We start from the raw sequence: 142,118 nt of genomic DNA, 5'->3' as shown, positions 1-142,118 counted from the left end.
TTATCCGTTCTCATCCCAACTTGTCACATACGACCACTCTGTCACGCCCCGGGGGCGTCAAAACCACTACAGTTACTCCTTGGTGTCACTTTAGGATTAGGCAACAAAACCACTATAGTTAGGTTCAGGAAAAAAAGGTACATGGTTGGGCTTAAAACTACTACGTTGTGAACCTGGGACACGAACGAAGAGCTGATTGTAACGTGAAAGTGCAACTTAACACACGGGACACGAACAAAGTCCCCTTGCTGAAAGCCTTGTGTTTATCGGGCTCCTCTCCTCATCTCTCTGTTTGTGCGAGCGTAGACGTACAGTAGGCTACTTCAGAGTTTGCTGACCCTCTCCCCCTAAACAGCGACATTTTGAGGCTGATGGATCCGCGGTACGCACCTCCTCTCCGGCAGTGCCCAGCTGCAAGCCCGTACGTAAAGCAGCTCCAGAGAATTCTGCTCAGGCGGTCAGAGCCCCCCGTGGGTTGCATCCAAAATTAATACAGTTTTCATTATTTATCAATACATGTTAATCATATTTAGCCCCATGCTTATTATCATATAATGAATCTTGGTTAAATAGGTTATCGTCGCATTTGCTCATATGCAGTCAAATGGAGTCGTTGCTGGGACAGAGCATTGGGAGATGGCGGAGACGGAGGGTCCACCGGCCAAGCACCACATACATCTGCTCGCACACTTTCACTCCACACTTGAGCAGACCCGTTTCCTCAGTAGAAAACAGCTCGCTTCTCCAATTTGCTGAAGCCGCCTTTTGAATAGCAACACACCAATGTGCAGGCACACCTGACTTTTAAAGGGAATGGGAGATGACACCGATTGGTTTATAATTACTGTTAAGCCCAAAACACTGTGATTAATTAAGAGACTTAATACAACCGCTTTGTTCCTTGCGCCTTACTTCGCGCCCAGATTAGCAAAAGTGGAGTTGGACACGCCCTAAATGCACTTGCGCCATGCACTTTAGACCATGCACAACAGATTGTTAAAATAGGGCCCACAGTGTTTACATGTACAAGATTATAGATGACAGGAAGTCTTTGTTTTGAGGGTTAACAGATTAAAAATGCTCCAGCAGCAGTTTTAGTATTAACATGTATGTAAAATGAATAATAATATATAATATGATTAAATAATTATTGTTAGTGTTTTTCTGTTTGGATAATGTGAGTATGGAATCAGAGGAAGTGCTGAATAAGTCTAACCGATCCTCCCTAAACTCACCCCGATCACGCTAGGCGCTATTAAAGGCCCTAAAACTCTGCAATCCAAATAAATTTGTCTCAGTTTGGGACTAAAAATATCCTTTTCTGGGTTTTTTCCATGGTTCAGGAGGCGGCTGTCAGACAGTCAGCTGGGTGACGCAACCGCACAGGAAGGCTGGCCAAGAAACCACAGGAATACTTAACATTCCTGCTGGGAGTAGGTCAACACACACCAGTTGGATGAATTTAGTTGGTTTTTACATTTAATTCATGATTTTAGGATCTGAATCTTTGGTTGGCATTATAACTTCACACTTAACTTGAATGTTTCAAGGTTATTTTAGTTACCTTAAATTGAAATTGTCTAAACTTTCTGCCACTAGGATAAAGAAAAAATAGGGATTGGTTAAAATTGTGTTCAAAATTACCAAAAATATTTTCTTTTGTGTTCTTTTTGCAATGTTATAGGCTTCATATGATGAGTTCTTTCAACAAGTTAAACATATACATATTTGTGCTTACAACTACAATATAGGTTATTGAATATTGTTTATTGCATATTAATGCTAAAAGTGATTTTAATGTTTGTACTCAATCATGCATTAAACTTGCATGCAAGAAAGAGTATAATACTTTAAGAAAATCAAATTGCAACATATGCCTAATTTATGACAAAACACTGTTGGCAGCTTTTGAAAATAAAGATACTTTTGTTATTTGATTCTGCTCAAAAGACATATTGGTAAAATCCACTCACTGTAAAGTCAGGGCTCACGGTGATGTGATGAACTTTCAACATGAATTAGTGAAGATATATTTACAGATTAAATTAGTATTGGAAACATTGAAAGTTGAAACCTGTCACTGAGTGATCTCCCCCCAGCTGTCTCTCCAGAAAGAAGACACACAACAGGGAGTTCAATCAGAAGTGACTTTAATTCCAACCAATCAGCTGTCAAAACACGATCAGCAGAAAACTCTCGTTAACACCATCACTTATGATTTAAAACAGTAAATTCTGATCTTATATCATTCACAACAGAGTGCTCCAGGGATGACGTATTTTTGTAGGTCAACCAGGAAGTTAGCATCGCCCTGGATTTTTCCATTGGGTTTTGGATTATTGCAGAAAAATAAGCTCTGTGGCAAACACACGTTTATGATACTTACATGTTTTGTCCCATAACATAATCCTCACAAATGAACACCACTTTCATGATTTTTGAAGTGTGAGTGCAATCACCAAAAGTAAAAAAGCGTTAGGCTATAAACAAACTACACCACGGTCGCATGAACGCGAGTATACACAATGAGACTGTAAAGGTGGACGAGTCGGCGGGATGACGTTTAGTAGTCTCATTTAGCCACTTGTTAGCAACCGCCATTTTTAAGACACACGAAGGCTTCAAAATTCACAAGTGGGGTATTTATTGATGTATTTTATGTCGTAGAACAAAACGTTAAAATCTCTTCAGCTTGTGTTAACCACAGACCTTATTCTAGGTATCTAACCCATTCAAAAAACCTACTGACTTCCAGACGAGGGAACCGCAAGTGCTAAAATTCTGACTCATCTCTGGATTTTAGAACTCATTCCTGTAGCTCTCTATTTACTGTGGAATTCAGTTATTAGTATTATTTTGTAGTTTTTAGAAAAAAAGCAGTCAACAAGTGATAATAACCTTCAAAGCACCAAATACCATCTGTGTCCACAACTGACAACAGCACACAGTTTAGTGTTTCACTGGGAATCCCTTATTGTGAATGGTGAACAGTTTTTCATACCGGCCGCTCAAGAAGGTCCTGAACACGGCAATCAGCCAGGTCCTCGTCTCTTCACAAAAATGTAATTTCCTTCAGAGAGCAGATTTTTAGAAATCCTTGTTTATCATCTTATCCAGACAAAGATAAATACCTCAAGTCGTTGTGTTCATATCAAACATGTATTATTCATTTCATAATTGACTGAGCTAGGCTAGGTTAGGAGTTTTCTCCCCCGCTTCCAGTTTTTGTGGTAAACTAGGATAGAAACGCCATACCGCTACACGCAGATGAAACTGTCACGATACTATCAATATTTAATTTGATATTGCTATATTCTACATCTTGTCTGTCATAGATAACATTGTATTGAACAGTATTGTTGTCTGTATGCTACATAATTATGTAGCTAATCACGTCAAACAATATTGCTAGTTTAAATATTGTCCTTGTTTCTAAACAATTAGCGTTCTGCTACAACACAGTCTCACGGCAGTTCATGAAATAGTCACAAAATTGAGTCTATTTGATTCGTGTACATAGACACAAATTTAAACAATGTATTTTTTGTGCGTTTTCCTATGAATGTCCAGCAACATGTGACGCACATGTCAATATCCATTCCAGTCTTTTCAAAATAAAAATATTTAGTTAGGTTTAGGAATAGATCGACTTGGTTAGATTTAGACAACTAACAAGATCGCAGTTTGGGTTAAAATGACTCCGGAAGTGTCGTAACTTAAGTACAGAAGTTACGTGACAAATAAGTCAAAGTTGATTTCTGGTTCCACACGGGACACGAACACCGGTCTCCTGGGCCACCCATCAACCCGACCTCCTCCCTTCGCGGCTTTCGCCGCACTCTATACTTTGCGCGTCACAATTACGTAGATTACATACGAATTGATTCCGTGCTTACCATAACGAGAAAAATTCGAAATTCGTGTCTATGTACACAAATCAATACATTAACCCTCGTGACTATTTTACGAACTGCTGTGCAACTGGGCTGTTTGCTAATAGCAATCAATTTAAAAAGTAATTGACGGATAAAAAAAGCACACAAGCATATAAGCGGATGATATGCTAGCTGCTTGTATTGACTAATTTCATGTCATGGAACAAAAGTAAAGTTTATTAGCTTCCATCCAGCCCAGATATTTATTTCTGGATACCTTGTTTTTAGAGGTTTTGGCAAATTGCAAAGTACCAACTTTGCAGCCAGAAAACTTTGTGTACCTGACAGTACTCTCTACTATCGAAGAAAACCTTTAAGTGTTAGCAAAATACAAAACTTTACACACAATATAGCGTTTAGCAGCAGCAGAGATCCATGTTCATGAAAGAGGTTAAATGCAACATTATAACACGTCAAACAGAAAGAAAATAAAATGACATATTATTATTATTATTATGTAGAATCCACACTTTCTATTCGTAAATTAGTACAACAAACACACAAACAAACTTCAATGATGGGTATTAAAACACAGAGGGTCGAAATCTAATGTAGTAAAAACAATTCAAAGGATCCAGCAGATAGCCTACTATTAATTACTAATTAATGATGTGCCTTTCCAGCCTTCTGCTTGTCCAGTTCTCTGAGGTTTAAGTCAAACTATTAGATTATTTCTGTCTGAAATAAAAGTGAAACACAAATCTGCACAGATTCAAACCTGACATGTTCGGAATTAATTACAATTTCAATCATATTTAGTTAAGTCCTCAAACATAAGTTGATTTTTATTGAAAATGGGTTGAAATATTTTCACTGCACCGGCACACATTAAAGGCTACACTTACAATAAAGAGATTTTTTTAAACCAGGTTTTCTTGACCCTTTCTGGTCCTTGAAACTGTTATTAAGTATCAATATTTTCATGAGCCCCACAGTTTAATGTTATGTGAATTTTTATACTTATGTTTGCTATTTTCAAAAGCATGACGAGAGCTCCAAATACATTATATAGTATTTTATTGAAGTGTCCAAACATGGGATTTTCCCAAAATTTGGACAAAATAAATCCTGAGAAATAAATAAAATCTAATTATTGAGCTTGAAATTAATTCATGAACTATCTATCCAAAGTCAAAAGCTAAATTTTTGAGCCAACAGGGGACAGAAAAACCCTAACAGTGCTCAGGCAAACTTTGAACATCTACAGTTCCATGATAATCTGCTGATGAAGACTGTGTGATGTAATATCTAACATAAATACATTTTTTTCTCATTTTATTTGACCATCTCATTTATTCATTTGTTTTCAAAACTGTCAAGTCTGGTGCTCCGTCCTGTAAGCTGCTGTTTGTATCTGAAAGCAGAACATCTGGTTTCAGTCACTGTCAGTACATTAAGTGCTAGTAAATCCACCAAATGTTTCTTTAAGTACTTTAAACACTTTTGTGTCAACTAAACATTTGTTTAAGTACTTGAAACGCCCGCAGTCTCAACTGAACAAGTCTTTGAGTACTTCAACGTCAACTAGATGGCTTAAGTATTTTAAACATCAATATATCAATTGGACTTGTAGGATGCAGTATTTTAAATACTTAATGTCAAATAAACAGAACATTTAAAGACTTTAAGCTCTACTTGTTCTGTATTATACTCCATATCTGTTACTTATTTCTGTCATTTATATAAAACAAGCCAACCAACCATGGTTGATATTAGATTTACTGGGTTTTTTTTGTCTTGTCTGACCTTGTAATTCTGTTTTTGAGCAGTGTTAAAACTTCTTAAAACTGACCACCATATTGTGTTGAACACTACACTGGGTGAGTGTGTCAGTGCTGACAGGGTGTGTCCAGGTTTTGTCCGCACTTCCAGCAGCAGTAATGAAGATGATGCCACATCCGTCCACCTTTTGCTGTGTGAAAAGACCGACAGAAGATCAACTGAGAAAGGACAACAGGAAAGTGGGCAAAGGAGGAGAGGAGGAAGAGGAGTTGATTAAACAATGATAAATAAACATGGTTGTTACACTGATAATGTTTGTAGGTGGGTCAGCACTATGGCATGTGACTTGTATACACAATGTATATTAAAGAGGACCTATTACTTTTCAGGTGCATACTTGTATTTGGGGTTTCTACGAGAACAAGTTTACATGCTTTAATGTTCAAAAAACGCTTTACTTTGGGCTTTGTAACTTTGCAGACCTTTTACATGCACAAAAAAATATATTTATAACACACTAAAGGAAAGGGAAAAAGCACAAAAGCACAATAGTTCCTCTTTATTAAGAATCTACAGACAGCTAGCAGCTCTGTGAGGTCGCACTTAATTCATCACAACGTTCCTCTGTCTGACAATAATCGTGTCTACAGGAAGTCTACCGTGATGTCGTCTCACCTCATCGCAGCCTGAGCATCGCGGCCAGACCGTCTGACAGTAGTGTCGTCCACAGAACAGCTTCTGATTGGACCAGAAGTAGACCAGGTCCACCAATCCATGACCACACTCTGAACATACGAAGCAGGTGGGATGCCACAGGGCGCTACGATAACCTGCACGCTCGGCGTAAACAGCTGGACTCTCCTTGGCAACCTCACCATGGCAACCAGTGCACCGCTAGAGGACAGAATATAAAAGTGAGAGAAGGTCGTGAACCAAACTACTACAACAGACTTTGTGTTTGAAATGAGTGGGGTCAGAAACATTACAGTGAGGCATCCTGTAACATTTACTCAAGTAATGTGTACAATTTTGAGGTACTTGTACATTACTTGAGTAGCCTATTTCCATTTTATGCTACGGTATCTAGCGGAGTGGTGAGGAGATTACAACCAACTGAAGCCTTGGAGAGATGGTGGCCGACGCGAAAACGTGAATGGCCCTCTCTAGAGCCAGTTGTTGTAAGAGGAGCGTAGGTCATTTGGAGCAGAGCCAGTGCGTAGAGTGTGTGTGTACGTGGGAAGTGAGTGGTGAAGCAAGAGAGAGAGTGCGGTGGCGACGGGAGCGAGTAACGTTATCGACTCCAGCCCAAGCAGGAAATGTTAACAGAGTTTGGTTTGTCCGTTCTGGGCTACAGTAGAAACACGGCGGAGCAACATGGCGGACTCCGTGGAGAGGACCCGCTCCCTATGTACAGTAGATATGTAGAGCTTATTCTAAGATAACGAAATCACAACGATTCTTAGTTTGGTCTTTTAAAGAACATGTACCCTGTTTATAAAATATGATTCATTCTTACAGATTAAACTACCAGAAGTACATGAGGAAGTTAAAACTACAACATTAACGTACCACTTACATATCACGGTAATACATCAATAACAATGATCCAAGTAGTATAACACTGACAGCAGCCACTCTGCATTAAGAGCACTTTTGCTTTTGATACATTAAGTACATTTTGTTGCAAATACTTAAGTAAATACTTAAGTGAAATTTTGAACGCAGGACTTTTACTTGTAATTGAGTATTTTTGTACTGTGGCATTGCTACTTTTACTTAAGTAAATTATTTTAATTCTTCTTCCACCACTATCCAGTTCTACTGAGTACATACAGTATGTAGCCCTATGTAGTATCTACTATAAGTAAGTAGCGAGCTTGCTGTGCTGCTTCATTTGAACCTTGATAAATACATACAACTACACACAAGTATACCCCAGAATGCCCCAGAAATAGGGGTGAATTAGGTGGTCGATAAGGCCCATTAGTAGTGGCGTTTTAGGGGTCTAGTATCCATTGTGAATGTGATAAGAACAAAAAAACTTTTCTGAGTGAAAGAGGGGACTCTACAGAAGTACTGGACCAAATTTGGTTGTAAATTCAACCAAATTGTCCCAAAAGTGCAGCGTTGTCACCATTAAGAGTTTAAGGTCTTTTTGGGGTGGCTTCAGGCTTTGCAGTATCGTTTAGCAGTGCGACAGGTATGGAGGACGGAACCTGACAAAAAAATAAATAAATAAATAAATGACTCAATAAATATGTCATTAACTGAAGCAGAATATATAAAAAATAAATGTAGCCATAAATTAATTGATATTTCTGTTTTTAGTTGCTTCTTAATTTATTTATCTTTGTATTAATTCCCTTGTTTATTTACTCTTCTGTTTAATGAGCCTGCAAATATTTAACGGTGCTTTTTCAGAGCAAAAGTGTTTTTCTTGAGGCTGCAACTGTCATCACTAGGATGTAAACTTCAGAGACGCTTATTTACTTACATATCCAGTTTTAGTGCTGTCATCAGTTCCATTAGTGGAGCCAGTACCGGAGGCAGTGCCGCTGTTGGTCGAGCCGTGGTCCTGGTGCTCCTTCTTGTCGCTGTTGCTGCGGTCCTTGGCTTCCTTCGCTGTCCGCTGAGAGGCTGCTTCCTTCAGAGCTCCGTCCTCACCAGGTAAGGCCACCTCCCCGACTCCCAGCACCTCCTGTTTGTAGCTCTTCACAAACAGCAGCATGGAGGAAATCTGCCAGAGGACGTATAAGAAGTAAGAGATCAGAGTCAACATGTAACAAGAAAATGTTGTTTCATCAGACTTTTCCATCATGTGCAAGTTGTTTTCCAGCCATAAAAACTAATTTTACAAATAGTGAGAGCACTGTACCTCCTCCTCGCTGGCCAGGCTCTGACACTTCATTGGGTCCTGATCGTAGGCAGGGAGCTGCCTGAAGAGCTGCCTGCGTCGCTCCAACCCTCCATCGGTCCCCGAGACGGGACGTTGACTTTCCGGGATGAGCTCCATGTACTGCATGGCCTTAGGGGGATCAGGGGTGTTTTACTTTTGGTTATTTTTACAGCATTAGTTATGTTGAGATGTCAACCATCTCACTGAATTTGCCCACTCATTCACATTCATCAGGCTGCAGATTCACCACGACGGGGAGCTGCTTGGTCATTATGAGATCAGTTCTACACAAAGTAAAATAACTGCTGCAGTTTAGACCTCCATTTTTATCAAATTAACACAGTGGAGAAAAGTGCAATATTTTACAAGCCTCTACCTCACCAGTTCCAACTCACAACTTTACTGACCTTGTAACCTGGTGATATTTATACTACCATTTATAATATTAATGTCTCCAGATTCTTTAATGGTCTAAATGAGAAATATAAGTCACCGGGACAAATCAGAAAGATTAAAAGGTACAGGTTTAGGTGTTCAGATACATTTTTTGTTATATTTGTTGAAATTCTCTTTACATCCCGACAGCAATCAATAAATCAAATGCTCTGATAAAAACAAAAACAATCTGGTATCTGTGGCTGTTACAGGACTGTAATAAACCCGTCCAATCATTACATTCGGCCCGAATGTAATGATTGGACGGGCTACCTGCCTGCCTGCCTGCACACACTCTGCCCGTGCACTCATTGTGCATCACCAGAGTCTTCCACAAGCTGCCAGCTTGACAGTTGTGAGTACTAACAATAGATAGATACCGTAGATAGTAACTTTATTGATCCCGAGGGAAATTCAAGAGGAGCAGCTGGAAAGGCTGCCGTTCGCTCCGATGCCGGAAGTCTAATAGTCTAGCCATTAGTGATGCGCGGGTCAGGGTTTTTATAACCCGCACCCACTCGACCCATTTTGAGAGCCCATATGCACCATCCGACCCGCAAAAATATGCGTTGATCAACCATCCGAACCCGACTCGCAAACTGCCAACCGCCAACTGAAGGCATTATAGTAGCACAATTGTCAGGACTGAGGTCTGAGATAAGGAAATAGAGACAAGCGGACTTGAGCGCTGTGGCTTGCAGCGCATGTGTGTGCAGCGTCTTCTAACAGATATACGTGAAATGACCGCTGCCTCCTGACAGCGTATTATGTGGTGGTGGCACTGGTGTGTGTGTGTTTGAGAGAGAGACAAAGAGAGGGGAAGAGAAGGTGGACTAATGCATCCAATGTTTCTGTAAGTTATTAATAACTTACTTGAAACACTGCCTTGTCAATTTGTCACCCACCCACCAACCCGCAATATTTTCTAGTAAGCTCAACAAACCCATCCGATCTGCAGGTCAACCCGCGGGATGCATCACTAAGAGCCATGTTTGACATTCATGTTCATTATGATATGTTTACGTTCATTATGATTATTTTGGGGGAGTGTCTTTGGAGGGAGGCCTGAAGAGACGGACTGTCAGTGTTGCTGACTTGACAACTTTCTGGCTAGATTTAGGGACTTTAGGAGCTAGTGCTGCTAGCTACTTTCATTGAAAAAGAGTTGGCAACACTGGGCTGGGTTTTTTGGTTGGATTGTTTTTCAAATCTAGTGAGCTCTTGTTAGTTTCTCAGATTTACCAACCCGACCTTCAAGATTAAGAAAAAAAATAACAACCAGAAACTGATTTTGAAATTGTGCACTTCTCTTGTCTGAAATCTGAGCTAAATAGTAAAATAAATAGAAGTAAATAAATCAGAAAACACTGGTCTCACATTGCAGCGTGGACGTGCCTATACCTGTCGCTAACATGGCTGGATGACATACTTCAGCAATGTTCAGGAGTCTGTGTGTCGCTACGCCAGAGTAAGATAGTGATTAACAGTCTAGCGCTGCATCAGCAGACTCTACGTGCTGCAGCGTTCATTTCATAGCACACAACATGCTCAAGATCTTTAGAGACAGATCTGGAGAGCAGTTGGAGAGTTGTTGGAGAGTTGTTGGATCTGGCTCTGTCTCCACAAGTTTAACCACAGTAACGTCCCCCACCACACTGCAGTGCTCAATAATCACTGTCATCCTTATAACTATAGGTTGTGAAATCTGAAACATACTTGTTTTTAATGGAAACCAGACGGTCTAGACTGTTTGACACGCAGAGAGGGCTGCAGAAACTAAACTAAATTAAAACAAACTAATGAGTAAAGTGGTAAATCTCAGTGGTAACCATTTAGGATGGGAGCTACGTTTTTCATGTTGACAACATTCTCTATATCTAAAAAATAATTTAAACATTAATGTTAACTTTAGCATGGTTGGCTGTGATGGTACGAAGGTCTTCCTGCAATCGATGGTTGATATTCTTATGCTTTGTTTTTTCAAATGCTTCCTTACATCTGATGTGTTGAAGGGGGCGGACTGGGACTGAAATTCAGCCCAGGACCTTGAGCTGGAGAGGCCTTTTATGTGAGTGCACGGAGGGAGTGAGGCGAAACTTAAATAAAGTTAAGCTTGATTAAAGTTTAAATATTTACCGGTGTTTACGAGTGTCTCCTGATTGCCTGCAGCTACCAACGTCTCTGAAACTGCTCTTTCCGGTTTTAAAAGCGCTAAATCACTAGCTCCAAGCCACTGTGGTGTCCCTATACCAAACCTACCCCCAAGTTGTGGTATAAAGAGAATCTGATGATGCTGAAGACAATAAGGATATTTAAAAAAAGAAAAAACATGTGTAAGCTGGACAAACAGGGCCGGTTTAAGGCAAAAAATAATAATAACAATAATGATAATTATAATAATTTTAAACATAAATGCCTGCTTCCTCATTTTGTGCATTGAGGTAACAAATGAAGAAAGAAAGAAAGAAAGAAAGAAAGAAAGAAAGAAAGAAATACACTTTTCACCCCTGTGGGCTCCAAATGCCATACTGAGCACTGGTGCACGTAGTTATTAATCTTCACTAAAATTATGGAGGCGTATCGATAAGGGTAACAGTATGTATTGATAACGTCCAGTGTAGGCCTACCAGTATCGATTCCTGTATTAACAAAATCCGATTTACATCCCAGCATGCAGTCGCACCTGACCCTGGTAAGATCTATTACAATTCATCACATATGTATAATTTGATGTTGTAAAAGTTTGAAGACACACTTCCTCCCTTTACAAACATATTACTTATGATAATTAATTTCAGAAAGGGTATTAATAAACTGTATTACATAGTCTAGTTGAAAAATAAGCATAAACCAAAATAATTCCTACTATCATACTAATAAAGTAAGTAATATCTAATGGGTGTTTACAACAGATGGTTTTGGTTGTAATGTAAAAAGTTGCTTATGTTTTCAACAAATCAAAGGTTTAGAGCACGTGCTTAAATTGTGAGTTTCTTTAAAACCTGATGTATTTTGTGTTATTGCTTTGTACATTTTTGGTAAAGCTCTTTCCGGCAGAGTCACCGTGTCCTCAGATCTCAGCAAAAACCCGCAGCTGGTGAGCAAAATGTGACTTTACCAGCTGTCGCAGACCAAAAGACTGCAGCTTCACACGAACAACCAACCTCCTGTACTTCACACTGATCCTCACCAGCGTCTGGTTGAGGCCGGCCGGCGCCCAGTCGTATGTGGTGGTGTTGAAGGTCGGGTCTTTACGCGACACCACCGGATTGGTCACAATCATACGATTCCTCTTGTACATGCGAAGGCCGCCGCCTCCTTTGACCTTCGCTGTCAAATGGGCATAGGGTGAGTCTGCGAGCAGGCGTCCCATTTGCTGGTCATCTTCGACGTCGCTTCCAGGAGCGTGGTCGACCGCGCTGCAGCCGCAGGCGATACAGACTTTTCTGCACAGGTAGGTCAAGAAGAATGGGAGGAGATAAAAGAAAAGCATGTCACATGACAAGCTTTTAGAGCATCTTGAAGAATTAAAGACCGTGTCGCCAGATTGGGTGGTGTTCTGCCTAATTGGGTACTTAAATGTTGTAAAAATTGTTCTGGGAGGTTTGTGATAATTTGTGATACTGTTTGTACCATCTTGGTGGTTTCCCTCCAACAAAACCTGAAGCTATATCCCAATGAATCGGCTCCCTCCTCTACAATAGTATGATGATAACTGCTGACCCACAAAACCAAATAACATTTCAATTCATTACAACTAGATTTAATTTTGTTCATAGCTCTGTGATTAAAAAAAACAACTTGTAAAAGCTGCTACATCTGTTTGTATAAGTGAAGACTTTTAATGTTTAATGTCACATTTATCCAAATGAAAACAAGATAATTCATTATTGTAAGAGTTTGCCTAATTATTAGGGCTGTCAATCTATTAAAATATGTAATTGCGATTAATCGCATGATTGTCCATAATTAATCGTGATTAATTGCAAATTAATCGCACATTTTGTACCATTCAAAATGTGCCTTAAAGGGAGATTTTTCAAGTATTTAACATGGGAGTGAGCAAATATGGTTGCTAATGTATATATATATTTATTATTGGAAATTAATTAACAACACAAGACAATGACAAATATTGTCCAGAAACCCTCACAGGTACTGCATTTAGCATAAAAATATGCCCAAAGCAAACTGCAGCCCAACAACCGCTGTCAGTGTGTCAGTGTGCTGACTTGACTATGACTTGCCCCAAACTGCATGTGATTATCATAAAGTGGGCATGTCTGTAAAGGGGAGACTCGTGGGTACCCATAGAACCCATTTTCATTCACATATCTTGAGGTGTCAAGGGGTAGAGGTATCAGAGGTCAAGGGAACCCTTTGAAAATGGCCATGACAGTTTATCCTCGCAAAGATCAGCATATGTTCGGAGCGTTATTTAGCCTCCTTGTCGACAAGCTAGTATGACATGGTTGGTACCAGTGGATTCCTTAGGTTTTCTAGTTTCATATGATACCAGTATCTTCACTCTAGATTTAAAACTGAGCCTGCAACAACCTAAGAATCGCAAGTTGCGTTAATGTGTTAAAGAAATGTGTGGCGTTAAAACAAATTTGCGTTAATGCGTTATTATTTCATTGTCTTTGACCGCCCTACTAATTTTTTTTTTTTTTTGGAAAATCCTTCTTTTCAAACACAGCATAACAAACATAACAAAACACCAGTGCTTAGTAATTATTCATACTAATAAAACAGCTACCATTCATTATGTGTGTCATGTAGACGATGCATTAGTGTTAACAGCGGGGCCACACAGCTCAAGCCATCAGTTGGACATGATCCCTCACTGGCTTCCCATCTGTGGAAACTGACAATGGACCTTTTTGATGCAAGAAAACAACCAAATTCAAATGGTCTTTTTCAAAACTTATATGTTTATTTCGTTCATGAAGTTTACGTTTGTAAGTGCAGTGCTGTTTAACAGCCGACTCTTGTCTCTTCTTCAGTCAACTGGCTAAAAATATGCAAAACCACTAACAAGTTCCTTTAATAGCAGAGAATCGTTGAGAGGGGAGAGGGAGGAAACCACTAGTACTGTATCCAGCACTTGTTTTTTTCCCTTTTCATTCCTTTCGTTGTTTTTCTTTTCGTTTTTACGGGCAGAGAGAAATAATAATGAAATAAAAAACAGGGAATGGGAGGGAGTTGTACCTCCAAGAATGTGGCTGGAATCCAGAGCAGCTCTCCTCACATACGTGACACAAGGCTGGACCTCCTTTACTCTGCTTCACAGACATCTGAGAGGAGACATAATACAGCAGCAACACAATGATGTTATACATTCAAATCATTTGTATACAGTAACTCTGATCCTGTGATGCATAGTCCATTTGAGTTTCTACATTATATCAACCTACATTAACAGCGACAGTGTCAAAGTGTCAAAGATTGAAAATAATGAAACACTTGGTCATACTTGTGAGATATGGAAACATTTGACTTTTTAAGGTCTTGTGATATTCTACATTTTTGTACTGTGTAGTACTGTGTGTAAAAAAGCCTGATCTATCTTCTTCTTCTATGAACTGTTAAAATTAGGGCTGTCAATCGATTCACATAGTTAATCATGATTAATTGCAAATTTATTTGCACATCTTTTATCTGTTCAAAATGTACATTAAAGGGAGATTTGTCAAGAAAAAAAGGAAATTTTTCATTATTGTTAGAGTTTGCCTAATTATTATTGCTGACAATCCATTAAAATATTTAATCGCGATTAATTGCATGATTGTCCATTATTAATCGTGATTAATTGCAAATTATTTGCACATTTTGTATTGTTCAAAATGTGCCTTAAAGGGAGATTTTTCAAGTATTTAACATGGGAGTGGGCAAATATGCTGCTTTATGCAAATGCATGTATATATCTATTATTGGAAATCAATTAACAACACAAAACAATGACAACTATTGTCCAGAAACCCTCACAGGTACTGCATTTAGCATAAGAAATATGCTCAAATCATAACATGGCAAACTGCAGCCCAACAGGCAACAACAGCTGTCAGTGTGTCAGTGTGCTGACTTGACTATGACTTGTCCCACACTGCATGTGATTATCATAAAGTGGGCATGTCTGTAAAGGGGAGACTCGTGGGTACCCATAGAACCCATTTACATTCACATATCTTGAGGTCAGAGGTCAAGGGACCCCTTTGAAAATGTTCACGCCAGTTTTTCCTTGCCAAAATTTAGCATATGTTTGGAGCGTTATTCAGCCTCCAATGGATTCCTTAGGTTTTCTAGTTTCATATGATGCAAGTATCCTCACTCTAGTATCATCTTCATTCTTTAAAACTGAGTCCGCTACAACCTAAAAATCGCAAGTTGCGTTGATGCGTTAAAGAAATTAGTGGTGTTAAAGCAAATTTGTGTTAACGGCCCTAGTAGAAACACATCAATGAGCCACACTGTTGAACGTGGGCGGCATGTTCTTTTATTACCATGAACACACACACTGTAGTTTATTTTGACTCAATTCCACATACAACGTCCTGCTGCCACAAATACTCACTAGAACACCAAATGTGGATTCATCCGCCGCTGAAAATAGTCCCCAACAAAAGCTCTATTTCCTTTTGTTTGAGTAACATTTGTTAAAAACTACAGTGACCAGCTGTTTTAATAAATTACTGAGCCTCTTTTAAAAATTAAACTCTATGTTTGCGAATCGTTTTTGGAGCTGACCTTTAGCTCAAAGAGTCTTTTTTCACCTCTTCTATAACTCTTGATTGAATGAATTTAAGTACAATTCCTGTGAACAAAATGCCAGCTGGGAGTAGGTAAGACGTTACGAGAGCTATAGTATACTAACTGACTAGTGCTTGCCCGGCTGGCTAGCATGTTAGTGGTTAGTTCACCACAACAACTAGCCCTGCAAGTCAGTAGGCCTCTTCAATGACACAAACCTGAGTCTGTTTGATTCCTCTGTATCTGACAAGGAACCACTTTGGGCTTGAAATATTGTACTTTTCCCAATAAAGAAGACATTTTAAAAGGGAGTTTTTCAGTATAGTTTTTACATTAAAGGCACAGTGTGTAGGATTTGGTGGCATCTAGTGGTGTGGTTGCAGATTGAAACCAACTGAGCACCCCTCCGCTCACTCCTCCCTTTCCAAGACTGCGGTAACGTGAGCCGCCGAGTGTAAAACCGTGGCAACGCCGTTCGCCTCGCTCAGAGGTCATCCTTGCCATAATAACACTACTTTAGGAGCAACGGAAGGCATAGTCTAGTGTTGCCACGGTTTTGCACTCTGCGGCTCACGTTACCGCAGTTTCACAAGTGTGTCGGAGAACGACGGTGGCCTTCAAGTAACTTAAAAACATAAAAGGCTCTCTCTAAAGTCAGTGTTTGGTTTGTCCGTTCTGGGCTACTGTAGAAACATGGAGGAGCAACATGGTGGACTCCCTGAAGAGGACCCGCTCCCTATGTAGATATGAAGAGCTCATTCTAAGCTAACGAAAAAACACCAATTCTTAGTTTCAGGTGATTATACACTAAAGAAAACATAGTTATGAATATTATATTCCATTTCTGCTAATAGATCCCCCGAAATGCTACACACTGTTCCTTTAAAGTAAGTGAAACTGATTACAAAATCAAACAAAACACTGAGTGGAATGTTCATTCTTGACTTTAAACATATGAGTTTTTCAAAAATAATCTTAACTCAAGGTCCACTTACCAGCTTTCTCTGTAGCTTTCAACCAACTTCCTCTGCTGATGAGGACTGTTAGATGCGGATGAAAACTCTGTAAAAAGGCTTGTATGTGGACCTTGAGTTAACCAAAAATCAGCAAATATTCGTACGACACCGAGTTAACGGAGAGGCCTCAAACGAAGATGATTCTGCAGAGACGAGAGGAAGTGTTGGATGAGAAAGAAGAGTTGTTGTTTTGAACTACTCACACACACACACACACAGGCAGGGTGGATGATCTCATTGGTCCGCCCAGTGACATCATCATCTCAGTACTGACAAACAGAGTCTTATCAGTCGTCCCTGTATTTTTCATTTCCTCCTCCTCCTCAGCTCTACAATTTTTAAATCTTTTCTCCTCTTTTGTCTCTTTCAACTGTCTCACTCTGTCTTATTATTCACTCCTCTTCTTTGTTTCTCCTCCTGTCCTCACTGTGCCTCACGTTTCCTTTTCTTTTTTCCTTTCATATTAAAAAAGAAAAGAGCATGCCCACAATCCTCTTCCATACTGTATACTCTTTTAGTATTTGTCACAATGTACAAATAATAACAATGTCTTGTGATCAGTTTGTCATCTGTTGTTGAACTTCAATAAAAGTTATTTAAAAAATCTTAACTCAAGGTCTACTTAATAGCCTTTTTCACCTCAGCTTTCAAATCACATCTCTGGGTCTTCATCAGTGAGCGGCGGTTGCTTGATTTTTTGGATGTATTATAAGAACTGGATAGCGAACCACAAGATGAAGCCTATTCAGTCATACAGAGTGCTCCAGGGATGACGTATTTGTGTAGGCCAACCAGGAAGTTTGCATCGTCCTGGTTTCCTCAGCAAAAACGCCAATAGTTTTTTTCCATTGGGTTTTGGATCATTCTAGAAAATAAGCTCCGTGGCAAACGTTTATGATATTTACAAGTTTTGTTCAGCAAAATAATCCTCACAAATTAACACCACTTTTGAGTTTTGAAGTGTAAATGCAATCGCCAGAAGTAAAAAGCTAACATTAGACTATAAATGAACTACACCACGGTCGCATGAGCACGAGTATACACAACGAGGCTGTAAAGGCCAACGAGTCGGCGTGATGACGTTTAATAGTCTCATTTAGCCACTTTAGCTTCCACCTTTTTAAGACACATAAAGGCTTCAAAATTCACAAGTGGGGTATTTATTGACATATTTGATATCGTAGAACAAAACGTTAAAATCTCTTCAGCTTGTGTTAACCACAGACCTTATTTCAGGCATCTAACTAAAAACCCAAACCATTGACTTCCAGATGGAGGAACCGGAAGTGCTAAAATGATAACTCATTTCTGGGTTTTAGCACTCATTCCTGTAGCTCTCTATGAGAACTGCTCATCTGGCACATACGCCAAATAAGATTTCTAGCTTCGGGGTTTACTTCCGGGGTATGCGGCCCACTGAATATGTGCACTAGTGTTTCTCCTGCTGGCCCCGCAAATATAAAACCCCCATGGATAAAAAGTCAAGTGTCATAATCAACCTTGTTTGCAGTTCGAGGTGTCCTGTCAACAGTTTTACAGACGTCTCTTTTACAATGGTGGTTGATGGGGAAAATGCTTTTTGGGCCACAGGGGTATTTTTTGTTGCAATACCGCGAGTTGCCTCTGGAAAAAATTGGAAGCAGAGCCGAGCGGTGGCTGTGTATCCATGTCTTATTATACATCAATGTTTGATTGTTATCACCTGACCACAGATCCATACTGAGGTCACATGATGACAATTGAGCAAACTCTATCTACTGATGAAGACTGTTAGATGGGGTAAGTTAACTATTTCGGTAAAACTTATTATATGCAAGGTCAAGAATGTTACTATTTAACTGTGGTGATGAGTTAACTTTGGTTTCAGGTTGACCTTTGACAAAGAGTGATAGTGTGTGTGTGTGTGTGTGTGTGTGTGTGTGTGTGTGTGTGTGTGTGTGTGTGTGTGTGTGTGTGTGTGTGTGTGTGTGTTTGTGTGTGTGTGCCGAGCTAGGAAACAATACTCAGGGATGACTGACTGTTTTTAAAGCCTCTGGCAGGAAACCTGATGACTGTTCTGCTAAAACAATTTGCTGCTGATGGACTGTCCACCCATCCAGCTGTCACCAGATATTAACAGGCCCATCTCTCATTCATACACGTAATACACTGTATATAGAGGGAGAGACGAGCTCTTCTAAAATGATGAACTACAAAATAAGCTGCTGTAACAGCCTCAACTCTCCTGGAAGGTCTTTTCATCAGATGTTTGAACCTGGCTGCAGAGATTTGCTCCCATTCAGCCATGGGAGCATTAGTGACGTCCATACTGATGTTGGGTGATAAGGTCTGACTCACAGTCAGGGCTCTGTTCTTTCACACCAAACTGGGAAAAACATTTCTTTATGGACCTGGCTTTGCGTATGAGGGCATTGTCATGTTGAAACCAATCTGCAACCTCCGGTAATGAGAAATGAAGCCAAAGTGGAAGAGCTAAAAACGTCAGTTCCTCGAATGGCCACTAGAGGCTGACTACAAAAGTGAGTCAACCCCCATAGACCCCCATGTTAAAATACCCAACTTTACAGCAGAACATGTTTACTGCCTGGTACAAAAAACGGTTTTGGTCTCTATAAGCAAGCAAATAAGTGTGTTTCCCACAGCGTTGGTATATTCCTTTGAGATTTCCCTTCCCTGGAACTCAAACCAGGAAAAACAGACCCAGACCAAAGCAGTCATTAGGTGTGAGAGAGGAGAGGACAGATGAGTGTGTTTAGAGGTGTGAAGAGAGTGTGTGTGATGGTGAAGAGGCTGTTGATCGGCCCGTGTTGAAAAGGTCACAGCGATGATGGCTGCAACAGAAACAGCTGAAGAAGAACAAGGCTTCATTACATCCCTCTGGAATACAGTGACTGACAGAGGGTTTGTTTGTTTGTGTGTTCATTATTATGTTACTGAGCTGACTCCACCAGGAGTCGTACCAAAACACCTTTAAAAGGAGCTTTCCTCTAAACCTCTCCATTTAAGTATTTTAGTGTAATTTTCATCTTCCTGTAAAAAAGGCAGACAACACCCAATGAAATCCAATTTAGCAACAGTTTGTTTAACGGTGTTCTTGTCAGTGCGTATACTCACTGTGACTCTCCTGGGAGTCACAGTGAGAGCAGACGTGACTCAAACATTCCTCCAGACAAGCAAGAAATAAACCTGTTACTCATCCTGCAACCAGCCATGAAACAGCAGGCCTGATGCAGGTAATGTTGTGGTGAATGAGTTACAATGACCAAACTCTATATTTCTTTGTGGTTGCAATTTCTCAATTTGCATGAGTCCATACACCAAAATTGGTTTCTAAAGTTCCCTTTTTTAAAATATGTTTTTCGGGCATTTTATGTCTTTAATAGATAGACAGAAAAGAGATGGGAACCAGAGGCGTTGCAGTTCACGGTCAGCACCTCAACCGCTAGGGGCCACCAGGGGGCCCCAACCTTTAGCTCCTTTAAACAAGACAAACCCACAGAGTTAAGCCGGGTACACACTACAAGAGAATCAAGCGATTTTGGAACTGATTTCCCCCTCCCGACAATCGCCAGCGAAGCCCCGTTTTTTGATGGTTCTGAAGATTATCTTTCCAAATATTCCTGTGGTGTGAGGTTTACGTTTACATCCCCTGATCGGCTCGGAAGTCCATCCTGGCCGCACTGATTTCAAATCGTAATTATTAAACATGTTCAGTATTTACGATGGGATATCCTGTTGTGTGTGGGGAACCCCGAGGACAGCCGATGACGCCGTCATGTGGGAAAGAACGAAAGCCAATTGAAAACCAAGCTGACTGAAGAAGGAAGGACAACCACCGCCGTCATTCTGGCCGCGGCTAATGAAGGTATAAAGTTAGTGGTAAGATGGAGCTCAGAAACGGAGGACCAACTTGTTGATGTCTGGCAACAATGCAAGTGTTTATTTAACGTGTCTCCATGACTTCATCCATTGCTCTTTTCAGTACAAAGTAGTGCAAAAACTAACATCCGTCCGCCATGTTTGTTTACACCACAGTCACATTTGATCGTGAGAGATTTTGCGAGATTTCCATTTTTTTTAGTCAGAGCTCTTGTTCTTCATGAATTGAATCTGTTCGTATGTGTTGTGCTGTTTTGGCCAAATTGTTGCTCTCCACACACTATAGGAACACCAATCCATTATCTGTAACTGCTTGTCCTATTCAGCCGATCCCAGCTGACATTGGACGAAGGCGGGGTACACCCTGGACAAGTCAGACTATACAGGGCTGACACATAGAGACAGATTCACGCTCACAGTCACACCTACAATGTCCTGTCCACCTGCATGTCTTTGGACTGTGGGAGGAAACCAGAGAACCCGGAGAAAACCGGCTAACATGGCGAGAACATACAAACTCCACACAGAAGGGACCTAAGCCAGGTTTGAATCTGCGACCCTCTTGCTGTGAGGCGACAGTGTTAACCACAGCATTGCTCTGCAGCCCAACTACAGGAACAAAACTGTTACATTGTACATAACATGTCGTTATGTGTGGGGCCTCTCACATTTCAACATCTGTTAAGATTTGAGAGTGGGCCAGCCTTAACACAAGTATGGAAGTAAGCTGGAAATATGTGGTTAGAAAAACCAAGCACATGGCCATCAAAGTCTTCAACAAAGACAAACAGGGCAGAGCCAGTTGTGTGATAGGCATAAGACAATACTTTGTAATGGAAAGTGGCATTATGAAATAAAGTATCTCTTATTCAGAAGTTGATGTATGTAGCTGCTTAACCTTAAAGAGGAACACCACCTAAATGAAGAATTCCAATATGTTATGTCCATGGCCAAGTAAAGTTCAATCAATACTTGTGAACATGAGCAGCTTTCTCTCAAAGCCAGAAACCAGAGAAGTAAGTGTCTGACTTGTGATGTCATAGGGTATAAAGTCTGGAGCTGCTCCTTAGACAATGAATGGGAGGCTGATTTTCTTTTATTTACCCAAATGAGCTTTATTCTATTGTAGTGTTGTCAGTTGTGAAGCAGAAAATATTCCTATATACTCTGCTCATTCCTCTGAGTGCTCTCAGTGTCATCCATAACATCTCTCCCAGTTCATTGTCTATGGAGCAGCTCCAGACTTTATACCCTATGACATCACAAGTTTGAGTTTTAGCACTTGGGAGAGTTATTTTCAGTTTTACTAATATTTTTTGTAGACCATAGGTGTAACATGTATGAATTATGAAAATGGGCATATAGTTCCCCTTTAGTGCATCTTGCATTCAGCAACCTTATGTCTCTTTCAGTAATGTTCAAACAAAAGAAAGTCTTTAGAGTGTGATGAGCGCCGACTCGAAAATCTGAATCTGATGAAAATAACAGCAACGTATGTGCTGCATGATCTACAGTAAAAGAATTGGCTTTTGTGATGGAAATCTGAGCTAGTGTAAAAAAAATAATTAATAAATAAGATTTGAAGCTTTCCAGTTCAGCACAAACATGTAATCTGTGTAGCTCCTCTGTTACCAGCTGATCACTGACAACCTTCACTTGGTCTGATGGAGTTATCTTCACCACAAATACTGAGCAGTACAGTATGATTAGCTGCTCTGAATGCGAGCGTCTGCCAAGTGATACATATGAGCCCAACTAGAAATGCATTTCTTTCAGAAAGAGGGAAACAGCTCTATATTTAGGGAGTCAGATAAGGCGAGTACGACGTAGGCGGATCGGACACGGCTGAGCCTCGCTGAGTCATTCTAAACATGTCAGCTATGTGATGCTTAAACTGCAGGAAACGATGTGAGATAAGAAGCTAGAGGTCAAAGAGGCGGCGAGTTGAAACTCTCTAACGTCACGAGCTTTGCCACATGGCATCCTGGATATTTCCTTTTGTTCTCCATTTAAAACAAAATCAGACAATATGCCACAAATGAGCTGGCATTTACAGTAGAGAGTGACTTGTGGTGATCACTTTTCAATATTCAAAAGTGTAAAAAAAAATGGGATATCAGGGAGAGAAAGAAACCACTCTCAATGATGGTGACAGAAAAATAACTCACCTTTTTTTGGCCATGAAACAACAGAACAACCTTCCAACAGAACTAATAACATCGACAATGTTTCAAACTTTCTCACGTCTGACAAAACATTATTCACACAGCAGGGTTGGGGATGTGGAAATAGTCATGTTTGTATACTCTTACTGACTACCTGAGCATTTTGTACTCTTTTACTGATTTTCATATCTCTACTACCTACATTACATCGCTCCTTGTTTTATATAAGGTTAATGTACTTTGTGCAATGTCTCTGACTGTTCATATAAAGAAACATCATTGATTGAGACAAGTCATTTGATAAAAATCATGTGCCTCTGTGTCCTCCGGTGCTCCTAATGGCATCTGCATGATTTCACAGACCGGAGGAAAACAACCAATCGGAGCCGAGCTGGAGCCTTGCCGTCTCTGAGCAGCTGTCAATCACTCACAAACTCCGATCAAACGGTCAAACTAGGCAGCGCTGATCAAATATGAATCAATATTCTGTTAATGTAATGCCTATTTCTTGCCTCAAATGTTTTCAGAAACATCTTGTAGTGTGCTGTTTAGCTGCAAAATTAGAAAGTTTGTGAGCCGGCAGCCATGTTGAGATCTGTTGAGGAAATACCAAGCACCGCCCACCAGCCGGAGCAAACTTTCTCATTTTACAGCTACAAGATGTTTCTGAAACATTTGAGGCGAGAAATACATTACAGTAACATAGTATTGATTCATAATTGATCAGCGCTGCCTAGTTTGACTGTTTGATCAGAGTTTGTGAGTGATTGACAGCTGCCTCCGTTGAATGAACAGCCAATAGGTACGCTCTCTCTCTGAAATGACCTGTGATTGGCCAAAGTCTCCCATCACGGGCTAGATTTTTTTAAAGCCTGAAAACAGAGTCATGAGGAGGTGCAGAAGTCTAGTTATCTCTCAGAATACTTGAATTACAATATGCTTAAAGGTTATTATGGAATTTTTGCCCAATGATGCCAAAAATATTCTGCCTACTGCAGGTTTAAGTAATCTTTAAATTAAAAAATGTCAAACATTCCCCAGATCAAGTTTGTCATTTGTGAGGATTTGCTCATTTTGCTGCATTCCTCAGTCTTACTGAGAACTGTTGGTTCAACAAAACAATTAGAAGACATCGCCTTCGGCTGAGGAAACCTTTTTTTTTTACTGTTTTCTGGCACTTTATAGACAAAACGATTCATTAATTAATCGAGACAATAATCAACAGATGAATAAATAATGAAAATAATTGTTAGTTGCAGCCCTATTCATTTGAGAGTTTTTGCTGTGTGTGTGTGTGTGTTGGAGGTTATTTCCATCCTGGTGATGGCAGTTTTTCCAGCTCCTGTATATAAAGAAGGGGAGGGGGGGGGATCAAACCCCCGACAGGTGACACTGATCCGAGAGGTTATCTGCCTCAGACTGATGTGACCTCTGGATGAATGACAGGACAGATCTGCGGGAGACAAACTGCACACGGACGCCAAAACAGACCCAGTGGGGGGATCAGGTCCTCGTGGTCCTGGATTACCTTCACTGACTGAATTAGAAATCTGCAGCTGTTTGAAATGGATTGGGTGTGAACAAGCCTGAGAGATTAGTCCAAACTTACTTTAAAATATCTTCAACCGTAGAGTCTGTGGCAGGTCAGAGAACCAACACCATAAAAATTAGCATGTTAGGAAGTGGTCAAATTTTTTAAGGGTCAAACAATCCCACGAGTGCAGGCATCATCACACAAACTGATGTTTTGAGTTTCTTTGGACAAATCAACTCCAATGAATATAATCTCATCAATTCCCACTATTTAATTTGTTCAGTAGATCATTTTGTTTCTTCACCATATTAGGTTGTTCATATCTGTACCATGTGTGTAAATAAAAAAGAAAACATTGAAAAAGATTTTAAAAACTGTTCAGCTGTGACATGGAAATTAATTTGGCAGCAAAGACTGTTGTTTGGGTCAAGAGGAGTATTATGAAGGCAGACGATCAGTTTCCGTTCATGGAGTTTTGTCAGAAGAACATTTATTTGCTTCGTCTACCAGGTTGCTCTAAATTGAGAGTAGCTGATGTTTCAGTATAGCTTAACAAACCTACGGCTGAGGGGAGTTTATCAACTCACGTTGTTTCTCTTCAGGGCTGGCTCTAGCCCTGTTGGAGCCCGAGGCAAAATTCGGGCCAGCTCTCTAGTGTTAGTTTCAGGGTTCAACCCCCCCAGAACCCTAACCCTAGCCCCGTAAACTGCAACACACATCAGACAATGGTTTTAAGAGAAAAATTTGGATTTTTATTTTCATAAATAACTATATTTATGATAATATAAATAAACAATTGGTCCCTGATATTGCTGGCTTAAAAGTGGTTAGTAAATTTTACAATTTAAACTTTTATTAACAAATAAGTGTCGCCGGGCAGATGAAAAGTGTGAGAAATAGAGTTACAGGGGTGAAAAGTGTATTTATTTATTTATTTGTTACCTAAGTGAACAAAATGAGGAAGGGCGCCCACCGGCATTTATTTTTTTTAATTATTATTATTACTAGTATTTTTTTTAATTTCTTTAGAGGGCGACCAGCACCCCCCAGAAAGTGGTGCCCCATAGGCGAGCACCTAGGCAGCCATATGCCCTGTTGCAATTAAGTATTTTTAATTGAATATAGATATTATAGATAGCATGACATTTTCATTTGTCATGATAACGCATTTCAGGATTTTGCGTGCCACGATGTCACTGTGAAACGGTCACGGTTATGTTTAGGCCACAAATCTACGGTAACGGCCGCAGTTAGGTTTAGGCAACAAAAGCACTTCGTTAGGTTTAGGAAAAATATCATGGTTGGACTTAAAAGTTAAGTACTTAAGTACGTAAACTAAGTAAAATACGTACGGAAACAACGTAACATAAGTTCGGAAAGCACGTCACAAACATCACTAACGTAACTTCAAAATAACTCAACAACAATAAGACATGAACAGTGGTCTCCTGGTTGAAAGTCCTGTGTTTGTTGGACCCATCAACCTCCCCTCCTGCCCACCATAAGCAGTCTCTCTCACTTTTTATTCTACATCACTAGCTCTGAGCGTAGCATATTCACGCTAATGCGTTTACATTGCAGTCAATACAGACTACATGGCGTACACATGACACGCCAAAAGCAACAAAGGTGTTGTTATTGCACACAAAATGTCTAATACGATACAAATTACGTGTCATTCATACGCCATTTGTTGCGACCGGGGTAATCCATGCCTAGAAATTGCATCGAAAAACAGCCTCTGAGGTCAAAGCTGTAGAGGTTGTTGTAAACCAGTTTAAAGAAATAATAATCCCAAATTAAAAATATAACACAAATCGACATAAAACATTAGGTTAACTAACCGATTGAAAATGATGTTGGCGGGACGGATACGTCACTCAATTAGTAATGACAAAATAAAATAGAATAACCCTGCTCTCAAACAGAAATAAATGAACTTGAACACAATATCGTGAAATGGAGTGAAACGAAATGGCCAAACTTTCATTTTATGAAATATATATGTGTGTGTGTGTGTGTGTGTGTGTGTGTGTGTGTGTGTGTGTGTGTGTGTGTGTGTGTGTGTGTGTGTGTGTGTGTGTGTGTGTACGGAACTCAGTAACTCTGTAAAGTCTCTTTATTCCAAGAGTTTCTCCAGACCTCCGTCAATAAAAGATCTACATAACATCAGACTAACTGACCCTCTGACCCTTGACCTCCTCACTACTGTTGTTAATCTGGAGGTATTGTTAGATTGTATAGATGTAAATGTTTCTGTCCTACCTTCTCCATGGCTGAGCTCATGTCCATGTTGTCCGGCGTGTGTTGGTGCTTCGACTCCTCAGCTCCTCTGTTCTCTCTGCCTCTGCTCTTCTAGAACAATGGGGCTTAAATTCCTCTCCTGTCGACCACACTTCCTCTCTCCCCGCCCACAGTCGCTCCTGCCGCCACTCTGCTCCGCTGGCACTGCAATTTAAGCATCTAGACTTTCATCTCACTCCTGCTGAGAAACAAAGTATTTGTTCTCTTTCCAACTTGGTTCCACACTTCGCTTTCAAACTCTCTTCTTTCCCTTTTTCCATCTTTATAAACTCACAATAAATCTCACCTTTCTCCTCTTCAGCTGTGGACTCCTGCTTTTTCTTTTCTGTTTTATTATTTTCCTCCACTCTTCCCTCCTGATTCGCCCTGTTGCCGGCTCTCCTTCTCCACCCTCTGCTACATGAACTCAGCAGGTTTTCTTCAGCTCCTGATTTTGCTCCAACACGCCGCTGAAGGGAAACTGATAAGTCTCCAAACACTTTCTGCCTTATTGGGAAACAGCAGCTACCCTCATTCACCTTTGTTTCTCTTTCTGACTCTGCTGAGGAGTGAATTCACCCTGCTTTGCTAAATATTACAGGCCCCTCCTATGTTCCAGCTGTAGACCATGCAGCAGCAGACTGGCAGTAATCAGGGAGATTGATGTTCCTAAAAACAGCAGCTGCACTGTTGGCTTTCTGCAGCAGACCAGGCTGTGAATTCAGTCCTTGTCTTCAGCAGACCGGAGGACTACCTGGAGCAGCGAGGCCTGACTGAACTGTTTGTGATTTTAATCTGAGACAAAGAGAGAGAGAGCCCTGAGGGATTCCCTGCTCACGTTCTGCTGGCCAATCAGAGTGAGCCTGAAAAACTTCTTGGCCAATTGGAAAGTCAGAGATTCCTCCTCCTCCTCCTCATTCTGCAGCTTTTTAGTGTGAAGCTCAGAAGAATGTAGACCACAGAGCTGAGCAGGGTCAACCTGGGCCAAACAGGGCCAAGCAGAGTGGTGTTAAACACAGCCAGGCACACTATAGAGGTTAAATGAAGCAACGGGGCCACACAGACCCAGGCTGGTCTAAAAGAGGAATAAAGTGATCCAAGCAGAGCCGTACAGAGCTAGGAAGAGCCAGGCTGAGGCAGGACCAACAGGGATTAAGAGACAAGACCAAATACATAATTCTAAACAGAGCCAAACAGAGCCAGACAGGACACCCAGGGTAATTCAAAGCCAGACGGCAAAAATGGGGTTAACAGCCAGGCAGGGCACATGGGCAAAACAGAGCCAAGTAGGGCCAAACAGGGCTAAACAGACCCAGACAGAGCCATAAGTCTCTATTCCACCCTCTCGCCAAACGCATACGGGCTTGTGCATGCCATGGCCAGGTTTGATCCATCGTCACTTCTGGTCTGACACCTCTTCCTAACTCGAAATGAGCGAATGAGCGAACATCAGATTGTTTCAGTTTTTCCTAAAGAAGACGTCCTAACCTGATCCATGCGTCAGCAAACAGGTGACGCAACGTGTCGCTTGTTTGAAAAAAACACTCGCACCTCCAACCTATTTTTATTGGTCAAAATCGACGCTGACAGTAACTGACAGTTAATCAATATCACTCTCTATGTAATAGGCTAGATGACAAATTATCAAGAGATTTGATTTATTTATAGGCGATTTGACTCAAACAGTCGTGATATGATGAAAACAGAGCCATGTTTCATCATTTTCACCATCTTACATTCATCATACACAACACAAAATTGCCATTTATCAGTTAAGGAGAGTGGCCTCAAGGGTGGAAGTAACAAAAAATGACTGAAGAAAAGGGAAGTGATGAAAATGCATCTGAATTAATAATGGAAGTGATGAAAATGTATGTGAATTGATAAATAGAGTGATAAATTGTCAATTGATTTGATGAACTTGATTGACATTTTATTTAAAAGTGTTACTCTGATAATCAACTGTCAACTATTCATCATTCACAACACCCAACTGAACTAACATTTATTGTTTACAGGATGCAGTTTTTGTTACTTCCGCCCAAAATGTAAATCAAAAACCACGCTCACTGACTACAGAGCAGGCAAATGTCTGCACAAAGTCGAGAGTGCGGTTCACTGAGTGGGCATGTTCTTTTTTTTATGATAAATGGCATAGAGTGCTCCAGGGATGATGTATTTTTGTAGGTCAAGCAGGAAGTTAGCATCACCCTTGTTCCCTCGACAAAAAGACAATGGGATTTTTCCATTGGCTTTTGGAATATTGCAGAAAATAAGCTCTGTGGCAAACACGCGTTAATGATACTTACACGTTTTGTTCAGCAAGATAATATTCACAAATGAACACCACTTTTATGATTTTTGAAGTGTGAAAACAGTCGCCAGAAATAAAAAGCTAACGTTAGGCTATAGACGAATGACACCACGGTCGCATGAACGTGAGTATACACAAGGAGGTTGTAAAAGATTTATTTTTAAATCAATACTTCCTGCGTTCATTTCAAAATAAAAGCCCTCAAGCTTTTATTCTGTGGACAGAAGTCCTTTATTTGTTAACACAAGGTTTTTAATCTGAAATATTTGCAGGACAGTGTTGTAGAACATGCAGTGGCTTGCAAGGCTCCATGAATGAATAATGTACGGGGTTTTAATTGTGGATTATTAGAGTTCAGGAGTTGTGACGTGTTTGTTGACGGTGTCAAAAATGGAAGTTAATTTTTCGGTGCATAATGAGTTAATATATTGTTATTTTAGTCCCATATTCTTTTTCTTCGTAATTGTATAATATATCTGAAGAAAATGTTGATATTGCCAAGGGCCTCATATTTTTCCTCTGTCATTATGCCTTTGCATTTACTGCATTATGTTACCTGCTTGCTAGCTTGCTAAATTGTTAGCCTCTGTGGTTTCTAGATGCCGACAGTAACGTTAATATTGCCGTTGCTTAGCAGCGGTGTTCTCAGAAATTAACCACTTGAACACCATGCATATTGTGTTCACAACTTCCCATGTTGTAAACACGAGCTCACGAGTTTAATTTGAAGGAAACCATTAACCTTACTGTCGGCGTCTAGAAGCCACAGAGGCTAACAATTTAACAAGCTAGCAAGTTGTGTTGTGATAAATCTTCAGGTTGTTTTTATAAAAGTATAACCTAAGACAACTATATCATGTATTTACACAAAATGTTCACATACTAGGGTATTTTTGGTTGAAATATAAACTTAGAGACAGTCAAATATCATGTATTCTGTCACACAAGCTAATGTTAATATTACATAAAAATGTGTGTCTGGTGTATTAGTGAGGGGAAAGCACTCTGGCCCTGTAGTTGGGAGGAGTGGAGCATGGCAGGGGGTTTCTAGCAGAAGGACGACCAGGCCAGCAAGGCTCCAGCGAGCCTGCAGCATCAGCTGTAGCGTTACCTCCAGGCTAGTCGACAAGTGCGAGGGGGATAGGCAAGATGAGTGGCGACACATGAACGGGGGCTGATGCTGTAGGCAAGATGAGGAGACTCTGAGATTTTACACCTTAAGCTGGTGGCATGAATGGAGGAGGCTCGGGGTAAAACGGTTAAAGTTGTAAATTGTCAGGAGTAGGACCAAAATAAGTCGGAATCGCTGAGTTTGCAAGAAAATAATGAGTTTTGGGGCATTTTGCCCACCGAGGGTAACGAACATGAGAGAGAATTGTGATTAAGCTTATAGTATATAAGGAGGAATGGTTTGTCAAGCAGGTTAGTCCTCCGTTCAAAATGACGACTCGTGTTTGTTTTTGGTGACAGAAATAAACACTTTTGCTTCAAGATCTGTTGACTTCTCTCGCCCAATTTTTTTAACCTGATTTTTGAGAACTCCAATAGTTTTAATTATTATAATGATAAAGGTGCTGAGGGAGGAAGCCCTATCTTTTGCTCGCCCAGGGTCGGGGCATTTTTCTTCAACAGTGGGTAACATAATGCAGTAAATGAAAGGCATAATGACGGAGGAAAAAGATGAGGCCGTTGGGAATATCAACATTTTTCCTCAGATTTATTATAAAATTACGAAGAAAACAATATTTTATTAAAATGACAATATATCAACTTATTATGCACTGAAAAACTAACAACCATGGCCTCCACCATTTCTAACAATGTCAACAAACACGTCACAACTGGTGAAATCTGACCTTTCAGAAACTTTCCACTTCCGAGGTTGTGAATAAGAGGGGGCCGTCCATATGGACTCTTCTCGTGAACACGGTAAACACAACCTCATTTGATGGCACCAATTGTCATTGTGAGCATGTTAGCATGCTCATGTTAGCATTTAGCTCAAGGCACAACTGTGTCGAAGAAGACCTTGGTTAGGGTGCAATACCGTGTTTGACCACACAGAATGGCAGATATTTACTAGCCATTACAACCCAGAGGGGCGCTGTTTCAGCCAAATAAATCAGAGAACATAAGCAGTGACAACACAAGAAGAAGTGTTTGTTATGTGACAAAGAAAGCACCTGCCCTCTTTGCACGAGGGCACCTGTGTGGGTGTTGGTTCATTGTTGTTGGGTTGGTGAGGGAGGAGTCAGGTGGTGGGCAGGTTGGGCTCAGTCAGACAGGTCCAGAGCACTGAGCCCTGCCTCCCATGCAGGCGATGTTATGATATTGTCACACTGTGGAAAGCTTCTTTTTTTTGCCACCTCAACTAGCTGTTCAATGAATGCGTGTGCGGTATGTGTGTTCCTCATTCCACAGATGTGGACATGAAATGATGTGCGTCATATCACATTGCTGCACTGTATGCCTGGTGTGTTCACCATTAACAACCAGATCAAACACCACGGAGAGAAGTCACACAAAGGAGGAAACACTGGGATTACTGGAGTACTGCCACTTCAATCTACTGCTGATTTCACATCATAAACAGGAGTTTTTAAGGAGCTACAACTCAAAGTGAGAGTAAAACTTTCAACTTTCTTGACTGACCGACGTGTCTGTTTTTCTGATGTTTTTAGCTTTACTTCAACAAATGTTTATCAGTCAGAGGAGGATCTCATCTGTAGTCTGTTGGGACATCTAGGATTACTGCCTCTTCAATCTACTGCTGATTTCACGTCATAAAGAGGAGTTTTAGAGGCGCTACGACTCAAAGTGAAAGTAAAACTTTATTGACCTACCTTGTCGGTTTGCTGTGTTTTTAGCTTCACTCAGAGACAAATGTTTTCTCAGTCAGAGGAGGATCTTACCTGTCCTGTCTGTCAGGGTATCTGTAAAGATCCTGTTGTGCTGTCATGTAGCCACAGCTTCTGTAAAGACTGTGTGCAGAGATGGTGGAGAGAGAAGCTGATAAACGAGTGTCCACTTTGTAAGGAAAGACATTTATTGAGTGATACACCTCGTAACCTGGCTTTAAAGAACCTGTGTGAGGCCTTCTTACTGGAGAGAGATCAGAGAGGTTCAGCAGAGACTCTCTGCAGTCTCCACTCTGAGAAACTCAGACTCTTCTGTCTGGATCATCAGCAGCCGGTGTGTGTCGTCTGCAGAGATTCAAGGATACATACTGACCACAGATTCAGACCCATCGATGAAGCTGCTCAGGATCACAAACAGGAGCTCCAGAAATCCCTGAAGCCCATTCAGGAGAAACTGGAGCTCTTTAAACAAGTTAAAGGAAACTGTGATCAAACAGCAGAACACATGAAGGTCCAGGCCCGACGCACAGAGAGGACGATTAAGGAGCAGTTTAAGAAGCTTCACCAGTTTCTAGAAGAGGAAGAGGAGGCCAGGATCTCTGCTCTGAGGGAGGAAGAGGAGCAGAAGAGCCAGATGATGAAGGGAAAGATGGAGGCTCTGAGCAGAGAGATATCAGCTCTTTCAGACACTGTCAGAGCCACAGAGGAGGAGCTGAGAGCTGAAGACATCTCATTCCTGCACAACTACAAGGCTGCAGTGGAAAGAGTCCAGCAGCGCCCCCTGCTGGAGGATCCACAGCTGCCCTCAGGATAGACGAGGCCAAACACCTGGGCAACCTGACCTTCAACATCTGGAACAAGATGAAGGAGATGGTCTCCTACACTCCTCTGATTCTGGATCCAAACACTGCTCGTCCAGAATATATCTTCTCCAAAGATCTGACCAGTGTGAGTTTTGGAGAGAAACAGAAGCTTCCTGATAATCCAGAGAGGTTTGATTATGACCTCTCTGTCCTTGGTTCAGAGGGATTTAACTCTGGGACTCACAGCTGGGACATTGAGGTTAGAAATTATGATTCCTGGGGCCTAGGTGTGATGAAGGAGTCTGTCCGGAGAAAGGGAAAAATACCGACTGGATTCTGGGTAATATATTTCCGTGATGGAAAGTACATAGCATCCTCCTCATCACTCTCAGAAACCGTTCTCTCAGTGAAGAAGAAGCTCTGGAGGATCAGAGTTCATCTGGACTTTGACAAAGGAAAACTGTCATTCTATGATCTTGATACTAACACACACATACACACCTTCACACACACATTCACTGAGAGACTGTTTCCATACGTTGCCACTCTGAGTATACTCCCAGTGAAGATATTACCAATGAAGGTCTCTGTATCAACAGGCTTATAGCCTAGTTACTAAATGCATTAGCTAAGCATGCTATATAGCATTATATTCAGGTTGAGTAAGGCTACTCAGAAATGCCATCCTGCATGTCAGTGATACTATACATGTTCTACGAGTTTATATGAAACAGAAAAAATCTTTTATGCAAATTGAAAGTTTTTTGTCCGTACGTCCTCGGGTCTTTGACACAGGGCAAATATCTATATATGACTGAACAGAGGAGTGTCAGTGTTTCAGGAACATAAGAACCATGTTGAGGCAAAATCTGAACATTAGTTCTGTCAAAACATTTACTGATAGTATTAAATGAAAAAACAATACTTTAAATTATCTGATGTTGAATATTTGCTAACAATATTGATATATATTGGCAGGTATAATTGCGTACATAAATACATAATATAAACAAACATTGAGTTATTATTTCTGATTTATTAATTACTTTTAAAGTCTTTTTGGGGGGAGGAATATGTCTCATTGTAAGTAATCATTATATAATCTTTTGTCAGCCAGTTGATGATTTTTAATATCATGCTTTTATTGTTTTTATTTCATTCTGCACTGTCTATCATTGTGTAAGCAGAGGCACTACTTTCTTTCAAAATTGTGATTTTGATGTAAATTGTACATTTCTGATTATGTTCTGATCGCTTTGAACCAATTTGAATTATTATTGTAAAATTAATAAACAATCAAATCAAAATGATTTCAGACTAAAATGTGTTCAGAGATTTTGAGTATCAATTGTTTTAAAAAAATAAAATAATACTATTTAGGAAAGAAATTTGCTATGTATTGAGAATAAAGCCATAACATAATGAAAACAGAGTCATAATATTATGAGGAAAAAGTCAGAATGTTTGGAGGAAAAAAAAGTCAGAAAAAAGTTAATACTTCAGGAATTAAGTCCTTAATATTAGTAGATATTATTCATATTTAAATATGTATTTATTTATATATTTAGAAGTCATATTTCTGTTGTTTACAGTTTGTTGCTTATATGCCACCACAGAAAAGTACAGAAGCTGAGAGCGGCTGTGGTAGTTGAGAATATTTTTAGGCCTGTTAGATCACACAAGTTATCTCAAAGTAAATAACATTTGCTCAAATTAAGTTTGATCTCAAACATTGTTTTCTGATGATCAGATTTAATTGTCTCATGTTGAGATAACAAGTGTCTGCACTTCATGTTCAATATAAGAAACGTTTCATACTTGAGTTTTTTCCTTTCAGCCACGACAGAATGAAACATCACAGAAGAGACCATAATTGAAGAGTAAGAAGACAGTAGGACGACAAAATTACTTTTATAAGGACTATTTCTAAAAAAAAACACTAACAATACACAAAAATGATCTTATTCTTATAATCTTATAGAAATCTCATAAACTAAATATTTTGGTTAATACTCAGAGAAAAAACTTGGTGTAATTAAAGCAGCAGATGTCCTGACTTTTAGTCCCAAATATAAATATAAAGCTCTGAAAACACTGGATCCTACATTTCCCATGATGCAACTTGATAGTATCTTTCATTAAACCCTCGCTGCTTGGTAAACACCAACATCTTTCAAACTCCACACCTCCAGTTTGTAACGCAGACTTTCTGTTGTAGTCCCCAAACTCAAATTGAGATTACCTTGATGACATCATTATGACATCATCAGGGTTATTATCTCCTCCAGAGCCACAAACGACATCATACAACTGTTTTCACAGGCTGAGTAGAACTAACCATAACCAGTAAACTGATCTTTGTGTGTACCATGAGGGGAGCGACACTTCAAGATAAAAAAAAAGACGAGATGTGAATGTGGTCAGTAGATTATATTATTCTCTTTAAAAAAAGACTTCATTACAAGAATTGACTTCATTCATTCAGACAGTCAAAGTCTTTACATGTTCAGTGGTCTAAATACGGTTCATCATTCACTGCACAACATGGAACCACTGCAATCTGTTGGGAGATCAGTTCTGTACTGTTTATGGTCAGTAAAGACAAGTCAAATGTAGAAGACACATCTGAGCTACTGAGGTGACAAAAACATGGACGCCTGTGGTGACGAGCTCCAGAAACCTTCAACTGTAGAGGTGATGAACGTTAAAATTACTCGTTTTTACAGAAGGATGACACAAATCAAGAGGCGGGGCTGATCTACTCCCTTCATTTGAGTGTGAGCAGTGAAATGTGCCTTAAAACAGACTCTTCCCTCTACGTTAATTAATATACCTGATTCAAAATGTCTGACGTTAGTCGATCAGTCCGTCAACTATCGGACCAAATGTGGTTCAGAAATTCATGGTCCCCAAAAGGATGAATCCTACTGACTTCTGGCTTTTTGTTTCCAATTGTCCATCATTTCAGTTAATAACAGGATACTTCTTGGGATGGATGCTAAAACGGCATGCTAACATGCAGGGTCGGCGCTAGAGTATTAGGGGCGGACGAGCAATCAGCTTTGACGGGGGGGGGGGCATTTTATTTCACCTCATATTACTTTATTAAAGGGACTATTTGTAACTTTCAGAAATGCTTCTTAACAGCGACACCTGTGGCCGTGAAATCAACGAAAGTCAGCGTCGGGCTCGCGCTTGCTCGCTCTAAATATACCTGAACGAGGATCGCTCAAAACAGTGAGGCGACACACGTCAGCTAAAACCACAATATCACTCTATATTTCAGCTGCTTGGCAGTAATGTTAGCTGACCAGACGAAGGTCTCTCCATGAACATGATTTAGATCTGATCCTAGTGTTGGCTTTTCCTGCCTAAGTGCAGGCTGAGGCAGCGAGGCTCTGCAGCGTGTCTCCCTGCTCTCACAGCAGAGGAGACACCGGCACCCAGTCGGTAACGAGAAGACAACGTAACTCTGCAAAGCTCCGTCACTTCACAAGACACAGAAAACCTCTGTTGGTCTGGAGGAGCTGCAGCAGTTATTTCTGCACAAACGTCCCCTGTACATTCCCTAGATATTCTCAGAGCTAAACTAACTCTTCTGCAGTGTGTAGTGAGCGCGCGTTCACGTCTAGAGGTGGAGCAAGCTGATCGAGAACACGCGCGCTGTCTGAGTGAAGGCGAGCAGGCAGAGGAGGAGGGTACAGCGGCTACACGCGAACGCGCATATGCGAGCGCGCATGTGTGCCGACCCGCTACATTTATATGCTTACAAAGTTACAAACAGTCCCTTTAAGTGTATCTTTAACATTATCATGTTTCATGAAAGAAATAAACTGACAGAGAGGTGTATACATACTGCCACTTATGCGCACAGGTGCGCAGGCACGCATACACATGCTGTTATGTCCACAAAAACAGGTTATAAACTAACACCGTGTCCTAACTGGATGCGAGCGTCCAACTACCGCGCTGCATCGCGTAGCATCTGAAGCTCTCTGTCCACTGAATACGTTAAATCTGCACTTCTGTTACATCATGTAAATGTAACCCACCTGATGAATAAGTATACACTGGACTAGTATAACCTAGATTCGTAGAGAGGAGTAATGAACAGGAATCGGACACCACAATGAGTAAGCAGAACACAGAATTAAGTTTAAAGGAAAATTATTGTATTGACACAGAATAAATTCACAATTACTGCCGGCATTCAGTTTTGTTCAGTTTGAAATGTCTATTGAACTGGGTGCACCCTAAAAAATAAAAGTAATCACCAAAATAAAATGTTCAGATCCAATTGTCTTTTGAGGTCCTTCCCCACAGTCCTACCACACTGACAGCAAGGCAGATGAAAGTTGAAAGCGCTCCTCATTCCAGGTGCTCAGCACGGGTAGCTCGCCATCCCCCTCGTCAGGGAGAGATTCCAATCCAAATCCGGAGTTCAAGGGTATCCAGAAAACCTAGCCGAGAAAATAAAAGAATAAAACGATGCTCTCAGATGTTCTCAAGGTCGCTTCAATAGGTGACGGTGCTCTTACTGGTTCATATATAGTTTTACTTCTCTCTGTTCAGTAGTATATCAAGTATAAGTAGCAATAATATCACTTTGTAAATCCAGCTTCTCCACTGCTCTCTCATCAATCTCCGTTTTTTCCACACTCCACTGCGTCTCTAACCTGAGTGAGGAGGCGGGACTTGGAATGTTTTACACCAATAGCAACAGTTATTTCACTTTGAACCAATAAGCTTATTTGTTGTCAAGTTTTTGACCGTTAGAACACATCCTGATGCAAAGTTAGAACTCTGAGCGAAAATGGAAATAAAATAAACAATGATAAATGAATTTCAGAATAAAATAAGGAATGTGGTTATTTATTAAATAAAAGGAATTTTCAGTGAGGGAAATATCTCTAAATGTTTTAGAAACAACTGGTTTTCCCAGAGGGTTACATAAACAAACCAGGAACATATCAGCTGTGAGCTCCAGATCAGACTTGAGCTGAAGACGTAACCACCTCAAAGATGGGTTAGTAGTACTTGTTATCTTCCTACGTTTGTACTTTTTTTTTTATCAGAAAACACACGTTTTATCTGTGATATTTACTGGAAATAACATACGATATAGCCAAAAGCAAGTAGGTTGTTATCTAGTGATCTTTTCCAGCCAGCTGCCACCTTATTATGGTTTCTGTTTTGAAATGAGGAGGTACTGGAGGCTACAGATAACTCCTCAGGCATGCCCTGCGTCTTGCTCATGCCAGGGTCAAAATGTGCACACAGACAGCTGCCGAGATAAACAGGCAGTTAAACAACACATTAATCTAACAGTCTGACTGATTTCTTCATAACTATAATTTAAGTTAATAAAGACTAAATGTGGATGTTTCACTCACCAGTTGTTGTCTCTGCTCAGCCTGTTGTAGTGTAACATTAGTCAATTGTTTTATTCCACGATACTGAACAGAATAATCCAAACAGGTAGAAAAAGTAAGATGTGAGAGGAGCACAGGATGCTTTTTACTCTCTTGGTCCTAATTGTGCTTTAATGCACCAGGTTTGTAGGTCTACTTTCTCTCATTTTTTTCTATTGAGCTAGAAAAACAAACACGCAAACTGAGCGGATCAAAACGAGGCTTCTTACTGAAATATTGTTGTGACGGTTCATATTTCCCAGAGTTTCCATAGTTGTCTCTTTGTGCTGTGTGTTTGTGTTTTATTTGAACCATTAGTGAGGTGGCAGTTATATTTGTTGACAGGTAGATCGTAATAAAGTTTCACTAGTGAACGCTACGCATATAACTGCGAGCGTCAATGCTTGTGCTGAAAGTGTCAGTAATCAAGTTAATATTTTCATTTACATCCAGGACAACTGACCCGGTTTTCTCGGCTCATTTTATCGAAACTAATCAGCCGTTCCTCTCAATATGAGTGACAGGAAAAATAGGAACCGTGTATCTGATATAACTTCAGACAAAACGTCACGCCGCGCTGTGCAGCGCCGTGTTGCTGTGCAGCGCCGTGTTGCTGTGCAGCCAGTTAGGACAGTCCAATAGAGAACAATGTAATCAAGCCCAAGTACATGTCCTGGTTGTTTCCTAAATGCAAAACTATCACTGTTTTGTGCTTTATTTTGCATTGCAGTGTTAAGTCCTTCCAGTACCAAACAGAATGACTTAATCTTACTAATAGCCTAGCTGTTATTTCAGTTTAGTTTTTTGTCAGGAGAGAATTCAGCTGAGGGGGCACAGTAACCTTTTTGGAGGGGCCTGGACCTCCATGGCCCGCCCCGGACCTCCATGGCCCGCCCCTAACGCCGACGCTGCTAACATGCTAAATGTTTGCATGTTTATCACCTTTCAATGATGAGCTTCGACCACAAAAGGGAAGCATGAGGCCAGACGTAACACTATCAGGAATTGTACTATCGGGTCTCCGTGGTGGAGGATAGGAACATGCTGAAATTATGTTATGCATGTTAGCATGCTAACAAGCTAAATGTTTAAATGATTACATTAGCATGTTAACATCCAATAGTTGCATGTTAACAGCTGTAGCTAACTGAGGAAGACAAAGTGCAAAGGACAAAGGACATTCTGATGAAGCATTTCAAAATGAAAGCCCTTTAAAATCTTAGAAATGCGCTTCCCTCTAAATTCAGAATTAAAAAGAAACCTTCTATTATCACAGACTAATTTCACCTGGCATTGATAGCAAACCACCTCAGAGTGTCTCTCAGAAAACATAAAGACATTATGATGTGGAATTTCAAAATTAAAGCCCTCTAAAATGTCATATATGAGCTATGTTCCCTAATAAAAATGCAGATTAGAATTGATAGGTAAGGGCCTGTTACCAGAACAATTTAATTTGTGATTGATAGCAAACCACCTAAATGTCACTCAGAGAATATTTGGGACATGATGTGGAATCCCTCTAATGGAAAGGAGGATATATATGACATGTTGTATTGCATGTGCATATTGTATATTATAAATTGTATATCATAAATAATAATTTGCACATATAAGAAAAGATAACAAATAGTCAATATGATTAAGTTAAATAGGTAAGTAATGAATTGGTATTGTGATTAAGTTATATAATAAGTAATGAATTGGTATTCTGGATTAATAACAAATTTATATTTTGATAAGGATAATTATATCAGTAATTAATTTATATTTCTGTATGACACAGATTAAAGGTAATAATTATAGTCAGAATAATAATAAATAATAATAATTATAGTTAGACAAATTTAGGAAAATGTAATTAGAGTATATGTATGGCTCAATAAGGAAACTGGTTAATAATTAATAATTGATTTATGGAGAAGGGGTGGGATTAAATAAGTTTATACTTCTTCTCATTTCGTTTCGAATGTAAATCAAGGAATCAAATGTTTGACAATTTATTTTCTTCTCTTTTCATTGTATTTTACATGTTTGAAATACATTTTGAAATGAAATGAAATGAAAAATGAATGAACAAGGAGTTGTGACCCATCCAATTCAGCGGGCTGGCAGTAGCTGTGGGGTCATTGACATTGTGCTGTTAAACGCTTTTGAATGTAATTTAATACATACAAATCTAATATTATTCTCAAGTGGGTTAGCATAGCTCACAGTTGTCTTCTGTAAATTAAGTCCACTTCTTCATTAAACTCAGTTTTACCTGTGCAATTATATTTTTCCCATATAATAATTGAATACAAGAACAGTTGTAAATGAGTGAATAAGAGTTATTATATGTAGTTATGGCTTGGAACAGCTGCACTGTGAGAGAGTCAAGCACATGAGTCACACGGTGGAATATTCTTGATTTGATGTTTGTTTTGCGTATTTATTAGTCGCTGTGCTTTAATCAGTTTTCTCTGAAATATGGTTTGTAGGCGGTAGTTATTATTTTTTTAATTATCATTCATTTCATTAAGTATTTTATATGTATTAATTTTGTTTCATTTATGTATTTATGTATTTTTGTTTATTCATTTATTATTGACTGACTGACTGAATGAATGAATGAATGAATGTGAAATGGCCTATCACGTTCATCAGAACGGTGCTTTTATTTTGAAGTCAGCTCTTACTGTAATAAAGATATACACATTCCACAAAACAACAAGTGGGCTGGCTTGACTTTGTTTTTCGAAGTGGAGGCTTGACTGAAGTTCAACTCCACGGAGAGAAGCCACCGAAAGGAAGAAACACTGGGAACACAGGTAACACTGGGATTACTGGAGTACTGGAATACTTCAACCTGCTGCTGATTCAACATAGCCTAGTATAATATATAAACAGGAGATTTAGAGGAGCTAGGCTACGACTCAAAGTGAAAAGTATAACTTTCAACCTTCGGACTGATCGACTGCTCTCTCTGTGTGCTGTGTTTTTATTTTCACTCAGGGACAAAATGGCTTCCAGATCAGAGGAGGATCTCTGTTGTCCTGTCTGCTATGAAATCTTTAAATATCCTGTCCTCCTGTCATGTAGCCACAGCTTCTGTAAAGACTGTCTGAAGAGCTGGTGGAGAGAGAAACAAACACAAGACTGTCCAGTTTGTAAGAGGAGATCTTCAAAGTTGAACCCTCCATGTAACCTGGCTTTAAAGAACCTGTGTGAGGCCTTCTTACAGGAGAGAGATCAGAGAGCTTCAGAGACTCTCTGCAGTCTGCACTCTGAGAAACTCAAACTCTTCTGTCTGGATCATCAGCAGCCAGTGTGTCTCGTCTGCAGAGATTCAAGGATACATACTGACCACAGATTCAGACCCATCGATGAAGCTGCTCAGGATCACAAACAGGAGCTCCAGAAATCCCTGAAGCCCATTCAGGAGAAACTGGAGCTCTTTAAACAAGTTAAAGGAAACTGTGATCAAACAGCAGAACACATGAAGGTCCAGGCCCGGAGCACAGAGAGGAAGATTAAGGAGCAGTTTAAGAAGCTACACCAGTTTCTAGAAGAGGAAGAGGAGGCCAGGATCTCTGCTCTGAGGGAGGAAGAGGAGCAGAAGAGCCAGATGATGAAGGAGAAGATGGAGGCTCTGAGCAGAGAGATAGCAGCTCTTTCAGACACATTCAGAGCCACAGAGGAGGAGCTGAGAGCTGAAGACGTCTCATTCCTGCACAACTACAAGGCTGCAGTGGAAAGAGTCCAGCAGCGCCCCCTGCTGGAGGATCCACAGCTGCTCTCAGGAGCTCTGATAGACGAGGCCAAACACCTGGGCAACCTGACCTTCAACATCTGGAACAAGATGAAGAACATGGTCTCCTACACTCCTCTGATTCTGGATCCAAACACTACTCATCCAAAACTCATCCTGTCTGAAGATCTGACCAGTGTGAGAAAAGGAAAGAAACAGAAGCTTCCTGATAATCCAGAGAGGTTTGATTATGACCTCTCTGTCCTTGGCTCAGAGGGATTTAACTCTGGGACTCACAGCTGGGACTTTGAGGTTATAAATTATGATTCCTGGTTCCTAGGTGTGATGAAGGAGTCTGTCCGGAGAAAGGGAGAAATACCGACTGGATTCTGGGGAATATATCTCCTCGATGGAAAGTACATAGCAGCCTCCCCACCACTCTCAGACACCGTTCTCTCAGTGAAGAAGAAGCTCCGGAGGATCAGAGTTCATCTGGACTTTGACAAAGGAAAACTGTCTTTCTATGATCTTGATACTAACACAAACATACACACCTTCACACACACATTCACTGAGAGGCTGTTTCCATACATTGACACTGTGAGTAAACTCCCAACTAAGATATTACCAATGAAGGTCTCTGTATCAACAGGCTTATGGCCTAGTTACTAAATGCATTAGCTAAGCATGCTATATAGCATTATATTCAGGTTGAGTAAGGCTACTCAGAAATGCCATCCTGCATGTCAGTGATACTATACATGTTCTACGAGTTTATATGAAACAGAAAAAATCCTCTATGCAATTTGAAAGTTTTTTGTCCGTACGTCCTCGGGTCTTTGACACAGGGCAAATATCTATATATGACTGAACAGAGGAGTGTCAGTGTTTCAGGAACATAAGAACCATGTTGAGGCACAATCTGAACATTAGTTCTGTCAAAACATTTACTGATAGTCTTAAATGAAAAAACAATACTTTAAATTATCTGATGTTTAATATTTGCTGCCAATATTGATATATATTGGCAAATATAATTGTGTAGATAAATACATAATATAAACAAACATTGAGTGATTATTTCTGATTTATTAATTACTTTTAAAGTCTTTTTTGGGGGAGGAATATGTCTCATTGTAAGTAATCATTATATAATCTTTTGTCAGCCAGTTGATGATTTTTAATATCATGCTTTTATTGTTTTTATTTTATTTTGCACTGTCTATCATTGTGTAAGCAGAGGCTCTACTTTCTTTCGAAATTATGATTTTGATGTAAACTGTACATTTCTGATTATGTTCTGATTGTTTTGAACCAATTTTAATTATTATTGTAAAATTAATAAACAATCAAATAAAAATGATTTCAGACTAAAATGTGTTCAAAGATTTTGAGTTTCAATTGTAATATTTTGAGAATACAAGAAAGGTTAATAATGTGTCGACACTGAAGTCATTATATTTAAAAAAAAAAAAAAAAAAGTTATACCATGTATTGAGAATAAAGCCATAACATAATGAAAATAGAGTCATAATATTATGAGGAAAAAGTCAGAATGTTTTGAGGGGAAAAAGTATTAATATTTTAGGAATTACATATTAGTAGATATTATTATTAATATTTAAATATGTATTTATTTAGAAGTCATATTTCTGTTGTTTACAGTTTGTTGCTTATATGCCTCCACAGAAAGTACAGAAGCTGAGAGCGGCTGTGGTAGTTGAGAATATTTTTAGGCCTGTTAGATCACACAAGTTATCTCAAAGTAAATAACATTTGCTCAAATTAAGTTTTATCTCAAACATTGTTTTCTGATGATCAGATTTAATTGTCTCATGTTGAGATAACAAGTGTCTGCGCTTCATGTTCAATATAAGAAAGGTTTCATACTTAAGTTTTTTCCTTTCAGCCACGACAGAATGAAACATCACAGAAGAGACCAAAATTGAAAGAGTAAGAAGACAGTAGGACAACAAAAATACTTTTACAAGGACTATTTCTTAAAAATATAGAATAGAAAAAAACACTAACAATACACAAAAATTATCTTACTCTTATAATAATAATAATAATAATAATAATAATAATGATAATAATATCTGTAAATATATATTTTGATTACTTTTCTAATAATACTCAGACAAAAAAATTGGTGTAATTAAGGCAGCAGATATCCTGACTTTAATCCCAAATATAAATATAAAGCTCTGAAAACACTGGATCCTACATTTCCCATGATGCAACTTGATAGTATCTTTCATTAAACCCTCCCTGCTTGGTAAACACCAACATCTTTCAAACGCCACACCTCCAGTTTGTAACGAAGACTTTCTGTTAGACATTTGTAGTCTCCAAACTCAAATTGAGATTACCTTGATGACATCATTATGACATCATCAGGGTTATTTTCTCCTCCAGAGCCACAAACGACATCATACGACTGTTTTCACAGGCTGAGTAGAACTAACCATAACCAGTAAACTGATCTTTGTGTGTACCATGAGGGGAGTGACACTTCAAGATAAAAGGAAGACGAGATGTGAATGTGGTCAGTAGATTATATTATTCTCTTTAAAAAAAGACTTCATTACAAGAATTGACTTCATTCATTCAGACAGTCAAAGTCTTTACATGTTCACTGTTTTTAAAAAAAATTTTAACCTGATTTTTGAGAACTCCAATAGTTTTAATTATTATAATGATAAAAGTGCTGAGGGAGGACGTCCTGTCTTTTGCTGGCCCAGGGTCGGGGCATTTTTCTTCAACAGTGGGTAACATAATGCAGTAAATGAAAGGCATAATGACGGAGGAAAAAGATGAGGCCGTTGGGAATATCAACATTTTTCCTCAGACTTATTATAAAATTACAAAGAAAACAATATTTGATTAAAATGACAATATATCAACTTATTATGCACTGAAAAATTAACAACCATGGCCTCCACCATTTCTAACAATGTCAACAAACACGTCACAACTGGTGAAATCTGACCTTTCAGAAACTTTCCACTTATGAGGTTGTGAATAAGAGGGGGCCGTCCATATGGACTCTTCTCGTGAACACGGTAAACACAACCCCATTTGAAGGCACCAATTGTCATCATGAGCATGTAAGCATGCTGATGTTAGCATTTAGCTCAAGGCACAGCTGTGTCGAAGTAGACCTTGGTTAGGGTGCAATACCGTGTTTGACCACACAGAAAGGCAGATATTTACTAGCCATTACAACCCAGAGGGGCGCTGTTTCAGCCAAATAAATCAGAGAACATAAGCAGTGACAACACAAGAAGAAGTGTTTGTTATGTGACAAAGAAAGCACCTGCCCTCTTTGCACGAGGGCACCTGTGTGGGCGTTGGTTCATTGTTGTTGGGTTGGTGAGGGAGGAGTCAGGTGGTGGGCAGGTTAGGCTCAGTCAGACAGGTCCAGAGCACTGAGCCCTGCCTCCCATGCAGGCGGTGTTATGATTTTGTCACACTGTGGAAAGCTTCTTTTTTTTGCCACCTCAACAAGCTGTTCAATGAAGGCGTGGTTCCATGAGTGTGTGCGGTATGTGTGTTCCTCATTCCACAGATGTGGACATGAAATGATGTGCGTCATATCACATTGCTGCACTGTATGCCTGGTGTGTTCACCATTAACAACCAGATCAAACAACACGGAGAGAAGTCACACAAAGGAGGAAATACTGGGATTACTGGAGTACTGCCTCTTCAATCTGCTGATTTCACATCATAAACAGGAGTTTTTAAGGAGCTACAACTCAAAGTGAAAGTAAAACTTTCAACTTTCTTGACTGACCGACGTGTCTGTTTTTTCTGCTGTTTTTAGCTTCACTTCAACAAATGTTTCTCAGTCAGAGGAGATCTCATCTGTAGTCTGTTGAGACATCTGGGATTACTGCCTCTTCAATCTGCTGCTGATTTCACATCATAAAGAGGAGTTTTAGAGGAGCTACGACTCAAAGTGAAAGTAAAACTTTATTGACCTACCTTGTCGGTTTTCTGTGTTTTTAGCTTCACTCAGAGACAAATGTTTTCTCAGTCAGAGGAGGATCTTACATGTCCTGTCTGTCAGGGCATCTTTACAGATCCTGTTGTCCTGTCATGCAGCCACAGCTTCTGTAAAGACTGTGTGCAGAGATGGTGGAGAGAGAAACTGATACACGAGTGTCCAATTTGTAAGGAAAGACATTTATTGAGTTATACACCTCGTAACCTGGCTTTAAAGAACCTGTGTGAGGCCTTCTTACAGGAGAGAGATCAGAGAGGTTCAGCAGAGACTCTTTGCAGTCTCCACTCTGAGAAACTCAGACTCTTCTGTCTGGACCATCAGCAGCCAGTGTGCCTCGTCTGCAAAGAATCAAGGATACATACTGACCACAGATTCAGACCCATCGATGAAGCTGCTCAGGATCACAAACAGGAGCTCCAGAAATCCCTGAAGCCCATTCAGGAGAAACTGGAGCTCTTTAAACAAGTTAAAGGAAACTGTGATCAAACAGCAGAACACATGAAGGTCCAGGCCAAACGCACAGAGAGGAAGATTAAGGAGCAGTTTAAGAAGCTTCACCAGTTTCTAGAAGAGGAAGAGGAGGCCAGGATCTCTGCTCTGAGGGAGGAAGAGGAGCAGAAGAGTCAGATGATGAAGGAGAAGATGGAGGCTCTGAGCAGAGAGATAGCAGCTCTTTCAGACACTGTCAGAGCCACAGAGGAGGAGCTGAGAGCTGAAGACATCTCATTCCTGCACAACTACAAGGCTGCAGTGGAAAGAGTCCAGCAGCGTCCCCTGCTGGAGGATCCACAGCTGCTCTCAGGATCTCTGATAGACATGGCCAAACACCTGGGCAACCTGACCTTTAACATCTGGAACAAGATGAAGGAGATGGTCTCCTACGCTCCTCTGATTCTGGATCCAAACACTGCTCATTCAGAACTCATCCTGTCCGAAGATCTGACGAGTGTGAGTTTTGGAGATAAACAGCAGCTTCCTGATAATCCAGAGAGGTTTGATCACGTCCTTGCTGTCCTTGGTTCAGAGGGATTTAACTCTGGAACTCATAGCTGGGATTTTGAGGTTAGAAATGATCATTACTGGTGCCTAGGTGTGATGGAGGAGTCTGTCCGGAGAAAGGGAATCGTACCGACTGGATTCTGGGAAATATATCTCCATGATGGAAAGTACAAAGCATCCTCCTCACCACTCTTAAAAAACATTCTCTCAGTGGAGAAGCAGCTTCGGAGGATCAGAGTTCATCTGGACTTTGACAAAGGAAAACTGTCTTTCTGTGATCTTTATACTAACACACACATACACACCTTCACACACACATTCACTGAGAGACTGTTTCCATATGTTGAAACTCAGAATAAACTCCCACTGAAGATATTACCAATGAAGGTCTCTGTATCAACAGGCTTATGGCCTAGTTACTAAATGCATTAGCTAAGCATGCTATAAAGCATTATTTTCAGGTTGAGTAAGGCTACTCATAAATGCCATCCTGCATGTCAGTGATACTATACATGTTCTACGAGTTTATATGAAACAGAAAAAATATTTAATGCAATTTGAAAGTTTTTTGTCCGTACGTCCTCGGGTCTTTGACACAGGGCAAATATCTATATGTGACTGAACAGAGGAGTGTCAGTGTTTCAGGAACATAAGAACCATGTTGAGGCACAATCTGAACATTAGTTCTGTCAAAACATTTACTGATAGTCTTAAATGAAAAAACAATACTTTAAATTATCTGATGTTGAATATTTGCTAACAATATTGATAAATATTGGCAGATATAATTGTGTACATAAATACATAATATAAACAAACATTGAGTTATTATTTCTGATTTATTAATTACTTTTAAAGTCTTTTTTGGGGGAGGAATATGTCTCATTGTAAGTAATCATTATATAATCTTTTGTCAGCCAGTTGATGATTTTTAATATCATGCTTTTATGGTTTTTATTTCATTCTGCACTGTCTATCATTGTGTAAGCAGAGGCTCTACTTTCTTTCAAAATTGTGATATTGATGTAAATTGTACATTTCTGATTATGTTCTGATCGCTTTGAACCAATTTTAATTATTATTGTAAAATTAATAAACAATCAAATTAAAATGATTTCAGACTCAAATGTGTTCAGAGATTTTGAGTATCAATCGTAATAATTTGAGAACAAAAAAAAAGGTAATAATGTGTCGACACTAAAGTCATTATATTTAAAAAAAAAAATAATACAGTAATACTATTCAGAGAAAAAAGTTTCAATGTATTGAGACTAAAGCCATAACATTATGAAAATAGAGTCATAATATTATGAGGAAAAAGTCAGAATGTTTTGAGGGGAAAAAGTATTAATATTTTAGGAATTACATATTAGTAGATATTATTATTAATATTTAAATATATATTTATTTAGAAGACATATTTCTGTTGTTTACAGTTTGTTGCTTATATGCCACCACAGAAAAGTACAGAAGCTGAGAGCGGCTGTGGTTGTTGAGAATATCTTTAGGCCTGTTAGATCACACAAGTTATCTCAAAGTAAATAACATTTGCTCAAATTAAGTTTGATCTCAAACATTGTTTTCTGATGATCAGATTTAATTGTCTCATGTTGAGATAACAAGTGTCTGCGCTTCATGTTCAATATAAGAAAGGTTTCATACTTAAGTTTTTTCCTTTCAGCCACGAAAGAATGAAACATCACAGAAGAGACCAAAATTGAAAGAGTAAGAAGACAGTAGGACAACAAAAATATTTTTACAAGGACTATTTCTTAAAAATATAGAATAGAAAAAAACACTAACAATACACAAAAATGATCTTAATCTTATAATTATAATAATTATAATAATAATAATAATAATATAATATCTGTAAATATACATTCTGATTAATTTCCTAATAATACTCAGACAAAGAAATTGGTGTAATTAAGGCAGCAGATGTCCTGACTTTTATTCCCTAATATAAATATAAATAATAATAATAATAATAGCTTGGATTTATATAGCGCCTTTCATGAAACCCAAGGACGCTTAACAAAGACATAAATAAACACAACAAATGTAACAGTAGCTAGAGGCCATAGGCCTTGGTGAAGAGGTGGGTTTTGAGGAGTCTTTTGAAGGTGTCCAGAGATGGTGCGTTGCGGAGCTCTATGGGGAGAGAGTTCCAAAGTGTGGGGGCTGTCACACTGAAGGCTCTGTCCCCAAAAGTTCGCATTCTTGTGTGAGGGATGGAGAGCTGACCCGTGCCTGAGGATCTAAGGTTCCGGGGCTGTGTGTAAGGGTGGAGGAGGTTAGATAAATACTGAGGAGCCAGGGCATTGAGGGATTTGTAGGTGAGGAGGAGGATCTTGTAGGTGATGCGGGACTTGACCGGGAGCCAGTGGAGGTGGATGAGGGTGGGGGTGATGTGCTGCCAGGGCTTGGTGCGGGTGAGAACCCTGGCAGCCGAGTTTTGCACATACTGGAGCCTGTCCAGGGCTTTGCTGGGAACCCCGGACAGAACTCCATTGCAATAGTCCAAACGGGAGGTGACGAAAGCGTGGATGAGGGTTTCTGCCACAGAGTCAGAGAGTGATTGCCGGAGACGTGAGATGTTTTTGAGGTGGAAGAAGGCGGATTTGGTGATGGACCTGATATGAGATTGGAATGATAGTGTTGGGTCCAGGATGACACCCAGGTTGCGGACTTCCGAGGATGGGGAGAAGGAACAGCCGTCAACGTCCAGGTGGAGATCTCCAACCTTCCGGAGCAGGGCCTTGGGAGCCACAACCATGAGCTCGGTTTTGTTGCTGTTGAGTTTTAGGAAGTTTGATGACATCCAGATTTTTATTGCATGTAGGCAGTTTACAAGTGACTGTGGGGGTAGCTGGGTGGATGGTTTGGTGCTGAGATATAGTTGTGTGTCGTCAGCATATGAATGAAAGCTGAGACCGTGGTGGCGGATGATCTGACCAAGGGGGAGCATGTAGATGGTGAAGAGGAGGGGTCCCAGCACAGAGCCTTGAGGTACGCCATGGTTGACTGGGGCCGGGGTGGAACTGGAGTCTCTGATGGTGACAAACTGTTTTCTGTTTGTGAGGTAGGACTGAAACCAGGAGAGAGCTGAACCGGTGAGGCCAAGTTAGTCAGATAGGCGGGTGAGGAGGATGGTGTGGGAGACTGTGTCGAAGGCAGCTGAGAGGTCCAGGAGGACGAGGATGCTGATGTGACCAGAATCTGCAGCGATGAGGAGGTCATTTGTGATTTTGATGAGGGTGGTCTCTGTGCTGTGGTGTGGTCTGAAGCCAGATTGAAACGTTTCGTAGAGCTCATGGTTGGCCATATGTTGATGGAGTTGGGCGGCCACTGCTCTTTCCAGAATTTTGCTCAGGAAAGGGAGGTTGGAGATCGGTCGGTAGTTGTTGCTGTCATCCCGGTCCAGACCTGGCTTTTTGAGGATGGGAGTGACTGATGCCATCTTGAGGCTGTCGGGTACAAGACCAGATGCCAAGGAGGAGTTGATGATGTTCACCATAATGGGGCACAGGGCAGGTAGGCACGCCTTGACCAAGGCTGTGGGCATGGGGTCCAGAGAACAGGTGGAGGCTTTGGCCTTAGTGACCAACTTTGCGACCTGAGGAGCACATACAGGGGAGAAGAAGGAGAGGGAGCACTGAGGCAGGCGAACATCCAAGGGAGCCACGCCCAGTGGCTGAGGTGTGTGTGGAGGGAGGTGGGCAGGCACCAGGAGCTGCTGATGGATGGACTCGACTTTGTCCTGGAAAAAGTCCAGGAACTTAGTGCAGAGGTCGGGGGCACCTGAGGGGAGGGGGGGGTCGAGGGGGCGAAGGAGCCGGTTGATGGTGGAGAACAGCAGTCTGGGGTGGTTTTGTTGGTTGGTAATGAGGGTGGAGTAGTACTGTGTTTTGGCCTGGGAGAGAGCTACTTTGTAGGCCCTCACATGCTCTTTATAAGCCTCAAGGTGGACAGTGAGGCCAGATCTTTTGTAGCGCCTCTCCAGTTGACGGCCGGTGGACTTCTGGGTGCGGAGTTCAGTGGTGAACCAGGTGCCGGGACGGGTATAGGAGACAGTCCGGGTTTTGAGGGGGGCAAGGGAGTCAAGGCTGCCGGATAAAGTGGCGTTGTAGTGGGCAACCAGCCCATCAGCAGAGCTGTCGTGTGGATCTGAGGCCAGATGGGTCGCTATCAGGTCGTTCAGAGCTGGTGTACTCACTGTCTTGATGTTCCTGTACTGGATGGTACGTTTTGTGCGCTGCCTGGGCAGGGTGACAGGAACAGTGCAGAGAACAGCGAGATGGTCTGAAACCGCGAGGTCCAGGCACTGCAGATGGGAGGGAGTTGTGCCAGTGGAGCACACCAGATCCAGCGTGTGGCCTTTAGTGTGGGTAGGGACTTTTAACGTGCTGTGTGAAGTTGAAACAGTCCAACAGTGACAGGAATTCAGTGGCAAACGAGCAGCTGGTGGAGTCCACATGAATATTAAAGTCACCAAGCAGGAGTGTAGATGGAGACATGGAGCAGACAGAGGTGAGAAGCTCAGACAGCTCAGACATGAAGGTGGTGGAGGCTTTAGGGGGGCGGTAGATGAGGACAACCTGGAGCTGTGTAGACCCAACCAGGGAGAAAATGACACACTCAAACGAGGTGACATTGGGTACTGGGAGGTCTTTGACCAGGATGTCAGCTCGATGTATAACAGCCAGCCCGCCGCCACGACCCATGGAGCAAGGCTTTTGTATGTAGACATATCCAGGGGGAGTGGCTTGATTAAGTGCCATGAAATCCTGCTGATTTTGCCAAGTCTCAGTTAGGCAGAGAAAGTCAATTTTCCTGTCAGTGATAATATCATGGATGAGTAGAGCTTTATTGTTGATTGAGCGAGCATTCTGCAGCATAAATGTTGCACTGTTGTTAGTGAATGCTGGGGCAGGCGGTGTGGAGGGAACGACACTGTCAACACAGACCAGGGACCTCAGATTGTTCAGGGTGCACACGTGTGGTTTGTTGTGATGACGTCGTAGCTGCGTGTTGGAGCGCCTGTCAGACAGTACTGAGGGAATATATCATGATCAGCGTAAACAAACTTGCACCGGGAGGCTCTATGGACATAACGGGGGCGACGTAGGAGTCCGAGGGATTTAATGTCAGCGATGCAGTTTAGAATGAAGTGACAGAAGAGGTCCAGGAGTTGCGTTGTTGAGTATTTGATGAACACCATGTTTGCAGCAGTGGAGCGCCGGCTAAATCCTGGAGCCGCAATCCGTGGAGGAGGCTCCCAGCCTCGGACCGCAGCAGCAGCAGGGAATGTAGCCAGAACAGCAGCAGCAAACAGTGTAGCCAGAACACAAGGTGGATAGTCCTGGAGTTGTGGCATGGAGATGTCCAAACGTGAGCAGCGGAGTGACGTTGGATAATCCACAGTAAATTGATAGCGCCGCTTGGTCGGCGGAGCTAACAGCTGACCGGCGGCTAACAGCTAACAGCTGATCACTGGAGAAGGCCAGCACACAGAGTCAAATGTGCACAATCTTCTGACAGTTAGCAGCGCCAGACAGTGAAGTGTAAATACAACTTATAGTGATAACTTATTCCTACATGCAGTGAATGTAGGCACAGATTTAAACAAAAAGCGAAGTTTTTGCTACGGAACTGAGAAGCGGCGACAAACACGCCAGCGTCCTCTCAATCTGAAATCACTCTCTACTCTCTCTACTCTCTCAGAGTAGCTTTGAAAACACTGGATCCTACATTTTCCATGATGTAACTTGATAGTATCTTTCATTAAACCCTCCCTGTTTGGTAAACACCAACATCTTTCAAACTCCACACCTCCAGTTTGCAACGCAGACTTTCTGTTAGACGTTTGTAGTCCCCAAACTCAAATTGAGATTACCTTGATGACATCATTATGACATCATCAGGGTTATTATCTCCTCCACAGCCACAAATGACATCATCCAACTGTTTTCACAGGCTGAGTAGAACTAACCATAACCAGTAAACTGATCTTTGTGTGTACCATGAGGGGAGTGACACTTCAAGATAAAAGAAAGACGAGATGTGAATGTGGTCAGTAGATTATATTATTCGCTTTAAAAAAAGACTTCATTACAAGAATTGACTTCATTCATTCAGACAGTCAAAGTCTTTACATGTTCACTGGTCTAAATACGGTTCATCATTCACTGCATAACATGGAACCACTGCAATCTGTTGGGAGATCCGTTTTGAGCGTCTGTACTGATTATGGTCAGTAACGACAAGTCAAATGTAGAAGACACATCTGAGCTACTGAGGTGACAAAAACATGGACGCCTGTGGTGACGAGCTCCAGAAACCTTCAACTGTAGAGGTGATGAACGTTAAAATGACTCTTTACAGAAGGATGACACAAATCAAGAGGCGGGGCTGATCTACTCCCTTCATTTGAGTGTGAGCAGTGAAATGTGCCTTAAAACAGACTCTTCCCTCTACGTTAATTAATATACCTGATTCAAAATGTCTGACGTTAGTCGATCAGTCCGTCAACTATCGGACCAAATTTGGTTCAGAAATTCATGGTCCCCAAAATGATGAATCCTACTGACTTCTGGCTTTTCCTTTCAGATTGTCCAGCATTTCAGTTAATAACAGGATACTTCTTGGGATGGATGCTCAAACAGCATGCTAACATGCTGAGTATTTGCATGTTTATCACCTTTCAATGATGAGCTTCGACCACAAAAGGGAAGCATGAGGCCAGACGTAACACTATCAGGAACTGTACTATCGGGTCTCCTCAATGTCACTCAGAGAATATTTGGGACATGATGCTGAATCCCTCTAATGGAAAGGAGGAGTTGTGACCCATCCAATCAGCGGGGTGGCAGTAGCTGTGGGGTCACTGACATCGTGCTGTCAAGAGCTTTTGAATGTAATTTAATACTTAAAAATCTAATATTATTCTCAAGTCGGTTAGCATAGCTCACAGTTGTCTTCTGTAAATTAAGTCCATTTCTTTATTAAACTCAGTTTTACCTGTGCAATTATATTTTTCCCATATAATAATTGAATACAAGAACAGTTGTGTTAGGCGTGGCTATTTAGTGAACCCAAGTGCAGAACACAGAGACTGAGGCAGGTAATAGATGCAAAGAAATAATTTATTTACAATACTTAATTTCTGATGGCGAGAACTGGGTAGAGCAAGTCAGGTGAGTTTGCTGGCAGAGAGGGGGGGGGGGGGGGAGGAGAGCTGTGTCCAGAGATCCAGAGCTGTGTGCTGAGTCCAGAGATCCAGAGCTGTGTGCTGAGTCCAGAGATCCAGAGCTGTGTGCTGAGACCAGAGATCCAGAGCTGTGTGCTGAGTCCAAAGATCCAGAAGTCCAGAGCTCTGTGCTGAGTCCAGAGATCCAGAGCTGTATGTGTAGCGGTGCACAGAATGATGTCCCACAGGCTCAGTCTGGTGCTACACATTTATTTAAGATGTTCTGCAAAATGTAAAATAATGCTTTAGGTTGACAATCGCTACACATAACAGTGTATTCTGCTTCTAACTGGTACACAGAGATTCTCATTATCTCACTTATTCACGCGAGACTTCCCTGTGACGCTCCCTTCACATACACGGCTTCTGTAGCGACACTGATACCTACTGGCGATCTACTGGCACAACACCCTAATAATGACACTGGCAATAAATAACACTGTACCCTAAATTATAACCACATTGAACTCTTTCTTCTTATAAACACATATGAAACATGACAAATTATCTTCACTTGCATTACACCCAAGAAATGGTTCTGTTTTATAACCTACATATGACTGATTATGCCACATATGCTGAGTCCAGAGATCCAGAGGTCCAGAGATGAGTGCTGAGTCCAGAGAGGTGTGCTAGGTAAACAGGTATGAGACATTCATACAAAAACAGACAAGAGCTTTTCAGATAAGAGGCTTGAACTAGACTGACTTTGGGAACAGAGTCTACGATCTGGCAGCGTGGTGAAGTTGAAGACCAGTATTTGTAGTAGAGTAGATTGATGACGTCTTGCAGCTGCACCACAACCCCTGCACACCAGACTCCACTCCTGCAATCAAGCACAGCACACACACACACACACACACAGAGAGAGAGAGAGAGAGGGCCTGACAAGTTGTAAATGAGTGAATAAGAGTCATTTTATGTAGTTATGCCTTAGAACAGCTGCACTGTGAGAGAATGAAGCACGGCTGTGGCCCAGAGGGTAGAGCAGGTTGTCCACTAATCGGTGGTTCGATCCCCGGCTGCTCCAGATCACATGTCGATGTGTCCTTGAGCAAGACACTTATCCCTAAATTTCTCCCGAAGGCATAGCCATTGGTGTGTGAATGAGTATTTAGATTAGATCCTAATGGGCAAAGTTGGCACCTTAGCAGCCTCTGCCATGAATGGGTGAATGTTGACATATAGTGTAAAGCGCTTTGAGTGGTTGGAAGAATAGAAAAGCGCTATATAAAAGCAAGTCCATTTACCATTTACATGAGTCACACGGCGGAATATTCTTGATTTGATGTTTGTTTTGCGTATTTATTAGTCGCTGGGCTTTAATCAGTTTTCTCTGAAATATGGTTTGTAGGCGGTAGTTATTATTTTAATTATCATTCATTTCATTTAGTATTTTATATGTATTAATTTTGTTTCATTTATGTTTTTTTGTTTATTTATTTATTATTGACTGAATGACTGAATGAATGAATGAATGTGAAATGGTCTATCACGTTCATCAGAACGGTGCTTTTATTTTGAAGTCAGTTCTTACACACTCTTACTGTAATAAAGATAAACACCTACCACAAAACAATAAGAGGGGCTGGCTTGACTTTGTTTTTCGAAGTGGAGGCTTGACTGAAGTTCAACTCCACGGAGAGAAGCCACCGAAAGGAAGAAACACTGGGAACACAGGTAACACTGGGATTACTGGAGTACTGGAATACTTCAACCTGCTGCTGATTCAACATAGCCTAGTATAATATATAAACAGGAGATTTAGAGGAGCTAGGCTACGACTCAAAGTGAAAAGTATAACTTTCAACCTTCGGACTGATCGACTGCTCTCTGTGTGTGCTGTGTTTTTATTTTCACTCAGAGACAAAATGGCTTCCAGATCAGAGGAGGATCTCTGTTGTCCTGTCTGCTATGAAATCTTTAAATATCCTGTCCTCCTGTCATGTAGCCACAGCTTCTGTAAAGACTGTCTGAAGAGCTGGTGGAGAGAGAAACAAACACAAGACTGTCCAGTTTGTAAGAGGAGATCTTCAAAGTTGAACCCTCCATGTAACCTGGCTTTAAAGAACCTGTGTGAGGCCTTCTTACAGGAGAGAGATCAGAGAGCTTCAGAGACTCTCTGCAGTCTGCACTCTGAGAAACTCAAACTCTTCTGTCTGGATCATCAGCAGCCGGTGTGTGTCGTCTGCAGAGATTCAAGGATACATACTGACCACAGATTCAGACCCATCGATGAAGCTGCTCAGGATCACAAACAGGAGCTCCAGAAATCCCTGAAGCCCATTCAGGAGAAACTGGAGCTCTTTAAACAAGTTAAAGGAAACTGTGATCAAACAGCAGAACACATGAAGGTCCAGGCCCGGAGCACAGAGAGGAAGATTAAGGAGCAGTTTAAGAAGCTACACCAGTTTCTAGAAGAGGAAGAGGAGGCCAGGATCTCTGCTCTGAGGGAGGAAGAGGAGCAGAAGAGCCAGATGATGAAGGAGAAGATGGAGGCTCTGAGCAGAGAGATAGCAGCTCTTTCAGACACATTCAGAGCCACAGAGGAGGAGCTGAGAGCTGAAGACATCTCATTCCTGCACAACTACAAGGCTGCAGTGGAAAGAGTCCAGCAGCGCCCCCTGCTGGAGGATCCACAGCTGCTCTCAGGAGCTCTGATAGACGAGGCCAAACACCTGGGCAACCTGACCTTCAACATCTGGAACAAGATGAAGAACATGGTCTCCTACACTCCTCTGATTCTGGATCCAAACACTACTCATCCAAAACTCATCCTGTCTGAAGATCTGACCAGTGTGAGAAAAGGAAAGAAACAGAAGCTTCCTGATAATCCAGAGAGGTTTGATTATGACCTCTCTGTCCTTGGCTCAGAGGGATTTAACTCTGGGACTCACAGCTGGGACTTTGAGGTTATAAATTATGATTCCTGGTTCCTAGGTGTGATGAAGGAGTCTGTCCGGAGAAAGGGAGAAATACCGACTGGATTCTGGGAAATATATCTCCTCGATGGAAAGTACATAGCAGCCTCCCCACCACTCTCAGACACCGTTCTCTCAGTGAAGAAGAAGCTCCGGAGGATCAGAGTTCATCTGGACTTTGACAAAGGAAAACTGTCTTTCTATGATCTTGATACTAACACACACATACACACCTTCACACACACATTCACTGAGAGGCTGTTTCCATACATTGACACTGTGAGTAAACTCCCAACTAAGATATTACCAATGAAGGTCTCTGTATCAACAGGCTTATGGCCTAGTTACTAAATGCATTAGCTAAGCATGCTATATAGCATTATATTCAGGTTGAGTAAGGCTACTCAGAAATGCCATCCTGCATGTCAGTGATACTATACATGTTCTACGAGTTTATATGAAACAGAAAAAATCCTCTATGCAATTTGAAAGTTTTTTGTCCGTACGTCCTCGGGTCTTTGACACAGGGCAAATATCTATATATGACTGAACAGAGGAGTGTCAGTGTTTCAGGAACATAAGAACCATGTTGAGGCACAATCTGAACATTAGTTCTGTCAAAACATTTACTGATAGTCTTAAATGAAAAAACAATACTTTAAATTATCTGATGTTTAATATTTGCTGCCAATATTGATATATATTGGCAAATATAATTGTGTAGATAAATACATAATATAAACAAACATTGAGTGATTATTTCTGATTTATTAATTACTTTTAAAGTCTTTTTTGGGGGAGGAATATGTCTCATTGTAAGTAATCATTATATAATCTTTTGTCAGCCAGTTGATGATTTTTAATATCATGCTTTTATTGTTTTTATTTTATTTTGCACTGTCTATCATTGTGTAAGCAGAGGCTCTACTTTCTTTCGAAATTGTGATTTTGATGTAAACTGTACATTTCTGATTATGTTCTGATTGTTTTGAACCAATTTTAATTATTATTGTAAAATTAATAAACAATCAAATAAAAATGATTTCAGACTAAAATGTGTTCAAAGATTTTGAGTTTCAATTGTAATATTTTGAGAATACAAGAAAGGTTAATAATGTGTCGACACTGAAGTCATTATATTTAAAAAAAAAAAAAAAAAAAGTTATACCATGTATTGAGAATAAAGCCATAACATAATGAAAATAGAGTCATAATATTATGAGGAAAAAGTCAGAATGTTTTGAGGGGAAAAAGTATTAATATTTTAGGAATTACATATTAGTAGATATTATTATTAATATTTAAATATGTATTTATTTAGAAGTCATATTTCTGTTGTTTACAGTTTGTTGCTTATATGCCTCCACAGAAAGTACAGAAGCTGAGAGCGGCTGTGGTAGTTGAGAATATTTTTAGCCTGTTAGATCACACAAGTTATCTCAAAGTAAATAACATTTGCTCAAATTAAGTTTTATCTCAAACATTGTTTTCTGATGATCAGATTTAATTGTCTCATGTTGAGATAACAAGTGTCTGCGCTTCATGTTCAATATAAGAAAGGTTTCATACTTAAGTTTTTTCCTTTCAGCCACGACAGAATGAAACATCACAGAAGAGACCAAAATTGAAAGAGTAAGAAGACAGTAGGACAACAAAAATACTTTTACAAGGACTATTTCTTAAAAATATAGAATAGAAAAAAACACTAACAATACACAAAAATTATCTTACTCTTATAATAATAATAATAATAATAATAATAATAATAATAATAATAATAATAATAATGATAATAATATCTGTAAATATATATTTTGATTACTTTTCTAATAATACTCAGACAAAAAAATTGGTGTAATTAAGGCAGCAGATATCCTGACTTTAATCCCAAATATAAATATAAAGCTCTGAAAACACTGGATCCTACATTTCCCATGATGCAACTTGATAGTATCTTTCATTAAACCCTCCCTGCTTGGTAAACACCAACATCTTTCAAACGCCACACCTCCAGTTTGTAACGAAGACTTTCTGTTAGACATTTGTAGTCTCCAAACTCAAATTGAGATTACCTTGATGACATCATTATGACATCATCAGGGTTATTTTCTCCTCCAGAGCCACAAACGACATCATACAACTGTTTTCACAGGCTGAGTAGAACTAACCATAACCAGTAAACTGATCTTTGTGTGTACCATGAGGGGAGTGACACTTCAAGATAAAAGGAAGACGAGATGTGAATGTGGTCAGTAGATTATATTATTCTCTTTAAAAAAAGACTTCATTACAAGAATTGACTTCATTCATTCAGACAGTCAAAGTCTTTACATGTTCACTGTTTTTAAAAAAAATTTTAACCTGATTTTTGAGAACTCCAATAGTTTTAATTATTATAATGATAAAAGTGCTGAGGGAGGACGTCCTGTCTTTTGCTGGCCCAGGGTCGGGGCATTTTTCTTCAACAGTGGGTAACATAATGCAGTAAATGAAAGGCATAATGACGGAGGAAAAAGATGAGGCCGTTGGGAATATCAACATTTTTCCTCAGACTTATTATAAAATTACAAAGAAAACAATATTTGATTAAAATGACAATATATCAACTTATTATGCACTGAAAAATTAACAACCATGGCCTCCACCATTTCTAACAATGTCAACAAACACGTCACAACTGGTGAAATCTGACCTTTCAGAAACTTTCCACTTATGAGGTTGTGAATAAGAGGGGGCCGTCCATATGGACTCTTCTCGTGAACACGGTAAACATGACCTCAGTTGAAGGCACCAATTGTCATCGTGAGCATGTTAGCATGCTGATGTTAGCATTTAGCTCAAGGCACAGCTGTGTCGAAGTAGACCTTGGTTAGGGTGCAATACCGTGTTTGACCACACAGAAAGGCAGATATTTACTAGCCATTACAACCCAGAGGGGCGCTGTTTCAGCCAAATAAATCAGAGAACATAAGCAGTGACAACACAAGAAGAAGTGTTTGTTATGTGACAAAGAAAGCACCTGCCCTCTTTGCACGAGGGCACCTGTGTGGGCGTTGGTTCATTGTTGTTGGGTTGGTGAGGGAGGAGTCAGGTGGTGGCCAAGTTGGGCTCAGTCAGACAGGTCCAGAGCACTGAGCCCTGCCTCCCATGCAGGCGGTGTTATGATATTGTCACACTGTGGAAAGCTTCTTTTTTTTGCCACCTCAACTAGCTGTTCAATGAAGGTGTGGCCCCATGAGTGTGTGTGGTATGTGTGTTCCTCATTCCACAGATGTGGATATGTGATGATATGTGCGTCATATGACATTGCTGCACTGTATGCCTGGTGTGTTCACCATTAACAACCAGATCAAACACCACGGAGAGAAGTTACACAAAGGAGGAAATACTGGGATTACTGGAGTACTGCCACTTCAATCTGCTGCTGATTTCACATCATAAACAGGAGTTTTTAAGGAGCTACAACTCAAAGAGAAAGTAAAACTTTCAACTTTCGTGTCTGTTTTTCTGCTTTTAGCTTCACTTCAACAAATGTTTCTCAGTCAGAGGAGATCTCATCTATAGTCGGTTGGGACATCTCGGATTACTGCCTCTTCAATCTGCTGCTGATTTCACATCATAAAGAGGAGTTTTAGAGGAGCTACGACTCAAAGTGAAAGTACAACTTTCTTGACTGACCTTGTCGGTTTGCTGTGTTTTTAGCTTCACTCAGAGACAAATGTTTTCTCAGTCAGAGGAGGATCTTACCTGTCCTGTCTGTCAGGATATCTTTAAAGATCCTGTTGTCCTCTCATGTAGCCACAGCTTCTGTAAAAACTGTGTGCAGAGATGGTGGAGAGAGAAACTGATACACGAGTGTCCAATTTGTAAGGAAAGACATTTATTGAGTGATACACCTCGTAACCTGGCTTTAAAGAACCTGTGTGAGGCCTTCTTACTGGAGAGAGATCAGAGAGGTTCAGAGACTCTCTGCAGTCTGCACTCTGAGAAACTCAGACTCTTCTGTCTGGACCATCAGCAGCCAGTGTGTGTCGTCTGCAGAGATTCAAGGATACATACTAACCACAGATTCAGACCCATCGATGAAGCTGCTCAGGATCACAAACAGGAGCTCCACAAATCCCTGAAGCCCATTCAGGAGAAACTGGAGCTCTTTAAACAAGTTAAAGGAAACTGTGATCAAACAGCAGAACACATGAAGGTCCAGGCCCGGAGCACAGAGAGGCAGATTAAGGAGCAGTTTAAGAAGCTTCACCAGTTTCTAGAAAAGGAAGAGGAGGCCAGGATCTCTGCACTGAGGGACGAAGAGGAGCAGAAGAGTCAGATGATGAAGGAGAAGATGGAGGCTCTGAGCAGAGAGATAGCAGCTCTTTCAGACACAATCAGAGCCACAGAGGAGGAGCTGAGAGCTGAAGACGTCTCATTCCTGCACAACTACAAGGCTGCAGTGGAAAGAGTCCAGCAGCGCCCCCTGCTGGAGGATCCACAGCTGCTCTCAGGAGCTCTGATAGACGAGGCCAAACACCTGGGCAACCTGACCTTCAACATCTGGAACAAGATGAAGGAGGTGGTCTCCTACACTCCTCTGATTCTGGATCCGAACTCTGCTCATCCAGAACTCATCCTGTCTGAAGATCTGACCAGTGTGAGACGAGGAGAGGAACAGCAGCTTCCTGATAATCCAGAGAGGTTTGATCATCATTGCGTTGTCCTTGGTTCAGAGGGATTTAACTCTGGGACTCACAGCTGGGACTTTGAGGTTGGAAATAATCATCCCTGGGCCCTAGGTGTGATGAAGGAGTCCGTCCGGAGAAAGGGACAAATACCGACTGGATACTGGGACATAAGTTTCCGTCATGGAAAGTACATAGCAGCCTCCTCACCACTCTCAGACACCGTTCTCTCAGTGAAGAAGCAGCTCTGGAGGATCAGAGTTCATCTGGACTTTGACAAAGGAAAACTGTCATTCTATGATCTTGATACTAACACACACATACACACCTTCAAACACACATTCACTGAGAGACTGTTTCCATACGTTGACACTGAGTGTAAATTCCCAGTGAAGATATTACCAATGAAGGTCTCTGTATCAACAGGCTTATGGCCTAGTTACTAAATGCATTAGCTAAGCATGCTATAAAGCATTATATTCAGGTTGAGTAAGGCTACTCAGAAATGCCATCCTGCATGTCAGTGATACTATACATGTTCTACGAGTTTATATGAAACAGAAAAAATCCTTTATGCAATTTGTAATTTGAGTTTTTTGTCCGTACGTCCTCGGGTCTTTGACACAGGGCAAATATCTATATATGACTGAACAGAGGAGTGTCAGTGTTTCAGGAACATAAGAACCATGTTGAGGCACAATCTGAACATTAGTTCTGTCAGAACATTTACTGATAGTCTTAAATGAAAAAACAATACTTTAAATTATCTGATGTTGAATATTTGCTGCCAATATTGATATATATTGGCAGATATAATTGCATACATAAATACATAATATAGACAAACAGTGAGTTATTATTTCTGATTTATTAATTACTTTTAAAGTCTTTTTTGGGGGAGGAATATGTCTCATTGTAAGCAACCATTTTATAATCTTTTGTCAGCCAGTTGATGATTTTTAATATCATGCTTTTATTGTTTTTATTCCATTCTGCAATGTCTATCATTGTGTAAGGAGAGGCATGATTTTGATGTAAATTGTACATTTCTGATTATGTTCTGATCGCTTTGAACCAATTTGAAATATTATTGTAAAATGAATAAACAATCAAATCAAAATGATTTCAGACTCAAATGTGTTCAGAGATTTTGAGTACCAATCGTTATATTTTGAGAATACAAGAAAAGGTAATAATGTGTCGACACTGAAGTCATTATATTTGAAAAAAAAATTACGTAATACTATTCAGAAAAAAAAGTTGCAATGTATTAAGAATAAAGCCATAACATAATGAAAACAGAGTCATAATATTATGAGGAAAAAGTCAGAATGTTTTGAGGGGAAAAAGTATTAATATTTTAGGAATTACATATTAGTAGATATTATTATTAATATTTAAATATGTATTTATTTAGAAGTCATATTTCTGTTGTTTACAGTTTGTTGCTTATATGCCTCCACAGAAAGTACAGAAGCTGAGAGCGGCTGTGGTAGTTGAGAATATTTTTAGCCTGTTAGATCACACAAGTTATCTCAAAGTAAATAACATTTGCTCAAATTAAGTTTTATCTCAAACATTGTTTTCTGATGATCAGATTTAATTGTCTCATGTTGAGATAACAAGTGTCTGCGCTTCATGTTCAATATAAGAAAGGTTTCATACTTGAGTTTTTTCCTTTCAGCCACGACAGAATGAAACATCACAGAAGAGACCAAAATTGAAGAATAAGACAGTAGGACAACAAAATTACTTTTACGAGGACTATTTCTAAAATTAAAATAAAAATAATTGAAAAAAACACAAAAAATACACAGAAATGATCTTACTTATAATCTTATAGAAATCTCATAAACTAAACATTTTGGTTAATACTCAGACAAAAAACTGGTGTAATTAAAGCAGCAGATATCCTGACTTTAATCCCAAATATAAATATAAAGCTCTGAAAACACTGGATCCTACATTTCCCATGATGCAACCTGATAGTATCTTTCATTAAACCCTCCCTGTTTGGTAAACACCAACATCTTTCAAACTCCACACCTCCAGTTTGCAACGCAGACTTTCTGTTATACGTTTGTAGTCCCCAAACTCAAATTGAGATTACCTTGATGACATCATTATGACATCATCAGGGTTATTTTCTCCTCCAGAGCCACAAACGACATCATACAACTGTTTTCACAGGCTGAGTAGAACTAACCATAACCAGTAAACTGATCTTTGTGTGTACCATGAGGGGAGGGACACTTCAAGATAAAAGAAAAGACAAGATGTGAATGTGGTCAGTAGATTATATTATTCTCTTTAAAAAAAGACTTCATTACAAGAATTGACTTCATTCATTCAGACAGTCAAAGTCTTTACATGTTCACTGGTCTAAATACGGTTCATCATTCACTGCATAACATGGAACCACTGCAATCTGTTGGGAGATCAGTTTTGAGCGTCTGTACTGTTTATGGTCAGTAACGACAAGTCAAATGTAGAAGACACATCTGAGCTACTGAGGTGACAAAAACATGGACGCCTGTGGTGACGAGCTCCAGAAATCTTCAACTGTAGAGGTGATGAACGTTAAAATGACTCTTTACAGAAGGATGACACAAATCAAGAGGCGGGGCTGATCTACTCCCTTCATTTGAGTGTGAGCAGTGAAATATGCCTTAAAACAGACTCTTCCCTCTATGTTAATTAATATACCTGATTCAAGATGTCTGACGTTAGTCGATCAGTCCGTCAACTATCGGACCAAATTTGGTTCAGAAATTCATGGTCCCCAAAAGGATGAGTCCTACTGACTTCTGGCTTTTTGTTTCCAATTGTCCATCATTTCAGTCAATAACAGGATACTTCTTGGGATGGATGCTAAAACAGCATGCTAACATGCTAAATGTTTATCACCTTTCAATGATGAGCTTCGACCACAAAAGGGAAGCATGAGGCCAGATGTAACACTATCAGGAACTGTACTATCGGGTCTCCTCAATGTCACTCAGAGAATATTTGGGACATGATGCTGAATCCCTCTAATGGAAAGGAGGAGTTGTGACCCATCCAGTTCAGCGGTGTGGCAGTAGCTGTGGGGTCACTGACATCGTGCTGTCAAGAGCTTTTGAATTTAATTTAATACTTAAAAATCTAATATTAATCTCAAGTGGGTTAGCATAGCTCACAGTTGTCTTCTGTAAATTAAATCCATTTCTTTATTAGACTCTGTTTTACCTGTGCAATTATATTTTTCCGATATAATAATTGAATACAAGAACAGTTGTAAATGAGTGAATAAGAGTTATGTTATGTAGTTATGTCTTAGAACAGCTGCACTGTGAGAGAGTCAAGCACATGAATCACACGGTGGAATATTCTTGATTTGATGTTTGTTTTGCGTATTTATTAGTTGCTGGGCTTTAATCAGTTTTCTCTGAAATATGGTTTGTAGACGGTAGTTATTATTATTTTAATTATCATTCATTTCATTTAGTATTTTATATGTATTAATTTTCTTTCATTTATGTATTTTTGTTTATTCACTTATCATTGACTGACTGACTGAATGAATGAATGAATGTGAAATGGTCTATCACGTTCATCAGAACGGTGCTTTTATTTTGAAGTCAGCTCTTACTGTAATAAAGATATACACAAGAACAAGGAGGGGGCTGGCTTGACTGTGTTTTTCGAAGTGGAGGCTTGACTGAAGTTCAACTCCACGGAGAGAAGCCACAGAAAGGAAGAAACACTGGGAACACAGGTAACACTGGGATTACTGGAGTACTGGAATACTTCAACCTGCTGCTGATTCAACATAGCCTAGTATAATATATAAACAGGAGATTTAGAGGAGCTAGGCTACGACTCAAAGTGAAAGTAAAACTTTCAACTTCCTGGACTGATCGACTGCTCTCTCTGTGTGCTGTGTTTTTATTTTCACTCAGGGACAAAATGGCTTCCAGATCAGAGGAGGATCACTGTTGTCCTGTCTGCTATGAAATCTTTAGAGATCCTGTTGTCCTGTCATGTAGCCACAGCTTCTGTAAAGACTGTCTGCAGAGCTGGTGGAGAGAGAAACAAACACGTGAATGTCCAGTTTGTAAGAGGAGATCATCAAAGAGTGATCCACCTCGTAACCTGGCTTTAAAGAACCTGTGTGAGGCCTTCTTACAGGAGAGAGATCAGAGAGGTTCAGAGACTCTCTGCAGTCTGCACTCTGAGAAACTCAGACTCTTCTGTCTGGACCATCAGCAGCCGGTGTGTCTCGTCTGCAAAGAATCAAGGATACATACTGACCACAGATTCAGACCCATCGATGAAGCTGCTCAGGATCACAAACAGGAGCTCCAGAAATCCCTGAAGCCCATTCAGGAGAAACTGGAGCTCTTTAAACAAGTTAAAGGAAACTGTGATCAAACAGCAGAACACATGAAGGTCCAGGCCCGACGCACAGAGAAGCAGATTAAGGAGCAGTTTAAGAAGCTACACCAGTTTCTAGAAGAGGAAGAGGAGGCCAGGATCTCTGCTCTGAGGGAGGAAGAGGAGCAGAAGAGCCAGATGATGAAGGAGAAGATGGAGGCTCTGAGCAGAGAGATAGCAGCTCTTTCAGACACACTCAGAGCCACAGAGGAGGAGCTGAGAGCTGAAGACATCTCATTCCTGCACAACTACAAGGCTGCAATGGAAAGAGTCCAGCAGCGCCCCCTGCTGGAGGATCCACAGCTGCTCTCAGGAGCTCTGATAGACGAGACCAAACACCTGGGCAACCTGACCTTCAACATCTGGAACAAGATGAAGGAGATGGTCTCCTACACTCCTCTGATTCTGGATCCAAACACTGCTCATCCAGAACTCATCCTGTCTGAAGATCTGACCAGTGTGAGACGAGGAGAGAAACAGCAGCTTCCTGATAATCCAGAGAGGTTTGATCATCATTGCGTTGTCCTTGGTTCAAAGGGATTTAACTCTGGGACTCACAGCTGGGACTTTGAGGTTAGAAATGATGATTCCTGGGGCCTAGGTGTGATAAAGGAGTCTGTCCGGAGAAAGGGAAAAATACCGACTGGATTCTGGGAAATATATCTCCGTCATGGAAAGTACATAGCAGCCTCCTCACAAATCTCACAAACCTTTCTCTCAGTGAAGAAGCAGCTCCGGAGGATCAGAGTTCATCTGGACTTTGACAAAGGAAAACTGTCATTCTATGATCTTGATACTAACACACACATACACACCTTCACACACACATTCACTGAGAGACTGTTTCCATACGTTGACACTGAGTGTAAACTCCCAGTGAAGATATTACCAATGAAGGTCTCTGTATCAACAGGCTTATGGCCTAGTTACTAAATGCATTAGCTAAGCATGCTATATAGCATTATATTCAGGTTGAGTAAGGTTACTCAGAAATGCCATCCTGCATGTCAGTGATACTATACATGTTCTACCAGTTTATATGAAACAGAAAAAATCTTTTATGCAATTTGAAAGTTTTTTGTCCGTACGTCCTCGGGTCTTTGACACAGGGCAAATATCTATATGTGACTGAACAGAGGAGTGTCAGTGTTTCAGGAACATAAGAACCATGTTGAGGCACAATCTGAACATTAGTTCTGTCAAAACATTTACTGATAGTCTTAAATGAAAAAACAATACTTTAAATTATCTGATGTTGAATATTTGCTGCCAATATTGATATATATTGGCAGATATAATTGTGTACATAAATACATAATATAAACCAACATTGAGTGATTATTTCTGATTTATTAATTACTTTTAAAGTCTTTTTTGGGGAGGAATATGTCTCATTGTAAGTAATCATTATATAATCTTTTGTCAGCCAGTTGATGATTTTTAATATCATGCTTTTATTGTTTTTATTCCATTCTGCACTGTCTATCATTGTGTAAGGAGAGGCACTACTTTCTTTCGAAATTGTGATTTTGATGTAAACTGTCCATTTCTGATTATGTTCTGATCGCTTTGAAATCATTTGAATTATTATTGTAAAACTAATAAACAATCAAATAAAAATGATTTGAGACTAAAATGTGTTCAGAGATTTTGAGTATCAATCGTAATAATTTGAGAACAAAAGAAAAGGTAATAATGTGTCGACACTGAAGTCATTATATTTAAAAAATAATAATAATAAAGTAATACTATTCAGAAAAAAAAGTTGCAATGTATTGAGAATAAAGCCATAACATTATGAAAATAGAGTCATAATATTATGAGGAAAAAGTCAGAATGTTTTGAGGGAAAAAAGTATTAATATTTTAGGAATTACATATTAGTAGATATTATTATTAATATTTAAATATTTATTTATTTAGAAGTCATATTTCTGTTGTTTACAGTTTGTTGCTTATATGCCACCACAGAAAAGTACAGAAGCTGAGAGCGGCTGTGGGTGTTGAGAATATTTTTAGGCCTGTTAGATCACACAAGTTATCTCAAAGTAAATAACATTTTCTCAAATTAAGTTTGATCTCAAACATTGTTTTCTGATGATCAGATTTCATTTTCTCATGTTGAGATAACAAGTGTCTGCACTTCATGTTCAAAATAAGAAAGTTTTCATACTTGAGTTTTTTCCTTTCAGCCACGACAGAATGAAACATCACAGAAGAGACCAAAATTGAAAGAGTAAGAAGACAGTAGGACAACAAAAATACTTTTACAAGGACTATTTCTTAAAAATATAGAATAGAAAAAAACACTAACAATACACAAAAATGATCTTACTCTTATAATAATAATAATAATAATAATAATAATATAATATCTGTAAATATACATTCTGATTAATTTCCTAATAATACTCAGACAAAGAAATTGGTGTAATTAAGGCAGCAGATGTCCTGACTTTTATTCCCTAATATAAATATAAAGCTCTGAAAACACTGGATCCTACATTTCCCATGATGCAACTTGATAGTATCTTTCATTAAACCCTCGCTGCTTGGTAAACACCAACATCTTTCAAACCTCACATCTCCAGTTTGTAACGCAGACTTTCTGTTAGACATTTGTAGTCTCCAAACTCAAATTGAGATTACCTTGATGACATCATTATGACATCATCAGGGTTATTTTCTCCTCCAGAGCCACAAACGACATCATACGACTGTTTTCACAGGCTGAGTAGAACTAACCATAACCAGTAAACTGATCTTTGTGTGTACCATGAGGGGAGTGACACTTCAAGATAAAAGGAAGACGAGATGTGAATGTGGTCAGTAGATTATATTATTCTCTTTAAAAAAAGACTTCATTACAAGAATTGACTTCATTCATTCAGACAGTCAAAGTCTTTACATGTTCACTGTTTTTAAAAAAAATGTTAACCTGATTTTTGAGAACTCCAATAGTTTTAATTATTATAATGGTAAAGGTGCTGAGGGAGGACGCCCTATCTTTTGCTGGCCCAGGGTCGGGGCATTTTTCTTCAACAGTGGGTAACATAATGCAGTAAATGAAAGGCATAATGACGGAGGAAAAAGATGAGGCCGTTGGGAATATCAACATTTTTCCTCAGACTTATTATAAAATTACGAAGAAAACAATATTTGATTAAAATGACAATATATCAACTTCTTATGCACCGAAAAATTAACAACCATGGCCTCCACCATTTCTAACAATGTCAACAAACACGTCACAACTGGTGAAATCTGACCTTTCAGAAACTTTCCACTTCCGAGGTTGTGAATAAGAGGGGGCCGTCCATATGGACTCTTCTCGTGAACACGGTAAACATGACCTCAGTTGAAGGCACCAATTGTCATCGTGAGCATGTTAGCATGCTGATATTAGCATTTAGCTCAAGCCACAGCTGTGTTGAAGTAGACCTTGGTTAGGGTGCAATACCGTGTTTGACCACACAGAAAGGCAGATATTTACTAGCTATTACAACCCAGAGGGGCGCTGTTTCAGCCAAATAAATCAGAGAACATAAGCAGTGACAACACAAGAAGAAGTGTTTGTTATGTGACAAAGAAAGCACCTGCCCTCTTTGCACGAGGGCACCTGTGTGGGCGTTGGTTCATTGTTGTTGGGTTGGTGAGGGAGGAGTCAGGTGGTGGGCAGGTTAGGCTCAGTCAGACAGGTCCAGAGCACTGAGCCCTGCCTCCCATGCAGGCGGTGTTATGATATTGTCACACTGTAGAAAGCTTCTTTTTTTTGCCACCTCAACAAGCTGTTCAATGAAGGCGTGGTTCCATGAGTGTGTGCGGTATGTGTGTTCCTCATTCCACAGATGTGGACATGAAATGATGTGCGTCATATCACATTGCTGCACTGTATGCCTGGTGTGTTCACCATTAACAACCAGATCAAACAACACGGAGAGAAGTCACACAAAGGAGGAAATACTGGGATTACTGGAGTACTGCCTCTTCAATCTGCTGATTTCACATCATAAACAGGAGTTTTTAAGGAGCTACAACTCAAAGTGAAAGTAAAACTTTCAACTTCCTTGACTGACCGACGTGTCTGTTTTTTCTGCTGTTTTTAGCTTCACTTCAACAAATGTTTCTCAGTCAGAGGAGATCTCATCTGTAGTCTGTTGAGACATCTGGGATTACTGCCTCTTCAATCTGCTGCTGATTTCACATCATAAAGAGGAGTTTTAGAGGAGCTACGACTCAAAGTGAAAGTAAAACTTTATTGACCTACCTTGTCGGTTTGCTGTGTTTTTAGCTTCACTCAGAGACAAATGTTTTCTCAGTCAGAGGAGGATCTTACATGTCCTGTCTGTCAGGGCATCTTTACAGATCCTGTTGTCCTGTCATGCAGCCACAGCTTCTGTAAAGACTGTGTGCAGAGATGGTGGAGAGAGAAACTGATACACGAGTGTCCAATTTGTAAGGAAAGACATTTATTGAGTTATACACCTCGTAACCTGGCTTTAAAGAACCTGTGTGAGGCCTTCTTACAGGAGAGAGATCAGAGAGGTTCAGCAGAGACTCTTTGCAGTCTGCACTCTGAGAAACTCAGACTCTTCTGTCTGGACCATCAGCAGCCAGTGTGCCTCGTCTGCAAAGAATCAAGGATACATACTGACCACAGATTCAGACCCATCGATGAAGCTGCTCAGGATCACAAACAGGAGCTCCAGAAATCCCTGAAGCCCATTCAGGAGAAACTGGAGCTCTTTAAACAAGTTAAAGGAAACTGTGATCAAACAGCAGAACACATGAAGGTCCAGGCCAAACGCACAGAGAGGAAGATTAAGGAGCAGTTTAAGAAGCTTCACCAGTTTCTAGAAGAGGAAGAGGAGGCCAGGATCTCTGCTCTGAGGGAGGAAGAGGAGCAGAAGAGTCAGATGATGAAGGAGAAGATGGAGGCTCTGAGCAGAGAGATAGCAGCTCTTTCAGACACTGTCAGAGCCACAGAGGAGGAGCTGAGAGCTGAAGACATCTCATTCCTGCACAACTACAAGGCTGCAGTGGAAAGAGTCCAGCAGCGTCCCCTGCTGGAGGATCCACAGCTGCTCTCAGGATCTCTGATAGACATGGCCAAACACCTGGGCAACCTGACCTTTAACATCTGGAACAAGATGAAGGAGATGGTCTCCTACGCTCCTCTGATTCTGGATCCAAACACTGCTCATTCAGAACTCATCCTGTCCGAAGATCTGACGAGTGTGAGTTTTGGAGATAAACAGCAGCTTCCTGATAATCCAGAGAGGTTTGATCACGTCCTTGCTGTCCTTGGTTCAGAGGGATTTAACTCTGGAACTCATAGCTGGGATTTTGAGGTTAGAAATGATCATTACTGGTGCCTAGGTGTGATGGAGGAGTCTGTCCGGAGAAAGGGAATCGTACCGACTGGATTCTGGGAAATATATCTCCATGATGGAAAGTACAAAGCATCCTCCTCACCACTCTTAAAAAACATTCTCTCAGTGGAGAAGCAGCTTCGGAGGATCAGAGTTCATCTGGACTTTGACAAAGGAAAACTGTCTTTCTGTGATCTTTATACTAACACAAACATACACACCTTCACACACACATTCACTGAGAGACTGTTTCCATATGTTGAAACTCAGAATAAACTCCCACTGAAGATATTACCAATGAAGGTCTCTGTATCAACAGGCTTATGGCCTAGTTACTAAATGCATTAGCTAAGCATGCTATAAAGCATTATTTTCAGGTTGAGTAAGGCTACTCATAAATGCCATCCTGCATGTCAGTGATACTATACATGTTCTACGAGTTTATATGAAACAGAAAAAATATTTAATGCAATTTGAAAGTTTTTTGTCCGTACGTCCTCGGGTCTTTGACACAGGGCAAATATCTATATGTGACTGAACAGAGGAGTGTCAGTGTTTCAGGAACATAAGAACCATGTTGAGGCACAATCTGAACATTAGTTCTGTCAAAACATTTACTGATAGTCTTAAATGAAAAAACAATACTTTAAATTATCTGATGTTGAATATTTGCTAACAATATTGATAAATATTGGCAGATATAATTGTGTACATAAATACATAATATAAACAAACATTGAGTTATTATTTCTGATTTATTAATTACTTTTAAAGTCTTTTTTGGGGGAGGAATATGTCTCATTGTAAGTAATCATTATATAATCTTTTGTCAGCCAGTTGATGATTTTTAATATCATGCTTTTATGGTTTTTATTTCATTCTGCACTGTCTATCATTGTGTAAGCAGAGGCTCTACTTTCTTTCAAAATTGTGATATTGATGTAAATTGTACATTTCTGATTATGTTCTGATCGCTTTGAACCAATTTTAATTATTATTGTAAAATTAATAAACAATCAAATTAAAATGATTTCAGACTCAAATGTGTTCAGAGATTTTGAGTATCAATCGTAATAATTTGAGAACAAAAAAAAAGGTAATAATGTGTCGACACTAAAGTCATTATATTTAAAAAAAAAAATAATACAGTAATACTATTCAGAGAAAAAAGTTTCAATGTATTGAGACTAAAGCCATAACATTATGAAAATAGAGTCATAATATTATGAGGAAAAAGTCAGAATGTTTTGAGGGGAAAAAGTATTAATATTTTAGGAATTACATATTAGTAGATATTATTATTAATATTTAAATATATATTTATTTAGAAGACATATTTCTGTTGTTTACAGTTTGTTGCTTATATGCCACCACAGAAAAGTACAGAAGCTGAGAGCGGCTGTGGTTGTTGAGAATATCTTTAGGCCTGTTAGATCACACAAGTTATCTCAAAGTAAATAACATTTGCTCAAATTAAGTTTGATCTCAAACATTGTTTTCTGATGATCAGATTTAATTGTCTCATGTTGAGATAACAAGTGTCTGCACTTCATGTTCAAAATAAGAAAGGTTTCATACTTAAGTTTTTTCCTTTCAGCCACGAAAGAATGAAACATCACAGAAGAGACCAAAATTGAAAGAGTAAGAAGACAGTAGGACAACAAAAATATTTTTACAAGGACTATTTCTTAAAAATATAGAATAGAAAAAAACACTAACAATACACAAAAATGATCTTAATCTTATAATTATAATAATTATAATAATAATAATAATAATATAATATCTGTAAATATACATTCTGATTAATTTCCTAATAATACTCAGACAAAGAAATTGGTGTAATTAAGGCAGCAGATGTCCTGACTTTTATTCCCTAATATAAATATAAATAATAATAATAATAATAGCTTGGATTTATATAGCGCCTTTCATGAAACCCAAGGACGCTTAACAAAGACATAAATAAACACAACAAATGTAACAGTAGCTAGAGGCCATAGGCCTTGGTGAAGAGGTGGGTTTTGAGGAGTCTTTTGAAGGTGTCCAGAGATGGTGCGTTGCGGAGCTCTATGGGGAGAGAGTTCCAAAGTGTGGGGGCTGTCACACTGAAGGCTCTGTCCCCAAAAGTTCGCATTCTTGTGTGAGGGATGGAGAGCTGACCCGTGCCTGAGGATCTAAGGTTCCGGGGCTGTGTGTAAGGGTGGAGGAGGTTAGATAAATACTGAGGAGCCAGGGCATTGAGGGATTTGTAGGTGAGGAGGAGGATCTTGTAGGTGATGCGGGACTTGACCGGGAGCCAGTGGAGGTGGATGAGGGTGGGGGTGATGTGCTGCCAGGGCTTGGTGCGGGTGAGAACCCTGGCAGCCGAGTTTTGCACATACTGGAGCCTGTCCAGGGCTTTGCTGGGAACCCCGGACAGAACTCCATTGCAATAGTCCAAACGGGAGGTGACGAAAGCGTGGATGAGGGTTTCTGCCACAGAGTCAGAGAGTGATTGCCGGAGACGTGAGATGTTTTTGAGGTGGAAGAAGGCGGATTTGGTGATGGACCTGATATGAGATTGGAATGATAGTGTTGGGTCCAGGATGACACCCAGGTTGCGGACTTCCGAGGATGGGGAGAAGGAACAGCCGTCAACGTCCAGGTGGAGATCTCCAACCTTCCGGAGCAGGGCCTTGGGAGCCACAACCATGAGCTCGGTTTTGTTGCTGTTGAGTTTTAGGAAGTTTGATGACATCCAGATTTTTATTGCATGTAGGCAGTTTACAAGTGACTGTGGGGGTAGCTGGGTGGATGGTTTGGTGCTGAGATATAGTTGTGTGTCGTCAGCATATGAATGAAAGCTGAGACCGTGGTGGCGGATGATCTGACCAAGGGGGAGCATGTAGATGGTGAAGAGGAGGGGTCCCAGCACAGAGCCTTGAGGTACGCCATGGTTGACTGGGGCCGGGGTGGAACTGGAGTCTCTGATGGTGACAAACTGTTTTCTGTTTGTGAGGTAGGACTGAAACCAGGAGAGAGCTGAACCGGTGAGGCCAAGTTAGTCAGATAGGCGGGTGAGGAGGATGGTGTGGGAGACTGTGTCGAAGGCAGCTGAGAGGTCCAGGAGGACGAGGATGCTGATGTGACCAGAATCTGCAGCGATGAGGAGGTCATTTGTGATTTTGATGAGGGTGGTCTCTGTGCTGTGGTGTGGTCTGAAGCCAGATTGAAACGTTTCGTAGAGCTCATGGTTGGCCATATGTTGATGGAGTTGGGCGGCCACTGCTCTTTCCAGAATTTTGCTCAGGAAAGGGAGGTTGGAGATCGGTCGGTAGTTGTTGCTGTCATCCCGGTCCAGACCTGGCTTTTTGAGGATGGGAGTGACTGATGCCATCTTGAGGCTGTCGGGTACAAGACCAGATGCCAAGGAGGAGTTGATGATGTTCACCATAATGGGGCACAGGGCAGGTAGGCACGCCTTGACCAAGGCTGTGGGCATGGGGTCCAGAGAACAGGTGGAGGCTTTGGCCTTAGTGACCAACTTTGCGACCTGAGGAGCACATACAGGGGAGAAGAAGGAGAGGGAGCACTGAGGCAGGCGAACATCCAAGGGAGCCACGCCCAGTGGCTGAGGTGTGTGTGGAGGGAGGTGGGCAGGCACCAGGAGCTGCTGATGGATGGACTCGACTTTGTCCTGGAAAAAGTCCAGGAACTTAGTGCAGAGGTCGGGGGCACCTGAGGGGAGGGGGGGGTCGAGGGGGCGAAGGAGCCGGTTGATGGTGGAGAACAGCAGTCTGGGGTGGTTTTGTTGGTTGGTAATGAGGGTGGAGTAGTACTGTGTTTTGGCCTGGGAGAGAGCTACTTTGTAGGCCCTCACATGCTCTTTATAAGCCTCAAGGTGGACAGTGAGGCCAGATCTTTTGTAGCGCCTCTCCAGTTGACGGCCGGTGGACTTCTGGGTGCGGAGTTCAGTGGTGAACCAGGTGCCGGGACGGGTATAGGAGACAGTCCGGGTTTTGAGGGGGGCAAGGGAGTCAAGGCTGCCGGATAAAGTGGCGTTGTAGTGGGCAACCAGCCCATCAGCAGAGCTGTCGTGTGGATCTGAGGCCAGATGGGTCGCTATCAGGTCGTTCAGAGCTGGTGTACTCACTGTCTTGATGTTCCTGTACTGGATGGTACGTTTTGTGCGCTGCCTGGGCAGGGTGACAGGAACAGTGCAGAGAACAGCGAGATGGTCTGAAACCGCGAGGTCCAGGCACTGCAGATGGGAGGGAGTTGTGCCAGTGGAGCACACCAGATCCAGCGTGTGGCCTTTAGTGTGGGTAGGGACTTTTAACGTGCTGTGTGAAGTTGAAACAGTCCAACAGTGACAGGAATTCAGTGGCAAACGAGCAGCTGGTGGAGTCCACATGAATATTAAAGTCACCAAGCAGGAGTGTAGATGGAGACATGGAGCAGACAGAGGTGAGAAGCTCAGACAGCTCAGACATGAAGGTGGTGGAGGCTTTAGGGGGGCGGTAGATGAGGACAACCTGGAGCTGTGTAGACCCAACCAGGGAGAAAATGACACACTCAAACGAGGTGACATTGGGTACTGGGAGGTCTTTGACCAGGATGTCAGCTCGATGTATAACAGCCAGCCCGCCGCCACGACCCATGGAGCGAGGCTTTTGTATGTAGACATATCCAGGGGGAGTGGCTTGATTAAGTGCCATGAAATCCTGCTGATTTTGCCAAGTCTCAGTTAGGCAGAGAAAGTCAATTTTCCTGTCAGTGATAATATCATGGATGAGTAGAGCTTTATTGTTGATTGAGCGAGCATTCTGCAGCATAAATGTTGCACTGTTGTTAGTGAATGCTGGGGCAGGCGGTGTGGAGGGAACGACACTGTCAACACAGACCAGGGACCTCAGATTGTTCAGGGTGCACACGTGTGGTTTGTTGTGATGACGTCGTAGCTGCGTGTTGGAGCGCCTGTCAGACAGTACTGAGGGAATATATCATGATCAGCGTAAACAAACTTGCACCGGGAGGCTCTATGGACATAACGGGGGCGACGTAGGAGTCCGAGGGATTTAATGTCAGCGATGCAGTTTAGAATGAAGTGACAGAAGAGGTCCAGGAGTTGCGTTGTTGAGTATTTGATGAACACCATGTTTGCAGCAGTGGAGCGCCGGCTAAATCCTGGAGCCGCAATCCGTGGAGGAGGCTCCCAGCCTCGGACCGCAGCAGCAGCAGGGAATGTAGCCAGAACAGCAGCAGCAAACAGTGTAGCCAGAACACAAGGTGGATAGTCCTGGAGTTGTGGCATGGAGATGTCCAAACGTGAGCAGCGGAGTGACGTTGGATAATCCACAGTAAATTGATAGCGCCGCTTGGTCGGCGGAGCTAACAGCTGACCGGCGGCTAACAGCTAACAGCTGATCACTGGAGAAGGCCAGCACACAGAGTCAAATGTGCACAATCTTCTGACAGTTAGCAGCGCCAGACAGTGAAGTGTAAATACAACTTATAGTGATAACTTATTCCTACATGCAGTGAATGTAGGCACAGATTTAAACAAAAAGCGAAGTTTTTGCTACGGAACTGAGAAGCGGCGACAAACACGCCAGCGTCCTCTCAATCTGAAATCTCTCTCTACTCTCTCTACTCTCTCAGAGTAGCTTTGAAAACACTGGATCCTACATTTTCCATGATGTAACTTGATAGTATCTTTCACTAAACCCTCGCTGCTTGGTAAACACCAACATCTTTCAAACTCCACATCTCCAGTTTGTAACGCAGACTTTCTGTTAGACGTTTGTAGTCCACAAACTCAATTTGAGATTACCTTGATGACATCATTATGACATCATCAGGGTTATTATCTCCTCCACAGCCACAAATGACATCATCCAACTGTTTTCACAGGCTGAGTAGAACTAACCATAACCAGTAAACTGATCTTTGTGTGTACCATGAGGGGAGGGACACTTCAAGATAAAAGAAAGACGAGATGTGAATGTGGTCAGTAGATTATATTATTCTCTTTAAAAAAAGACTTCATTACAAGAATTGACTTCATTCATTCAGACAGTCAAAGTCTTTACATGTTCACTGGTCTAAATACGGTTCATCATTCACTGCATAACATGGAACCACTGCAATCTGTTGGGAGATCCGTTTTGAGCGTCTGTACTGATTATGGTCAGTAACGACAAGTCAAATGTAGAAGACACATCTGAGCTACTGAGGTGACAAAAACATGGACGCCTGTGGTGACGAGCTCCAGAAACCTTCAACTGTAGAGGTGATGAACATCAAAATGACTCGTTTTCACAGAAGGATGACACAAATCAAGAGGCGGGGCTGATCTACTCCCTTCATTTGAGTGTGAGCAGTGAAATGTGCCTTAAAACAGACTCTTCCCTCTACGTTAATTAATATACCTGATTCAAAATGTCTGACGTTAGTCGATCAGTCCGTCAACTATCGGACCAAATTTGGTTCAGAAATTCATGGTCCCCAAAAGGATGAGTCCTACTGACTTCTGGCTTTTCCTTTCAGATTGTCCAGCATTTCAGTTAATAACAGGATACTTCTTGGGATGGATGCTAAAACAGCATGCTAACATGCTGAGTATTTGCATGTTTATCACCTTTCAATGATGAGCTTCGACCACAAAAGGGAAGCATGAGGCCAGATGTAACACTATCAGGAACTGTACTATCGGGTCTCCTCAATGTCACTCAGAGAATATTTGGGACATGATGCTGAATCCCTCTAATGGAAAGGAGGAGTTGTGACCCATCCAGTTCAGCGGTGTGGCAGTAGCTGTGGGGTCATTGACATCGTGCTGTCAAGAGCTTTTGAATGTAATTTAATACTTAAAAATCTAATATTATTCTCAAGTGGGTTAGCATAGCTCACAGTTGTCTTCTGTAAATTAAGTCCATTTCTTTATTAAACTCAGTTTTACCTGTGCAATTATATTTTTCCCATATAATAATTGAATACAAGAACAGTTGTGTTAGGCGTGGCTATTTAGTGAACCCAAGTGCAGAACACAGAGACTGAGGCAGGTAATAGATGCAAAGAAATAATTTATTTACAATACTTAATTTCTGATGGCGAGAACTGGGTAGAGCAAGTCAGGCGAGTTTGCTGGCAGAGAGGGGGGGGGAGGAGAGCTGTGTCCAGAGATCCAGAGCTGTGTGCTGAGTCCAGAGATCCAGAGCTGTGTGCTGAGACCAGAGATCCAGAGCTGTGTGCTGAGTCCAAAGATCCAGAAGTCCAGAGCTCTGTGCTGAGTCCAGAGATCCAGAGCTGTATGTGTAGCGGTGCACAGAATGATGTCCCACAGGCTCAGTCTGGTGCTACACATTTATTTAAGATGTTCTGCAAAATGTAAAATAATGCTTTAGGTTGACAATCACTACACATAACAGTGTATTCTACTTCTAACTGGTACACAGAGATTCTCATTATCTCACTTATTCACGCGAGACTTCCCTGTGACGCTCCCTTCACATACACGGCTTCTGTAGCGACACTGATACCTACTGGCGATCTACTGGCACAACACCCTAATAATGACACTGGCAATAAATAACACTGTACCCTAAATTATGACCACATTGAACTCTTTCTTCTTATAAACACATATGAAACATGACAAACTATCTTCACTTGCATTACACCCAAGAAATGGTTCTGTTTTATAACCTACATATGACTGATTATGCCACATATGCTGAGTCCAGAGATCCAGAGGTCCAGAGCTGAGTGCTGAGTCCAGAGAGGTGTGCTAGGTAAACAGGTATGAGACATTCATACAAAAACAGACAAGAGCTTTTCAGATAAGAGGCTTGAACTAGACTGACTTTGGGAACAGAGTCTACGATCTGGCAGCGTGGTGAAGTTGAAGACCAGTATTTGTAGTAGAGTAGATTGATGACGTTTTGCAGCTGCACCACAACCCCTGCACACCAGACTCCACTCCTGCAATCAAGCACAGCACAGCACACACACACACACACACACACACACACACACAAACACACACACAGAGAGAGAGAGAGAGAGAGAGAGAGAGAGAGGGCCTGACAAGTTGTAAATGAGTGAATAAGAGTCATTTTATCTAGTTATGCCTTAGAACAGCTGCACTGTGAGAGAATGAAGCACGGCTGTGGCCCAGAGGGTAGAGCAGGTTGTCCACTAATGGGTTCGATCCCCGGCTGCTCCGGATCACATGTCGATGTGTGCTGGAGCAAGACACTTATCCCTAAATTTCTCCCAAAGGCATAGCCATTGGTGTGTGAATGAGTATTTAGATTAGATCCTAATGGGCAAAGTTGGCACCTTAGCAGCCTCTGCCATGAATGTTGACATATAGTGTAAAGCGCTTTGAGTGGTTGGAAGAATAGAAAAGCGCTATATAAAAGCAAGTCCATTTACCATTTACATGAGTCACACGGCGTAATATTCTTGATTTGATGTTTGTTTTGCGTATTTATTAGTCGCTGGGCTTTAATCAGTTTTCTCTGAAATGTGGTTTGCAGGCGGTAGTTATTATTTTAATTATCATTCATTTCATTTAGTATTTTATATGTATTAATTTTGTTTCATTTATGTATTTTTGTTTATTCATTTATTATTGACTGACTGAATGAATGAATGAATGAATGTGAAATGGTCTATCACGTTCATCAGAACGGTGCTTTTATTTTGAAGTCAGTTCTTACACAGTCTTACTGTAATAAAGATATACACCTACCACAAAACAATAAGGGGGCTGGCTTGACTTTGTTTTTCGAAGTGGAGGCTTGACTGAAGTTCAACTCCACGGAGAGAAGCCACAGAAAGGAAGAAACACTGGGAACACAGGTAACACTGGGATTACTGGAGTACTGGAATACTTCAACCTGCTGCTGATTCAACATAGCCTAGTATAATATATAAACAGGAGATTTAGAGGAGCTAGGCTACGACTCAAAGTGAAAAGTATAACTTTCAACCTTCGGACTGATCGACTGCTCTCTGTGTGTGCTGTGTTTTTATTTTCACTCAGAGACAAAATGGCTTCCAGATCAGAGGAGGATCTCTGTTGTCCTGTCTGCTATGAAATCTTTAAATATCCTGTCCTCCTGTCATGTAGCCACAGCTTCTGTAAAGACTGTCTGAAGAGCTGGTGGAGAGAGAAACAAACACAAGACTGTCCAGTTTGTAAGAGAAGATCTTCAAAGTTGAACCCTCCTCGTAACCTGGCCTTAAAGAACCTGTGTGAGGCCTTCTTACTGGAGAGAGATCAGAGAGGTTCAGAGACTCTCTGCAGTCTGCACTCTGAGAAACTCAGACTCTTCTGTCTGGATCATCAGCAGCCAGTGTGTCTCGTCTGCAGAGATTCAAGGATACATACTGACCACAGATTCAAACCCATCGATGAAGCTGCTCAGGATCACAAACAGGAGCTCCAGAAATCCCTGAAGCCCATTCAGGAGAAACTGGAGCTCTTTAAACAAGTTAAAGGAAACTGTGATCAAACAGCAGAACACATGAAGGTCCAGGCCCGACGCACAGAGAGGAAGATTAAGGAGCAGTTTAAGAAGCTTCACCAGTTTCTAGAAGAGGAAGAGGAGGCCAGGATCTCTGCTCTGAGGGAGGAAGAGGAGCAGAAGAGCCAGATGATGAAGGAGAAGATGGAGGCTCTGAGCAGAGAGATAGCAGCTCTTTCAGACACATTCAGAGCAACAGAGGAGGAGCTGAGAGCTGAAGACGTCTCATTCCTGCACAACTACAAGGCTGCAGTGGAAAGAGTCCAGCAGCGCCCCCTGCTGGAGGATCCACAGCTGCTCTCAGGAGCTCTGATAGACGAGGCCAAACACCTGGGCAACCTGACCTTCAACATCTGGAACAAGATGAAGGAGATGGTCTCCTACACTCCTCTGATTCTGGATCCAAACACTGCTCATCCAGAACTCATCCTGTCTGAAGATCTGACCAGTGTGAGAGGAGGAGAGGAACAGCAGCTTCCTGATAATCCAGAGAGGTTTGATCCTCATTGCGTTGTCCTTGGTTCAGAGGGATTTAGCTCTGGGACTCACAGCTGGGACTTTGAGGTTAGAAATGATCCATCCTGGGGCCTAGGTGTGATGAAGGAGTCTGTCGGGAGAAAGGAACAAATACCGACTGGATTCTGGGAAATATATCTCCATGAAGGAAAGTACAAAGCAGCCTCCCCACCACTCTCAGAAACCGTTCTCTCAGTGAAGAAGCAGCTCCGGAGGATCAGAGTTCATCTGGACTTTGACAAAGGAAAACTGTCTTTCTATGATCTTGATACTAACATAAACATACACACCTTCACACACACATTCACTGAGAGACTGTTTCCATACGTTGAAACTGAGAGTAAACTCCCACTGAAGATATTACCAATGAAGGTCTCTGTATCAACAGGCTTATGGCCTAGTTACTAAATGCATTAGCTAAGCATGCTATATAGCATTATATTCAGGTTGAGTAAGGCTACTCAGAAATGCCATCCTGCATGTCAGTGATACTATACATGTTCTACGAGTTTATATGAAACAGAAAAAATCCTCTATGCAATTTGAAAGTTTTTTGTCCGTACGTCCTCGGGTCTTTGACACAGGGCAAATATCTATATATGACTGAACAGAGGAGTGTCAGTGTTTCAGGAACATAAGAACCATGTTGAGGCAAAATCTGAACATTAGTTCTGTCAGAACATTTACTGATAGTCTTAAATGAAAAAACAATACTTTAAATAATCTGATGTTGAATATTTGCTGCCAATATTGATATATATTGGAAGATATAATTGTGTACATAAATCCATAATATAAACAAACATTGAGTGATTATTTCTGATTTATTAATTACTTTTAAAGTCTTTTTGGGGGAGGAATATGTCTCATTGTAAGTAATCATTATATAATCTTTTGTCAGCCAGTTGATGATTTTTAATATCATTCTTTTATTGTTTTTATTTCATTCTGCACTGTCTATCATTGTGTAAGGAGAGGCACTACTTTCTTTCGAAATTGTGATTTTGATGTAAACTGTCCATTTCTGATTATGTTCTGATCGCTTTGAACCAATTTGAATTATTATTTTAAAACTAATAAACAATCAAATCAAAATGATTTCAGACTCAAATGTGTTCAGAGATTTTGAATATCAATCGTAATATTTTGAGAATACAAGAAAGGGTAATAATGTGTCGACACTGAAGTCATTATATTTAAAAAATAATAATAATAAAGTAATACTATTCAGAAAAAAAAGTTGCAATGTATTGAGAATAAAGCCATAACATTATGAAAATAGAGTCATAATATTATGAGGAAAAAGTCAGAATGTTTTGAGGGAAAAAAGTATTAATATTTTAGGAATTACATATTAGTAGATATTATTATTAATATTTAAATATGTATTTATTTAGAAGTCATATTTCTGTTGTTTACAGTTTGTTGCTTATATGCCACCACAGAAAAGTACAGAGGCTGAGAGCGGCTGTGGTAGTTGAGAATATTTTTAGGCCTGTTAGATCACACAATTTATCTCAAAGTAAATAACATTTGCTCAAATTAAGTTTTATCTCAAACATTGTTTTCTGATGATCAGATTTAATTGTCTCATGTTGAGATAACAAGTGTCTGCTCTTCATGTTCAATATAAGAAAGGTTTCATACTTGAGTTTTTTCCTTTCAGCCACGACAGAATGAAACATCACAGAAGAGACCATAATTGAAGAATAAGACAGTAGGACAACAAAATTACTTTTACGACGACTATTTCTAAAAAAAAAAAAAAAGAATAGAAAAAAACACTAACAATACACAAAAATGATCTTACTCTTATAATATAATATCTGTAAATATACATTTTGATTAATTTCCTAATAATACTCAGACAAAAAAAATGGTGTAATTAAAGCAGCAGATATCCTGACTTTTAGTCCCTAATATAAATATAAAGCTCTGAAAACACTGGATCCTACATTTCCCATGATGCAACCTGATAGTATCTTTCATTAAACCCTCCCTGTTTGGTAAACACCAACATCTTTCAAACTCCACATCTCCAGTTTGTAACGCAGACTTTCTGTTAGACATTTGTAGTCCCCAAACTCAAATTGAGATTACCTTGATGACATCATTATGACATCATCAGGGTTATTATCTCCTCCACAGCCACAAACGACATCATACAACTGTTTTCACAGGCTGAGTAGAACTAACCATAACCAGTAAACTGATCTTTGTGTGTACCATGAGGGGAGTGACACTTCAAGATAAAAAAAAGACGAGATGTGAATGTGGTCAGTAGATTATATTATTCTCTTTAAAAAAAGACTTCATTACAAGAATTGACTTCATTCATTCAGACAGTCAAAGTCTTTACATGTTCAGTGGTCTAAATACCGTTCATCATTCACTGCATAACATGGAACCACTGCAATCTGCTGGGAGATCCGTTTTGAGCGTCTGTACTGTTTATGGTCAGTAACGACAAGTCAAATGTAGAAGACACATCTGAGCTACTGAGGTGACAAAAACATGGACGCCTGTGGTGACGAGCTCCAGAAACCTTCAACTGTAGAGGTGATGAACGTTAAAATGACTCTTCACAGAAGGATGACACAAATCAAGAGGCGGGGCTGATCTACTCCCTTCATTTGAGTGTGAGCAGTGAAATGTGCCTTAAAACAGACTCTTCCCTCTACGTTAATTAATATACCTGATTCAAAATGTCTGTGAGGGCATTAAAACAGTGAAGGTTAAAACACTGGAGGTCAGCAAAAACAGGATCTTCAGGGGTTGTTAAGGTACTCTTTACAAAGGAGCTAAATGCGAGATTGGGAGCATTTCTATCGCCTCCGCACGGCTCTCAACATGGTGGCAACTCGTGGCTAACTGTGCTTACCGTGAAAAAAATGCCAACTGTGCTGGCGGGGGAACCGGATGGTTGGTGCTACGCTTCTGCGATGGTGCAATCGGTCGGGACGGCGTTATCAGCTGTAACCACCGTATGAGATTAGTGCAGAGCGGGAGCCGTGAGCTAGCCAGTAGGGCACGCTCACATGCACTAAAAGCACGCGCAGCCGGACCGGCTATATCAATAAAGCATGTAGAAGCTCTGATTACAACACACACAGAGGGAGAGCGACTTCATTCTCTGCTCAGGTAGACATTACTCCTCTATATCTTTAAATAGCAAATAGTTGTTTGCTGCTATATTAATGCTCTGGATATCATATGGAGCACCTTTAAGAAACACTTAAACATGAATGAAAAATATGTTATTTCAAAGTAGAATGTCCCAGATGCAGCGTGACTCAAATATCTGTAAATATAATTGATAAACTTCAGTTAGTTATAAAAAAACTTGCTACAATTTGTTCACTTTTTACAGTGCAGTAACCAGTTTGGCATTGAAGCGCAGTTTTCTTAATAAAAAAGAAAGAAACGACAAACCTGTCAAGTTCACCAAGGCAGCGAGACATACTTGACACCTGCTCTAGAACTGATTAAAGCTGCACTAATCAATATCTTATATATATATATATATATATATATGTGTTTGCTGGATGTGTAAATAATCAACTCTTTGTTAATATCAATTTTATAAGGTGATAATATGTTGGATGTTGTGTTTACAGTTTGTTCTGCTGCCCCCACCAGGTTATGGCTAGAAAGGATCCGTCTTGTGTAAATATGACGTCGCGTTCTCGTTCGCTGTAATCGGAGCGTGGCGGGAGGTGGAGACCTCGGCGCCCGGCAGAAGTGACTCCCCCTCCGGCCATGAGCAGAGCTTCACCTCGTTGCTCCACCGGTCCTCGCTGGGAGCCAACACTGGCACCACGCTGCTGGAGGGCCAGGCCGTATTGCTTGGCCCGTTGGAGGGAAGGGAGGAACAGGAGAACCAGAACCAGGACTGCGCAGGGCAGACTGTCAGACTCTGCTGCAGTAAAAAAAAAAAAGTTTTCTAAAGGGAATCTGGTGCTCTGAAACATTACCGCTTTTGCCCGTAGAGACCGCCAAAATCAACACAAAATGATAATGAAATTAAAACAATAAAAGACGACCTTAACCTTGAACTTGATTCATGACTTCATTACATTACTAGAACCTCAATCTAAAACAAATCACACACTGCATTCAAATTAACATGTAAAAATGTCACACAGAACTTCAAATGCAACCTTTCCACAAGTGTAGAGATACAGGATGCCTGCAAAACGTAAATACATGAACACTAGCTCTCACAAACACATACAAACTCTCACGAGAGTTTTACACAAGACGGATCCTTTCTAGCCATAACCCTGCCCCCCAACAGGCCATTAATTATCTATATGAATGCAGCTTTAACTGCTATAATCATTGACTAACTATACTAGTTGAATATGTCGGATTAGAAATTCAATTGTCATTAGTCATGATTCCAGCCTCTGCAACAGCAGAGAGTAGTATGATCCTTCAGTGCCTGTTCTGTGTAGCTGTCCAGGAAATGTAAATGCATAGTGAATCTAAACAGCAGTGTTCATATCGCTCTCTAACCCGCTCCCCCATGAATACACTTCACATTAGTCCCTCCACCATCTGACAGACAACCGTATCAGCCCCCTCCCTCACCCACTCTCTCTATTAAAGCAGGGTTCACACAAGACAATTACCGTCCGCCACATTCAGACATTAGTGTTTGATTTTTTACCTGCAGCTCTGACAGAAGTATTAACCTTCCTGCTTTATGACAGATCATGCTTACGCCATCGTGCCTGATTGATGGACGGTGCAGCCAAGCAGGGCTAAAAACGAGTCCAAATCAATTAAAAAAAGAAGAAAAAACCTTCTCCTGTTCTCTTTTATCTCTCCTCCTTCCGTCTGTTCGTCCCTCTCTCTCTCACTCTGGCACAGTTTCGGTGTTTCGTCGAGTTTGTATAAAAGGCGCGGTTGCTTTTCTCCTCTGCCTGCTGCTACATGATGATCCGTGGCTCTGGGACCGACTCGTTGATGGATTTGTGGGGCAGCACGTTGGCACCGTTCAGGTAAAGCTCGTCGTTCACGATCACATCCTCCCCCAACACCGTCACGTTCTCCATGCGAACCTGACGACACAGATCAACCCAGAGAGCATCATCACACCTGACAACAACCATAACAAATATCTACATATCCAACATGAGACGAGAGAGAAAAAAGCAATATCTGATTGTTGACGTTGAGACAAAGCGCAAGTGTTGCAACTCTAATATTGACCTGTTGAATGAGATCTGCTGTATTTGTCATTTGTCAGATTGTAACATTTATAGGTTGGTTTAGGGAGGAGATGAGGGTGTTTCATTTCATGCTTCCAGTGTCCCGTTTTTATTAAATGTGGTACATTTAAAAATCACTAAAAAAAAAGGTAAATCACTAAATGATGCTGGTGACAGTGACTAGCATGGCTAGCTAACATTAGCTTGAGTGGGAGGCTGCTGCAGTAATACAGTCACACATTAACGTTAAAGCAGCATCAGACTGTCGTCTCAGACTAAATCTCAGCCTCTAGATCAAACAGTTGGCTATTAACATGTTGGTTATTTACAGACAACACTTAGCCTAACGGGATTCAATCAAACATGTATAGATGTCTGGATAAGTAATATCCGGCCACTGTGTTGGACGGGGGAAGACTGAAGGGACGTGACGGTGATCAACCTTAACTTATTAAGGTATCACGAACGCTCAGGTTCAGGCAAGGTCGCAAAATAATATATAGTATAAAACAAACATTTGTTTAACAAGAGATGAATGTTTACGAACTTGTCAAAATTACAATTTCAAATTTAAACACACGTCAAATTGCACTGAAGTCTATGGGATCTTCAGTTTTCTATCTCCCAAAAGGGGGCGTGAAGTACTCGTATGTGCCGACAGTGCTTGATGTCGACCATGATGAACCCAAACATCCCTGCTGTCACTCTCAGTGTAAATGTGTTCAGTTCCACTCGGCCCCCGCAGTAATGTATAAACACATTAATGAGTCTGTTCAGACAAGTGATCTCTGCTCAGAGAAGTTTGTCGACCTCGGCCCTTTACTCACCCACTGGCCTACGGAGGAGCTCCACCCCACGATGCAGCTCTCCAGCCAGGAGTGCGATCGAACCCGTGCTCCCTTCATCACCGTACAGCGTTTTATCCTCACGCCGTCCTCCACGACCACGCCGGCACCGATGGTGACATTCGGGCCGATGGTGCAGTTCTCCCCTATCTGTGCAGTCGGGTCCTGCAGAGGGAAGAAATGACGGGGATTATCATCGAGCGTGGTTCTGTATTTGACATGTAGCGCCAATGAGCTGAACTCACAACCAGGACGTTGCCTAGGAAACCGGGCCCCGTGCGTAGCCTCTCGGGAGCGTGTTGTCGTAGTGACTGAAGGTACATACACATCCCTGTCAGGAAGTCTTTAGGCTGACCGATGTCCATCCAGAAACCTGCAGACAGACAGACAGACAGACAGACAGACAGCATAGAGACAGTGAGAGCAGTTAGTTACCATGGAAACAAGGACACAAAACCAGATGTTTCCTTGTGATCTGCAACAGATTAGGTGCTGAGGTCACATGATCAGCAGACACTGACAGGCTGACCAGTTATCACCATCTTTAAAAGGACACCAGTGTCTTTTAATATTCTATCTAGTATTATTTTACATTACTGCAAACCTGAAGAGTTTTTATATTGTTTCCTGCTCACAACTGCATTGCAATGCAATGATCTCACTTCTCTGAAAGAAAGGGAAAGTCAGACGATCAGTCTAAAACCTCAGGATGTGCTTTGGGAAATGATGGGAAATAATGAAGGCTAAATTAATAGATAATTACTCACAAACTCCGATCAAACGGTCAAACTAGGCAGCGCTGATCAAACATGAATCAATATTGTGTTTGAGTCTGAGGGATTTGATTTGCCAGATATAGGCATTACAGTAACAGAATATTGATTCATATTTGATCAGCGCTGCCTAGTTTGACGTTTAATTAGTTTGTGAGTGATTGACAGCTGCCTCTGTTGAATGAACAGCCAATAGGAACGCTCTCTCTCTGAAATGACCTGTGATTGGCCAAAGTCTCCCGTCACGGGCTAGATTTATTTAAAGCCTGAAAACAGAGTCATGAGGAGGTGCAGAAGTCCAGTTTTCTCTCAGAGCACTTGAATTACAATATGCTGAAAGGTTATTATGGAATTTTTGCCCAATGATGCCAAAAATATTCTTCCTACTGCTGCTTTAAATAGTTGTAATTATTCCACTACACCTCTGTGTGTTGAAAAGACAAACGATTCCTCAACGGAAAAGTTACTTGATCTGAAAATCAGTAAACTTGTCATGTGATGATAAAAAGTCTTTGTCGTCATATAGTTAAGTCTGAATCAGCCGAAAGATTTGTTGTTTTGACTCCAGATAAATCTGAAGCCAGCGTTGAAGAACGAAGAACTGCTTCATCGTCATGTGCATTCATAGTTCAGTAAATCTTCTGCAGGAAATCACAAGGACCTTCTGTCATTCTTTCACAGTTTAAAAAGCTGGGAGCTGCTCAGCGTTTGCCCACAGATTCATGAAGGGAAACAAAGCCACTACGAGCCGGACCAGAGTCAGTGACTCGGACCGGTCCACCTGCCTGGACTACAGGGTGGGAGGGAGGTTTAAACTGCTCAGCTGGATGTTTCCACTGCTTCAGACAAAGCTGATCGCTCCCAGAGAGGGACGAGGATCTAGAGATGCACCGATTCCAGATGATGATTCTACTGATTTGGATCACGGTTGGTTCTGATCTACTACTATCTTTATCTGAACACTAGAGAATCTAACAATCTTGAAAACAGTCTTGATCCAGACATCGTGTTTGTGATGTTTTGCTGTTATCGGTGCTTCTCTATAAACGTTTCCTCTCTAGAACTACGGGAGTTCGGGTGTGAAGAAAAGCCCAAACACTTACGTCTGGTAGAGCTGTGAGCTGTGAGACCAGAGCGAGCACACAACACATTCCATTATCGTGTTAACACTGTGTTTCTTACAGCAATAAAATAAATCACTGGGAACATGGTGACATCAATAAAAGGAAGAAAAAAACATTTTGCTTATTGCCGGAGTGGGTAAATATGCTGCTTTATGCAAATACATGTATATATTTATTATTGGAAATCAATTAACAACACAAAACAATGACAAATATTGTCCAGAAACCCTCACAGGTACTGCATTTAGCATAGAAAATATGCTCAAATCATAACATGGCAAACTGAAGCCCAACAGGCAACAACAGCTGTCAGTGTGTCAGTGTGCTGACTTGACTATGACTTGCCCCAAACTGCATGTGATTATCATAAAGTGGGCATGTCTGTAAAGAGGAGACTCGTGGGTACCCATAGAACCCATTTTCATTCACATATCTGGAGGTCAGAGGTCAAGGGACCACTTTGAAAATGGCCATGCCAGTTTTTCCTCGCCAAAATTTTGCTTAAGTTTGGAGCGTTATTTAACCTCCTTCACGACAAGCTAGTATGACATGGTTGGTACAATGGATTCATTAGGTTTTGTAGTTTCATTAATACCAGTATCTTCACTCTGGCTTTTTAAAACTAATTTGCTTTAACGCATTATTATCGCGTTAACTTTGACAGCCCTGGTTATTAGTGACACTCGCATACTGTTTGACATCCATATAAAGTGGTTAAGATCATCTGGTTAAACTGCTGGTTTGTTTCCAACATAACTGATTGTCTCTGCTCGTGTTTATTGGCCTGTCTGACATTTTACTGATGTCACCGTATTATCAGAATAAACCCAAATTTGTAATAAACCAGAATAACCCTCTTAGTGGTATAAAATTTGAGCTGAAACAATGGACAGAAAACTATTTGTCAACAATTTTGATAATCAATTAATTGTTTTAGTCATTTATCATTTAAAAATACCAACCGATTCCTGGTTTCTCTGTTTGATAGTATTGTGATCTGAATATTTTGGGGTTTCGGACTGTTGGCTGGGCAAAACAAGATATTTGAAGATGTCACCGTCTGGATTCAGGGATGAGCATTTTTAATTAATCTGAAAAATAATTGACCGACTGATAATGAAAATATGTGTTAGTTGCACCCATGAATAGAAGGCATGCGTGTACTATAGATTTGTGTTGTAGTCTTGCAGTAGTAGCAGTGATAGTTACCCTGTAGCTCCATGGTGTACAGCTGTCCCTCCTCCGCCATGACAGGAAATATCTCTTTCTCTATGGATGTTGGTCTCAGCTGCACACACACACAAAATAGTCACAAACATAATTAAATGCCAGTAAACATATCAGTATGTAGAAAAATGTATCAGTGAACACCAAAGTATTCTCTAAAGAGCACATTTATGGTTAAACTCCCACTGACTGCACATTTACTTGTTACTTCACCACAAACGGGGGTGGTGGCGATGTGCATGTGTGTGTGTGTGTGTGTGTGTGTGTGTGTGTGTGTGTGTGTGTGTGTGTGTGTTTGTCGTGTGTATGAGTCACCTGGATCCTGCTGAGCATGCTGGGATTAAAGATGTATATGCCGGCGTTGATCTTGTTGGAGACGAAGACCTGCGGTTTCTCGACGAAGCGATGTATCCTGCCGCTGTCCGCCTCAAACACCACCACGCCGTACTTAGAGGGCTCCTCCACCCTCGTTACCTTCGCACAAACAAACACACTATCAGTTTATTTGCTGGTTGGGTTTGATTGCTGGAGCTCTGACTCTGCTGAGGTGCAGTCCAACATTATCATAATTAATGATGAGTGAAACTGGAGCAGAACCAAAAACTGAATTCAATAATTAAACTAAAAAAAACTTTTTTCACAATGAAAACTGAACCAAAATTATAATCAATCCACATTCTATTTAAATAGACTGAAATTAAGTTAACATATTTGTTCTCCAATGTCTTATTTTATCTTTGAATCTAAATGTTTTCTCTTTAATTTCCAGAAAAATGTCCAAATCTAGAATTAATCCACTGGATATCAGTAAAACATTGAAGTATCATATAATTCTGTAATGACACTTACTTACACAAACTTAAAAGACCAATATGTAATATATTTACTGTAATAAATCCTAAAATGACCATGATATGTCATCAGAGATTAAGGAAACATGCTGAATTGAAATACTGGCTCCTCCGACAACAACACTACAGCCCGTATATGTTCTCCTTTGAAATTTCCATTCTGGTCCTGAACATCTGTTTTTGTTTTGGCCGGTGTGATCCCGTCCTCTGCCCATGTGGACACCCCGTTAACCACATATGAAACAAATCAGCATGCAAACAGCCGTCTGCAGCCATGGAGGCAAGCCAACGAACTGGATCAACAGAGATAATGTTAACATTAGATTCTATCCGACCTGAAAAGCCTCGGCAAATCTCTCTGTGGTCCGTGTGCAGCTGGGTTATCAAGGCAGCGAGCATTTGAGACACACAGCTGGTGAAGTGATTCCGACTAACGCTGTGATGCTAACACAGGCTAAACGCTATCACTTACACCGGAGGAGTGGACGGGCCACGGCTCCAATGTTTTGAAATTGGACTGCTGTTTGCCATTTCAAAAAGATAGCTGTCAGTATTTTATATTGTTCCTTTAAGATTTAAACTTTTAATTTAGACATTTTTTCCTTTTTCTTTTTGAAATGTAATTATTACCTCATTATCCTGAGTACAATATAATACTTGGTAATATTGGTCTCCAGCACTCTGGTCTTCAGTCCAAAACAGTGAGAAACAACCACCAGATTCACCCTGTTTCTGTCACAGTGGTCAACTTTCCTCTAGAAGAGCTCAAAAAACGGCAGAATCTGACTGGACAATCTGTAGCAGTTGTCAGTCTGCGTCTGAACAGTGTTACTCAGGAAAGACACTTTGTACAGTCTCTGTCTGTCTCACCACGATGGTTCCCTCCTTGCCGTGGTTGTGGTGGAACTGCAGCAGATCTTTGAAGGGGAAATCACAGATGACGTCCGAGTTGAGGACGAAGAACGGCTCGTTGTCGACATTCAGCAGCTCCCGAGCCAACGCCAGGGGGCCCGCTGCACACAAACACATTCATTTCTCATTTTTATCAATTATATCAAACTTTCAGTCCTCATGGATCTGACACTACGATATACTGCAACTACACAAACTGAAAGCCTACGTTGGACTCTCAAACACTGTCCGAAAGTCGTTCAAGTCCTATCTGCAGGTCAGAAACTACAATATATGACCAAAAGTATGTGGACCGCCCTGTGTGTACCTTTGGTCTGTGCCTCGTAGTTCCCATGAGAGAAATCTTAATGCTACAGCATACAATATATATTTCAAGCAATAGTGCACTTTCAACTTTGTGGCAACAGTTTGGGGAAGGCTTGTGCACAAGCTCTGAAAAAGCGAGTTTTTCATGATATGTCCCCTTTAATGAGCTAAAATCAGACACTTATTGTTAAGTTGTTTTATCTGATTCCTTGTGACGGTTGAATGTCCAAGAAAATTACTATATATATATATATAATTACACTATGATAGAAGTTCACCGCTCTCTTGTGGGATTCATAGGACAATATTACATTGTAGATACATAGATTCTCCAGGCTCTCACTATTTCAATCACTGGACACTTTTAAAATGTACTTTGCTGTGGTGCAGAGACAGTTTCCTGTCTGTAGTGAAGGAAAACTCACCAGTTCCCAGAGGCTCCTTCTCATGAGACAGAGAGATACGAATCCCAAGCTGAAGAGAAAACAGACTCATTCAGGATATACTGCAGACTGAGCACATTAATCAGTTCTGTAATACTCAATATACAAAATGTTCATAAACAATTGAGCTGCCAGGGTGTCATGGTTTACCCGATTCCAAACAAGAGGATAAAAATACAAGTCACTCGCTCTGAGTAAAGCAATAAATCAAGTGAGAAGTAGGCTCATTTTCTCATAGACTTCTATACAATCAGACTCCTTTTTGCAACCAGAGGAGTCGCCTCTTTGTCTATATTGTTGATTAATCTGAAAAAAATGTCTGATAAACAATAAACACTTTAGAAAATAGTCAAAATGTTCATCAGAAGTTCAAGCTGACATCTTCAAATGCTATATTTTGTTCAACCAAGCGACCAAAACTCAACGATATTCAATCTACAATTATATAAAGCCACAAATCTTCAAATTGTATGCTGCAACCAGAGAACTGTTGACAATTACTTGATTATCAAATTTGCTATTGAATAATTTTCTGTTGATCAACTAATCTATTAATTGATGAATTGTTGCAGCAGTAAACTACATATCAAGTCAGACTTTAACTTTAAATAATAAAGTGTTAGAAAATATTTAATATCAAAAGGCAAAACAGCAGAAAAATAGACTGAGGTGGAAATCTGCGCACAAGGATGAAAAGAACTATACAGTTAAATCTCAGTAAAGATGTGTTCACGGTAACAATACTGCTTCCCTGTGGTCTTCAAAATAAAAGGGAGAAAGCGGGATTAGATTGTTTTAAGGTGATGTAATCTGTTATCTAATCTTCACTTCCACTAAATAAAAGCAGCATGGATTGAGAGACTGCTTTAACAGTATGCTGCACATCATAGATTAACAATCGAGCATTTAGAGCAGCAGCAAAACGTCCACACTGGAAGGGGATGTTGAATTTTGAAGTATCATGATGCTTGATAGACAAAAAAAATCTCTCTCTCTTTCTCTTGTAAGGTGGCAGAGGCAGAGGTCAAATCTCAGAGAATAAACAAAAACTGCCTGAATGACTTGAACACCACTATGGGTACGAGGAAACATATGTTTACTGGTGATTTGTGTGAACTAACCTTTCAGGAAAAGTTAATGAACTGTCCATTGATTACTATTAAAACACCCAGTGTGTGTTGTGAGTGCTGATGTGTATGACAGCTGTAATAGTGCGTTAGTGTGCGATGGTTTGTTGTACGTACTCTCTCCTCCTGGACTCTCATCTCTCTCTCCAGCAGATCTGACATGTAGCTCACCGCCAGAATCACATGGTCCACCCCGGCCTGCACACACGTACACAGAAAGCGAAAGAGACAAGGTGACCGACTACCTTCAACAAACTCCAAAAGAAACGTCAGCAGTCAAGTTTAAGTGTGTTAGACTTTAGAGCTCCTGACTAGAGAGGGGAGCAGCTGAGTTGGAGCTCACTGAACGCCGCCGCCTCCTCCTCCGTACCTTGACCAGTGCCTCCACCTGGTGCAGCAGGATGGGTTTGTTGCAGAAGTCCACCAGCGGTTTGGGGACGCTCAGAGTTAGCGGTCGCAGCCGGGTCCCGTAACCCCCAACCAGGATCAAAGCCTTCATGCTTCTGCCGTTATCAACCGTCAGCAGGGTGATCACAGCTCATCAACGACGAGACAGCAACCAGCCTGAACAGGAGAGAGGAGGGTTACAGTGACTGACGAAGCAATGATAAGGTTGCATCAAATATGACACGCCGGTTTCTGTGATAGATTATCGATTTTAAGAAACCACAACTCTGAAAGCAGCGGCTGCCTGATAGGTACAAAGAACACATTCATCACCTTCAGCGTTTAAAGTCCTGCTAACTGCCTCCAGACGCTCAAATTGTTGCACAGAACAAACATTATCAGTGATATTGGTATATATTGATGTTGTTTATATTTTCATTAGGACAGTGATGTGATTAAAATATTGTATTTGTAAAATGTACCTTAAAAGGGAGATTTGTCAAGTATTTAATACTCTTATCAACATGGGAATGGACAAATATGCTTGTGCTGACTTGACTATGACTTGCCCCAAACTGCATGTGATTATCATAAAGTGGGCATGTCTGTAAAGGGGAGACTTATGGGTACCCATAGAACCCATTTTCATTCCCATATCTTGAGGTCAGAGGTCAAAGGACCCCTTTGAAAATGACCATGACAGTGTTTCCTTGCAACATTTAGCGTAAGTTTGAAACATTAGTATTACATACTTGGTACCAATATATTCTTTAGGTTTTCTAGTTTCATATGATGCCAGTATCTTCACTCTAGCTTTAAAACTGAGCCCGCTACAACCTAAAAATCGCAAGTTGTCTTAAAGAAATTAGTGGCATTAAAACAAATTTGCATTAACTTTGACAGCCTAATTTCCATAAAAAAATAACATGTTAACATTGCAGTTGTAATTTGAGAAACTGGTTAAAAATATTTTTGACGTGATATTTTTCCACCCAGATGGTTTGAAGAGTCTTTGAGGATTTGGGAAACACATATTCAGAACAGCTGTAAGCTTTGTTAAACAACCTTCTGGGCCTTTCATCGATCATTGGGTATTTACTTTTGGCAGAATTAGATGCTCATCTCTGTGACTCAAATGCAATAGTAAGATATGAGAGGCACAAACTGCGGCTAGATGGTACCAAAACTGACTCACTGGGACAACAAAACGTCAGGAAGGGTCACTACACTCGGTGTTGTTCAACAGATCAAGTTTTGCCCCCTAATAGTTTTATCAGTCCGTGCTTGTAGCTAGGCTTAAAGGGGAATTACGGACAAAATTCATACATGTTATTCCTATGGTCTAAGACAGTTAAAAAAATATTAGTAAACATGAACATCTCTCTCCCAAATCTAAAAACTAGAGGGCTAAAACTCAAACTTGTGATGTCACAGGGTATAAAGTGTGGATCTGCTCCATAGACAATGAACTGGGAGAGATGTTATAGATGACACTGAGAGCACCCAGAGGAATGATCTGAGTATATGGGAACATTTTCTCTTTCACAACTGACAACGCTACACTAGAATAAAGCTCATATGGTTTCAAAAAATAAAACAAACATTCTCTGGGTCCATTAAATCAGGCTCCCATTCATTGGATGTGCAGCTTAATTCATTAAAATAAAGATTAAACATGACAATTAACTTTGGTCTTTGTTGTTATTTGATAACCACTAATAAATAAAACAATTTGTACAGGGGCAAGTAAAAATTGACTTTGGGCAAGTACATTTCTGACTAACTTGCCCGACCAGGAAAGTGAGAAAAGCATTAACGTTAAACCCTGCATACTTGTCAGCTTGCATTCTTGTTTGGGTCAAGAGACTGATTTGCATGTTGTAAAACTAGCCAAGCCAGAATCCCCTTTTCAACTATGTATTAACCACTTTAGGGTTGCAACTAACGATCGTCTATATTGTTAATTAATCTGATGATTATTTTTTGCGACAAAACAATGCACACTTAAGAAAATAGTGAAACCATACAACAAATTGTTGTAGGAGTAAACTACATATCAAGTCAGACTTTGATTTACAATAAAATGGTGTTATAAAATATGTATTTTATTAGAAAATATTTTATATCAAAAGGTGAAACAGCGGAAAAAGACTGGAAATCAGTGCACATAGAGGAAAAAAAACTGTACAGTGAAAGCTCAGCTAAGATCTATGGTTAACATGTGTTCAATAGTGCTTCCCTCTGGCCTTCAAAATAAAAGAGGGTAGGGGGGATCAGACTCTCTTAAGGTGATATAATCTGTTATCTGATCTCTACCTTCACGTTGTAAAACTTGTTTAAACTGTACTCCACCGTATAACAAGTTTTGGTTTTAGTAGAAGAGGGGGAAGAGGAGTCTGTGAGGGATTAATGGTTTCAAAAACAGGGTGAGGTGTGTTGAACAAAAACATTTGCTTATTTCTCAGAGTAAAATTGTAATGATTCATTCAGAAAGTTTAAACAAGAGGTTTCAAAAGTGACTGTGACTGTGACACACAGTCCCCCTCCTTAGTTGCTTAGTTTCACTCAATTCCTGGATGTCTATGGGGTCATGGTTATGTTATTTGATCCCATAGACACTCAACAATTGAGCCAAGATAGCCTAATATTACTGTTTGACATAACTTCAGACTTCATCAAATACATAACAAAAAGGTCTGTCCTGAGGTATTTATTAGTTTCTGACTCTGAAAGGAAAAACAGTCAAATTTGATCTTCTTTTTATAGCTAATGTAATAACTAAAGTTAAAAAAAATGTTTCACTTCCAGAGCCCCCACGAAACTATCTGGAGTAGGGATGCACCGATACCGGATCGGATATCGGGCCGATACTGACTCAAATAACTGGATCGGGTATCGGTGACAATGGGGCCGATCTATTCAATCCAGTTCTATGTGTATATACCATATACATTATATACTGCCATTTTAATTTCTGTTTAAGTTTTGAACAATTTGTCGCTGCATTAAAAGTTTTTTTACACCTGAATTGTAACTCCTGATAATTTTGTTTCGTTTTACAAAGTTAGGAAAACAATGTTTAAATCAAGTCTGATGTTTCCTTATACATAACAGAATAATCCTGCTCACTTCCACACAGTGAGGCATAAAGCTTATTTTTTATTTTTTTAATAATATGTTTATTGGGTTTTCTTATTTTCACAAATACAACAATAAGAATAATAAAAAAAAAATTTAAAAAACAAACACTGGTACAGCTCAGATCAAAAAAATATATAAAGGAGGTCATAGGAAATAGGATCTATGAGTTCATGTTCAAGAGACTCCTTGTGAGATAATGGAGGACAGATCAGGTCCAATATAATTCAGATAGGGCTGCCAAATATTGTAGAACTGATCTACTTTGGCATGTAGAATATTTGTAAGATATTCCAAATCTCAAATATCACTTTTCGCCAGCCCTGGACAGACGGTTTCTTATCACTAATCCACTGTAGTAATATACTGTATATTTTTCTAGCAGCAAATGTAAAAATGTTATATAACCTTTTGGCATACAGCTTATTGATTAAAGAGTGGTATCGGATTCGGTACTCGGTATCGGCCGATAAACAAAGCCCAGGTATCGGTATCGGTGCATCCCTGGGAGCCCCCCTGAGGAGGCCCTCCTCACACTATGAACACCTCTGGGGAAAGACAACAGGTGAGTTCATTCATTCTTTAAGGAAGTGTGGCTGTACTCTCATGATCTTTTAGTTTCCTTATAGTTTTTCTTTTGTTCCTTTTCCCTGATGATGGGCCTTGAGGCTAAATGGTTGTGGAAGATGTGTATGAATGTGAAATTTATATATGTTTTGGAAAATCTGAATGTTATTAGTGTAACACAAATATGATGTTGTATATATAGTATGTATGGGATAAATGTAATGTACTTGATTTCAGACCCCGGGAAGACTAGCTGGTGGTGTCAGCTAATGGGGATCCTTTTTAAATAAATAAATAAATAAATAAAATAGTATCAACAAAACATACACATGTGATAAAACGAGGTTAAAGGTTACTCAGAGGTAGAAACACACATTAAAGCAGATACTAGTTTAGGCACATCTCCAGCAGCTAAACTAGCTGTTTCAGCCACACAGTGATACTGTGTGTAGTATAAACTATAAACTATAAACTATAAACTCAACTATAAGTGATGATCACTGACTGTGCTCATGTAAATGAACTTCCAGTGATTGTATTAGCCCATGTTAGCTCCTCAGCTCAGCTAGTTTACAGATGACTTGAGTTACAGCCTTTAACCACAGATACACAGACAGATAGATATAGAGTCTCCTGCTGCTGCATTCAGTCTGTGTGAAGCTGAATAACGAGGATGAAAGACTTACTTTAAGGGTTTTGTGCAGCAGAAGTCTCCAGGAGGTTTGTGAATGACTGAATCTCTGATAATGACACGTAAGATAGTTCAAATCCGGATTCCTTGTTTAGTTTCCTGTCGAGCCGCTCAGCGTCACGTCACACAACATGACAACGTCACACAACGTGATAACGTCACACATCCGGTCCAGAGGTTCAAAATAAAACATTCAAGATTCAAGATGTTTATTGTCACGCCGGTTACACAGGCACATTCGTGTGAAATACTTTTTGCTGGGAAGCTCCATTAAAATAATAAGTTATATTACAATTACATAACAATTACATTTACATTACAATTATTAAAGGAAATGCTTTGTACAAGGGCATATTAAGAACATATACATTAAGAATATATACAGTATATACAGTATAAGATATATTTTGGTGTGAGAAGGTGTCGTATGAATTATCTATTTAAAAGGCTGATAGCCTGGGTGAAAAAACTGTTCCTCAGTCTGCTGGTGAGAGTCCTGGGGGTCCTGTATCTTCTACCAGAGGGCAGGAGGGAGAACAGGCTGTTGTGTGGGGGGGGGGGTGTTGTCCTTAATGAACCTCAGGGACTTCCTGAGGCACCGCTGGGTGTACAGCTCCTGCAGGCTGGGCAGCTCGCACCCAGTGATGTGTTGGGCCAAAAGCACCCCTTTGTTCTGTTATTCCAGAGGTCAGCGACCTTTACCATCAAAAGAGCCATTTTAGGCAACAACAACAAAAAAATCTGTCTGGAGCTGCAAAATATTTGAGCATTGTGACGAAGGTGTAACGCAGTTTATAGTCTAAGTAGATAGTATATAAGTCTAATGCAGTGAGGGCAAAAGAGCAAATGTGCTACGAAGTATTAGGGCCACTTTTAGGGAAAAAACATCAGATTTACAGTATAAAGTCATAATATTATGAGAAAAAAGTCGTAATATTACGAGAATAAAGTCATAACTTTACGAGAACAAGAGTCGTAATATTACGAAAATAAAGTCATAACTTTACGAGAAAAAAAGTCGTAATATTAGAAGAATAAAGTCATAACTTTATGAGAAAAAGTCGTAATATTATGAGAATAAAGTCATAACTTTACCAGAAAAAGTCGTAATATTACGAGAATAAAGTCATAACTTTACGAGAAAAAAAGAAAATAACACATAAAATTATGACTTTATAAAATTATGACCTTATTTTCATAATATTACAACTTTTTTCTCGTAAACCTATGACTTTAAACATGAAAAAAACAGTGCAGTGCACTGTTTTTTTCATGTTGGCTAGGTGTGTCTTGGACAAAGGAATGGGGATTATGTACCCAGCTAGAAAATAAAAATTCCAATATGCATCACAATACAGCAATATGTAATTACAATCACCTAGAAAAATAAATAAATTACATTGTAAATCTAAATTTAACCTCTTCTACACAATGGCCTTCTTTATTTGAAAGTAAAAAAAAACTTCATAAAAATTGAATTGAGATAACCTCCCTGATGTTGATATAAGCATACATGTAATAACGTCATCTATCTGATCATTTTGTTTTAGTTTCTATAGGTCATATCCAAACTTAATTTTTAAGTTCTTACATTTTTATTTAAATATCACTTTGGAACTGTAACCTTCTGGAAAGAAAGTGAAGCTTTTATTTTAAAAGCCATATCGCCCAGTTTCCGGTCTGGCTGGCTGAATCTGGTAAACTTGATGGTCTGCCTCTCACTGCTGTCACTGACACGGGGGTGTTCAAATCAGCCGGAGCCTTAAAAAACGCATATCTCCTTAAATTATACAAAACTAAATTTAGAAATGTTTTGTTCTTTCTTTTAAATGATTTTTTTTTGTTGACGAAAAATAGTCCAAATCGTCACGGCCGCCCCACCTATTCCGTAACCTTTATTTGAACGTTATTGTGCGCCCCCTAACATACGGAATAATGGTATGTCCCAAACACTACGGTCCCGCCTCCTCCCGACTTCTGACCAATCAGAGAAAAACAGCGTGGCGATGGAAGGTGACCTCACCGCATTCCCCGCGCTGCATTTACATACCAGTCAGCTGACAGCTGACAGCTGGTTTACCTCCTTTATTCCCTTGATTTTGATTTATCACAAGTCTAAATTACTGTATAATTTAACTTAGTCAAATTGTTTCACATCATTTTCTCATAATTCTTCTGACATAAAAAGTCACAATTTTGACTCAGTACCTCATCATTTTGATTTACCAAGTGTGTTTTGATTTATTTAAAAGGGACTGTTTGTAAGAATCAGAAATGCTTGTTAACAGCGACACCTGTGGCCATTAAATCAACGAAAGTCAGCGTCAGGTATCATGTGCTGGCTCTACATAGACATGAACGAGCATCGCTCAAAACAGTGAGGCGACACACGTCAGCTAAAACCACAATATCACTCTATATTTCACCTGCTTGGCAGTAATGTTAGCTGACCAGACGAAGGTCTCTTCATGAATCACTGCTGACCCTAGTGTTGGCTTTTCCTGCTTCAGCCTCCCGATCGTAGTCAGAAGGAACAGGGAAGATACCGGCACCCGGTCAGAGACGATAACGTTTCTCGCTGCAGAGCCCCGTCACTTCACAAGACACGGAAAACCTCTGTTGGTCTGGAGGAGCTGCAGCAGTTATTTCTGCACAAACGTCCACTGTACATTCACTAGATATTCTCAGAGCTACGAAGTCTTCTGCAGTGTGAAGTGAGCACGCATAAACGTGAGGTGGAGCGAGCTTTGAGTGAAGGCAGGCAGGCAGAGGAGCAGAGTACAGCAGAGACTCCGGCCCTGGAGACCAAAGCTATGGTCTCCCCGCGTTCTGCGACCGTGGCCAACACTGTTTTGCAAGACGGGCTTCACTAGATAGAACTTTGGTGCTTCCGTGTAGTTTGTGTTGGAGTCTCGTCTGAACAGCGGAGCAACACGCGAGCGCGCATGGGACACCGACCCGGATTGATTTATACGTGTAAGAAGTTACAAACAGTCCCTTTAAGTATTTTTTTAATCCATGACGGGAACTTCCACAGGATTATGAGATGTGCCCTAAGGGAATATTTTGTCCCAAGAGGTGCTTCTAAATTTACCCAAAAAGTTTCCAAAAATTAAAGCACCTACTTGTCAGTTACCATCAAATTTATGGCGATATCGTCTCGTTCTGTCTTCGAGTGTCGTTGGAAGTATTAGAATTTAAAACAGAGCACACAAGAATGGGCCAAGAATCTGATTCCTGCTGTACACTCAAACTTTATCAATTTATTCAAAACTTAAAGGACCATTGAGCAACTTCTTTGGCCAAAATAATAGTAATAATAAATACCTTTATTAAAATGTTAATATGTATTGATTACCCATGTCATTGGGTATTGAAGCCAATAAAAATCCATGTGAACTAAAATGCGTCTCAACAGCTGTTTCAGAGGGCGAATAAGAACCAGCAGGAGTCACATGACTTCTGTTGGTTAATATGAGCTCCGATTAACAATGATTATCAACCTAATATGACGCAGTAGTGAGACTTCTGTCTCTTTAAAGAAAAATATCAAGCAATTTGCAATTCATTACTTTTACCATTAACAACCCAAACACTGAACATCAGTGATTAAAATCCATTAATTATTGTAATGTAAATATTACAATATGAACTTAATCACAACATTTCAGTCATATTGTAATTTAAGATCGTTGTCTTGTGTGAGAGTATTTCTCTGCTCGTCTTTCATTGATCTCCAGTAAACCTGCAGGAACACGTTTTCATGCTCAGACTTCATTCAAGTAGAAAGAAAATCCAAAGTCAGGATGGATTTGAAGGAGCAACTGACGGCCCGGTGTTCCAGTGTATTTGTCCAGGTAGTTTGAGGTCAGAGGTCAGAGGTCAGGGGTTCCAGCGCAGGTCACAGATGAGGGCAATGTGGTCGGAGGGATGAGCGACGCTGGGCAGAGCCTCGTAGGTGGTGACCTCCTGGTGGCTGGGCAGAGGAATCACCTGCTCCACCTGCACAGACACACAGCAGCATGTCAGCTTCATTACGTCTGCTCCTTCTCCTTCTATCAATCTATTAATATTCAAATATTGTTTATTTCAAAAGTTTTACTGCAGGACAAAAGATGTCTCCTACTTTACTGACCAGTCCATTCTCAGTCTACTGTGCACCGGAGGCTTCATGTTTCCACATCACACTTGTGTCAGTCGCATACTGAACCTCAACCGGCTTCCAAACTAGTTGCAATGTAACAAAATCATGCTTCTACGATTAATGGTGTTTTCCACCTTCCACAGATGATCTTAAAAAACAACCTTCGGTTGCGTTCAGACTGACTTTATCTGGTCACGTTATGTATCAATCTAGAATATATAACTTATGTTTTAGGTTTAACCCACACTGATCTGTCAGCATAAATGAGTATCAGTAGCGTTGGTAACAGTAATAGTAGTAGTTGCACTAGTAGTGGTAGCAGTAATAGTTTTATCAGTAGCAGCAGAGGCATTAGTATTACTAGTATTAGCAGTAGCAGCAAACAGTATAGAAGGAAAGAGATAAAACTCTGCTGCATTTTGACAACAGCCACTAAATGGCGCTGCGGTAGTGCTGCTGCCATTTTGGACTGAAAACGCCAATGAGTCTGTGGGCATGAATGTATAAAGAGACGACTGTAAATCAGAGGATCTTTTTATTTTTAGGCAAATCAACTTCCCAGTACGAACACTTAAATAACCCTCATTTAAATCATTATGTCCTAAAAGTTGTAAAATTAACTATTAGCTGAATCCAGAGTTATTTTCCTCGACATAAAAAAGTTTAATAAATAAATAAGTAATAAATATAATAGTGTGCATATTTACACTATTTTTTGTTCAACACAGGCTATTTTTTATTTCAATATGACAATAGAATAGAAATAATTTTGTTATACTTTTGTACGGCACTTTGTAGGCGGACATTTAACTGGCGTCCGATACTCGCTTTCAGTCCAAAATGGTGGAAGCGTAGCTTTGCTGCTGGGCGCTGACGTTGCAATGGATCGATCAATTGGCTTTCACTTCTTATAAATATATGTTCTTTGGTAGCAGTGTCAGTAGTACTACCTGCATGCTGTCCGGCTGTATGAAGATGTAGTCCAGGCAGCCGTGGAATCCTCCCACGTAGTTGGTGTAGGCCGGCTGGCTGCAGGCACTCAGCAGAGGGGGGAAGGCAGAGAGCAGCTCCATACCGCAGGACTCATCCGGCCCCGAACTGCTCCAGTCTGCATGCTGCTGAGGAACCAGCGCCTCAGTGAGCAGCTGGAACACACCTGCAGACAGGAAGACGAGATGAACAATGACTCCTCCGCTTCCAAACACAAGATACATCAAGACAACATTGTCAACAAAGGTGAACTGAAGAGTCTGCTGAGTAAAAAAGTTTTTTTTTTTAATCAAGTCATACAAGCTTCAACTGAAGTTAAAAGTGAATGCTGGCAGAGACGGGTGCTACTGTGGCTTTCCCTTTGGGTGTGGAGTTACCTGAGTTAGGGGATGAGTTGAAGTCACCACAAAAGACCAGAGGGGCTCCAGGTGTGACCTCACTGATCACACGAGTCAGGTGTTGCAGAGCCACGCCTATCTGGACCAACCGAACGTTCCCTCCTTCAAAATAAAATGAATTCAGTTTTAGAAAAGTGTTCTTGCACAGATAAAGTGTACAAATCACCAGTCTGCTCTCTTATATCAGTAACTCTAAAGGTGTGTTCCTTAAGAGGAACGAGTCGGTCTACCTTTAGGGTGCCAGTACAGGTGAGTGTTGGCCACACACACCTTCCTGCCTGGTTTATTCAGGTCCTCAAGCACACTGACCTGCAGAGAAACCAGTCAGTGAACACTGTATCACAAACACTGGGGCTGCAACTAACCATTACTTCTGTTATTGATTAGTCCGTCTGTTATTTCTGATTATTCTATTAAATGCCAGGAAATCAGTCCTCTCTCAAATTATTCCCGGTTAGTGCAGCAGGTGAACAGCCGTACCTGCAGGACGGTGGATCTCTTCAGTATCTTGTCCTTCAGGGCGCTGTTAGCAGAAACCGTCTCCAGCAGCGTAGAATAGATGGGGTCAGAGGTCAACGCCTCGGTCAGCACGATGTCATGACGGCTCAGCAGCTTAAACTTTGACCTGCAAAGACAAAATGATGCAATTTTTAAATGACCTGACTTAATCCCAGATTTAGAGGTTTAGAGGTTTATATAAACTAAACACTGTCGTTACAAATATATTTTGGGGCTGTGAAAGAAAAGATAGCTGTCTGATCGCAACATTGGTGGGGCGTTCCTGTGTGATGATCAGCTTTGACCACCTTCGAGTGTGACCGTTTGGAACAACTATAAACACTTTTGATATCAGACGTGATCGGACAACACGTCAAACCAACTATTTCTGATCGAGCGTAACCCGACCATTATTGTCTCCCATTTATCAGGCTGCAGATTCTCCACCACGGGGAGCTGTTCAGTAACCATCACACCAGTTTTACACCTGCTCCACCTACAGGAGAGAAACCCTACAAAACTAACCCTAACCTGCAGCTGTAGACATGTAAAGTCTAGAGGCCTGTACTACAAAAGCAAGTTCAACATACCCAGGGTATCTTCTCGTTATATGGCTTAACTAACACTAACAATCGTGATCCCGCTTAGCGGTCTTACGATGGTAGTTCTTCCTGCATTTGTCAGTTTAAACTGTGTTGCTTTTAGCCTGGATTATGACTTAAAATTATTCGTATTTGTGTAATATTACCATACAATCTGTGCACAGAGCTCTGATTGGTTATCTGAAACATAACCTACTCTGGAGCAGGTTAGGTGTTCAGCTTAAGTTACCACGGCGATCTACCCCGGTAAGAAGTGAACCACCGTCGTAGGACTGAAAACCCAGGGTTAATCCTGAAGTTGCCTCGCTAACCCCAAATCCTGCGTTGTAGTACAGGCCTCTGTTCATTTATGAGTAGAAAAGGAAATAAATAAATGTACAAACTTTCTAAGAGCTAATATTTGGTCTTATACAGCCACCAGCACAATTGCATTTCAATTGAGTGTTTAATATCAACTATTTTGCTATTCATTATTTGTGAATTTAAAGGAAAGCGTAAATGTTGCCACCCCTTGTTCATATTCCGCAAAGTTGTGGCTAAATCAACAACATTATCTTCAGATTCTGGCTGCTGGCAGACCTGACCTGCGGTAGAAAGTGGCCAGTCCTTCATGCTGCTTGTCTTTGATCCTAAAAACGCCGTCCAGACCGAAGGCATCCAGGGCTGGAGTCAGACTGTCAACGAACACCCCTAAAGAGACCAGAGAACATAGTCAGAAAGCAGACTCACGTATCCACCAGATGATGGATCTTTAAAGAAAATGTGGAAACTAACTTTATAAGTAACGAGTTGTGTTTCTGCACTAATTACCTTTATCGACCTCCTGCAGACAGATGATGTCAGCGTTGTATCCAGCCAGCTCCTTCTTGATCAGGTTCTGTCTGTAGTCCAGCTGCAGGGCGTAGGGGGCGCAGTACGGGTAAAGCACCGTCTTGGACAGTTCCGTCTGGGCGTAGACGTCAGCGAGGATGTTGTACGACACCACCCTCACAGCCGGCCACTCCGCCTCTTTGATGGTGTACGCGTGTCGGTTGTCGAACGTGCACACGCCTGGTCCGGCCTCCACGGCTCCCGCAGAGACCAGCTCCTTGGCCGGGCCACTGCGTTCCCCGTCTTTAGGCGTGCAGTGCAGTTTGAGCCTGTAGCCGATGTCCTGATTGGACGGAACGTGGACTCGCCCACGTCCTACCTCTGTCCAACTGCTGTCCTGATCTGGAAGTTCTCCAGCAGCTTCAGGGCTAGGACAACGACAAGAGAGAGAAAAACAAGGACAAGTGTGTTGAATATCCCATAACTTCTTTAAATTTCTTCTCTTTATGCAGCTCAATTTCAGCTCTGGTGACGCTTTCTACTATCCATTATTGCATTACATTATTACAAACTGACTCCAATGTTAGATTAAACATGACCTTGGATTATAGCCTGATCCATGCTGGATTTCTGAGGAACATACCTATATTGAGAGTTTAAATTGATGACGATGATACATATTTTAATCCAAAACACATAAAGTGAGCAAAGATTTTTTTTCGAAGTTGCTGGTGTACGATTTTATTATTTTAATACAATTCAGTAAAATTTATCTATGCATTTATTTTTTACATTTTGTTTTACAAAGTTAGGAAAGCAAAGTTTAAGTCAAGCCTGATTCAGTCATTTCCACACAGTGAATTAATTAAACACTGGTATCGGATCGGTACATAGTATCGTCCGATACCCAAAGCCCAGATATCGCTATCGGGACTGAAAAAGTTGGATCAGTGCATCCCTAAATCTTATTCTGATATATGAGTGATGAACTAATATCGGCCCATGTATCTTTAGTCCTTAGTACTTAGAACATTTCTACCGGCCACTCATGTTTTGTTTGTCACTTCTGAAATCTAGGTAGAACGCTTTAAAATTGTAAACACTGAGTCAGGTGTACCAGACTGTAGAGTTTTGGAATATATCATGTAACCTTAATCCATGACTGCATTTAATTTAGGAATTGCTTCTTAAAAATAATATTCCTTAACATAAGGAAAACCTGTCTGCCATGGTGGAAGGTGACCTGAAGTTTTTATATGCCACAGCCAACATTTACCCTGTTATTTGGCAGGTGCTAATGTCATTCCCTGTTCAGAGGTAGAAACAGAACAATATGGTTGTTGTTCACTCTCACTTGTTCGGTAGACATTGTATTATTGTTTATCTCCCTTTCCTTAGTCTACATACTAAAGACTAAAGATACATGGGCCGATATTAGTTCATCACTCATATATCAGAATAAGATTTAGGGATGCACTGATCCAACTTATATAAATATTCCTTAACATAAGGAAAACCTATCTGCCATGGTGGCAGGTGACCTGAATTTTTTACCTGCCACTGCCAATATTTACCCTGTTATTTGGCAGGTGGCAGTAGCTAATTTAATTCCCTGGATGAACTAACATCGTCCCATGTATCTTTAGTCTTTAGTATGTAGACTAAGAAAAGGGAGATAACAAATAATACAATGTCTACCCATCAAGTGAGAGTGAACAACAACCTATTGTTCTGCTTCTAGTGATGGGGGGGGGGCAGAATATGATAAATACCTCTGAATATATTGTAGTCAGAGATACACCATCCCTACCTACAGACTTGAATCAACTCTTCCCTGACACACTGTCAACACAAAAGTAAACATTATAAGCTTCACACAGGTACAGGCACGCATTACAGGGCTGCTGATTGCAATAGACTGCATGGACCTACTTTCCCAGTGTAATAATCACCTGGTGTTTGGGTCATTTTCTTTATACCAGATGAACTCGCAGTCTTGGAGGTTCCCAAACTCGACCTCCAGGTTGGGACAGACTGGGAATAAGGCCAGCAGGGACCCCGGCAGCTCAGCGTTGGTGAAGGTGGGAGCGTTCCTCTGTACCGAGTATTTAACATCTCCCACCTGCAGCACGGCTCCGTCCCGCCACGCCTCAGAGTTCAGCACCGTGTCCGCCACCTCCTCCCCATCGTGGTAGTACAGCTTCACCACGGCCAGCTCCGCCGGCTGCTGCTGTCCCTTCTTGTTGTTCTTCCTGGACTTCTTCGCCTTCCCTTGGCCCTTGGCGATGCCGTTGGAGATCCGGGCCAGGACCTTCCCCAGCTCCTCGCCCTGGTCCCGCAGCATGTGCTTGTGGCTGCCGTGCACACAGAAGGAGATGGTGAGTTTGGGCTCCCCGGGGAGACACCTCACCACGGCGGGCTCCATCCGGCCGAGGAGGCGGCAGGCTCCGGTCAGAGTCCTCGGGGAGAGAGCGAGCAGGCGGCGGGGGAGCAGTGTGAGAGCAGCGGAGAGCTGGTTCAACATCAAGGAGGACAGCTGGGCTAGTTTAATTCAGCCTCCAGCGGTCTGACTCAATACTAAACATCACACAGGCTTCAGAGGTAAAACCGCGGCTTTAGAAGACGTGTTGTTGTTTTGTTATATCCATAAGAGGTGGAACATCATCTGTCAGTAAACATGGATGTTAAATACCGGTCAGCACTTCACCGGAAGTCACGCTGAGCGTCTTCTTCTTTAATGTTTATTGGCGGTTGCTAAACCAGCATTACCGCCACCTACTGGACTGGAGTGATGAACAGGAGACTGGCAGGAATAAAATAAATAAACAAAACAACAACAAAAATTAAATTAAATTAAATAAATAAAAATGAATAATTATTAATAATAATAACAATAATAATAATAAAATTATCTCCATTATTCCTGTTGCCCCTAAAGGGACTGTTTGTAACTTTTTAAGCGTATAAATGTACCGGGTCGGGACACATGCGCGCTTGCATATGCGTGCTCGCGTGTTGCCGTGTCTCTGCTCCGCTGCCTGCTTGCCTTCACTCAGACAGCGCGCGCGTTCTCGTTGTCTCGCTCCACCTCTAGACATGAACGCGCGCTCACTACACACTGCAGAAGAGTTAGTTTAGCTCTGAGAATATCTAGTGAATGTAGAGTGGATGTCTGTGCAGAAATAACTGCTGCAGCTCCTCCAGACCAACAGAGGTTTTCCGTGTCTTGTGAAGTGACGGGGCTCCGCAGCGAGAAACGTTATCAGCGGCACCCGGTTGGAGACGGTAACGTTTCTCTTCCTGCTCAGCCCTGGCACCGACACGCTTTTCCTGCTCAGCCTGGCCCAGCAGTGATTCATGGAGAGACCTTCGTCTGGTCAGCTAACATTACTGCCAAGCAGGTGAAATATAGAGTGATATTGTGGTTTTAGCTGACGTGTGTCGCCTCACTGTTTTGAGCGATGCTCGTTCAGGTATATTTAGAGCAAGCAAGCGCGAGCCCAATGCTGACTTTCGTTGACTTCACGGCCACAGGTGTCGCTGTTAACAAGCATTTCTGAAAGTTACAAATAGTCCCTTTAAGTAATTAATCAGAAGATTGTTTACTTTCTTAGATGTCTTTCCTAGCAGATTCCCCTTGTAATATTTCCATCATTTACTCCTGATAGCAATTCCCTTCTTTCTTCGTCATATTTGTTGCACTCTATAAGAACATGCTTGAGTTTCCGGTTTATTACAGTGCGTGCATTATCCAGTTGGGTGCCTGCCTATTCTATATTTGTGCAGAAACAAAATAAAATAAATAAAATAAATAAAATAAATAAAATAAATAAAATAAAATAAATAAAATAAATAAAATAAATAAAATAAATAAAATAAATAAAATAAATAAAATAAATAAAATAAAATAAAATAAATAATAATGAGGAAAACTCTAGATTTGTTTAACTAAATCAGTTTCTCTTAAAAACTGAATAATTTTACAGTATATATGTTATCTGCTGTATTCCCCAATAGACCTGACGATGAAAAGTCCTGATGTTTTGCCTTCCTTAGTGACTGTAAAAGGTGATTCCTCTGGATAGTGTAATTCCTGCAGTGTATCAGTACATGTTCAACAGTTTCTGGTTGATTACAATATGTGCATTTCCCAGTTGGGTGCTTGCCTATTCTATATAATGTATTGTTAAGACCTGTATGTCCGATTCTCAGTCGAGTGATGATATTTTCTTCCCTTCTTTTCCAGCCCACCTTTCTCAATGCTCCAACATGTTTTTGTATATTGTACAGATGCCTTCCAGTTTCCTGATCATCCCAGTACTCCTGCCATACTGTGCATAATGTCCTGATGAATGGCTGAACCTCAGCTTTACTTAAAGGGACTTATAATTCAATATTCTTAATTCTGAATGTTTGTTTGGCCAGAATATCTACTTGCTCATTTCCCTTCACACCAACATGAGCAGGAACCCAGATGAATCGTGTAACTGTGCCTTTCATTTCCATCCTATACATTATGAGGAACATTTCATTGATTATATCTGTCCTGATCGGAAGTCACACTGGGCGTCTTCTTCTGCTATAATAAAATATGTCTGCTTGAACGCATCTACACATTTCACTGTCCCCCAGTGGACATAATGGAAATTACACCAGTGGCTATTACTGTAATACCAACATGGAGACCCAAACTTTTCAATACATCATTTTAATACATTTATTAATTACATATATTTAATTTTCTTTTAACTTGTATGCCTTATATTTCTGTTTCATATGTATTCATTCTTTATTTTCTCTTATTTTTTACTGTACATGTGACAAATACAATCTTTTAAACTTGAAATTCTGACATAAATAATCATATACATGAGTGCACACAATATATATATATATATAATATAACCATTAAGTAAGCCAATGCATTTTTAAAGCTAAGCTCGATGATATGAAACAGTTTCATCCTGCATATTTTCACAATAAGAGAGTTTATTATAGGTCATTTTGATTTTATTCTAGCTGTAAGGGAAATTACGTTTGATCATGCATATGTAATCATGTTAAGCTCCCTTGTGTTTGATCATGCTGAATCCTGTACAATGTAAAATGATCAAAGCCATGCAAAATATAAATAAATAATAAATAACTAGAAGCAGCCTCAGTCGGAGGGGGAGGACCAAGCCGAGGTATAAAGAGAGAGAACAGCTTCCCATCAGGGTGCGTATTACAAACTACCCTTTGTCTTGTGCAACATGCTCTGAGCATTAAAAGTGTGACAATACTGTAAGATGTAAGACACACTACAAATGGGAAACAGAACAAAACAAAACATGCATTTTTATTTATATTTTTATTAAATTTGTAATAAAGACAAATGCAGAAATTCACTAATAGGCAAATTAAAAAAACACTAGAAATATAAATTTAAAAAATCTAATCTTGAGCTGAAAGTATACCATCACACCAGGGGTTGGGTACCAGTTGTCGGCATCAAATCAGCTGTGTCTCTTTTTGAAGTGTAACAGTCTCTAATGACCTTCTTGGCTACACAGAATATTTTTCTCAGCATCGTTTTCCATGCAGCAATGTTCAGGCTGCTCAGGGCTTTGGGGGAAGTAGACGTCGGCCTTGTGTTCGTCGTCATGCTCTATGTGTTTCAGGTGGATGACCATGTGCAGGCCGTAGGCCAGGACCAGCAGCAGGATGAGGGACGTGATGAGGCCCATTAGGATGGCTGGCGTCATGAATGTGGCGCAGACGCTCGCAGGAGAAAATGTACCACCAGTGACGTTAAATGCTTGAATCTGAGGAGAGGACAAAGACATTTTTAAGATAATTAGGAAGATAAAATTCATAATGTTCAGAATTCAAGTGTATTGTCATTCATCCTTATACAAGTATATAGTGAAAGAAATCCTCTCTGGAGTCAAGGTGCATAAGAGAAGCATAAAGAGTCAGTGTCAAGTGGTGTTCCATAAATAATAATTTTCATGCAAATATATAAATAAAACTATCCAAGCATTTGTCAATTTTGTATAAATCTGCAGTAACAGATTTTTTTGGCCACTTGAGGGCATCCACAACAAGTTGTGAACACAACATTGACCTATCATCATCTTTGATATGTTGAACTTGTTAGCAAACAGTTGTTTATTTCCACATCCAGCAGTTATGGAGCATTATCATTAATTTGGAGTTTTTGTGTCACCTGATGAATGTCAGTCCAATATTCTCTCTCTTTTAGCTCTGTTTTTGGTCTCCACCAACTCCTGAGGGAAATATCTGTCTGTTTAGCTGCTAAATGCTCCACTATGTTCACCAGCTAGTCTCTCACTGTGGTTGTCAGTGGTTGCTGCTGAGCAGGTAGTGTATAGTGGGTTTATCGGAGCTTTTTGGATGAAAACAACTGGGTAAACGGACAGGTACCTGGAAGTTGGTGAAGGTGACGGTCCAGCGGCGGGCGCGGTCGGTGCTGGGCAGAAGCAGGGCGCTGTAACGCTGCAGGCTGCTGACGTGGAGGCAGTGGTAGGAGGAGGAGGCTGGAGCGTACACATCGCTGGCGTTGAACACGGCCTCTTCAGAGGTGTTGTAGAGCAGAGAGACGCTGTCCACCGAGAACCACCACTGACCTGAAGACTCGTAGAAATTGTTGGACAGCTGCAGTCTGACAGCAGAGGGACAACAGGACACCGTCAGTCCAAACTTTACATTTTACTTTTCAGCTGGTGCTAGCATGGCTGTAGATCTCATAGGCTTAAATGTACCAAGTGGTGTTTTTGACCTCTAGTAGCGCTGTGAGCAGTTTTGTTAAGAGCAGGTCACACTTTTTCTTTGTGCCAATGGTGTCACATTACTCCACTGATCTACAGGAGGTGGTGATGCACTAAGAAACGCAACACTGCACCAACAAAGGCAGGGAAGAAAAAGACTGCAAGCTAGAAAACATGGATGTAAACAATGCAGGTTTCAAAATTTGCTTTGCAAATGTTTTATGAGGGTTGTCAGACCTCAGGGATGAACACAATGCATTTTGGTGAGTAACACTCAATGTAAACATAACCTTTGTTTGTTTACAAGAAAACTCCAAAATAAAGGACCAGTGTGTAACATTTTGGGGGATCTATCGGCAGAAATGGAATATAATATTCATAACTATGTTTTCATTAGTTTATAATCACCTGAAACTAAGAATTGTTTCATTTTTGTTGGCTTAGAATGAGTCCTTCATATCTACATAGGGAGCGGCTCTGCCATGTTTCTACAGTAGCCCAGAACGGACAAACCAAACACCGGCTCTAGAGAGAGACTGTCATGTTTTTAAGTTACCTGAAGGCCACCGCAGTTCTCCAACATGCTTGTGAAGTTATATTTTAGTGCATGATTGGCAGACAGATGGTATGACTGACCTGATGGACAGGCCTCTCAAATCCTCCACATCTCCAAACCTCATGATCAGCCTGGTGAAGACAGACAGACGGACAGACAGACAGACAGACATACAGAGGGTCAGACGTAAGTGACAAAACACTTGAGGTTGTGTGCTCTTGTTACCTTTCGTAACAACATCAGGAACTTTTGGCCTTTTTTTACTTTCACTGGACACACTGTATTGGTCTTGTTATATCTAAATTGGACTATAATCTTGCTGTTGGACATTTATATATTTCAATTATTGGAACAATTCTGTGTTTATTTCTTACAATTACCCTTTGTGTAAGAAGGAGGGATATCACGTTTCTCCCATCAACTAAAGGTTGATATACATCAGACAGACAGGTAGACAGACGGGTCACTCGGACAGACAGGTGTACATACGTGGCCTTATCCTGGCGGCAGACAGACTGGCTGGTGTCGACAGGTGTCTGAGGAGAAAAGGCTCTCTCCGTCAGGTCCAGCTGCTTTTGCTTCTCATAGCGGAGAGACAACTTCCTGGCCTGGAACAGGACGCACGGCTCCCCATCAGACAACACCTGGTGGGGCGGAGGCAACAGTATTATTGGACAACACCTGGTGGGTGGAGAAAACAGTATCAGACCGGCACATACGAGTACTTTGCAAAAAGACAAGGCCACACCCCCTTTTGGGGGAAAGAAAACTGAAGATCCCATAGACTTCAATGCAATTTGACGTATGTTTGGATTGTAATTTTTGGGGAAATGCGTATGCATTCATCTCGTTACACAAACGTTTGTGTTATAGACATGTCTATACTTATTTTGCAACCTTGCCTGAACCTGAGCGTTAGCAATACCTTAATAAATGAAGGTTTGTTTGCCGCCATGTTCCTTTAGTCTTCCCCCGTCCAACACAGTGGCCGGATGTTGCTTATCCAGACATCCCATTAGGCTAAGTGTGGTCTGTAAATAACCAGCCTGTTAATAGCCAACTGTTTGATCTATAGGCTGAGAGTTAGTTGGAGACGACAGTCTGATGCTGCTATAACGTTAATGTGTGAGTGTATTACTGTAGCAGCCTCCCACTCAAGCTAACGTTAATACTAACGTATCGTATGTGCATCAAATCTCAGTGTGGAAGCCTCGGTTAACCCGCTACACAACAGCTTTTCTTCATTTCACATTTTCTCTCCTGTGACAGCGAGTTTCTTTCCCCCAAAAGGGAGAGCAGCATCGGCGATGACGCCATGCTGGTCTGGTCTATAGCTTGGATCCATAAAGCCTCTCTATTATATCTTTTTTAGGACACGGCAGGGGAACAAATGAGAGATCAGCGATTTGGTATTTATTGTTGGTGCAACCACCTACACAACAACTCTTCAGCACAGCGTTATTACTATTACTGGTTTGTTTAAAGTACAAGTTTGGAGACGTTTTTCAGCCTCTTCTGTTTACTCTGTTCTCGTCTATGAAGGACACGGGATTGTTTTACCCCAAAAGGGGGCGTGGTCATGCAAGCCTATAGTATAGTCTTAGTATATGCTAATATCTAGTTTAATATCTGTGCATCCAGGACATGTTTAGCTTAACACAAAGATTGGAAGCAAGGGGAAACTGCTAGCATGAATGAATTCACCTAGTATATAATTGTCAATACCAAACTGAGGTTATAACAGGTGAAATAATTAGCAATAATATTCTAGACAAAAGCTGCTACTCATTTTTGACCATCTTCATGTTGACAATAAGACATAATAATGGGTAGATCTAGATAATGGATGGGTTGAGGCTGGAAATATGTACATTAGATTTATTTGAATTAGGATTATACACCAGCAGTGTCCCATGACTGTGTGTTGTGAAAGACGGTTTTATTTTCTCAGCCATTTTACTCTCTACAGAGTTTACAGCAGCTGGTTAATCGTCTGGAGACAACCTACCATGAGGGGAGGGAAGGGAACTGCAGCTCCTGGCATCTGAAGTAACTTCCTCCGGGACACATCTGGAGACTGAAGAGGAGAATAGAGACAGGGACAGAGGGAGAAACATTACTTTTTTATCAGCTGTGAATGCATGTGAATGTTGACCAGACACTCCTGACTGATTCATCCAATACCTGACTGATTCCATGAATGTAAACACCTGCATCACCATGACCTCTAAGGCATCATGCTTTCTTTCCTTTACACTTCATTCCTTTCCTTCAACTGATCTTAAGGAATGAAAATCTAGAGTTTTTCCTCAGCAGTGAAACTAAACTAAAGTCTCTTTCACAGTGTCAGTGCTGAGTGACTCTTGCCAACTTTTACTTTAGTACAAATCTGAATGAAAGATTTGTGATGCTGTATTTTACCACCAGTTATATTAGTAACAGTACTTCTATATGAGTAAAACACTGTTGTTCTCCACTCAGTGTTTACCTGCTGTAGTCTGAACGGTTGGTCTGCAGACATCAAACGCTCCTCCATCCAAATCCCTCCATCACTCTGAGCCATCCCTTCATCTGGAGAGACAGTCAACAACAGGATGAATTCTCTCATTTTCATAAAAGAAATCATATATTATGGGTTTTACAGGATATACTTTACGTAACCTATTATATCCCAACTATGAGCTTGGGGAGCAACTACTGAATAACACAAGATGGATAGATGGATGGATATAGATAGATAGATAGATAGATAGATAGATAGATAGATAGATAGATAGATAGATAGACAGATAGACAGACAGACAGACAGACAGACAGACAGACGGTACTTACCATATACTGGAGACACAGCAGCACTGTGAACAAGAGTGACAGGAGGATCAATAAATAACGTGAATATAAAATGACGTTTATCATCATGTCCTCTTTCCACTTTTAATCTCTCACAGTGTCCTCTATTTTCATTGGTCTGATTCTCTCTTTTGAGGTGACATATTTAATAATTGATCATATCTTGTGCTAAATGTCTCTCAGTGTCTGCTGGTGTCTTTGAGATATTGTTTATATATCTGCAATGATTTCATTTTAATTTTTTTCTCACTGAGCTGAAATCTTCTTTTCATCGCTCACTTGTAGTTTTTTTCATTAGTTGTTATGCTTGATTTGTTTTATTAATTATTAGTTTCTATTCTAGTTTGTTGTAAAAAATACTGTCAGTATTATAGTTTTTTGAAAAAATTCACAAAGATGTCTAATTCAGATTAGATTTTGTCTTTAAATAAATAGTTATAGTAACGACTGTTGTTTAAACCTCAGAAGAAACCAAAACAAAAATAAATGTCCAGTTATAACATTAGATAATACAGAATAGTTTCTTATTAAAGCCAAATTAATAACTAGTGCATATTTAGACAGAGTTGAGAACTGTTGATAGTTACTAGTAAAATGATAGTATAATGTAACATAATGACAATGTGTTAAATCACCCTAAACAAAAACACATTATGAAGGTTAGAAATAGAGGAGAGAGGAGGGATGAACCCATGGATGTGTGAACCTGAACTACCCAGAATGCAGCTCATTAGTCCAGTGACCCAGTTGTCCAGCCGGTGGATTAGTGTTTAAGATAACGAACAGAGTGATCAGTCTGGAACAGAGATGTTCTGTTGCTGAGAGGACCCACTCTGACCCAGATTACAGAGAGAAAGACTCTTCTAGTAGAAAAACAATGGATCAAGTTTGTTTGTTTATTTTTTATAAAAATATGCAGCACATTCAGGTTTTATATGAAGAAATTTGAGCCTGCAGATCAACAGGTCGAGTGAGGCCACGACAAGAATAGAGCTTCAATACATCCTGAACTAAACCATCTTCATGACAACTGAGCAACTCCATCTGTTGAGGAAGGCCAGCAGATGTAGTTAAAAGCTTCAGAAACATCAAGTAAGTTGGACCTGATAACTTTAGTCGAAAGCATGTGTTGATGTAGGACCTTCCACTCATAGTTAGAAAATTGAGAACAAATTTGAAGCGCATTTTTTAACCATATCTCCTGACAACAGAGGGTGTCTCCTGAGCACTCTGTGGTTTAGGCCAGTGGTTCCCAAACTGTTTCAAATCAAGGACCCCTAAACTGGCACAAATTAGACCACAGATCCCCATTCGATAAGATTTTGTCCCGGGGTCCCCCATCTGATTGGATTTCTGCTTTTAGATGATTTATTACAGAACGTGTATGAAACCCATGACCAAATAGTTGAACATTCTGTCATTGTGTTATTATGGATGGAATTATAGTGAAAATAAATTATTCCCCTTTTTGCTGGGGACCCACTGGAACCCCCTCAAGGACCCCTGGACTTTGAAAACCACTGGTTTCGGCAAGGTTTGGTTAAGGTTAGTGAAAGATGGTTTCAGTTAATGTTGATAAACACTTTGTGTCTTGTAGGTCACTGCAAACTTTTTCTGTATTAAACCAAGACCATGACGTTTCTCTGACCCTTAAACCTGCAGTAGGCAGTATATTTTTGGCATCATTGGGCAAAAATTCCATAATAACCTTTCAGCATATTGTAATTCAAGTGTTCTGAGAGATAACTAGACTACTGCACCTCCTCAGGCTTTAGAAAATCTAGCCCGTGACGGGAGACTTTGACCAATCACAGGTCATTTCATTGAGAGAGCGTTCCTATTGGCTGTGCTCCGGTCATGTGACCAGAACTTGGTGTTCTTTCACCAGATTTCACAATGGCGGCGGCGTCACAAACTTTCTAATTTTACAGCTAAACCGTGCACTACAAGATGATTCTGAAAACATTTGAGGAGAGAAATAGACATTAACGTAACATAATATTGATTCATATTTGATCAGCGCTGCCTAGTTTGAACGTTTGGTTGGAGTTCACGAGTGATTGACAGCCGGCTCTCATAGACAGCAGATGGACAGCAGACCTCAGATCAGCTCTTACTGCTTGTTTTCCTCCGGTAGGTGAAATCTTGCAGATGCCGTTAGGAGCACCGGAGGAACATGATTTTTTTCAGGTTACCTGTTTCATGTACTACTGTCACGATATAGCAACTGTTTTATAATAGAACTTTTTTTTTATCATATTTGCTGGAATCTCGCCTACTTCAGCTTTAACCCTTATCCCCGTGCCTAAAGATAACCATAAAAAAGTTTAATAGGCTAATCCTGTAGATGCCATGAGAATATTGTAGGCCATATTGCAAAATCAGATAATTTGGCGGAACAAAATGTAATACTTTGTCACAATAGTCTGAGTAATGTAGCCTGATCCAATAGAAAATAGTCAATCTAATCTAAATGAGCCCAGCGCATGCTCCCCCTCTGTTCAGGAACATTCTGCCTCTCAGGGTGTACATCCTCTCAGTAAATGTAGAATAAAACATGTTTCTCAGCACATAATAAATGGATTATAATTGTGCTTTGTTTAGAACAAGAGGCATAGAGTCGCCAAATCCTCCCTGACTCACTGACAGACAAAAAAAAGGTTTAGCTCCTCTTCTTTACCTAGTCAGAGACCTGGACTGTGGATTGTGGGATTGCACTGATTACATAATCATACAGACACACATGGGCCATGTAGGATGGGGTGGCTCTCAGCCAAAAGGAGATTTTGCAGCTTCTCCATCCTTTTACCATCAGCAGCTGCAAGCTGTAAACAATTACACACCACAAACAGCTGCCTATCTACACATCCAGTACAGAGAGACATTATCATCCCATTTGTGTTTAGTTCATGTCAACACTATATCAACACTAAGAACGCTGGTTCTGAATGATTCTGCGTAAATCCGGATTATGCATACAGATTTTTTTTTAGGTCCAATGCCAACATTTGTACAATTCTCCCTTTTAGGGCAAGGTTAGGGTGAGGCAACTAAACCGCAAGTCAACGTTTGGGGAAAATCGTGGCTACAGTTATTAAAAAATGTGAATGTTAATTTCAGGCTAGCAACGGGACACAAACACCTGGCTGCATGAAAGACGGACGTGCGACTGCATAACTACATACTGGGATACTGGTTTGTATCCATTTGATTATGTCCAATATTCACTCTTCTTTTAGCTCTAGTTTATTAATAATAATAACAATAATAATAAAAATAATAATACATTTTATTTATAGAGCGCTTTTCATGAAACTCAAAGACACACTAGTCCCAGAGAACTCTCACCAACTCTGCAGATACACCAATGTTTTTGTTAGCCTCTTTTTAGCCACATTTACTGTTTGGTTCAGTCTCATTACATCTCATCAGCGTCATCTGATAAACCCACTGTACACTACCTGCTCAGCATCAAACAGCAGACAGACACAAATAGCTGGTGAAGAAAGTGGAGCATTTAGCTGCAGATATTTTTTCATGAGTTGGTGGAGACCAAAAACAGAGCTAAAAGCGAGTGAATATTTGGACTTCAGTCCTTCCAGTGGGATGATAACGTTGCTCTGTGTCAGCTGGATGTGAAACTAGGTAACTGTTTGCCATAACTACTTTATAAGGTGATAATATGTCCAATGTTGGGTTTTTAGATTGTTATTCTGCCCCCAAATGACGAGATGAAAAAATCACTTAATGCAGCTTTAAAGAAACAACATACACAGTCATTGAAACCACCCTGTGGTGGGACTGACATGCAGTAGAAACGCATCAGTAATCTTTGAGCTTGACTCTTTGTCAAGAGTCAAAGATTAGAGCGTCACGAGAGGTCAAAAACAGCAAGCATCAAGGTAAAACATCATTTCTGTCTCTCTGTGTCTTCACTTACCGGTCAGCATCTCGTCGGTCTAGGCAGGCAGACGACTGCAGATGGAGGACGAGGAGAGCTAGGAGGAGGATGCAGCAGTGTTTCCATGGTGAAGCCATCGCTGTGATGACCAGAGTGTGATGCCAGCACACACTATCCCCCTCTCTCCCCCTCCTAATCTACTTTAATCAGCCCACCGCCTTTAAGCCCCCCTGACGGACTGATGCATCAGCCAATCAGGACAGAGCAGAGACAGAAAAGGAGAGGCAGCCCCTTCTGTTCCCACATTTTCTCATTTTCAATTCAGCTCAGACAAAATTCATTTCATCTCAGCAGATTAAAGGTCATCACAATGGCGAGTACACCAACAAAGGACAGTACAGGACAGTGAAATTGCCTTGAATCTAATACAATTTCAGACATGGAATACAAACTTGGTTGGTTTCTCATTCATTTTCATAATTCATTGCATTATTCTACTGCCTGTTTTATAAAGTACAACACTTCACAAGCAAAGAATAACAATACATTAAATTGGGATTAATTTAGCTTCCTGTTTGCTGATGGATAATTGAGAATATAGGGATGAGTGCTGGTCTGATTATTACTGTGGTTGCATAGCAGGAGTCGGCAACCTTTTTGATAGGGAGGGAAATTTTTAATCAGTGTGCCATTACATTAAGGTTAACATTAAACATGCTAAATGCGAGATTGGGAGCATGTCTATTGCCTCTGCACGGCTGTCAACATCAGCTAGCCAGTGGGGCACGCTCACATGCACTAAAAGCATGTGCGGCGGTTGGCCTGGCTATGTCAACAAAGCACGAAGAAGCTCTGATTACAACACACACAGAGGGAGAGCGACTTCACTCTGTGCTCAGGTACACATTACTCCTCTATATCTTTACATTGCAAATAGTTGTTTGCTGCTTTATTAGTGCTCTGAATATCCTATAGAGATGTGTGATGTGGGTGGGGGAAAAAAATCAATCAAACAAAAACAATCTCTTGCACACTTATTGTTAGTGTGACATTGGTTAAGCTACCGCGTGCCAATAGTGGCACACGTGCCTAAGGTTTACAACCACTATTGTAGAGAATAGCCTCCTGTTTTGTGCTGCATCACAATGTGAAACAAGACTAAGACCGTGGAATGTAACTAAGTACATTTACTCAAGTACTGTACTTGTACAATTTTGCAGTACTTGTACTTTACTTGAGTATTTCCAATTTATGCTACTTTATACTACTACTCCACTACATTTCAGAGGGAAATATTGTACTTTATATTGCAGATTTAGATTACTAATATCATTTTTAAATCAATGAATAAATTACGATATATTATATAAAATAATTCAAGTACGTCTTCCACGACTGACTACGAGTCTACATCCATGCTGCTGTATGAGTGGAGCTGTACATTTTTCATAGCTACTTACGTTTGTCCATCAGAGAACACTAAGAGGTTTAGTTTTACAATGTAATTTTTATTTTTTTTAAGTCTGTTTATGCAGTGTGTACATATATATAAACAGAGCACCAATGTATCATTATCAGATTTTTTTAAACTGTAAAATATCGATGAGGCCAATACCAATATTGGCATCTAAAATCTAACAGCCTTTGCATCTGTACATAACAATATAGTAAATAATCCAAGCCCTATAGTAACCAAAACATTTTTATATAATCTTGTTACAGGAGGGGAGTTGCAAATGTCACATGGCCCACAAATGCACAGGAAGCGATCTGCAAATGAACAAATAGCATATGACGTGTAGAAATAGATGCACAAATGCGTGTTTATCACTTTACATGTAAACCTTAAAATACGTATTTACAGAGTAAGTTATGCGTATTTGCAAACCGCCCTGTATTTTTGTGGATGTGACTTTACACAACACAAATACAAAAATACATGTTTGTGGATAGTGAAATATTTGCAGATCATGGTACACATTTGTGGAATGTCTTTTGTGGGTTACAACTAATAAAGTCCAATAAAAACTTCCATAACAACCTAAAACATCAAGAATAAAGACGAATATTTTAGATAAAACAAATTATTAGATTGATGTACGATTTAAAAAATTAAAAAATCTCAAAACATGTTAAAAAACTGAAAAGTTTGGAGTAACCTTTATAAAATCTGCATTTATCTAAATAAAACAGATCTAGATAAAATCAGATCACAGTGCGGTAAAAAAAAAAGTATTCCAATATTTTTTTCTGTAGGCTATTAATTATAAATGCATACAATAAAACAGCCTACAGATTTTGCATCTGTACATAATAATATAGTAAATAATCCAAGACCAAAAAAATTTAAAATAACCTATGAGATTAAGAATAAAGATGAATATTTTAGATAAAACAAATTATTAGATTGATGTAAAATTAAAAAAAATCTCAAATCATGTTAAAAAGCTGAAACGTTTGGAGTAACCTTTAAAAATCTGCATTTAGCTAAATAAAGGTTATGTGGTAAAAACAAAAAGTAATCCAATTATTTGTTTCTGTAGGCTATTAATCCTAAATGCATAAAAGAAATGGACATAGTTTTTACCTTCATGTGATCATTTCAGTCAGGCATTCTCTGCAGCTACTCCCGACGGGGTCCTGAGACTAGACATTGCCGCGGTGCATGCTGGGCCCTTCCTTTCGATCCCAGGCTCTCTTCAGCAATCATGGGTACGACTCAAACTACCTCTAAACACTCCTTTAATCTGCTCTCTGCGGGGTTATTTCACCTCACTGTCGTTTATGAACATGTTACAAACTGTTTCTGATGTGTTTGTGGAGGAATAAGCTCCTCGGTAGATGAATAAACGACCTCTTTAACGGGTCCGTTTCCACCGCAACGTGGAGCCGCCATGACAACGGCCGAGCTGCGCGTTAGCACCGTTAGCTTAGCATAACTCCCTTCTGCACGTGTAACTGTTCATTATCAGTATAGTGTTGAGTTAAGCAGCGTGATGCCGTAATGACTGAATGCCCCGTGCTATCGTGTATATAGCCTCAGATTGTGAGTGTTTAGCTCAGTGTTAGCTTTATTATAGGCCTTCATGTTTGTTCAATACTGATGAACAGTAAAGTCTAATGCAGTAAACTAATGTTTAGTGGCTGTAATGTTAGTAATAGTAATCTGGAAACTGTCACAATTATTCCTAGGTTTTTGACTATAATTGTTAGTTTGTTGTTGGTGTGAAATCGGGACAGACGCGTCAGTAGTTCCTGCTTGTGCTGCTGTAGTCTCCCAGTGTGTTGTATTTGTTGTATAACATTTAAATCTAGTCACAAATCTTCTTTCAGCATCCCTGATCTTTGGAAAACTGGGCTTATTGTAAGAAAGAGTCATGAGAGAAGTTGTTTGTTCTGCATAGGGATGTCACGGTACCAGTAATCTAGTAGTCGATACCAATACCAGTGAATTTACACGATTTTCGATACCAGGGTAAAAAAAAAAATCCCATTCAATTCAACATGCACTCTTTTATTAAAACATTTGAACATTACAAAAACAGGCATGTAGCCTTTAAGTATTTAAAACAAACAATATTGTCTGGATGTCTGTCTTTGAGGTGCTTTGCTAAATTGGAAGTATTTCCTCCTTTGGATAGAAAAGTACGACGGCACCGTTACTACACCGCATACTGGTTTTTGCGAATCTGTTATTACTCCTTGTAAATCCACCTTGAACGCAAAGTACTTCCATACCCGACTCTTGCCATTTGTTTTCTCAACGAGTTGAAGCGGAGGTAACGCTGTGGCAGCTGTCATCTTTCACGTCTCGTGTTGTTGTTTTTTTCCGTGCTGTTACGGTGTTCTTCTTCTTCCTTCGTTTCACGGCAGATGAGAACACTTGTAAGCGTGTACTGCCCCCATTAGATCCGGAAGAATCGCATCTCCACTGACTCCGCTCCGATACCAAATGACCATTACAGGCATCGTTGGGTACCGAAGAAAACAAGTACCGTCACATTTTTAGAAATTTGGTACCGAGTTGGTACCAAAGTATCGATTCTCGTGACATCCCTTCTATAGAGTCATGAGAGAAGTTGTTGTTCTGCATAACACAGCGATGGTGATGTTCACTCAAACAAATTTTCAACTTTCAACTCTATAATTTGTATGCTGCCGCCACAGAATAGGATAGCATACTTCTGTGTCTTATTAGAGAGTTAATGTTTTTTGTTGTTGCATAATTTTAAAGGTTTTTGCAGTTCTGCTGCAGCAGTGTGCAGTTTAGAGACCATAACAATTTAAAAATCTATGCCAAAAATCAATCTGAGAATACCTTTTGTCTTCCAGGAAAGTGTCGTGGTCTGCGCACAGCCAGGAAGCTCCGTAATCACCGCCGTGAGCAGAAATGGCACGATAAACAGTACAAGAAGGCCCATTTGGGCACAGCCCTGAAGGCTAACCCCTTCGGAGGAGCCTCCCACGCCAAGGGAATCGTCCTTGAGAAAGTGTGAGTACCGTGAAACCTGCTGAACCTTAAGTGACTGAAGGTGGAGTGATGGCTGATTGCAAAACACTGTTAATGATAAAAAGGCAGGACAGCTAGTCATTTTTAGGCTTTTGACTTTTACCTCAGACAGAGTTGACCAGTTAAAAGCATTCGAACCTTCACATTGGATGTTTCAAACTCCAATTACCCTGACAAGGTTGTTCTGTTGGTAATGCCACTGAGAAAAAACAGCAGTCTTTTCCTCTCCTCTCCTCTCTTCTCCATCATACCTACTGGAAATTTCTGAAGTCACTGTCGAAATGTTATTTCTGTGAAGTCAATCATAATTCTCCTCACATTTCCTTCGAGGTAATTCCAACTGTTTTCATGTTCAGTTTAAGGTTGTTAAAGACTGTTATGTGTTTCCCGTCTGCAGTGGTGTTGAGGCTAAGCAGCCCAACTCTGCCATCAGGAAGTGTGTGAGAGTTCAGCTCATTAAGAACGGCAAGAAGATCACCGCCTTCGTCCCCAACGACGGTTGCCTCAACTTCATCGAGGTAAATGCCCGCCCTGTATACATCCTAACAGCAAAACAAGCAGTTGTAATGTGCATAATCGGCAGCAGAAAGCTTGAGCTAAATTAAACTAAATTAATTCAGAGGTCCAACTCAGTCAGAAAATAGTTGGCCTTCTGATTTTACAAAAATGAATTGATGCAGCTTTGTGTCTGTGTAGTGCTGCTTTTGTTTAGTTTTGCCAAATCTATATATAGATGCATAAATGATTTTCACTGACCACCCTCTCTCCTTTCCCTTCGGTCCTGCAGGAGAACGACGAGGTTCTGGTGGCAGGATTTGGACGTAAAGGTCACGCCGTTGGTGACATTCCTGGAGTTCGTTTCAAGGTGGTCAAGGTGGCCAATGTGTCCCTGCTGGCTCTGTACAAAGGCAAGAAGGAGAGACCCAGATCATAAAAAGTTGGGGCAGAAAATGAAATAAACATGTTTTCAATTACAGTCTGGTTGTTTCGTGTTATTTTTTTTTGTTACTTACAATTGTTACTTTTAAAAGGACTTCAATAGCATGAAAATGACTAAACGCTTACAGACTTGCTGTAAGTTAGCAAAACGGGCTAGTGCATGTTGTAACAAGTTTTGTTTTACAAGCACCTAATCATATGAGGCATTATATTATTAGTAAGACGTTGTAATAATCAAGCCAAGGTTGCAAGCTTTGTCTAACAGATTTCCCAAATCGTGTTATGTTATCCTTCTAATACTTATTCCTTATATTATTTGGGTTTAAGATTCCTGGTATACACGGTACTAAAAGCTCCATACTCATAGTATCATGTGAAAGTTATGGATCCCCTGAACTCCTGGAAGATGACCTGTTAATTTGAATATTTGAAACACCACCGTGGGCAATATGGAATGGATTTTTCAATATTTTTGACATTTTATGGATTAATTGATTTCATCTGAAAAATACTCCGCAGATTAATCAATGAAAATAATGTGTACCTGCAACCCTGCTGCTGTGTGTTGTGTATTTAATGGGAGATTAAAGGTGATGGTACATACACAGCACTGTGTAATCCAGACACGGTCTGTCCTGCAGTGTAACACTGACTGTTGATCCGTTCACTGCATTAACTTACTGGAGGAGGTAAATATAGTAAGAGGTATCAGATCCCCTGTCCCTCAGCCAGAGTGCTGTAGCCAAACAGCTGAAACATGGAGGTCTGGGGGTTATTATCCGCCAATTTTTTCCCTGCACTTTAATGCAACTATTCCAAGACAGGTGTGTTAATCTTGTGCATGAATCACTAGTGTATTTGCAGGCAGACAGCTCTGCACTATTTAAAGACTGTGGAACAGATTCATTGACAGAGCCCGTGCAGACATACAGCTCTGATTTCAGTCACAGGTTAGAGACCTCTCCTCCTGACGTCTTCAGCAACAACAACAGATCCTCTTTTAATCTGCAGGAACTTCACAGACGAGTACAGGGAACCACAACGACGACCCAACACAAGGTAAAGAAACCTCCAGCCACAGGGTCTAAGAGACAGACATGTTGAAATGTCCTGTTAGTCCCTTTGTACTAATCAGTGTGCTGCCAATATGTTCCTGTATAGCAGGGATTCTCAAAGTATTTAGGGCCAGGGACCCCTTAAAGGGGAGACATTTTCCAAGGACCCACATAATCGTATGGTTAGTAATGCTTACTACCATTCTTAAATGTCATTGGAACTGTTTGTATTCTAAAACTTTTCAAACTAAATATTTCAAACCTGTTTGGGACACTGACCCGCAATGATTTATACGTGTTAGGATTTACAAACAGTCCCTTTAAAGTTGTACACTGATTTAGCTTTGCAGAGACTGCAGGACGCTATTCTAAAGCCAAGGAGCAACTTTATACAGCAATGCTCCTCCAAATTTGCTGGAGTTTGGTGAAGGTCCCTTCCTGTTTCCACATGACAATACCCCCCCCCTGTGCACAGTGTGGCTTCAGTGAAATATGCCTTTTTGAACAGGGCCAGGAGCCTCTATGTGGACATCATGGAGTTTGTGCAATTTGGGACGGAGGATGATGATGATGATGACGCAGCGATTCAGTACATGATTGAACAGAGTCTGCTGGAGAGCAACAAGCAGAAGGAAACTCACAGGGACGCCACAACACGAGACGACCGGAGGTCAGTCCAACAGAGAGAAACCAGGGTTACAAGTATTTCTCTGATTCTTGCTTTGTTTTGGTGACATTAACACAAGTAGTTGAAGTATTAATTCTGAAACAAATTTGGGGTAAATTTGAGTTTCTTCCACTGACCAAAAGAACTACAATTTTAAATTCTTTAATTTAAATTGAATGTCTTTTGTGAGCATCAATAAATAATACTGTTAGTTAAATAATTTAATTAAAACAGAGTGTAAAAAGTAATATAAAGCTTTACCAATTAGTTGTTCAAAAACAGAAAAGCTTTTTGTTTTTTGCTTTAACACCAATCAGTTGATGAAGTAATTTATTTTATTCTTAAATCAATCTTTCACTCACTCATTTTATTTTTCACCTCCTAGATTTCCTGCGATTAGAGGAGTAAAATACAGTAAATTAAAAATGTTTTAATCTACTTTATCAACTGACTGGTGGTAAAGGAAACACTTTTTTTAACCAACTGATTTTCCATTTGAATTATTTAATTAACAGTATTATTTCTTGATGTAATCAGTTATATTTCTGACACGTCTGATGCCTTTTTCACAAATCTATCTTTGCTTTCTATTTCAGTTTACAGTTAGTTTTACAGGGTTGTGATTGACAGGGTGGAGAAATAAAGACTGCCAGTAAAGTTCATCTGAAATGAATTTGTCATTTTAAAAATGATGTCGTCTTAACAGCAAGTTTAAAGATGGTGAAGTTGGTGCAGGAAGTTGAGGGAGCTAATGTTTTTTTAAAACAACCCAGCAGCAGTTTTTAAGCAGAGAGTTTTAAGGAGAGAGGAGTGTTGACTCACCTGATGGTAGTTCAGTTATCCTCGACTCTGACTGGAGTGGCTAAAAGACCCAGGCTAGCAGATCTGAAATCTGTTTTAGAAGACAGAAAGGGGTTACAAATTCAGTTATATCCAGGGTTCTGTAAGTAATTAATACTTTAAACTGTATCTAAAATAGACTGTGAGGCTTTAATCTATAAGAAACTGGGATGTTCAGTTTTGAAATTAGTTGCACTGGATCTAAAATTTCGGTCTCGTGTGGAGGTTTTGTAATTACTTTTTACACCAGTATTATTCCCAGCAAGTGACTTTTCCTGTTCAGTTCCTCAGAATTTAGTTTTACTTTGTGTTTAACATAGTTTCTGATCTTTGCTCACAGCTCCGGGCTGGAGTTCGCAGACAGCAGTGCAATCTTCACTGCTATAAGACAAGGTGAAGGGGGAGGACACAAGGCTGGTTTCAAGGGGAACGCTTTAGTTGCATTTACTATAAAATAATTAGGGCTGTCAATCAATTAAAATATTTAAGAGCGATTAATCGCAAAATTAATCACACATTTTTATCTGTTCAAAATGTACCTTAAAGTGAGATTTGTCAAGTATTTTATTCAACATGGGACTGGGCAAATATGTTTTCTTTATGTAAATGTATGTATATATTTATTATTGGAAATCAATTAACAACGCAAAACAATGACACATATTGTCCAGAAACCCTCACAGGTACTGCATTTAGCATAAGAAATATGCTCAAATCATAAAATGGCAAACTGCAGCCCAACAGGCAACAACAGCTGCCAGTGTGTCAGTGTGCTGACTTGACTATGACTTGCCCCAAACTGCATGTGATTATCATAAAGTGGGCATGTCTGTAAAGGGGAGACTCGTGGGTACCCATAGAACCCATTTTCATTCACATATCTTAAAGGTCAGAGGTCAAGGGACCCCTTTCCAAATGGCCATGACAGTTTTTCCTCGCCAAAATAAGAAAAAAACAGATACAAAAGTGTGATTAATTTTTGGATGAATCGCAATTAAATATTTTTGAATCGATTGACAGCCCTATTTTTAATGATAAAAAAAACTATCACAAAAACACAACATTATTTATGACTCAAAAAGGGACTTAATGTGATTTCAGTTGGACTTTACTCTATTTCATAGTGGGTTCTTTTTAAAGCCTATATGTAGGGGAAGAACATACAGTATCTGACCTCCTAGTGGTAATATAAAAGGGGGTAGAAGCTGAAATATTTGCGGTCACTGCCTCTCCATCCATCCCTCCAGGTAATGAGAAGCTCTTGAAGGATCTTGGTGTCCGACAGAAAGACACGTTTTCACAGACGGACAGCCGAGGCTGGACTCCTCTCCATGAAGCAGCAGCTCAGAGCAACCAGACCATCCTGGAACTCACATTCACAGGTTTCTATCTGCTTTATACTGATAGACAGCTATCACAATAACATAACAGCCCATTAATGAAACAGAGGTTTCTCAAATCTAACCAGTCTCAGGTCCAGCCTCTGTGGAGAGTCGTACTCTCCTTGGTCAGACTCCTCTCTTCCTGGCAGTAGAAGGAGGTCTGATAGAAAACGCCTCCTTCCTCCTTCAACATGGAGCCCAGGCGGACAGCCAGAACCAGGAGCAGGACTCACCGCTGCTTGTAGGTAGGCTGACCAACAATTCACTGATTCAAAGCCTGTTAAATCCTTTGTTTCCCATTTCCCTTTCTTTCACAGTTTGGTCTGAACTCTAAACTCTTTTTATTTAAATCCCGAGCAGATCACAGCACATGTTTATTGATCCATATGTACCAGGTATATCTCACTCAGATTCTGATCTTTATTTCAAATGCAGAGCACACCTTCTATGCCAACTGTCTCATACGTGTCCCATTCACAGAGTAGCTCAAAAAATAAATAGTTGCTAGGATTTCACATTAAGATATTGAAACACCACCTAGCAAAGCTGAGAGACATTCTGTCACAGCTCAAAGTATTTGCCATCCGTCTGTAGATGTCATTTCCTGCAGCAACGGAAACAAACAGCAGTGGTGGAAGTATTCCGATCCTTTACTCAAGTAAAAGTACTAATACCGCACTGAAAAAATACTCTGTTACAAGTAAAAGTCCTGCATTGAAGATTTTACTTAAATAAAAGTATGTAAGTATAATCAGGAAAACTTGTACTGAACTATTAAACGTAAAAGTACTCAAAGCAGAAAAATGTGACTGTTATACTATTATATAATACTATATGATATCATTATATTATTATTATTATTACTCATGCATTAATGTAAAAGCAGGATTTACTGTTGTAGTTGGTTGAGGTGGAGCTCATTTTGAACGATTAAGTAATGATTATTTTCATTATGGATTAATCTGTTGATTATGTTCTCCGTTAATCAATTGATTGATTGACACCTTCACAGTTCAAACTTCAAAATAATTAAAAAATAAAAGATGAAATTATGAACTTAATTAAAAGGAAAAGCAGCAAATTGAACCATGAAATGTGTTTGTATGAAAAATGACTATAACCATCAAAGTAGTTGCCAATTAATTTTCTGTCAATCGACTTATTGATTTATCTTTTCCGCTGTACTGTATAAACTGTTGGCCACCTGAGTTTTATGAGCACTTCATGCTTTTTTTAGTGCAAAAATGTAATTTGTAAAGTAACTAAAGCTGATAAATGTAGTGGAGTATAAAGTAGGCATATTATATTCTTCTGGAGTATAACGTGATATGAAAATCAAATAAAAAAGTACCTGAAATGTGTACTTAAGTACAGTATTTGAGTAAATATACTTAGTTACTTTCCACCACAGACAAACAGGGGCTACAAACAGGATGTTGTTTAGGTTTGTTTACAAAATAAAACAGGACCTTTTGATTCTTTTCATCATCAGCTCTGTAAAATCTATCATCTGTGTGACTCCTTCCCTCTGCAGCGATCCGCTCAGACCACACTGACCTGATGAAGCTGCTGCTCCAGCAGGGCTCCAAGGTCAACCAGCAGGGCCTCCACGGTCGCCATCCCCTCCACGAGGCCTCGCGGCTGGGAAAAACAGAGATGGTGACTCTGCTGCTGCAGGCCGGAGCACAGCCGGACCCTGCCAGCCACTACGGCCTCACGCCGCTAGCCCTGTCCGCTCAGGCAGGACACCTGGAGGTGGTGGAGACTCTACTGAAGACAGGTGAGAGAGCAGGGACATCATGTCTCACTATTCATATTCATATCAACATGATCAACCAGATAATGCAGCAATAACAGCAGTTAATTGATGGCAGAGGGATCTGAGGTTAGGGACTGTATGAAAATTATTGGGGTGTGGAGGGAATTGAAATGTTTCACTTTTCAAACGCTGCAGTGTTTTCTTCATCCTCCCCTCGATATTTAAAAAATAATATACTACTATTGAGTTGGTACAATTTGTTTGGTTTGGTTTTAGAAGTGGGGTGCACATTTAGTCAGAGGTTATTTAAAGGAACAGTGTGTAGCATTTTAAGGGATCCACTAGCTGAAATGGAATATAATATGTTTAACTATGTTTTCTTTAGTGTATAATCACCTGAAACTAAGAATCATCGTGTTTTTGTTACCTTAGTGTGAGTTCTTCATATCTACATAGGGAGCGGGTCCTCTTCACGGAGTCCGCCATGTTGCTCCGCTACATGTACTTCTAGAGTAGACCAGAACTGACAAACCAAAGTCTGGGTCTAAAGATACGTTACTTGAAGGCCACCGCAGTTCTCCGACACACTTGTGAAACTGTGGTACCACCAGCCGCCGTCTGACTTCTGTTGCTTCTAAAATAGTGTTATTACGGTAAGGATGGCCTCTGTGCGAGGCGAAACGGCGTTACCACGGTTTATCACTTGGCGGCTCACATTACCACAGTCTTGGAAAGGGAGGAGTGGGCGGAGGGGTATTCAGCTGGTTGCAATCTGCAACCACACCACTAGATAGCGCCAAATCCTACACACTTGACCTTTAACATAAAATGAAACCTTTAAACCCTGTGCATTTATATATTGATATCAGTCTAGCAGTATAGCACTATTAGGTGTTATTAGAAATGCTGTATTGCATTATGTTTAATACACTAACACATATGGTGCCAAGCAAAATTTACTTGCATTGCGTAGCAAAAAGCAGGTATGACAGGAAATAGTGTTGGCGGGTTGGTAAACAATGCTAGCAGGCTAACAACAAGGGTCGTCAAAGTTGAACATTTTACAGCCTCTTATGAAATACTTATATTTCACCTGCAGTTCCACAGTGGTGGAAAGTGCATTTACTCAAGTATTGTACTTACTTATTTGAAAATTTCCATTTTTTGCTACTTTATACTTCAGCTTCAATACATTTCAGTGGCAAATATAGTACGTTTTACTTCACTACATTTATTTGGTAGGTAAAGTTACTTTGCATATTAAGATTTTAATAACAAAACATGACACATTGGTGTAGATTAAACAACCCAACAGTATATTAAACTAGCTTCAGCTAAAAAACATACATTGTGCTTAAGGATTGCTGCAGTACTTTTACTTTTGATACATTAAAGGTGCAGTGTGTAGGATCTGGCAGCATCTAGTGGTGAGGTTGCAGATTGCAACCAACAGAAACTTCTCCTGTGTGCCAAGCGTGTAGGACAACTATGGTGGCCGACTCAAAAACGTGAAAACACGAATGGTCTTATCTAGAGCCAGTATTTGGTTTGTCCCTTCTGGGCTACTGTAGAAACATGGCTCGTCCTGTGTAAAAATGCATTGTGAAGTTCAGCTGCAGCTGATATGAGGCTGAGATACATCAGGCGGGTATTTTCTCAACTTATTTTGTACTCATTTCCCTCTTGTTGTCCGTCCTGCAGGGGCGGACGTCCTGTCCCAGGCGGAGGATGAGGCCTCCATCTTGTACGAGGCGGCTTCGTCTGGAGATCCAGCTGTCATCAGTCTGCTGCTGGAATACGGCGCTGACGCTAACGTGGCCAAACACACAGGACACATGCCGATCCACCGCGTCGCACACCGAGGACACCTGCAGTAAATGTTCAAAATAACAGCAGATTTCACGAGCTCATCATTTGTTTTGTTTTATTCTGCAAAGTAGTTAAAAACTACAACATCAGATAAATGTAGTGTGTGTGTGTGTGTGTGCACGTGCATGCGTGCATGTGTCTCCCTCAGAGCTCTAAAGCTGCTGATTTCAGTCACTTCTATGGTAGAAGTCGACGACAGCGGGATAAGTCCTCTACACACTGCTGCTGCAGGAGGACATGCACACTGCATCAAGGTGTGTGTGTTATCAGCCACGATGAGTGATGGAAAGTAACTAAGTACATTTACTCAAGTACTATACTTTTCTTTAGATGCTTGTACTCACCTTGAGTATTTTCTTATTCAGTGCATCAATAATTATAATCCAATAATATAATATATATTATTCTGAAATGGGTCATTTAGCTTAATGTGTACTTTTACTTTTGGTAGTTTAAAGGAGCAGTATGTAGGATTATTGGCATCTAGCGGTGAGGTTACAGATTGCAACCAACTGAATGACGCTAACACTTTTGTAATTTTACTGAATTTGTCCGTCAAACACACAACAGTTCAAAAGCAACTGACTGTCCCCTCCTCCCCAACTCCCATCAGGCCTTGCTGGATGCAGGTTATGACCCCAACTTCATGCTCCATCGGTGGGTTCAGCGTAGCTTTGATGACGAGAGGAAGTCGGCGCTCTTCTTCGCGGTCTTGAATAACGACCTGCCGTCAGCCAAACTGCTGCTGGAGGCCGGGGCCATGGCCAACCAGGACCCAATCAAATGTCTGCAGGTACCCGTGTGTGTGTGTGTGTGTGTGTGTGTGTGTGTGTGTGTGTGTGTGTGTGCGTGCGTGCGTGCGTGCGTGCGTGTGCGCGTGCACGTGTGTATGTGTGTATGTGTGTGTTATACCAAAGATTAAAACAACAATCAATCCTCAAACTTAATACTCAAAGGAATAGTTCAACAGTTCAATAGTTTAGGACACAGTTATTCACTTTCTGAGTGAGATGAGAAGATGATCTCATGCCAGTGTATTAAATTCAGAGATGCAGTCAGGATATGTTAGCTTAGCTTAGCATAAAGGCTGGAAGCAGGGGGAAACTGTTAGCCTGGCTATAGTTAAAAAATCCACCTACCAACATCCCTCGTTTGTTTAGTCAGTACACAAACAGAACAGTTTGTGGTTTTACGGGGAGTTACATGTTGGAACTATTTTTTGACAAACAACAGTGATCGTGCTCAGGTTTCTGAACTCTTGTCATCACAGTGAGGTGAGGTGAGGTGCGGATGGATACGCTGTTGTTTGTTAATCAATAGTAACACTAATGATGCCAGTGTTGGTCGGCCTGTCAGCCCACCACTTCCCTGAGAAGAAAACCCTGTTGCTGATTCAGTGACTGTTTTGTCTTTAAGATTGCACTGCGTGTGGGCAACTATGAGTTGATTGACCTGTTGCTGAGGTTTGGAGCCAACGTCAACTATTACTGCAAAATAAACACAACACACTTCCCATCAGCCCTGCAGTACGCTCTCAAAGACGAGGTAAACTGTTGCTGTTTTATTATTATTAATACAATATTTTATAAAAAGATTTATTTAAATTCACTGGAATCAGTTTTACTAACTTTACTGATATTATTTCTGGCCTGTTGTGTGTGTTAGGTGGTTCTCAGGATGCTGTGTAACTATGGTTACGATGTGGGGCGCTGCTTTGACTGTCCCTATGGCAACGGCTCCCACATCCCTGAAGACTACGAGGGATGGAGCGACTCCGTGATCAAAGACACCATGGTAATGAACAACATTTGATCAGAGGGGTCACACAGTAGAACTGAAAAACAACACTACGTGCTAAAAGAGTTGCCGTTCACACTACGTGTAGTCGCTTAGTTCTTTGTTAATATAAAAAATACTGATTGCTGCAACTTTAGTGGCGCTAAAAGAGAAGTCAGAGGATAAACTTTTTTAAAGGTATACTATGTAGCACTGTCGCTTGCTGTTTGTAAGCACACAGCATTCAAAGTTGGCCACTCCTACTCGGCTCAACGAGCGAGGGAGAGAGAGAGAGAGCAGTGATTGTCGAGCAAGCTATAGAGTGAATGAAGAGAGGGAGCGGCGTTACTGAGAACAAAGCACTGAATCAGAGAAATAAAAGGTTATTTTCTGATTGTTTCACGGCGGTTACGTTCTAAAGTACAACAAAACTCACCCTCGCCTTCGCACAACTCTGTGGTAAGGTGCCGGATTTTGAATGAATGCAGCAGAAGCGCACGCTTCATCCTGCTATAGCCTGTTTGCTCTGTGTTTGTGTGTGTGTGTGTCTGCTCGGTCAAAATGACACACTGATAGCAGTAGACAGCAGCCACTCTGCACACAGCAAAGGAGAGACAGACATGGTAAACACTGAAGCACATAAAAACACACAGTGATGTAACATCAACAGACACCACCAAACACTTCTAGTGGGTCAGAAGTGATGATTGAGGCGGATTATTTTTTTATGTACATACACATGTATCAATACTTTTTTTTTATTTTTTGGAAAATGCTGCATATTATAGCTTTAAAGGAATAGTCCACCCAAAAACAATATAAATTGTATCTAGTACTCCCTAGGCTCTCTATGGTCACAGAAAAAGTTTTCTATCGAATGGTGTTTAGGAGAGCGGAGCACCCGAAAAATGAAAGCATATCAGTGCAAATACACCTCGACGGAGGCCGAACGAAAGACAGCACAAAGGTTATAAAACATTCGAAAAACTTTCTGAACATTCCTCTTCCTGTGTATTATTATCCAAGTGTTCTGTGTCCATTTGTGGGCTCATGGAAATCCAAACACAACTATTTTTGCTAAACTATTGCTAAACAAAGCATTTTAGGATTATCTTCCTGTGAAGGACTTTGTTGTGCATGCAAGCGCATGGGAAATGTTTTGTTTAACAATAAACAGTATAATGAATAGAAGAAACTTGATAATGCTGCACAGGAAATTTCAGAAAGTTTTTCGGACCTTTTATAACCTTTTTTGCGGTCTTTTGTTCCCCGTTGAAGTCTGTTTGCAGTGATATGCCTTCACAATTTATATTATTTTCCGGTACACTATTCCTTTAAGATCCTCTGGAGACAATGAATGTCTGCAACAAAGTTCAGACAAACAATAAAATACATGCCTCACATTAATTTTAGTTTCCTGTATGTACCAAACCTTCTGTCGCACTGTTGTTAACTATAATCCTCTCGCTGCAGACTCAGAGGATGTTAAACTGCTCACAGTCTATTAATGTTTGTTTTATCAGATTCATTCAGTCATTTCAGAAAGAGGAACAATGTGGAGTGAAATACACAGACTGTGTAAAGTGGCTGGTAATGAAGCTGACCTTCCTTGACATATAAAACTCTCTGTTGAACTTGTGTCAGTGCAGTTCTGTGAGGTGATCACCGTCTGCTCGCTGAAGGAGCTCTCAGGTCACCTGGTTCGCATCATGTTGGACTACATGGATCATGTGACCTTGTGCTCCAAACTGAAGGCGGCTGTGATGGAGCAGCAGCAGTGGCCTGACATCTGCAGGCTTCAAGGTTAGATTTAACTCAACTTTATCAATCCCTGCAAACAAGAACACAACCAGTAGTCCTCATTAATCCTTCCTCTCCACGTTTCCTCCTCCTTCTCTTCCTCTCCAGAGAACGCTCGCTGTCTGCAGCATCTCTGTCGTCTGCGGATCCGTCGTTGTCTCGGTCGTCTTCGTCTCCGAGCGCCCGTCTTCATGAGCTTCCTGCCGTTGCCGGGGCGACTGAAGGACTACATCCTGTACCGGGAGTACGACCTGTACGGCCGGCAAAGCAGCACCCCGGGGTGACGCAGCAAGACTGAACCCAAAGAAAGTAGGCTAGTTAAACATGAACATCTACAATTCAATGCTGACATTCAAAATAACTTTTTCTGCCTAATTTTCCAAATTATCCACCTATTTAACGGCTATGAGCCAAAATAAATCAGATTTATCTTATTTTTATTTCATTGTACAGTATTTTTCTATTAAAAACTCTTTCTGATAGACAATGTGTTCTTATTGTCTGTGATTGTCTATATTTTGATAAAACATAAAAGCATCTGTAATTGAAATACAGATCAGGAGCATATAAGCACCCGATTCGACCGTTACCCGGCCATCAAATGTGCGTTATCAGTCGCTATAAGCACCATAGATGTGGGTCATTAGGGGCCTACTACGCCTACTTCGTTGTGAAAGTGAAACTTAAAAGCAACACGTTTTAACATGTTGTAAAACTGAATGAAACGTTACATTTTGAACACAAACAAAAAGGTTTTCTTTAGGTTTAGGCAATAAAACTACAACTTCTTTAGGTTTAGGTAAAAGTTGTTTTTTGCCTAAAAGGGGTTCTGTCATAATTACTACGGTCGCTGTCATGTTCTTTTATACCTTCTTCGGTGATCTACCATATGAATAGATGATAAAACATACTAGTGGGTGTAGTAGGCCCCTACTGACCCACATCTATGAGACTTATAGCGACTGATAACGCCTATTTCATAGCCTGACAGCAGTCCAATCGGCTGATACAACCCTCTGTGAACCAATAATTTAAAGTCATATTTATATAAAAGGATAGAAAATAAAATGTAAAAGAAGGATGCCAACGACAAATAATTTGTTTCAGATTTAATTTGGTCAGATCTTAGAAGCCTATTTGTATTTTATTGTCATGTTTGACAACACAAGTGCACTACCTTATATCCATATTTGTACTTCATGATTCTGAAAGCAAATAAATGATTATTTACTACCCTGTTTGTTGTCTTTTGATAATGGTGACACTAAGAATCTGCACAGTCCAGAGATTTACATCTAATTGAAAGCTTTTATCTTTTTATCATCAGGAGATCTCTACTACTGTACCAGCTGTTGATATTCTTGGCTCCCACCGGATGAATCCTATTGACTCTGGTGACTCGACTCTGATGTTCCTCATCAGGACATAATTCACACTTTGTATGCAAGAAATATCCAAATAGTTAAAAACAAGACTAAGATAATGTCAGAAGTGTGTTTTGTTTCAGGTTGTTGTGGACTTCTTCCACTATTACGTTTTTGAAATAACACTGGAAACATGATTATTATGACTGGACATGGCTTTATATCAGGTGAAGTGTGCCAGTTGGGCACATTATGTATTTGGTAAAGTTCATACAATAATTACCTCCTTTAAGGCTATTTATTTATAAAATTCATTAGAAACTCAAAAGTTTTGATTAAAATCTCCAAAGAATAAAAATATAATAATAATTTGAAAGAGAATATAAAAAAATTGAAATAAAAAAAATGACCCCAAAAGCACTGTAGCCAAGGTGCAAATATGATCTATTATAAAGTATGAGCTCTCTATCAATGAGGACTATAGAGTAGGGTCAGTTAGTAGTAATAATACGGCAATTTACATGGTATTTTTTTAAATTAGTATGGAGAGCACAATAACCATATATTTATTTATTGTGACATACAAAAACTATTTATATAAATCCAGTATATATGGAAATAATATTATATATAAATATATATGGAAATAGTATTCACTTACTTCCACCTCTTCTGAAACCAAACTTGCTCTGATCTACAAGTTTTATAATGAATCATCATTTAATGTTTTCTTTTCTCGCCTCCTGGACTTTACTGATTTAATTCACTGTACAAAGCTGGATTAAATTTAAATGAAGAGTCGATACTGAAGTTTACCGAGCAGCTGAGGAGCTTCATATCTGGTAAAACAGCCTCCACAGGTGGTTAATGTTGATTTCCTGTAATCACAATACATTGAAAGCATTTCCACATAAAACAAACGAGTCACACTGAAGTCACAGATTTTATTTCAACGCCTGCAGAAAGATTTTCAAACGCCTGTTTTTGAGAGAAAAAAAACTTGAAAGATTGAATACAATATTAAATGATTCAGAGAGAATATTTTGTACATTTCACACACAGATCTGATCTGGACTCTGCTGCGAGTCTTTACACAACAACAGATGTGGACGCACAGCAGGAGGTCGCAGAGGTCGTGTTTAATAAGCACACGACCGCGGTTCAACCCCTCCACCTGCTGTGTTGAATCCCTCGATGTGGGGATTTTTAATATGCAGACTTCTACTAGAGCTTTGAATGAGAGGCTCTAACATCTTTGTCCCACAGGAGTCCTGATTGTCTGATGAACATAAAGAAATGAAGCTGCTGATGTTCTTATTAAGACCTCTGAGGTTTATCAAAGATTTAATCTTAGTGTAGGAGAAGTTTTCATGCATGTGTCTGATGGACTGCTGGTGATTGTTAGCATTCTATGATTAGCATTAATTATACAGTAAGCTTTGACCCTGTTAGAATGAATCACACCATGTATCAGTGAGTTATTAGTCATGTTTACAGTGTCAGGGTCTGTTTTCTCTCTGTCACACATCTCTGTAGAAGCACATTTCTGCTTGAAAAAAATAATAAAATTTAGAAATAAAAACAAAAATACTGATGGTAAATCAAGATTATGATCTTAAAGGGGAACTCTCAAGTACTACGTATGTTAAAAAAAAGTTGTATAAAGGCTTTTGTGGCTCCAGAGGGAGACTGATACATTGCCTCTAGTGATGTCATTTGAGTCAGCCTGAGTTGGAGCTGAAGACAACAAATTTGAAAATAAAAAAATTATTTGTGGGAGTGGCCTCCAGCCTCTCTGCGTTTTTATAAATATGAACGGTAGTTAATGGCGAGAGACAAATATTTTTGATCCCGTTTGAATTGTGCCATGAATCACACATATGAAGTTTGTCAATTTAAAACATAACTTTGCAAGTCAAGAAAGTCGCAGTTTGTTGTAAAACTGTTGAAGTATAAGACTGGGAAAATATGTAATTAGAAAGACGACACACCCAAAAGTCTCGTAGTGGCGTCTCTCTCTCTGAAGCTACGATGCCTGTGTGTTTCGTACTGGGATGAACTCACACCAGCAACGGGTCTCGCTCGTTCTTTCGCTTCCTGGCTGATAAAAAGACCGGGAGTCGCTGGATAAAACACATCAGGTAAGACAACGTTTCATTTGTGCGTGGTCATAGCTAAGTTAGCTAGCTAGCCAGTGTTGGTGACGTATATTACATATCTTATACTTATATATACAAACCTATGATAAACGGAGACTTTCTTGACGTGCAAAATGATGCTTTAAATTGACAAACATCATGTGTGTGATTCATGCCGAAATTCGAACAGGATCAAAAAATTATTTGTCTCTCGCCGTTGACTACCATTCATATTTTTTCTGAAATAAGGTCCCATGTGGGGACACTGGAAGGGGCGGGACTTCACCTCTCTATTGAACACAACTAGCATAGCACATGCAAATCTCTGACTGTCGGTGGTCAAGTTGCATTCTGGGTAATGTAGGCACCAGGTTTTGACAAGGAAGGAGAATGTGTGGAATACAAAAAGATATCTGTTGTATCGATTTAGATTTTTTTATTTTTTGTCCATCATGTGTCCAACAATGTGCAAAGCTGAATCAGTGGAGTACCTTTTTAAGAAAGTGACCACAAACTGTAACGTTGAGTCCAGCCAGGAGACCTTTGTTGCACGTCCTTCCCTCTCTCTCTCATTTCCTGTCGTTCCCATACTGTTGACTTCTAATAAAAAAGACATTAAATGTCCTGAAAAACACTCAACAATATTTGAGGTAATGTGATTGAACTTTCTCCGTCCACATTGTGGAATGCAAAGTCTTTTTGACGTACTTTGAAATTCTGAGATATTATGTGAATGAATTACTTTCCAAGTCAAAATGATGACACAAAGTCAAGATGTTGACTTACCGAGTCAACATTACAATAGAAAGTAACATTTTAATAATAAATAAAATCTCCTAATTCTGATTTAATGTCTATGAAAGAGCATTGCATTCACCAAAGAGGCCTTATCTCATAATTATGACTTTGTGTCTCATAATATGAGATATGGGGGTCATAATTACAAGATAAGTAACTTTGACATGAGTGCTCTCTTTCCTTCTTTGTAATCTTTCCTACTTTGGACCACAATAGCTGCACAACAATTTCCCTCAGGATGAATAAAATTCCATCTTAAATCTTAGTGCTTGAGTGCTTACTCGTTGCTTTTGTCTCCTCCCTCCCAGCAGAAATGGACTTCCACTAAGTGATTTTTGGGCGTAGCCAATGAGATCAGACATCATTGGGGTTTTAAGGGCACTGTGACAAACTCTATAAGAGCACTCATAGTCTTCTTCGACTGCATTCACTTTTCCATCTGCAGGTCTGAACATCACAAGCCTGCAAACAAACACCGGCTGCCACTTGTATCCATTTTAGGACGAGGGATATGATTATTTTAATTATCGATTAATCTGTTGTTTATTTATAATTGATTAGTTGTTTGGTCTATAAAATGTCAGAAAATTGTGAAAAATGCTCATCGTAGTTTCCCAAAGCTCAAGAGGACATCTTCAAATGTCTTGTTTTGTGAAAAAATCCAAAATATTAGTTTTTACATTCAA

The 142,118-nt window shown here is 40.3% G+C and overlaps 13 protein-coding genes, 1 long non-coding RNA gene and 2 pseudogenes across 21 annotated transcripts; 10 read left to right on the top strand and 6 right to left on the bottom strand.

Annotated features, from left to right (window-relative positions):
• Positions 1-2,133: 2,133 nt before the first annotated feature.
• Positions 2,134-27,405, bottom strand: lmcd1 (LIM and cysteine-rich domains 1). Of its 4 annotated transcripts, none has more exons than XM_074638277.1 (8): positions 26,923-27,405; positions 26,598-26,817; positions 14,200-14,285; positions 12,179-12,434; positions 8,533-8,682; positions 8,152-8,394; positions 6,333-6,551; positions 2,134-5,875 (listed from the first exon to the last, which is right to left on the bottom strand). In XM_074638277.1, the coding sequence occupies exons 2-8, from the start codon at positions 26,622-26,624 to the stop codon at positions 5,765-5,767; spliced, it is 1,092 nt and encodes a 363-aa protein (XP_074494378.1). In that variant the 5' UTR covers positions 26,625-26,817; positions 26,923-27,405; the 3' UTR covers positions 2,134-5,764. The 4 variants fall into 4 exon arrangements, with proteins under 4 accessions (XP_074494378.1, XP_074494387.1, XP_074494368.1 ...); XM_074638286.1 differs by having other exon boundaries at positions 26,598-26,814; XM_074638267.1 differs by having other exon boundaries at positions 26,598-26,780.
• Positions 27,406-31,419: 4,014 nt separating this feature from the next.
• LOC141769314 (zinc-binding protein A33-like) lies at positions 31,420-33,897 on the top strand (annotated as a pseudogene).
• Positions 33,898-40,734: 6,837 nt separating this feature from the next.
• LOC141769305 (nuclear factor 7, ovary-like) lies at positions 40,735-43,086 on the top strand. The gene is made up of 2 exons (XM_074638242.1): positions 40,735-40,811; positions 40,996-43,086. Exon 2 carries the CDS (start codon positions 41,003-41,005, stop codon positions 42,401-42,403), a length of 1,401 nt encoding a protein of 466 aa, XP_074494343.1. The 5' UTR covers positions 40,735-40,811; positions 40,996-41,002; the 3' UTR covers positions 42,404-43,086.
• A 716-nt stretch (positions 43,087-43,802) lies between these two features.
• On the top strand, positions 43,803-47,847 carry LOC141769187 (zinc-binding protein A33-like). The gene has a single exon (XM_074638010.1). The coding sequence runs from the start codon at positions 45,762-45,764 to the stop codon at positions 47,163-47,165; it is 1,404 nt and encodes a 467-aa protein (XP_074494111.1). The 5' UTR covers positions 43,803-45,761; the 3' UTR covers positions 47,166-47,847.
• A 7,756-nt stretch (positions 47,848-55,603) lies between these two features.
• On the top strand, positions 55,604-57,954 carry LOC141769163 (nuclear factor 7, ovary-like). The gene is made up of 2 exons (XM_074637957.1): positions 55,604-55,674; positions 55,859-57,954. Exon 2 carries the CDS (start codon positions 55,866-55,868, stop codon positions 57,264-57,266), a length of 1,401 nt encoding a protein of 466 aa, XP_074494058.1. The 5' UTR covers positions 55,604-55,674; positions 55,859-55,865; the 3' UTR covers positions 57,267-57,954.
• A 760-nt stretch (positions 57,955-58,714) lies between these two features.
• Positions 58,715-62,711, top strand: LOC141769167 (nuclear factor 7, ovary-like). The gene has a single exon (XM_074637972.1). It carries the CDS (start codon positions 60,634-60,636, stop codon positions 62,032-62,034), a length of 1,401 nt encoding a protein of 466 aa, XP_074494073.1. The 5' UTR covers positions 58,715-60,633; the 3' UTR covers positions 62,035-62,711.
• A 2,458-nt stretch (positions 62,712-65,169) lies between these two features.
• Positions 65,170-67,619, top strand: LOC141769151 (zinc-binding protein A33-like). The gene is made up of 2 exons (XM_074637931.1): positions 65,170-65,345; positions 65,530-67,619. The coding sequence occupies exon 2, from the start codon at positions 65,537-65,539 to the stop codon at positions 66,935-66,937; it is 1,401 nt and encodes a 466-aa protein (XP_074494032.1). The 5' UTR covers positions 65,170-65,345; positions 65,530-65,536; the 3' UTR covers positions 66,938-67,619.
• A 2,003-nt stretch (positions 67,620-69,622) lies between these two features.
• LOC141769146 (zinc-binding protein A33-like) lies at positions 69,623-72,418 on the top strand. The gene has a single exon (XM_074637918.1). The coding sequence runs from the start codon at positions 70,311-70,313 to the stop codon at positions 71,712-71,714; it is 1,404 nt and encodes a 467-aa protein (XP_074494019.1). The 5' UTR covers positions 69,623-70,310; the 3' UTR covers positions 71,715-72,418.
• An 857-nt stretch (positions 72,419-73,275) lies between these two features.
• LOC141776858 (uncharacterized) lies at positions 73,276-76,344 on the bottom strand (annotated as a pseudogene).
• Positions 76,345-78,591: 2,247 nt separating this feature from the next.
• Positions 78,592-80,241, bottom strand: LOC141769179 (uncharacterized). 2 transcript variants are annotated; one of them, XR_012594273.1, is made up of 3 exons: positions 80,116-80,241; positions 79,069-79,340; positions 78,592-78,737 (listed from the first exon to the last, which is right to left on the bottom strand). It is a non-coding gene; the product is annotated as an uncharacterized LOC141769179 (long non-coding RNA). The 2 variants fall into 2 exon arrangements; XR_012594272.1 differs by having other exon boundaries at positions 78,624-78,737; positions 79,223-79,340.
• Positions 80,138-82,524, top strand: LOC141769158 (nuclear factor 7, ovary-like). The gene is made up of 2 exons (XM_074637943.1): positions 80,138-80,225; positions 80,410-82,524. The coding sequence occupies exon 2, from the start codon at positions 80,417-80,419 to the stop codon at positions 81,815-81,817; it is 1,401 nt and encodes a 466-aa protein (XP_074494044.1). The 5' UTR covers positions 80,138-80,225; positions 80,410-80,416; the 3' UTR covers positions 81,818-82,524.
• A 1,157-nt stretch (positions 82,525-83,681) lies between these two features.
• On the bottom strand, positions 83,682-99,155 carry gmppb (GDP-mannose pyrophosphorylase B). The gene is made up of 10 exons (XM_074637984.1): positions 99,012-99,155; positions 94,604-94,797; positions 94,351-94,431; positions 93,089-93,137; positions 92,316-92,458; positions 90,910-91,068; positions 90,577-90,655; positions 87,716-87,843; positions 87,453-87,635; positions 83,682-86,475 (listed from the first exon to the last, which is right to left on the bottom strand). Exons 2-10 carry the CDS (start codon positions 94,730-94,732, stop codon positions 86,344-86,346), a joined length of 1,083 nt encoding a protein of 360 aa, XP_074494085.1. The 5' UTR covers positions 94,733-94,797; positions 99,012-99,155; the 3' UTR covers positions 83,682-86,343.
• Positions 99,156-102,245: 3,090 nt separating this feature from the next.
• On the bottom strand, positions 102,246-109,175 carry pde12 (phosphodiesterase 12). The gene is made up of 8 exons (XM_074637903.1): positions 108,411-109,175; positions 106,459-106,886; positions 106,233-106,338; positions 105,029-105,173; positions 104,779-104,857; positions 104,528-104,650; positions 104,111-104,316; positions 102,246-103,018 (listed from the first exon to the last, which is right to left on the bottom strand). The coding sequence occupies exons 1-8, from the start codon at positions 108,980-108,982 to the stop codon at positions 102,899-102,901; spliced, it is 1,779 nt and encodes a 592-aa protein (XP_074494004.1). The 5' UTR covers positions 108,983-109,175; the 3' UTR covers positions 102,246-102,898.
• Positions 109,176-110,994: 1,819 nt separating this feature from the next.
• On the bottom strand, positions 110,995-123,191 carry atp6ap1la (ATPase H+ transporting accessory protein 1 like a). 3 transcript variants are annotated; one of them, XM_074637876.1, is made up of 9 exons: positions 123,123-123,191; positions 120,575-120,632; positions 116,617-116,639; positions 116,273-116,355; positions 115,793-115,861; positions 114,274-114,428; positions 113,865-113,915; positions 112,885-113,122; positions 110,996-112,262 (listed from the first exon to the last, which is right to left on the bottom strand). In XM_074637876.1, the coding sequence occupies exons 4-9, from the start codon at positions 116,345-116,347 to the stop codon at positions 111,987-111,989; spliced, it is 864 nt and encodes a 287-aa protein (XP_074493977.1). In that variant the 5' UTR covers positions 116,348-116,355; positions 116,617-116,639; positions 120,575-120,632; positions 123,123-123,191; the 3' UTR covers positions 110,996-111,986. The 3 variants fall into 3 exon arrangements, with proteins under 3 accessions (XP_074493967.1, XP_074493977.1, XP_074493957.1); XM_074637856.1 differs by lacking the exon at positions 123,123-123,191 and having other exon boundaries at positions 120,575-120,753; XM_074637866.1 differs by lacking the exons at positions 113,865-113,915; positions 123,123-123,191 and having other exon boundaries at positions 110,995-112,262; positions 120,575-120,759.
• Positions 123,115-126,021, top strand: rps23 (ribosomal protein S23). The gene is made up of 4 exons (XM_074637890.1): positions 123,115-123,247; positions 124,868-125,027; positions 125,443-125,563; positions 125,833-126,021. Exons 1-4 carry the CDS (start codon positions 123,244-123,246, stop codon positions 125,977-125,979), a joined length of 432 nt encoding a protein of 143 aa, XP_074493991.1. The 5' UTR covers positions 123,115-123,243; the 3' UTR covers positions 125,980-126,021.
• A 733-nt stretch (positions 126,022-126,754) lies between these two features.
• asb14a (ankyrin repeat and SOCS box containing 14a) lies at positions 126,755-138,365 on the top strand. 2 transcript variants are annotated; one of them, XR_012594266.1, is made up of 13 exons: positions 126,755-127,043; positions 127,548-127,709; positions 128,887-128,939; positions 129,794-129,928; positions 130,015-130,173; positions 131,463-131,708; positions 133,389-133,560; positions 133,705-133,810; positions 134,170-134,349; positions 134,973-135,101; positions 135,222-135,350; positions 136,977-137,135; positions 137,241-138,365. XR_012594266.1 is itself a non-coding variant. In XM_074637840.1 (13 exons), exons 2-13 carry the CDS (start codon positions 127,573-127,575, stop codon positions 137,414-137,416), a joined length of 1,776 nt encoding a protein of 591 aa, XP_074493941.1. In that variant the 5' UTR covers positions 126,759-127,043; positions 127,548-127,572; the 3' UTR covers positions 137,417-138,365. The 2 variants fall into 2 exon arrangements, 1 of the variants encoding a protein (XP_074493941.1); XM_074637840.1 differs by having other exon boundaries at positions 126,759-127,043; positions 136,982-137,135.
• Positions 138,366-142,118: the final 3,753 nt, after the last annotated feature.

The sequence above is a fragment of the Sebastes fasciatus genome, chromosome 1, assembly GCF_043250625.1.
Source record: "Sebastes fasciatus isolate fSebFas1 chromosome 1, fSebFas1.pri, whole genome shotgun sequence".
Lineage (NCBI taxonomy): Eukaryota > Metazoa > Chordata > Actinopteri > Perciformes > Sebastidae > Sebastes > Sebastes fasciatus.
The sequence above is the reverse complement of the archived record's forward strand: the minus strand, read 5'-3'. Positions and strand labels throughout refer to the sequence as shown.

Bases quoted from the DNA above. Each gene is read 5' to 3' on its own strand.
- lmcd1 (XM_074638277.1), bottom strand. From the start codon at position 26,624: ATGGACATGAGCTCAGCCATGGAGAAG. The intron at 8,395-8,532 runs GTACAGTGCTCT...GTCCTCTGGCAG, and splicing joins GCCTGGCCAGCGAGGAGGAG to ATTTCCTCCATGCTGCTGTT. The intron at 5,876-6,332 runs GTGAGACGACAT...GTCCTTTCTCAG, and splicing joins GATGCTCAGGCTGCGATGAG to TTGATCTTCTGTCGGTCTTT.
- LOC141769305 (XM_074638242.1), top strand. From the start codon at position 41,003: ATGGCTTCCAGATCAGAGGAGGATCTCTGTTGTCCTGTCTGCTATGAA.
- LOC141769187 (XM_074638010.1), top strand. From the start codon at position 45,762: ATGTTTTCTCAGTCAGAGGAGGATCTTACATGTCCTGTCTGTCAGGGC.
- LOC141769163 (XM_074637957.1), top strand. From the start codon at position 55,866: ATGGCTTCCAGATCAGAGGAGGATCTCTGTTGTCCTGTCTGCTATGAA.
- LOC141769167 (XM_074637972.1), top strand. From the start codon at position 60,634: ATGTTTTCTCAGTCAGAGGAGGATCTTACCTGTCCTGTCTGTCAGGAT.
- LOC141769151 (XM_074637931.1), top strand. From the start codon at position 65,537: ATGGCTTCCAGATCAGAGGAGGATCACTGTTGTCCTGTCTGCTATGAA.
- LOC141769146 (XM_074637918.1), top strand. From the start codon at position 70,311: ATGTTTTCTCAGTCAGAGGAGGATCTTACATGTCCTGTCTGTCAGGGC.
- LOC141769158 (XM_074637943.1), top strand. From the start codon at position 80,417: ATGGCTTCCAGATCAGAGGAGGATCTCTGTTGTCCTGTCTGCTATGAA.
- gmppb (XM_074637984.1), bottom strand. From the start codon at position 94,732: ATGAAGGCTTTGATCCTGGTTGGGGGTTACGGGACCCGGCTGCGACCG. The intron at 87,844-90,576 runs GTAACTATCACT...GTCTGTCTGCAG, and splicing joins GTACACCATGGAGCTACAGG to GTTTCTGGATGGACATCGGT. The intron at 86,476-87,452 runs GTGAGTAAAGGG...CTGTGTCGTCAG, and splicing joins GCTCCTCCGTAGGCCAGTGG to GTTCGCATGGAGAACGTGAC.
- pde12 (XM_074637903.1), bottom strand. From the start codon at position 108,982: ATGTTGAACCAGCTCTCCGCTGCTCTCACACTGCTCCCCCGCCGCCTG. The intron at 106,339-106,458 runs GTAATTAGTGCA...TGGTCTCTTTAG, and splicing joins TCTGCAGGAGGTCGATAAAG to GGGTGTTCGTTGACAGTCTG. The intron at 104,651-104,778 runs GTAGACCGACTC...TTTATTTTGAAG, and splicing joins CCTGTACTGGCACCCTAAAG to GAGGGAACGTTCGGTTGGTC.
- atp6ap1la (XM_074637856.1), bottom strand. From the start codon at position 120,672: ATGGCTTCACCATGGAAACACTGCTGCATCCTCCTCCTAGCTCTCCTC. The intron at 116,640-120,574 runs GTAAGTGAAGAC...TCTTGTTCACAG, and splicing joins GACCGACGAGATGCTGACCG to TGCTGCTGTGTCTCCAGTAT. The intron at 115,862-116,272 runs GTAAACACTGAG...TCTCCTCTTCAG, and splicing joins AACCGTTCAGACTACAGCAG to TCTCCAGATGTGTCCCGGAG.
- rps23 (XM_074637890.1), top strand. The intron at 125,028-125,442 runs GTGAGTACCGTG...TCCCGTCTGCAG, and splicing joins GGAATCGTCCTTGAGAAAGT to TGGTGTTGAGGCTAAGCAGC. The intron at 125,564-125,832 runs GTAAATGCCCGC...TCGGTCCTGCAG, and splicing joins GTTGCCTCAACTTCATCGAG to GAGAACGACGAGGTTCTGGT.
- asb14a (XM_074637840.1), top strand. From the start codon at position 127,573: ATGGAGTTTGTGCAATTTGGGACGGAGGATGATGATGATGATGACGCA. The intron at 127,710-128,886 runs GTCAGTCCAACA...CTTTGCTCACAG, and splicing joins ACAACACGAGACGACCGGAG to CTCCGGGCTGGAGTTCGCAG. The intron at 137,136-137,240 runs GTTAGATTTAAC...CTTCCTCTCCAG, and splicing joins TGACATCTGCAGGCTTCAAG to AGAACGCTCGCTGTCTGCAG.